Genomic DNA, 140,890 nt, shown 5'->3' with positions numbered 1-140,890 from the left:
TCAGCCTCAGAGTGCAGAACTTCTTCCTGATGTCCAGTCTAAACCTCAACAGCTAGCAAAGTCCCCTCTGAAACTAAGCTCAACTTTGAGTTTCTCAGCATTTTATCAGTGGCTAGAGGAGGTGGGAAGGGTGCTGTGGCCTTGGAGGTGCCCTGGCCCATGCTTTGCTGCTCCTGGTTCCAGCAGGGATGCAACACCTCACACCAAGGTGCCAGCTGGACACAGGACCTGGATCTTTAACAGCAGGGGACAGTGTCCTTTCTTCAGCGTTAATGAAGGTGGTGCTTTCTTCCCTTATCTCATTTGCTATCTCAAAAGCATTTGAAAACAGGACAGGGTTCTTCCTTGGTCAGTATTTGGTCAGGAGAGGTGCAAATTCAAGGCAGCCAGGATAGATATCTTTTGGCTGCTCACTCAACTCACAGAGCAAGGTTATGCTTTAGCTGTGGAGCATTTGTCTTGAGGAAGGGTTTGTGCTGCATCCTGAGATGGATGGGAGCAAGATGATGCCCAGAGTTACTGCAGTCTCCAATTACTCATTTGTTTTAATGAAATTCAACTCCTCCCAAGACTGCCCCAGAACTAGATGATCATTTGAAGTGCTGATGCTTGCTCTGGGACCTTTACATTAGCAAATAAATCCGGGGAAATAAATGTCCCCATTCATCTGCCTCGCAGGTCTGCTCCCGAGGAGGCAGCTGCACACTGCTCTGTTTCATTGTGGTGGTTTGGGTTTGAGCAGCTTGGCTTTCTTCTCAGCCATGCTGCAGGACAGGAAGGCTCCATTGCAGTGGTAAAAAAAGTGGGGGGTTAGCCAAAAGAAATTGTCAGCTTCACCATGGAAGCTGTAAGGCTACACAGTGCAGCTCTGCTTGCAGTAGGATGGACTGTAAGAGAACATCACTGAGAGGCAGTCTTCCTTGCAGCTTCACTTCTGAGTTCCACCCCTGAGAGCATCTCAGGGGATCAAGGTGGTTATCAAGTGGGGATCAAGCCAGCTGCAAAATTCAGGTTTCCCAGAGATAATGAACATGAGTGATCTGCTTCAGCAGAGGGAGCGGATTAGGTGGTCCCTAGAGGTCACAGAATGCCTTGGTGGGGGTTGGAAGGGACCTCTGGAGATCATCCAGTCCAACCCACCTGCCACAGCAGGGCACCCACAGCAGCCTGCCCAGGGGTGCTGGAATGTCTCCCCAGAAGGAGAATCCACAGCCTCTCTGGGCAGCCTGCTCCAGGGCTCCAGCACCCTCACACCAAAGAAGCTTTTCCTTCTGTTCAGGTGGAACCTCCTGGGTTCCAGTTTGTGTCCCTCACAGCTTGTCACTGAGCAGAGTCTGGCCCCAGCCTCTTGCCCCCCACCCTTTTATCTCTTGCTGAGCATTGCTCAGATCCCTTCTGGGGCTGCTCTTCTGTGGACTCCAGCCCCAGGGCTCTCAGCCTTTCCTCCTGCCAGAGGTGCTCCGGTCCCAGCAGCATCCTTTCCCACCCCCACCACGCTGGGGTGCTGGGATATGAAGATTTATTTCTCACTTTGTACCTAACTGCCCTTGCTGCTCACAGGAGACATTCCTGGGTATTGAGAGCAGAACATCCCCCAGGTTCAAGTACCTGAATTATTTTTGCTTTGCATGGAGGTATGATTGGTTGTAATGAGAATTCAGGATTCAATGAAGGTGAGGTGGCTTAATGGTGAGGATTTAGTGCACTTTTACAATCTGATTACCTTAAAATGTCTCAACTTATAGCTTTTTCAAGCAGGCATAATGGACCTTATTCAATAAGTTTGCTTAATCAGCTGTTACTTGTGGAGAAATATTGCCCTTGTGCTAAAAATAAAGGATTGTGTGTCTCTTACTGTTGGGCTTTCTCCTGTTCCCCCTAGGAAAAGGATTTCTGATACAGCCCTGAAAGTCTCCTATTGAGGTCTCTATTTCACTGAAATCAAAGCAAGCTGCAGCAGTGACTCCTCTCTGCTTAGGTTTTCATAGTTATCTTAGGAGTGTAGGAACTCAGAGCTGGTGGAGTGAGCCACAGAAGAGGCCACAAAGATGATCCAAGGGCTGGAGCAGCTCTGCTGTGAGCACAGGCTGAGGGAGCTGGGGGTGTGCAGCCTGGAGAAGATAAAAACTCTGGAGGGACCTCAGAGCTGCCTTCCAGTAGCTGAAGGGATCCTACAGGAGGGCTGCAGAGGAGCTTCTCATGGGGGTGTCTAGAGACAGGACAAGGGGGATGGTTTGAAGCTGAGGGAGAGCAGGGTTAGACTGGAGCTGAGGGACAAGCTCTTTAGTATGAGAGTGGTGAGACTCTGGAACAGGCAGGCTGGGGAGGCTGTGGATGCCTCCTTCCTGGAGGTGTTCAAGGCCAGGCTGGATGAAGCCTTGAGCAGCTGAGTCTAGCTGAGAGGTGTCCCTGCCCATGGTGGGGAGGTTGGAGGAGATGATGTCTGAGGTTCCACCCTGAGCCATTCCATGGTATTCAGGGTACTGTTACGCTCCCTTTGAAGCCTCCTGTAGCTTGTGAACATCCAGACACGGTCAGAGCAAGGTCACTGCACGGTGCCTGTGCCAGACAGACGTACAGACACCGATGTGCTGCTGCAAAGCAGAGCTGCAGCGATTGGCTCAGCCAGCACCATCCTTAACAAGCTTGTTTTAGTCTATTACTTCAAATTAATATTTGAAGACTAGAGCATTGGAGACCACGTCTGCAGGGGCTGCAGTTGGAAAGACAAGTCTGAGGGCTAGCCTGGGAAACAAAAACAGCACAGGAGGGAAGAACACTGCCTAAAGGAAACATCCTGCTGTGGAGCAGCAGGCGAGAGCTGGGAGGCAACCAGTTGAAATAACTCTTGTGAGGAAAAAACCCAACAACCACCACCCACCAAACAAACCCATCTGGGAAAAAGGTCCAGCTCCTCCTCACTACCCCATGCTCCAGCTGGGGCTCTGCCAGTTCTTGCCTGTCCTGCTCATCTTTTTTCTTATCGCAGAAGAGCTGGAAAAAGAACTCAGAAAGTTCTGGAGCTGCCTCTTTAAGCCCTCCTCTGTTTGATGCATCCCATATGGCATGTGGCAGGGCACTGCCCTTTCTGGGTACTGCTTTGTGCACCCATTGAACTTTGCCAGACAAATCCTGAGCCCCCCCCCCCCCCAACATTTCCAACAGGGGAGAAGCTTTAGTTGTAAGATGGGAAAAGAAGGGTGAAGGAGGTGTGACTGCCAGGAAACTGCCATGGACACCCTGAAAGTCTGGGGGCTGCACTCTTCACTTTTTCATTTTCCTTATCTCCTTTCCCCCCTTTTTTCCCTTTCCCCCCATTCTCCCTCCTCCCCCCTTTTTTCCTCCCTCTTCCCCCCCTCCTCTTCACCCCTTTTTTCCCCCCTCTTCCCCTCCTTTTATTCCCCCTTTCTCCCCTCTTTTTTTCCCCCCTTTCCCCTTTCTTTTTTCCCTTCCTTCCTTCAAACCACTCATTCAGATCACACCACAGCTCAGCAGCCCCTCCCAAGCACCTCTCTTTCAGTGCAACTGCCTCACAAATTGCAAACAAAATCAGACACCACTGCCCTGAGCAGAAGCTGCTCACATGCCTGCTTTACTCTTTGCCCTCTTACCAAACCCGAGCCTGGCAGGCTGCACTCGCCCTCGTCCTTTGTGAGCGAGCCAGAGGCACTCCATGGCAGCTCAGGGCAGTGTGTGCATGTATGGGGAGCTGCTTCAAGTGTAGGCTGCTCTCTCCCCCAAAGCCAGCTGGGGTTAAACTGAAGAGTTTGCTGTGGCCTTCACCTTTAACTCCTCTACAAACCAGCTGTGATTAAGCCAGGACAGAAATGGTTGGTTGTTTTTTTTTCCTAGGGTGTTTTATGAAGGGAAAAAAAAACCCCACACTGAAATGCTGGCTCCATCCATTTTTTAATGATGTTTAACAACATAACTGCTGCTGAACCTCCTCTCCCTCCCCCAGAAAAAATAAAATCTCAACCATGAAAAGCCACCAAAGAAGAACATTTGAGGATCCAAAATGTCATTGAAAGGCTGAGGGGGAGGGGGGAAAAAAAAGGAGGAAATATTTCCAACTGCTCTGCTGCTAAGCACTGCGTGGCTCTAGCAAAGCCACATCGTAGTGAGTTGGAATCATATCATCCTGAGCATCTGCACTACTCCTCCTTGGAGAGTGCATCCTAATCATCTCTCTTCATGGTCAGTAACCACATAAGGACAACACCAGACGCTGCCAGTGGTTTTGGTCCTGTAGCATTTATGTGCTTCCCCGCAAAGAGAGCCATGCCAGACAATATTCGTCAACCTTGTCTTTGGTTCTTCTCTCTTGATTGAGGCAGATGTTTATTTTCCATCTGCACTATATGTCAGAGCAACTGCAGCCTTCAGCTGGCAAAGGGTGCTGGTGATATTACGAGGCCGTCGCATGAGCTGCTGGAAGGATTCCTCCGGTGAATCAAATCAGTTTATGGCTGCAAACATTTATTCTTCATTTTGATAAGCCTCTAACAAATGAGAATTTGCTGCCTTCCACACCCTTTATTTCCCCCCCCCCTTGCCAAGCAGAGGGCCGTGTTTATGCCGAGCTATATGGGTCACGGAGGATTCCCAGCTGTTCGATGGAGTCAGTTGTGCATTGCTGCGCTCCGCAACATCTGCTTCGCAAAAACAGGATCCAGCTTTTAGCGCTCAAATGGAGGTTACACCATATGCCAGCAGACCACTTAGTTTTTACCTTGGGAACCGACTTTACACTAGTCAAGGTAACAGAGGAAGTACTGAGTATTTAAATGGTACCAGGCTTCAGCCACATCTTCGTGTGCTCTTGTCATTTCCAACTATATATAGTAAGGCTGGTTCCAAGCACACACCGCAAGCTGTTCCTCTCCTTAATTATTAACTGGGAGAAAGTTTTGTTTGCAAAACAGTTCAGATGGTTTTTGTGATGGGCTCTGATGTCGAGAGCGCTGCCATAAGATGCTCCTGCAAATACAGAGCCTTGTTAAAATGTCAAATAATATCAGCTATCACCAGAGGCAGAGCAGGTTGAGTGCCCTTCAGCTGCTGAGCCAGGATGCTCCAAAGCCGCTCGTCGGAGCCTCGCAAACTGTCCTCCGTGCCTGGTGGTGTCACAGCTCCAGGATGGTTTGCATTGTGATTTATGTTCTTCTACCAACTGTCTTCTTCCCTCTCCTTTGCTTTTAATCACTTAGTGGCTCTCTAGAAATGAAGTTTTAAAAATACCTGTCTTTGGCGTTAAAGGAAATGGCTCTGATGGGCAAATGATCCTCTGAGGACAGCAGTGAGGGCGTGGAGGTGGTGAAGCAGGTCTAGAGAAGGGCAACAGAGCTGGGGAAGGTTCTGGAGAACAGGGATCTGGAGATCAGGGCTGGTGAGGAGCAGCTGAGGGAACTGGGGATGCTCAGCCTGGAGAAGAGGAGGCTGAGAGGAGACTTCATTGCTCTCCACAACTCCCTGGAAGGAGGTTGGATAGAATGAGAGGAAATGGCCTGAAATTGTGCCAGGGGAGGGCTAGGTTGGAGATGAGGAACAACTTCTTTGCTGCAAAGAAAAGGTCTCTTGAACACCTCCAGGGATGGGGACTCCACCACCTCCCTCAGCAGCCTGTTCCAATCCCTGACCACTCTTGCAGCAAAGAAATTGTTCTTAATCTCCAACCTAATCCTCCCCTGGCATCATTGCAGGTCATTTCCTCTCCTATCACCTGAGACTGGGGAGGAGAGACCAACCCCCACCTCACTCCAACCTCCTTTCAGGGAGTTGTAGAGAGCTACCATACCTTGTACCACAGGATTTTTTGGCTGTTTGTCATCCAGACTCTCAGTTCTGTTTTTATGCTGCTGCTCCATGCCCCTCTCCCCATTTAACTCTCTCCACTGGCTTTATTTAAGCTCTTCCTACACCTCCAAGTTTTTCTGAGCTGAGTTCAGAGCTTTTCTGAACAAAACAGACTCCAAGCCCAAGCTGGTTTTCCAGGTGGGTTTTCCCAGGCTCTCACAGCTCTCATTAGAGCAAAGTTTTTACAGTTACATCTGTGCAAGCAGTGATCACAAATACAGCCTGATGGCAGGGAGCTGAAGGAAGTTAAGTGCACCTCTCCACCTGCCAAAGCCCAGATGCAGGGAATAGCACAGGCACAAAGACCCCAGCTAGCAGGACACAACAAAGTCATTGCTGCAGGAGGCTTTGGTACTATGTCAGTTTAATTTCTTGAAGCATAATGTTTTCTGCAAGCATTGTTTCCCCAAGCAGCTTGACAGCAAGAGGTGAGGTTTCTAATGCCACCACAACCAAGTGAGCACAATGGTTGCCTGTGATGAAGAATGTCCACCGTTAAGAGTGACCACAAGGAGAGAAAAAGAGGGGAGAAATGGAGTGGAAATGGCCTGGTTCTGTTGCAGCTTAGAGTAGGACTTGGAGTTTGGATGTGTAAAGGCCCTGCCAACCCAAACCCTTCTGTGGGCCTGTGACTCTGAAATTCTGTGACTCTATGGTTATCAATATTTTCTTTTGCCTTCTTTATCAGTGTTGAGGCCTTGAGCAAGCTGGGCTAGTGGGAGGTGTCCCTGCCCATGCAGGGGGGATGGAACTGGAGGATCTTTAGGGTCCCTTCCACCCCAAACCATTCCATGAATCTATGATATGGTAAAAATCTGTTCCCTTACCTCCAGCTCCCTGATTTGAATGCAGCCTGAGAGTGCTGAGGGTCTAACAGCTGTTCACTGACCTGTGTGACATGCTCTGAGTCTTCAGATTTTGGTTTCACAAGCTCCTAAAAATAACCTTTCTTTTTTGCCATCCACCTGCTCCTCTGCCCCTGCCTGTGTGCTCAGGGTGTTTGCTCAGCCATGTCAAACCTGCTTTTGTTTTTGTCCCTCCTTGAAAACAAGCTCTTCAGGTAATTATTCTGCCAAATGCCAGAGTGAGGGGATGAATACAGATGTGCCTGCTGCTGACAGCAAACTCTGTTCTCTAGAGCTACCACCCACCAGCACAGCACCTTCAGGAGACAGGGGGCTTCCTAAGTACAGACCTGCACCCCAGTCCTCCCCTGCCTTGCCATTGTTTTTTTCAATGCCAGCTAAGACCTTTGTCCTGATTTGGAAAATAATTCATGATTTAACCCCCAGCTGCATCAAATTTGCATCTCTGAATGCTGCTGACAGCTGAGCTCTTTGGAGACCACAGTGACCAAAAAGCTAAGAGCGAGGCTGGGGACGCAGTGGTCTCTGTTCAGGGCATCTGGCTAAGGAACAACAGCCCAGAGGAAAATAGCTTTAGGAAAGGCTGCAAAAGACAGGAGACAGCCTTCCAGCCCCAGAAATTACCCTGCCCACTCTGAGCACCTTTCTCTTCCTCCATCTCAAGTTCTTACCTCAGAAAGGCAAACCCCAGCAGAGTTTTGGCCTTAAATGTGCTGGAGGTTCCCTGAAGCCCTTTGTGCTCTTTGCTGTTGCAGATGCTTCACACAGAGCCAGGGCTTCAGGCAGGGCTGGAAAAACCTGAGATGGACAGAGGAAATGTTGTTGTGCTGGTGAAACAGTACAGAGGAGGGGTGACCAGTTCCATCAGAGAAGTACCTGGCAGTGCTGGCAGACAACAAATCCATCATGAGCCAGAGGCTGTGGCCAAGAAAGCCAATGGTCTCCTGGGGTGCATTAGAAAGGGTGACCAGCAGGTCAGTGGAGGTTCTCCTCCCCTTCTGTCCTGCTATAGTCAGGCCACATCTGTCCAGTTCTGGGCTCCTCAGCTCAAGAGACACAGAGTGCTGGAGAGAGTCCAGTGGAGGCTATGAAGATGCTGCGGGTCTGGAGCATCTCTGTGAGGAGCAAAGGCTGAGAGCCCTGGGGCTCAGAGCCTGGAGAAGAGCAGCCCCAGAGGGGATCTGAGCAATGCTCAGCAAGAGCTAAAGGATGAGGGGCAAGAGGCTGAGGCCAGATTCTGCTCAGTGGTGCCCAGGGACAGGACAAGGGGCAGTAGGCACAAACTGGAACCCAGGAGGTTTCATCTGAAGAGAAGGAGAAATGTCTTTGGTGTGAGGGTGCTGGAGCCCTGGAGCAGGCTGCCCAGAGAGGTTGTGGAGTCTCCTCTGGAGAGCTTCCAACCCCCCCTGGGCACTGTGCTCCTGGGCAAGCTGCTGTGGGTGCCCTGCTTTAGCAGAGGGTTGGACTGGATGAACTCCAGAGGTCTCTTCCAACCTCACCACGCTGGGGTTCTGTGCTTCCCAGGGCTCCAACCACTGAGTGGGCAGGTGGTGCATTTTCATGAGGACCTGTAGGTTGAAGCAGAGCTGAGTGAAGGAGGAGGCAAAGTGCCAGACAAGTTGGTCAGCTATTTATTTTTCCTAGTGCCAAGCAACTTGCCAGCCCCTGGTGCTTCCTGCTGCTTGGGGAAGCCAGCAGCCTCCTTGCCTGCTGAAGAGGTTTCCATTATCCTCTGCTCAGTTTCCAGGGGATGCTCCCATGTGCCTGGCAGGACTGGAAGCCAGGAAAAGGATTAAAAATGCAACTTTCCTTAAAAGATTCATGCAAAATCTGTATCTACCTCATTGAATGCCTAAATGACTTTGACTGTGGGAGGATTATATAACTCCAGCATTTTCCACACACACCACTTTGTGCAGAGCCCAGCAGACAGAAGGGTTAATTTATTAACAGCATCTGCTGGCATCACTTGGAAACAAAGTTTTAGGGAGTTATTCAGTGGAGCAACACCAGACAAGTCAGGAACTGCTTGAAGTATCATTTTGAAGCGCTTGGATTGTGGAAGTGTTTGCAACATGATGACAGAGTCATTAACTTTTGGGATACATTCAGCCTAGCGAAGAGAAGGCTGCAGGGAGCTTGCAGCCTTCCAGTACCTGGAGGGGCTACAAGAAGGCTGCAGAGGGACTGTTTGCAAAGGGCTGCAGGGACAGGACCAGGGGCAATGGGTTGAAATGAGAGCAGAGTAGATTGAGATTGGATGTGAGGAACGAGTTCTGCACCAGGAGGCTGCTGGAACACTGCAACAGGTTGTCCAGGGAGCTTGTGGATGTCCCCCATCCCCCCCTGAGGTGTTCAAGGCCCTGGGCAACCTGGGCTGGTGGGAGCTGTCCCTGCCCATGGTAGGAGGGTTGGAAGTGGATGATCTTTAAGGTCCTTTCCAATCCAAACCATTCTGTGAATCTATGACTCCCACAGAGCAGAGGCAGGGAGGAGGTGGCTGGTGCAACAAAACCATTCCCAACCATACCCTCACAATAACAACTCTGCTGTTCATCAGGCATTCCAGCCAGTAGCTCCTGCTCCGTCCCCCTGCACCACACACCCCCATCCCACTGGTAACCACTTGTTCTTTGAATTGCAATTAACCTATTTAAGACCAATTAAGAAACAGATCTTGAATGGGCCTGCAGTATTACAGCTCAGTACTCACAGAAGATGACAATGATGTTTTAATTAAATATGGGAGCAAAAGGTCTCAAACTGAAGCTTACAGCTAACTAAGCAGCAGTCATTTGGTTAGTGAACAGGCAAGGAGCTTTATGGGCTCCTTCCACATGGTTCATCCTCCATAGCTCTCAAGTTTGCTTAAGGCTAAATAGCTTTTCCTAATCTATTATAGCACAGAAGAAGAGCCTCCCGCCCCCCCTTTTCCAGCGAGCTCTTTGGTGGCTTTGAACAAACTGCCCTAATCCCTTGGTTTTTGCAGGGCAAAGAGTTCTTGCTGATGAAGTGGTTTCATTTAGGCAAATTAACTCAGTTAGTTACATGAAAGATTGAACACTGTTATCTTACGCCGGTGTGTGCAGAGTCTCCTAAGTGCAAAAGGCACATCCAGGGCCAATTCCACGTGAAAAAAGCTCTGGTGGTAGAAGAGCTGCTTAATATTTCTGAATTATTAAGTCTGACACCATAATCATGCCTTTTTCCTCTGTTTTTCTGGGGGGGGAGGAGGTGGTTGAGGCTGTTGGTAGCAGATGTTTAATGCACAGCAGAACGGGGTGGTGGAATAGGCAGTGCTTGGAGGAAGGGCAATTTTGGAAAATGAAGAAACTGCTTGGGGTAATTTAGAGCAGAAAAACAGATGCTGGGACTTGGAGCTGCTTTAGTCCAAATGAAGTGGAAGCCTTCCCTTAGAAAGCTGACCATCAGCTGCATTCATAGCTGGCTGGCTGGGCTGGCCACCAGAGGAGCGTCAGAGGCTCTCTCTGAGCCACTCTGCCTTCCCAAGGGGGAGAGAGAGGGAAGATGGAAGAGATACTGATGGGTCCTGGTGTTGCAGGGACAGAACCTGGGCCAGCCAAGGGCTGCAGGCTGTTGGCAGTTTGGAGTCAGCCAGGGCAGCTGAGCTGAATTGGCTCCAGGTGAATCCCATCCCATTAGCATCACCCTCAGTGTAAAGGGGGGAGCTTGGTGAGGCTGGGGCTGCTCCTGCTTGGACTCCTCTCAATCCTGCTCTCCTCCCCAGGGACTGCTTTCCCATTTCGTGTGGCTGCTGCACACTCACTGGGTGAGTTTGACTTTATTTACTTTATGTTTAGGTTAATTGGGTTGTGTCATTCAATCCATTTTCACTCCAACCTGGGGCTCTCCTCTCTTCTTCCTTATCCCCTTCTCTCCTGGGCAGGGCTCACGGGCTGACAGACCACCTGCTGCAGGTCAGCTCTAATCATGCTAAAGGATTACACATTTATTTTAGGTATAGGGCTGATAAAATACCTGGGCATGGTCAGTGAGTTGCAGACTGAAGACCAACTTCATGTGGAAGCCCCAGAGACTAATGAGTGCTGATCAGTATTTTGGGACTGCTGGGTGTAATAACCAAATCACCCTTCCCTTCTCCTTGCTGCTGCTCCTGGCACCAGATGTTTAAAGCACTGTCAAAAGACACCTTAATGTTCTCTGTAACTAATAGCTGAAAGCACAGAAGTAGGTCCAGGCGGCTTGTGTTTCTATCAAGATGTTGTCACAGGATTTACGAGGGAAAGCAGATGTTCCTTGAAACAGTCTTCACTTGGTGTGGCTGGAATTCCCCTGGAGAAATGAGGAGCTGTGGGAATTTTCTGTGACAGAAAGGGCTGAATTTCAGGCCTCAGAATTAATGGTTATCATCCCCAGAGTGAGTACAGCCAGGGAACTGGGCACAGCAAGAGGCATTCCACGGGGATGAAACATCATCTCCTTGTGTGCTGAGAGAGGTCCAGATCTTGGGCAAGCACCTCCCAGAGCTCAGCTCTGGAGAGGGTTTGACACCAAGTCAAGAAAGACATTGAGATGTTCAAGCAGAGAAGGGCACCAAGGCTGGGGAGGGGTCTGGAGCACAGCCCTGTGAGGAGAGGCTGAGGGAGCTGGGGTTGCTTAGCCTGGAGAAGAGGAGGCTCAGGGGAGACCTTCTTGCTCTCTACAACTACCTGAAGGGAGGTTGTAGCCAGGCAGGGGTCAGTCTCTTCTCCCAGGCAACCAGCACCAGAACAAGAGGACACAGTCCCAAGCTGTGCCAGGGGAGGTTTAGGCTGGATGTGAGGAAGAAATTCTTCCTAGAAAGAGAGATTGGCTCTTGGGATGGGCTGCCCAGGGTGCCCAGGTGGAGTCACTGTCCCTGGAAATGTTTACAAACAGTCTGGCTGAGGCACTTGGTGCCATGGTTTAGTTGGTGAGATGGTGTTGGGTGATAGGTTGGACTTGGTGATCTCAAAGGTCTTCTCCAACCTGGTTAATTCTGTGATACTGTTTACCTGCAGGAGAAGCTTCAGTCTCTCCTCAGCTCTATTTAAAGTGTTGGGTTTGGGCTTTGTCTCTCTTTGGTTTTGGGTTGCTGTGGTGGTGTTCTTTCTTTTTGAAAGTCACTGCTTCTCGTTGCCTCAAGTAAGCTCTGTCAGATCCACTTTGACAGCCATCTGAACACAACTGCCACTGTGACTACCTTCAGTGGCTCTGGGTTTCAGAGAGCAGCTGCTGAGAGCTTTTTACCATGATTAGAGCCTTCTTTAAGGTACCACAACTGAACCACCCAAAAGAAAGCTCCTAGATATTCCTTAGCCCAAGCAGATTTTGTGTCATTAACTTCTGAGGCAGTAAATGACAGTTTCAAAGCACCCTGCAAGTAGTTTTTAGCACAACAGCCTTCATAAGACAGGAAATGATTTTCCACCTGTGGAAAAGTGGGGCAGAAAGGGAGGAATAGAGTGAGAAGCTACACAGGTAGAACCCAGGCTCAAACTGGAATTCAGAGCTCAAACTGCATCAAATTCTTGCAGCTTTGCTCTTTACCTCACATCAGCTGAAGAGCAAGAGCCAGCTGTGAATGCAAGCTTGGTTCATGGCAAAAGAAAGGTTAATTTGCCTACATCAATCCATGGTGGAAGAGGTGTCAGGGCTTCTCTTACCCTCCTGAGTTCCACACATCTGAATGTAAAGCTTTGGTCTTCAGCCAGCTCCTCCCATGTCTGCAGCCCAAGCACACAGCCCAGGACCTGCCTGGAGAAGCAATACAGAAGGCATATGGACCTAAGCCTTCTGGAGGTAACTACCTACTGTCAGGACCAGTCCTCTTGCAGGGAGAGAGCCAAAACCACCTGACTTTAAACAGGCTTTTAAAACCCACAGCTCTCATGAAATCTCTTGGGAGCAGGAGTTCTTTCAGTCTCCCAGGGCACAGCAATGTTCTCCCTCTTCAGGCTTCACCTTGATTTGGAGGTTTCATGGCTAGCTGATAAGTGTGCTTGCTGGAATGTTCTACAGTGGGAGAAGTCTTCCATTGGCTTGTCTGCTGGTCACTGGTTTCACAGGCTGGAAAACACCTCTAAGACCATCAGCCTAGCACCACCATGGCCCAGAATGGCACATCCACACATTTCCTGGACCCCTCCAGTCTCCCTGAGCTTCAGGCAGGTGTGACCAAAGGCTGCTGCTCCGTGGTCCGGGCGGAGGGGCAGAGCAGAAGACACCAAGCGCTGCTTCCTCGGCACTGCTTTCCCCAAGGTCCAGGATCAGCTCCTGGTCTCATTATCTCATTTCAGATGAAAGCAAGCTTCCCTCATCTGTCACTGCACAATCTGCTAATATTGTTGGAAGACAGATGTGCAGCAGGCAGCTGTTTTGTTTAACAACCAACTGAGAGAAGCAGGCTCCTGCATGGGGTAAACAAACAGATGAGATCTTAGACTCAGAACTGCCTCTCCCAGAAACACCAGCCTGAAAGAAGTGGGATGGAACCACAGCTACCTGTGTCCCTTCTCCTCAGCAATTCACATTCCTCTTCTGGGAAACAGGACAACTCTGGCCAGTGGCAGGACAAGGGGCAATAGGCATGACCTGGAACCCAGGATGTTCCGCCTGAACATGGGCAGGCTGCTCGGGAGAGGAGGTGGAATCTCCTTCTCTGGAGAGATTCCAAACCCCCCTGGACAGTGTGATCCTGGGCAAGCTGCTGTGGGTCACCCTGCCCTGAACTCCAGAAAGTGCCTCAGTGAGCAGAGAGTGAGCTGGGAAGGAACAGCAGTGAGCAGGACTAGGGCTGGGCTGGCTCCCAGCAGGACAAATTCCTCTATCCCATGCTAAGCTCCATGCAAATCAATAAGTTATGATAGAAACCTCAGTGAGGGCAAAGGGTCACTGAAACCTCCCTTCTCCTGGTGCTGGGAGAAGGACACCAGTGGCACAGGAGTGCTCTGTGCAGCTTCCCTCAGCCCAGCTGTACTTTTCAAGGATGCAGATGACTCTGATGCTAAGCCAGCCTGGCTCTCCAGAGCATTTTGTTCCTCCCCCAAAAGATCTGCTGCTCGAGGACTTGGTGTCAAGACAACTTACCTTGCTTTGCTTGCTATGCCCTGGGAGACTGAAAGAACTCCTGCTCCCAAGAGATTTCATAAGAGCTGTGGGTTTTAAAAGCCTCTTTAAAGTCAGGTGGTTTTGGCTCTCTCCCTGCAAGAGGACTGGTCCTGACAGTAGGTAGTTACCTCCAGAAGGCTTAGGTCCATATGCCTTCTGTACTGATTCTCCAGGCAGGTCCTGGGCTGTGTGCTTGGGCTGCAGACATGGGAGGAGCTGGCTGAAGACCAAAGCTTTACATTCAGATGTGTGGAACTCAGGAGGGTAAGGCATTCTTTGCTCATATAGAAAAGCCAAAGCATGGAATTTTCATGCTGTCAACAGCAAGGGCAGCCTGATCTAGCTGGAGGTGTCCCTGCTCATTGCAGGGGGGTTGGACAAGATGACCTTTGAGGGTCCCTTCGACCCAGCTCTATGATTTTCTTCTACTTGTTATTCCTCATCTGCAGCAGTGCCTGTGAGAATAAGGGAATGAGCCACATTGAGAAGCTGCTGATAAACAGAGAGGATGGTCCTCATGGTTCTTCATTAGTGAAGAATACATCACATTTGCAGATAGCCCTTGTGCTGAACATCCTAGGCCATCTGCTCATGAGGCATTTGGGTTCATTTCAGAACACAACTGGCTTCAGCCCATCTCTAGCTGTCAATAAAAAGAAAGTTTCTAAATCAGAAACAACAACAACAACAAAATCCAACCCAAAAGCTGAATTGCCATCCCAAAACCCAGAGCACTTTCTGCAAATGCTGTGATGAAGTTTCCAAGCCATGCAGCCTGGGTTTCCATATGTGCCAACCTCTGTGGGCTGCTGAGGAGAGAGACGTTCCCAGGGCAGCTCTCTGAGGCCCTGTATGTTCTCATTTGACTGGAGCAGTGTGAAAACCAATATTAATTCTCCTGTTTGCTTTGTCACTAACTGAAAAGAACTTGTCTTCTGTTAAAGGATTCAGCTTTAGCAGCTGCTTCTCTGTCTCCAAGCAGAATGTGAATGTCAGGGATCCTAAGAATGAGGCCAAAGGGGCAAGTAGTTCCTGTTGGTTGGAAGGTTTTCTAGAGCAGTCTCTTGACTGATCCAGGAGTGACATCATCTCAAGGCTAGGTGTGACTGCTTCCAGAGCTGGGTTCTGGGTTATGCAACTGGGTGTAGGGACACAGGGATCAGGATGGAGAGCAGAAGGGACAGAGTCCTCTTAAGATGCCATCCATGGGCTGCAATCCCTTGCTGGGCACTTCAGGGTCTCCTGTCCTGGCTGCTCCTCCCCACAGCTGCCACCTCTGCCTTGCTGCCCCCCAAGGTGTGGCACAAGCTGCGGCAGTGCCCTTGGTGTGCCCAGGAGCAAGTCTGAGGCAGAGGCTTTGTGCAGCCCAGCCCTTGGCAGGAGCTGTCCCCATCAGCTTCTGCCTGCTAGCAGCAGCCCCTGGCTGAGCCAAGCTGCCCTGAACTTCACAGAGTGCCTCAGTGAGCAGAGGCTGAGCTGGGGAGGGACAGCACTGAGCAGGAGCAGGACCAGGGCTGGCTCCCAGCAGGAGAAAAACATAAATATAATGACAAATATAACTTAAAGCTTTATAGAATGAAGTGATTGGTAGCAACACTTAGCAAATCACCTGATGTAAACCAGATTCTTTAAGCAACCTATTTTTTGTCCTCTAAATTCCAAGCACTTGGTTAGAAGTCTAACTGCAACTTTAAGTTTGGAAGAATCTCCAAATTCAGCAGGAATTTGGTGCTTTGTATTTCTCCTGAGATAGAAATTAGGTAGAAATACCAAACACTTGGGTGTTTGAGGCTGGATGTTAGGAAACATTTCTGCACTGAAAGAGTTCTTAAACACTGGAATGGTCTGCCCAGGGCAGTGCTGGAGTCACCATCCCTGCAGGGGTTTGAAGGGGCACTTAGGGCTGTGGTTTAGTGGTGACCTTGCAGTCATGTGTCTAAGCTGGGACTGGGTGATCTTGAAGGCCTCTTCCAATCAAAGACATGATTCTCTGGTGGTTCTGTTAAAGTTAATTGTGATTTGCTTAGGTAAAAGCATGGATTTGTAGGGATAATTCCTGTATTCTATCACAGAAATGTAATTAAGTGCAAGAGAAATGGTTACAGACTTGAGGAGGGAAGGATCAAGCTGTCATTATGGTTTTCCACCAGCCTGTGCCATGGAATATTAAATTGTGTCTGAGGTGATAGAGAATTCCACAAGTTCTCACCAAAAGCCATCAAAGCCTTGGTTTTCAATTGCATGGGACCTTTTCCAAAGGAAGGGAGGAAATGTGATCATTTATATTCTGGATCTATACAAGTTTGCAATGCACAGGAGCCTGTTAAATACAGAGATCAGCATTTAGTGCTTGTGAGTGTAATGCAGGAGCATAATGGCTGCTGGGTGACGTGCCTCTGAAGGTGATGCAACCGCTTACTGACCTTCACAGGTTCCCCTCCTACAGCTGTAGGAGCAGTGATGTCTCTAGCTGGAGTCAGGGGCAGGAAATGAAGCCACAGCCCAAAATACAGCTCACCAAGAAAGTGAAAGTGGGGAAAGTGGGCAGGAGAATAGCTTCAGGCGGGAATACCTCTGTGCTTCTGGAAGCAGAAGCCACCTGTGATCTGCACAAGAGAAGCAGGCAGAAACATCAAGCAGAAAGGCAAGCTGTGGACCTTGCTGAAGGAAAAAGGGAAGGCCAGAGGAAGGAATATAGTAATATGAACAAAGGAATATGGGAATATGAGCAAAGGGACACCATGGCCCCTCCCCACCCTTTCCCCCAATTTTAGTCTGAGCTGGAAATCAGACCTTTGCTCTCTGCAGAGATGCAGAGTTGTGTCAGGCCAATGTCTGATGCCACTCACCACCAATTCCTCCTCCTGCAGGGAAACAACTCCACAGGATGATGAATGTCTTTGAAGGTAAAGAATGATTTCTGGTTTTCAATGCATCTCTCCTGGTTGAGGAGGTTTTGGATGTGTTCTCACCTGCTTGCATTTGCAGGGGTCATTTTATTTGTTAGTGTTTGTGAGCTCCCCAGAATGGTTTTAGTTGGAAAAGCTCTTGAGGATCATCCACTCCAACCATTCTCTGACTCTACCAAAGCTGCTGCTGAACCATGTCCCTCAGCACCACATCTCTGTACCTTTTAAACCCTTCCAGGGATGGGTTTTCAGCCTGGGCAGCCTGTTCCAGTCTTTAAGAACCCTTCTAGTCAAAAAGTTTCTTCTAACATCCAACTTAAAACTCCCTTGGGGAAACCTGAGGCCATTTCCCCTCCATCACTGCACCCTACCTCCATCCTGGCACACTTGTGTGCTATGAGCAGGACACTGTTGCTCTGGTTAAACCTCTGACACCTACATCTGAGAACAGATTCTCTGGGCCCCTCCAGCATTTGCAGAGTGTGACTCAAACTAGGAAGGAATCATCTGCACTAAAATATGAACAAGTCCACACAAAGCCAAGTCCATTCCACCACAGATCTGTGGCACTAATGCATTGATTAACTGCTGCCCAGAAGTGGTGAGTAGGGAGGAAGAAGTGATTGTGCAAGAGCATAGTCAGCCCCGTGGGAACCACTCTCAGCTCCAGCCTGAGCCACCAGGATTTAGAAATCCTGGGGCTGAGTCATGTTACTCAAGTCACATTTCAGGTCTCCATGAGCTTTTTCTCCTTGAAACCATATTTGTTCTTTGCCTCCCTTCTCCATGCCAATGTGAACACCCAAGAATGTGTTTGGAACTTGGGTGTATCTCCACCGCTTGACATAAAATCTGATTTCAGTTGATGACTACCCTGTGGTTTCTTGCTAATGAACTTCCTGTATGCAGTGACTCTCAGTGGTGCCCTTCAGAAGTTTTCTTCTGTGCTTGGACCTCTTCAGCACTGCCTCACCTTGTCCACCTTTTCTCTGAAGCTGCTGAGTGGATTCAGTTTCAGTTTAGGGAATCTAATTCAGTGTATTTTGGCCTAGTCTCCTTTTGAACCGTTTTCCTCTCTTTGTAATGCATCTGCAGTACATGTTTGCCCCATTTGGCAATGGGCAGCATTCATGGCATGAATTCTTCATCATTTTAGGATGATCCCCCAGCCAGGGATTTTCTCTTGTTTGCCATCATCTCTTTCCTGCATTTCCTTCTGTGGAAATGTCTGTGGGCAGATTCCCAGTGGCATTGTGGTCAGTAGCATTACCATCTTTGTTGACAAATCCATCTGGGTTTTGCTGTCTCTTTTTCCTCTACTTCTGAAGACTGAGGGCTGAATTTTTTGTTCCCATCCTTCTCCTTCTTTCTTTCTCCTTCTTCCCCCCCACCCTTTCTTTCTTTCCTTCTTCTCCTTCTTTCCCCCCTCTTCTTTCCTTCCTTCCTTCCTCCCCCTTCTTTCCCCTCTCTTCTTTCCTTCCTTCCCTCTTTTCCTTCCTTCCTTCCTTCTCTTTCAATTTGTGCTGTAGCTGTTCTGTGCTCCAGAGAAAGGCAGGCTCTCCAGATGTTGTTTACACATGTACACCTGCCACTTAATGAGTTAATGCATGATATTTGTTTTCATAGGAGGATAAACACTCTTGGGCTGCCCCAAATATTTGTTGCTAGCAAAGACTGTGCTATTCCCAAGGCAAATAACACAGAATTATAGCAACACAAAAAATAAACCCTGCATGTTGAGGGTTACAAAGTCAGCTGTCAGAAAGCAACTCCATAGCTGAGAGCTCTTAAATGAAAGGGAATGTGATGCAGTTCCATTTATTTCATCATAGCATTCCCAACTTGTGTCCATGCAGTCCCCTGCAGGGAACAGGGCCCTCGTTCAGGGCATGGAGCTGAGTTCTTTGCTGCATTGTCAAGGCAGGGCCAAGCTCTCAAGTTGAGCCTGCAGAAATGAAAGGCTATTGGATAGTTACTGGACAGATTCAGATGGAAAAGACCTTTAAGATCCTTCTTAATCTCTACACTGAGGTCAGATCTGTCACACTCCCCCCCTCAAAGTCTTTCCTATTCTTACTGCCCTCCTTTGATTCTCACATTTCAGCTTGCTCATTCAGCCCCAGTTTCCATTCATCTGCTCCTAATCCTTTTTTCCATCTCCCACCCTGGCTCCCATTCACAATCTCTTTGCCTTGTCAGTTTCCCACCTCCACCAACCAACCCCACTGCCCTTGTCTCTCCACACCACTCTGTGTTTTGTTTCTCTGCCAGGGCCTGAGTCCATGTGCTGGAGCATGTACCAGGCATGTGTGTGGCATGACAGTGGGAAGGTGCCAGTCTCTTTTCAATGCTGTCCTGTGACAGGACAAAGGACAATGGATACAAACAAGAAGTTCCACCTCAACATGAGGAAAAACTTCTTTGGTGTGAGGGTGATGGAGCCCTGGAGCAGGTTTCCCAGAGAGGTTGTGGAGTCTCCTTCTCTGGAGACTTTCAAGACCCACCTGGATGTGTTCCTGGCTGATGCTGCTTTGGCAGGGGAGTTGGATTCAGTGACCTTCAAAGGTCCCTTCTAACCCCTGATATTCTGTGATTCTGTGTTCTGAAGTCCAGGGGCAGATGTTTGGGACTTCTTCCCCCTCTGAGCATGGGCTCTCATTCAGAGCTCAGGCTGATCAGCCCTGATTGACAGAGGAGGTCACAGGAGAGAGGCTGCATTCCAAAAGCATTCAATGCAGATCAATCTGTCCCCAAAGCAGAGAACACAACGTGGGAATCAAATGTCCTAGTCTTGAATCCAGAGATTGGAGAGGTTTGGAGCCTTTCTGTCCTATGCTTAAATCACTGCACTTCCCTTTGCCTGGATTCCAGCAGGAAGGGAGACAGGGAGCAGGGAACAAAAAGGCTTTTAGTTTCCTTGCCCTGAATTCAGCCTGATCTCTATTAGCTCAGAGCTTCACTTGCAGAGAAAACAGCTGCTGAGCTGAGAGCTGGAAGCAGACCCAGTTCCAGTGGCATCTTCAGGGAATTAAGCTCCCAAGGTCCAGCAGGTCAGCAGAGTATACAAAACCTCTCTTCTTTGTGGGGCTTATAACCTAAATAAATGTGGATAGATTATCTTTGACACAAAGGTTAATTCATTGACCCCTTTTCAAAGTCTGATGCCACTGCTGTTTCTCAAAAGCCACTAAAAATGTCAGCAGGGAAGTTTTTCCTTCCTGGTGCTCACACAAATCCATAGATTGCTTCTGCTGAAATACTTGGAAGGCAAGAATGGACTTGCAGTGGTGCAGCTGCAATGGTTACAGCAGAGCACAGCTAGATGTGGTGGAAAACAGCCTTAGAACAGCGCTGGGCAGCCAGGAAAATGAAGGCTTGGGCTTGCTGTTGCTTATAACACATCTCCCTGGTGTTTCAGTGCTGGAGAATCTGCTCTTGTCTCAGCCTGGGAGCTGAAATCCTCGTGCACATGAATCCTCCTCAGGAGAACAGGCATTTGCCCATGTGCTGCATATAGCAAAGGCAGGCTGTGATGTGTAACACAAGAGTACAGATTGCAGTATATACTGCTCAGAGTTTATTTTCAGCCTTCTTGCATTTTCATAAGACCAAAAAATAAAAAAAAGAAGAGAGATCTATATCATCTTACAACATTGGCAGTAGGAACCATACACACAGTATGCATTTTGAACTGTAGCATATGTACAGAATGTTCACAATTTAAACAGGAGGAATGGAGCTCAGCATCCATCCATCTATCCAAGCTTACTCCCAGCCTATTAGGAACCTCTCGGGAATCTTTGGGGGCTTCCAGTTGAAAAGCACTCCAAGATTATCTTAGCAATTCCCCATCTCTCCTCCCAATCCCATATATCCACATGGCTGTGAGTTCCTTCCCCTCTCTCCAGCCTGCAGTTGTTTCTAAGCATAGAAACTGCACTTGAAGAGATCTGCCAAGGACCCAATTCTGCCATCATGGGACAATTGCAGTCGCATCCCACAAGTAAGGAGAGCAACTGCACTCTGCCCTAGGGAGGCCATATCTGGAGTATTGTGTCCAGTTCTGGGCTTCCCAGTTGAAGAGAGAGCGGGAACTGCTGGAGAGAGATCAGTGGAGGCTACAAAGATGCTGAGGGGCTTGCAGGCTGCCCAGAGAGGCTGTGGAATCTCCATCTCTGAGGAGATTCCAACCCCCCCGGCCACTGTGCTCCTGGGCAAGCTGCTGTGGGTGCCCTGCTTTAGCAGGGAGTTGGACTGGATGATCTCCAGAGGTCCCTTCTAACCACACCATGCTTCCTGAAGATGAAATGTCCTCTTTTCTGCAACAGTTATGCTAAAGGAGGCTGTTCAGCCTCACCTTCTGTCCCAAGTCAGCTGAAATGTCAGTATGTATGGACTCTTCTGGAACAGTTTTGTGTCCATCATGTGGAAACACCATCCAGCTGCATCTGAACTGAGGCTGTTCCTATGATCCACAAGACACCAAAGTTCGGCAGGTTTGGGCTGCTAACTCACTGAGATCGCTTTACTAGGTGAGGAGAAATGAATGCGTCCTCTTGGGCTTGTGGAAGGAGTGATAGAGAAGAGCAGGCAGCACTCTGAGGGTGCTTAGGACCTGTGTTTTAAACCAGCTCTTGCTCAGGGTGGGTTTCAGGAGGTGGTGCTGTGGGTTTCCATCTGCAGTTGATCTGATGCAGTAAAATACAAGCAGGGTAAACACAAATGGTGTAACTCTCTTCATGCCCTCTGCCAAAAGTACAGTGGTCCTCTCCAGGTTTAGATATTTCCAGTTGGGCTAAAGGGTTGTTCTAGCTGCCAGAGCTATTTGGTTGCATGTGAGCACTTATTATGCTGAAGTGAAACACTGCATTTCCACAGCAGAGGTCACTTGTGAAATGAGTAATCTTTTACACCGTGCAGTGCCTTACAGCACAAAGCTTTGCAGCTCGAAATTACTATTTTTCCAGGAATCAAGAGCATTAGTAGCCAAGAAACCCCTCGGGATTCCCAAGCTGGGGATTTCAAATAGAGTTCCCAGCAAAAAGCCCTACGAAGCTAGGAGGAAAACCTTTGCTTCTCTTACAGTTTCCCTCTGTTGTATTGCACAGCAAGGGTGCCTGAGGTTTTGATCTCAGGAGGGGGCAGCTGATGGTTTAAAGCAGAAGTGGCCAGCTTCTGAGACACCTCAGTGTGCTACACATTAATTGTTTTCTCTGATGAATGTGATGGCATTTGGGAGTATTTGGGATGTTTGAGGAAGCAGGCACACAGCCCTGCCAACTTCAAACCCTCAGATGTGAGTCAGACCTCAAAAAGATGATGAGATCTGCTAAAGTCAGGAAGGGGTTTTTTGTTTTCTAGCTGTGTTTTGTCTTCTCAGCTAGATTTGGGTCTCTACAATTCAGAGAGCACTTACAACAGGGCAGCTCAGAGAAATGAGTGTTGTACAACCTGTTCCCAAGATGAAAGGAAAGTGTAAACCACCAAATATTGTGAAACACCTGATTCAAAACACTGCACGCAGCCAAGAATGAGTAAGGTGTGTGAGCATCTGTCTAACAGCATTGAACCAACCTGCAGATCCAGGAAATGAAGCCTTTTGTTCCAGCTTTCAGTGTGAATGGGCATTAAATGGTGTTTCTGAGGGTACCTTGTAACAAATGGTGGCAGGGCTGTAAAGCATCCTTGCTGTTGCCCTGCAAATTGGGTTCTTTTTGCCTCAGGACCTCTGCCCTGCTCCACCTTATCCTGCTCCTTCAAGCTGGGGATCTTTCCATGACCTGTTTTTGGTTTCTCACCTTCTTCTCTCTTGTCCCTCTCTGTGCCATAGAAATTGACCTGGTGGGAGGACCGGTCCTGGCTTCATCTGGTGCCAACCTCCACTACTCTTAAGTTGTTGTTTTTTGAGGGGGAAGAGGCTAGTCTTGCTTTTTAAGCAGGGGACACCCATGGAGTGTTTGTAGCAGAGCTGAAGGGCATCACTGTCCCAGCCCAGCATCGTTTACACCGAACGGGGCCAGGCTACCCCTGCGGGGCCACCGAGCCCCAGGTCCTCCCCTCCCCACAACCCCGATCTCCATCCCGGGACCTTTCCTCGGGATCGGAGCCTTTTTCCCGCAAGCCGGAGGCCGGGGCTCCCCCTCCGCCGGTGGGGGCGGGCGGGCGCGACCCTCCCCACGCCGGGCGCTCCCCGGGGAGGAGCCGGCCGGGTCGCAGCAGGCCCGCTCGCCAAGTCCAGCTCCGAGCAGCCAAACCCAGCCCCCTGGGCTCGGGGGTGGGCGGGGAGGACCGGTCGGTCGGCCGGCCGGGCTCTTCTGCAGCGGAGCGGGAGGGACGTGCGAAACTTTGCCGCGGCGGCCGCGGAGGCGAGAGCCGGCGGCATGGGCCCCGACACGCTGCAGCTCGGCACCTACGGCGGGGCGGCCGCTGCCGCGCTGCTGCTCTGGGCCGTCTGCCTGCTCTGCAGGAGGAAAAGGTAGGGGGTGGCGGCGATGGAGGGGGGCGGCGGGGGGCGGCCGCCGCATTCCTTCACGGCCGCGCCGGGGTAAGCCGATGCTGCGAGACGGCTGCTACGCATTGGGCCGCGCTTCCCTCCGCCCAGCCCCTCCGCGCCGGGCAGCCCTATCAGCGACCGCCGGCCCGGGGGCGGCGGGGGCCGGGATGGCGGCCCCGGGGCCCCGGCCGAGAGAGGGGGCGGTGGGGCCCGGGGCTGCGGGGGCGCCGCTTCCTCCCCTCTTTCCCCTCCCCTCTTTCCCCTCCCCTCTCCAGGTGCTGGGAGCACCCCCGGAGCCTGATCCCGTCCGTGGCGACGTGCGTGGAAGCCTGTCCTTCAAAGCGCGGGGTGCACGAAGCCCGTGGCGTGTCCCCGGCAGCTGAGCCTGGGAGTTTGTCACCCTTAGCCTTGCTAAGATATTCTTTTTTTTTAGTATTTTGCGCCGCATGTAGCGGAAAAAAAAAACCCAAACCCCAAGAGCCTGTTGTGACTTGACAACCTTCCTGCGCGGTCCAAGGTGCGCCGACCTTACCCATCAAGGCGAGGGGGACAAATGCTGCTGCTGCTGCTGGGTTGCAACATCGACCCTCCCGGGCTAGGTTTCTGTGTGATGAGCAGATTTAGCAGCCCCTGGAGCTGCAGTCGTGACCGTTGCAGTGACTTTTGTTGGTGTCTTACCTCTAGTTTCTTTCAATTAGATCATCTCAAGTTTCACAGAAGATGCTTTGTATTTTTGGGGTGCTTTCAGTAGCAGTTGTAGGGTCTTCGGGGGGCAAAAGGCAGTGTTAGGAACAGTGTGAGTTTCTCTACGTGTTGATGTTTCCCAGGTTATTTTTCACTTGTGTTGCCAAAACTTGATGCTTTTTCAGTGTCTGTTTCACAGCTGATGTCTCGGTGGAGGAGGAGTGACGAAGGGGAGGGATCAATATCCCCTGTTATTGTTTGCTTGGGTTTGTAATTTGCATAATGACATGCACAGCAAATAGTACATTTAATTCTAACCAGTAATTAGTTACTTTTCCTAATCATTAACAGTTAGTTTTGCGAGGTGTAGATGTACAAATGTTTCAGCAGGGGGTTGGACTCAGTGGTCTCCAGAAGTCCCTTCCAACCCCTAACCATTCTATGGAATGCAAAAAGAAATGGAAGCTGCAGTGATAGCCTCTAAAGCAAAAAGTCTGGTTGAGTTTAGACCAATAACCCTAACTTTGGGACCATCCATCGAATCAATCAATCAAACAGCAGAGAAGAACAGTCAAAATTTGATTCCAGAAGGCATCTGGACACTGATTGTAAACAGAGGTGGACTATTTCCAGGAGGTCTGGTTTGGAATCATTGTTCATGTGATTTTGAGTTGGAAAGCCCAACCCAGCCCTTCAGTGGAAGATGTCCATCCTGGTGTTGGAGCTGGGACGTCCCAGAAGACAAATTGCCTGACAGAGCAGCTTAGGATGTGGCTTCATGGTTTCAACTGGCCACTCCTTTTTGCTCACCCTGTTGGTTATCTGACCCCCATGAGGTGGTTCTGGGAGTGAAACGATTTCTTTTGAAAAATAAGCTTATTTTCCTGCAAGTTTAGCTCCTTCCAGGAGATCAGCACAGCAAACAAAAGCAAAGCAGTGAGGCCATGGTCAGGCCAAACGGGAGTGGGTGTCAGTTTAGGGCTTGAAGCTGTTCTGCTGGCTCAGGCAGGCTATCAAAGTGTGCCTGGCATTTGCAGAACGTGCAGTGGAGGTGTAAAAGGCTGAATTGTTTGAAAATGGAAATGCTTGTAAAGTTTTCACCCAGACAGGAGTCAGGAGAAAGGATCAAAGGGCCCATTTGGAGTTATTTTCATAACCCTCATGGCTGTACAGTTTTTTAAGTCAGCTCTTTACAGGCCAGAGCAAATTTGTTTGGACATCTGTGCCACAACAGAGTGATGTTATGCAGGAGAGCACAGCAAGAAGGCTGTCTTGCCCCCCCCAAAAACCCAAACTACTGTGTGATTAATAAACTGCTGCTTTAAGTCCTGTGCTGTTCCACTGAGAGGTGTGCAAGCCACTGGAAGGAAGAAGTGGAAACTCACATCAGCCTCTGGGGAGTAGAGCTCTCAGCACGAGGTGCTGGTGTGGAAGGGTTCTCCTGCTCCAGTAAAACGTGCAGTAAATGTGTGTTGGTGTGGGGGGTTTTTTAGCATAAAGGAAGAAAAGAAATTGTAGCTGCTCTTGAGAGTTGCCTGGCAGCAGCCTGGCTGCCTTCAGCAGCTGTTTGCATAGAATCATACAATCATAGAATTGTTTTGGTTAGAAAAGGCCTTTAAGGTCATCAAGTTCAGCCATCAATCCAGCACCACCACGGCCATCAAACCATGTCCCCAGGTGCCTTGCCCATAGGTTTCTGGAACACCTCCAGGGATGGTGACTCCACCACGTCCCTGGGCAGCCTGTGCCAATCCCTGACCACTCTGGCAGCAAAGAAACTGTTCCTAATCTCCAACTTAAACCTCCCCTGACACAATTCCAGGCCATTTCAGTTTTGAATCTGCAGCAGGGGAAGGTGGACAAAGGGTGCAGTGGATTGAAAAATGGACATAAACCTTAGCTGATGCTCCTCGGATATGGTGCAAGTTTGTGAGCTCCCCTGGTTTATCTGACTCTTATCTGTTTATCCACCCCCATGTGTCCTCTGCATGCCACATTCCCTTTCTTCTCTTTGAACTAATCAGCCCAGCAGTAGGTGAGGTTACTGGCCTTGGGAATCCACAAAAACCATTTGGCAACCTGTTGACACAGGGCCAGCAGGCAAATCACTGAGTCAATAAATGTCAAAGTCAAGGCTGTGACTCATCCCTCACTTGGGCCAAACCAGGGACAGCTGTGGTTTTGGAGAGCTCACCTGTGCTAGGAAGGACTTTGCTACTTCATCTGTGTGTGGACAGAAATGAAGGTGTTGTCCTGATGTTGGTTGGTTGCTCGCACCAGTGTGCCAATGCTGTGTCAGGGGATTGTTGTCTTTGAAGTACCACAAACAACTTGACCACAATAATCAAATGGAACATCTTAACCACAGCCACGTGTTGGTTGCACCAGGGCAGCAGCAGCAGTCAGATGTGTGTATGAATGAAGAGTTTAAGTAAATAAACACTTGCTGCTATGTGTTAACTCACACTCCAGAGCTGGATAGGTTTGTTTGACTGGGTGATGCCTCTGTCCTCTTCGACTGGAGCAAAGCACAACCACCTCCATGGCTCTGAAAGCACCACATCCAGGAGTGCACTGAGGGTTTGTATGTCCCAGAGAAGAAGATTCCCCAAATCCAGCCCTGTGTTCCTTAAACAGATCATAGACTCACAGAATGGTTTGTCATCTGGTCCAAACCCCTGCAGGCTCAGAGCCCCAGACAACCTAACCTGGGATGGTTCCAGGGCTGGGGCATCTCCCACCTCTCCGGGTGACCTGGGCCATCGTCTCACTACCCTCAGGCTGCAGATTTCTTCCTTCTGTCTAACTCAAATCTCCATCTTTTACTTTAAACCATCACCCCTTGTCCTGTCACAATAGGCCCTGCTAAAAAGTCTGTCCTCAGCTTTCTGATCATCCTCTTTAAGCACTGAAAGGCCACCAGAAGGTCTTCCTGGAGCCTTCTCATCTGCAGGCTGAACAGCCCCAACCCTCATCCTGTCCTTACTGCAGAGGGCTTCCAGCCTTCTGACCACTTTTGTGGCCTCTTCTGGCTCCTCTCTAACAGGTCCATGTGCTTCTTATGCTGAAGTCTCCAGCGCTGGATGGGGCAGGATTTCTCCTTTGTTTTGATGGGAGGAGCTTTGCTTCTTTTCAGGCTGAGTTATCCTTGCTGGAGAATAGGCTTTGTCAGGGTGGTGGATGGATTTTTGCTGTAGCTCTGTTGGTGTGATCTGGTGTTAGGAGGTTTCAGGGTGAGTTCAGCACAAGGTTTTCTTATGAAAGTATTTAGATTTATTCTTTGGAGGCAGCAAAGAGAGGAAAAGGAATTTCCTTGAGTATAAATGTTTATCATTTGAGTGCTGGTGGCAGTAATAACACAAAGGAAACTAATTGGAGGCTTTGCCAGGTTTTGTATCACAGATGGTGAAGAAACAGAAGTAGAACAAAAGTTTCCTTAATCACAGGCAAATTTTGAGTCAAACTTCAGTGTCAAATGAGGCTTGGTGCCTTCTGCATGCCACAGAAAGATCTTGCTGGTTAATGAAGAAAAGCCTGTCTGGGCTGTTTGCTGGGGAATGTGTTTTCTCCAGAGAGAGCTTCCTTTGTGCCTCCTCACAAAAGTATTTCTCCTATGGCATAGCCTGATGGCTTCCCAGCCTGGAGATTGTGCAGATTATTCTCTTTTGTCTCCATAAAATGTCTAAGTCAGTCCCAGCTTTATGGCTTTTGTGTTGTTTTCAAACTGCTTTCCCTCTAGCTGTGCACAGTCTCAGGGAGTGGGAGATGTCAGGCAAAGCCAGCTCCTGCTCAATTTCCAGCAGAGATTCTGCCCAAGTTAGGGAAGGGCCCTCCAGATCAACAGGGCTTGGCTCCTAGTGATGCATGTTCCACCTTTGCTTGCTCAAATTGGTGCTCAGCTTTGGGTTCTGGTGCTCAGCTTTGGGTTCTGGTGCTTATTGCATGTCCATGACTGAATGTAATCACCAATTGCAGGCAACAGTTTGTGGTCAAGGCTGGGATCCTCTGGGCCTCAGACCCTGCAAAAGAGGAAGAGGTTCAGGCTGACCACAAATTAAAGCCACCAGCTCTGAGGGTGGGGACAGGGGAGGGAAGCAGAACAAAGATTGTTGTGTCCATATTTATCCAGCTGAACTGTGTGTCCTGAGGTTTGCATTGCAGAGTTTGGCAGATAAAGAAGACACAGACCCAGCCTGGAGGGAGTTGAGCCATGGTTGGTTGATACAAGCAGTAGAGGTTTATGTCTGCCTGGAAGATTACCCCATGTCCTACATGAGCTACAGCAATGAGGGGATTGGTTAAAATCAGTGCTTCTGCAGCTCTTCAGGTTGGGGTTTTAGTTGCTATGAGTGGGCTTCACAGCCAAGGTTGCTTGTAAAGAAGTGATAGGATGAGAGGGAATGGACTGAAGCTTAAGGAGGACAGATTCTGATTGGAGATGGGGAAGAAATTCTTTAGACTGAGGGTGGTGAGACACTGGAACAGATTGCCCAGGGATGTTGTGGATGTCCCCTCCCTGGAGGGTTTCAAGGTGAGGTTGTGGCCTTGAGCAGCCTGGGAGGTGTCCCTGGCAATGCTGGGGGGTTGGACCTAGGTGATCTTCAAGGTTCCTTCCAACCCAAACCGTTCTATGAATCCATGTCATAATATCTGTTTTTCTGAGCAGTTTCTAATGCATCAGAAGATGATATTAACCCCCTTAAACAGTGTAATTGTAGGTTAAAGTCAACATCAGAACTATTACTTGATAAATGCCTCAGAAAAGGTTTTGGTCTGGCCTGAGTTACGGATGCAAAGCCTCCTTGAAGGCTCCTCCTTGTCTTTCAAATCTTTCTCTTTTGTTGCAGCCTCCAAAATACCTCCAATCTCCACAGTTGCATTCATCTCAGAGACTTTGCCAAAAATTGGCTCTCTTGAACCCAGATAGATATTGTTGAAAAGGATATAGATTTCATCTTTGCCTTCAAGAACATCTTATCCTTCTCTGTGACAAGCTGTGAGCTTGCTAACAGCTCTCTTACCAAGCGAATTGTAGTTCACAAGATGTCATCAGCCTGTCTTTTTTACCACTTCTGCTAATTTAGGCAATATGTTAAGGTAGTTTTCTGTTGGAGGGAACATCAGGAAGGACAGATAGAAGGATACCAGAAAAACTTAGCCTCTCCCTTCTTACCTTGGCTTCCTGCAGGGGCCTTTTCCTCCACCGTTTTGCTTGCAGTCGTGGGGAGTGGATGCATTTTCCTGACCTCCTTTTGTTTAATGTCATTGTCCACTCTTACTGCACTCTGAAAAGATTGGGGCTGAAGGCTGGAACTGTTTAAGGCAGAAAGGTGACAGTTCTGTTCCTTAAGTAGCCTTAACAAACCTTTCTCACCATCACACTTGGGGTTTCTGTCACCTCTTCACTGCTGGGCCAAGTTGTGGTGAAAGCTTTATTTCTCTGCGTGCTTCTCCTGGTAAGAGCTTAGTGAAGGTCCAAGAGAAGAAGATGGGCAAGAGGCAGGTCAAGATGGACAGGACTTGATTCACTGCCTTTGGGTTCTGGAGAGCAGTGAGGGTGTGGGTCCTGCACGACTGAATGTCTCAGGACAGGTTTTCCTTGTTGGTTTTCAGTGCTGCTTCTCAACCTCCTGATCTGTAGTCTGAGCATGATGTACATCGTGGGTTCTGCTTCCTACCAAGGCTTTGAAGATGACACTGAGGGTGACACCTCTTTGAGCAGATGAAGAACTTTCCCAATAATCTATGATTTACAGTGTTCTTTGCTTAAGGTACACTGCCACCTAGCAACAGTTTCCCTTCCCTCCCAGTTTTCTTGACCTACTTTGTCAGGGGTTGTTCAGCTTTAGTTTGGAGCTGGTCTGGTCTTGATTAGCATCCAGAGCCCATCACTAGATGCCACCCTGGTAAATATGTGTGTGTGTGTGTGTGGTGCTGGGGGTTGGAGATATTTTTAGTGGCAGTAAGAACTGCTAGCTTCAGGCTTCTCACTCAAATACAATGGTTTTTACTTCCACAGGGTTTTTCTCCTTCCACTGTTTCTGTGCAGTAATCCTTCTGTTTGATTTTATATTGCTTTGAAGTGCTTGGGTTTGCTTTCTTCTCTTCATTGTTCTTTGGTCTTCTCTTCATTATGCTCTGGAGGTATTGAAATTAAAGGGCAAGAATCAAAGGCAATTGCTTTCAGCTCTTCTTCTTATTCCTGTGCAATATGAAGCATGGAGCATCCATCTAGAGCACAGTACACAACTAGACAGAGTCCTGAGAGATTAACCCTGCTGCTTCTCCTCCAAGCTGAGAGTCCTAAAGGTAGGAATGAGGAAAACCCAAGCAAAAAAAATCCTGCTTCATTTTGTGTTTGCTGCTCTGTTTAGGTGAGGAAAAGATGCTGGTTATCAGAGCTTGGCTGGAACCTTGCACAGAGGAGCTGGTGTGAAGGAAAACACAAAGGCATGACCTTAACCCCGGTGTCCTCTTACAGGAGGTATTAACTGCTCCTGATGTTAACTGTCACCTGATGTTTTGTAATGGTTGATGATGTAACTATGGGGCCATATCATCAGGTGACCACAGGACAGGCTGGACTCCTGACCCACACAGCTACCTGGGCCCCCAACCCCCTGAGTGAGGAGAGACTTCAGTGGGATACAGGCGCTTGGGTGCTTCCCTAATCTCCCAGTCCTGCCTGTGGACTCCACCTCAGTTCCCCCCTCTAAATTGGATTTTACCTTGATTTACAGATAATAAATTTAGACTGGAGATTAGGAAGTCATTCTTGACAGTGGGGGTGGGGAGGCACTGGAACAGGTTGCCCAGGGAGGTTGTGGATGCCTCCTCCCTGGAGGTGTTCAAGGCAGGTTGTGGCCCTGAGCACCCTGGGCCGGCGGGAGGTGTCCCTGCCCATGGCCGGGGTTGGAGCTGGCTGATCTTTAAGGTCCCTTCCAACCCAAATCATTCTGTGAATCTATAATGCAGCTGAATGCCTCACATGGCACTTTGATAGTTGCCAGAGAAGATGGAACAAACTCTTCCACGGTCTAACCACTCAACATGTGCTGAGGAGCTGTTGCCTGCCCATTCCTTTTCTGCTGCCTGCTGAAGTACAAGCTCTAGTTCCTGTCTGAAGCCAGAACTGCCACATTTGATGGCAATATTCAGCTAAGCTGTTGGATCACGTCAGCTGCCTCAGTGTTTTGCTCAGCTATGAGAATTACCAGTCCCACATCCAACGGGCTGGGAGGTTTTCCAGTCGAGTATTTTGATTAAGAGGTTGGGCAGAGCTTGTTTTGGTGCAGCAGTAGAACTGTTCTCCACACTCCTCCTAGTCACATTTCACTTAGTGCAGAGTAATGCCAGGGAGTGGGGGAAAGAGGGAAGCTAAAAGAAACAGCATAAGTGCAGTGTTAATACACTCTCTGAAGTGAAGGCAAATCTCACAGTGGAGCTGGCAGCCTCCTTCTCTTTTATCCAAGTTTTGTAGAGCTCCTTGGTCGTGGAGCCAGGGTTGGAACTCGTTCTCCTGACTTCTAGTTCAGTGCTTTAACTTGCTGCCTTTCCTTTCCAGCACACTTAGCAGAGAGGACATTACAACTGTCTGGTGAACTTCAGCTCTTTGTTGTTTTTCCTGTCCAACCACGAGGCAGATTTTGGATTGTGATTGGAAACTTCAGCAAGGTTCCTTTTCTTCCCCCCCCCCCCCATGTACTGCTCCTTCCACAAGCCTGGGTGTAGGGTTTGAGGCTAATATCCATTTGCACGCCGTCTGGGAGGATTTTGGCTGACTGAGAGTCCCATAAAACAAAAGTTTCCTCTTTACAAACCACATGGAGCTTGGCTGTAGATATTCAGTTCCTTTCTCCACAAACTGTTTTTAATGCTGCCAGATTCTTCTGTTTCTTCTCCTTGTTTGGCACATGTCAGGGAAGGGAAAAAAAAAAGGAGGGGGGGAAAAAAAAGAGAGCTCTTGGCTCTGGTATAGAACATATCTTGTTTCCTCCTAACTGCTCCTACTTTCTATTCCTAATTCAAATCAGCAGAAAAAATGCTATGGTTGTGCTTCTCAGCATTTCATCTTGTGGTTTCCTAAGCAATATTCTAATGTTCTTCAGAAAAATCAAAATCTAAATCATGCTCCCTCATCCTGTAGGCATGGTGGCTTTGAAGAGGTTCAGGCTGACCTTATTGTGGCCTTCCAGTGTCTGAGGTGGGCTCCAAGAAAGCTGGGGAGGGACTTTTGAGGGTGTCAGGGAGTGATAGGAGTGGGGAGAATGGAGTAAAGCTAGAAATGGGGAGATTCAAATTGGGTGTGAGAAGTTCTTCCCCATGGGGATGGTGAGAGACTGGCACAGGTTGCCCAGGGAGGTGGTGGAAGCCTCCTGCCTGGAGGTTTTGAAGGCCAGGCTGGATGTGGCTGTGAGCAACCTGCTGCAGTGTGAGGTGTCCCTGCCCATGGCAGGGGGTTGGAACTGGATGATCCTTGGGGTCTCTTCCAACCCTGACAATTCTATGATTGCAAATGGATGCTTCCCTCTTCCTTTAGGAGATGGCCTCAAGTTGCATGAGAAGAGGTTTAGGTTGGACATGAAGAACAGTTTCTTCCCTGAAAGGGTTGTCAAGGCCTGGCCCAGGCTGCCCAAGGTAGTGATGGAATCCCCAAGCCCGGAGGGGTTTCAAAGCCATGTAGAGGCAGTGCTGAAGGGGTTGGTGGTGTGGCAGTGCTGGGTTAATGGACTTGATCTTAAGGGTCTGTTCCATCCAAAGCCAGTCTATGATCCTGTAATTCTAACTCTCTCCAGCTGGTTTTCCAGCACAGGAAGCCTTGGGAATCGCATTTGGGAAGCTGCTCTAAAACCTGCTCCAAGAGTAGATTGATGACAAGGTATCATTTTTCCTTCAGCTGTTGAGGAACTGCTCTGTGATATTTACTCATCTCAGGCTTGCACTTCATGGAGAGGCAGCAGAAGCCTCCCTGGAAGGTTTCTCTTGATTCAGTAGGTAGCAGTATCAGCAGCACATTGCCAGTGGACTTTGTGTTTCTTCCTTATTCCTTCCTAAACATGTTGTGACTCTGTTGGATGGGATTTATTTTTCTTTCCTCAGGTTTTCTAGCAATTTTCAGACGTTTGGGTTCATCTTCAGTGCAAGAACTCTTCCGCTTATGTAGCAAATTCCCAAGCCCTACAGCTGAGGGTGAGGCGAGCTGCCAGAGCACGCCCTGCAACGCTCTCATGTGTGATTCCTATTGAAAAAGGAGCAGCTGCAGGAGAAGTGAAAATGTCTCTCAGTTCAGGAGTCATCCAACAACCAACTGTAAGACACAAAAACCTCACAGCATTGATATTAAGGGAGGGAAAATGAAAGAACTGGGAGGAAAGCCTTGTAGGTGGTGCTCTGTTAAACCTCAACCACACAGAGCCACAGAATCGTTTAGGATCATGGAACCATAGAACTGTTTGGGTTGGGAAAGGCCAAACATGGCCATGGAGTCCAACCATCAACACTACCATGGCCATTAAGCCGTGGCCCCAAGTGCCATGGCCACAGGTTTCTTGAACACCTTGATCCAGTTGAAGGTAAGGAGGGACTGCAGCATAGTTCAAGGGCTGTTGAGCCTGGAGAAGAGCAGCCCCAGAAGGCATCTGATCAATGCTCAGCAAGAGCTAAAAGGTGAGGGGCAAGAGGCTGGGGCCAGACCTTTGTCAATGGTGCCCAGTAACAGGACAAGGGGCAGCAGGCACAAACTGGAGTCCAGGAGGTTCCACCTGAGCAGGATGAGAAATTTCTTTGGTGTGAGGGTGCTGGAGCCCTGGAGCAGGCTGCCCAGAGAGGTTCCCTTCATCTCTGTGATTCTGTCATTGCCCTGCCACCAGCCTAATCTTCTTGACTGGCTGAGCAAACTGATTTTCAACAGAGCAAAAAATTAGTGCATTTAAATCTTGTTTTTTTCCTGGCAGTTTCTCTCTCATTCAGCCCAACCTTTTCCTTCTTTATCTTAAGTCCCTTTTGTGTTTTGGTTTGGTTTGTGGGGGTTGTTTTTTTGCCTCTCTGCTTATCTTCCTCCCTCTAAAATATCTACCACAGCTGGTGGTTTGTGACCTTTGGGTCTCTAATTCTCCTAATCTCATGTTAAAGCAGCTAAGGAGTGATAACAGAGCCTTATCAGCCTTTGTGTTATCATGCTGTTTGACATGACTTTTTGGCCTGCCTTCAGACATTTGAGGTCTTTTCCACTCATTTCAGCAAGCCCAGGATTTCACTCCAGGTACTTGCTCGCGTTAAGCTCCTGTGGTGGCTGCAGCTTTATCCCCCAGCCAGATGAAATGATGTCTTCTCCAAGTGGTGGATGGAAATGCAGCTTTTGGTTTGGTTTTGTGGTTCAGAGCACATCAGCAAGGACTTAAATAGTTTTGCAGGAAGGAAAACGTGTTCAAAATCACAGCAGGCTGATTAGTCAGAGTTCAGACTGGAGCTGGGATCCACACTTGGGACTGCTGCTCTGGGTCATCTCCTGTGTTTCTCTGCTTTGCATGTGAAAGCATTTGGCATGGGTCTCTCCTCAGAAAGATGAGCCAGTTCCTCACCCTCAGAGCAGTGCCAGGAGTGCTGCAAGAATCCAGCCTGGGGTTCGTGTCCTTTGCACCACTGATGGACCTCACTGACCTCACTCAGGCCTCCCATGTCCAGCAGAGATTCAGATGATGTGCAGGATCTCTGTCTCCTTGCTCACCAAGGAGCATCCTATTATATAAGGAAGCTCAGTCCATTATTTTTTTTCCTCAGTGACTCTGAAGTTTCCTGGGCAGAACTCATGGACAGTTCTGTAGCATCACTTGGATTTTCTCATGGATGAGGAGCAAAGGCTCTCTTCTCACCAGGTGTCCTGGTTTAGGTGGGACAGAACCACAGGCCAGCTGCAAACCCTTAGCAGATTGGAGTCAGCAGAGCTGAACTGGCTCCAGTTGAATCCCATCCCATAATCATCACTCTCAGTATAAAGGGAGGAGTTTGCCAAGCATGTGGTTTATTTTCCTTGGGCTCCTGCTCCTGTTTGAGCTTCTCCTGACCCTGCTCTCTGTTCCCAAGGGCTCCTCTCCTCTCCTCTATGTGACCGCTGCACACTTGCTGGGTGAGTTTAACTCGTTCTGATTCATGCTGGCGTTGGGCTGAGTTTGGTTGGTTCATTCAGCCCATTCTCCTTCCAGCCTGTGGGCTTCCTCTCCTGTTCTTGCTCCTCTGCTGGGGAAGAGTCAGGGAGTGATGGAGCAGCTGCTCTGTCAGCCTGGATGTGGACCAAATGTAGACCCCAGCAGTAACAGAGCATGGCTGATGTAGAATTGAGAACAGAGCTGAGTTCTTGGCTTATTGAAAGTGATGACTGCAACAATTAATACACTTCTCAAGTCAGGAGGAGCACAGAACAAAGGCAGCCAGGCAACTTGTTTGTGCTTCCCCTGAACGTCCTCTGCCTCACCAGAGCCTGACCAACAGAACCTGACCAAACAGAGCCCAACACTATGAGAAGCTGCTAAGTTTTGTAGAGTTGTAGTGGGGCTTTTGTTGTTGTTTTTGCTGCACAAAAGTCAGAGGCATTGGTGGTGGTGTCTTGGTGGCTGAGGTTTTTTTCCCCACCTGCTGCTTCTGCCACTTTTGTGACGTTGGGAACATGATGTGGTGTAAAAGGCATCTGTAACCTCAAGGAAGAGATGTTTTCTACATCATCCCCTGGTTGCATTTGATGGATACCTTCTAGGAAATGTCTTTGGGGGTTGTTCTTTTTCCCTTTCTTGTAGATATATTTATCCTTTTCCCAGCGTAGAGAGAGTGCTGCGACGTGTTCTGTGCTGAAATGTCAGCCCTGCGCTGTTGTGTAGGTGGCAGTTTGTATTCTTACACAGTTTTCCAAACCTGAATAATCAGTGATGTGCATGGCTTTGCCAGGGAAAACAAATGGCTGTGTCATTTGGATTTTGTTACAGCAAGAAAATGTAACCTATACAAGCTAATTAGCATTCTTCCAGAAGGGGCTGCTTCAGCTGTAACGTCTTTGTTTCTGTCTTTTCAGCTTTGTCAGAAGTTGGAGGAGGGGAGTGGGCCCACAGAAGAGCCATGAGATTGGGCAGGGGGCTGGAGCACCTCTGCTGTGAGGACGGACTGAGAGAGCTGGAGTGGTTCAGCCTGGAGAGGAGGAGACTCCTGGGGGGGACCTTAGAGCTGCCTTCCAGTACCTGAAGGGATCCTTCAGGAAGGCTGCAGAGGGACTTTTCATCAGGGTGTCTAGGGACAGGGCAAGGGGAATGGTTTGGAGCTGAGGAAGAAGCTCCTCAGAGTGAGGCTGGTGAGACTCTGGCACAGGCTGCCCAGGGAGGCTGTGGCTGCCTCCTCCCTGGGGGTGTTCAAGGCCAGGCTGGATGAGTCCTTGAGCAGCTGAGTCTGGTTGAGAGGTGTCCCTGCTCATGGCAGGGGAGGTTGGAGGAGATGAGCTCTGAGGTCCCTTCCACCCTGAGCCATTCTGTGCTGCATCCAGCTCAAGCTGTCTCTGAGGGGCTGCGTTTCCCTTGGTGTGCAATCATTGTGCTTCGCTGGTGTGGCTGTTCTGTGTCTCGGCGTGAGCACAAAGCCCACAGCTTCCCCAGCCAGCCCCTGCTGCAAGGAGCGTTACAGAAATGTGCAGTAGTGGCTTTTCTGCTTCTATAGAAGTGTAACATTTATTTTTATCTACCTATATATATATATAATATTTAAAACCAGTCCTTTCTCCCTTGTCAGTGTGCTGTGCCATATGGTGCCGAGCAACATGCCAGATGATAAAAATATTCCTAGAACATATGATATCATCAGTCAATTCAAGAGGGGTGAAACTTCTTGACCAAAGCCTTTGTGGCTTTGCTGCATTTGCCTAGGTGTAAAGGCAGTGGATTTGTTGAGTTGAAGCGTGGCCAAGAGGTCTCCTGCCTCGTGTATTGCTCGGCAGTAACCAGCCCCCAGCACTCTGCTTGCTGAAATGAAAGCTGGTTTGAAGCTGAAGAGATTTCAGTTTGAACAAAGGAATTCGTGGCAAAGCAGCAGTTCTTTTCATGGCAAGAAATGATTCAGCTTCCTCCTTTCCATATAGATTGCTGATAGCTGCTCTGGTGTTGGACCTGTGCCACGAGGAATGGCATCCCTCCATCTCTTCTCCACTTGCAAAGAGGAGAGGATTGTAGTGCTTGGTCAGAGGATGTTCTTGTGCAGTGCAGGCAGCTATCTGTACATGCTTGGGAAAAGACCCTGTGTGGCCAGAGTGGGGGAAAAGCCACTAGGAAGTGTTCTGGTCTGCAGCAGAGGAATTTCAGTCACACTGAGTTTCTCTCATTTTGTTTGGAGGGTGTTGCTTGCTTCTGTGTACCAAATACCAAGGAAAAAACTTCCAGCTGAAGTGTTTGCTGTTGAGGGGCTGACTTGTGGTCAAGTGGCCTGCTCTGCTCTTCTGAAAGTCTCACCAGGATGCTGCAAAGCAAGGGGAGGTGGTGTGAGCTGGAGGGACAAGGCTGCAGAAGTGGCCTTTGCAGTGGGGTTAGCAACAGGCACTGTAAATAGCAAACCTGCACACCAGAAGTGCCTGCAAAGATCCAGCCTGAGCTGGCTGGAGGTGTCCCTGCTGACTGCAGGGAGGTTGGACAAGATGACCTTTGAGAGTCCCTTTCAACCTGATGCAGTCTATGAGAGCTGATGTCTGTAGCTGCTGCCAGTTCTCTGTTCAGTTGTGTCCTTGTCATGGGAGGAGAAGAGGAGCCTCAGCCTCTGGCAAGTGTTCAGTAATAAACTGCAGAGCACAGGTTAGCAGTCCTTATTTAACCAGTTGTCTGGTGGCTTTTGACAGCACCTGACTCTTCCCTAGGATCTCCACTCACCAACCCAAACACTTCCTCACTGTGCAAGACTCTTGTCTTGGTGTGAAGGTGAAAAGGGACATCACCTCCCTGGTGTCTGCAGGAGAGTGCTCTCTGCTGCTCTGGACAGGGCTCCTCCAGCTCTTGCTCTCACTCTCTGCTGCTCTGGACAGGGCTCCTCCAGCTCTTGCTCTCACTCTCTGCTGCTCTGGACAGGGCTCCTCCAGCTCTTGCTCTCTCTCTGCTGCTCTGGACAGGGCTCCTCCAGCTCTTGCTCTCACTCTCTGCTGCTCTGGACAGGGCTCCTCCAGCTCTTGCTGGCTCTCTCTGCTGCTCTGGACAGGGCTCCTCCAGCTCTTGCTCTCACTCTCTGCTGCTCTGGACAGGGCTCCTCCAGCTCTTGCTGGCTCTCTCTGCTGCTCTGGACAGGGCTCCTCCAGCTCTTGCTCTCACTCTCTCTGTGCTGCTCTGGACAGGGCTCCTCCAGCTCTTGCTCTCACTCTCTCTGTGCTGCTCTGGACAGGGCTCCTCCAGCTCTTGCTCTCACTCTCTCTGCTGCTCTGGACAGGGCTCCTCCAGCTCTTGCTGGCTCTCTCTGTGCTGCTCTGGACAGGGCTCCTCCAGCTCTTGCTGGCTCTCTCTGTGCTGCTCTGGACAGGGCTCCTCCAGCTCTTGCTGGCTCTCTCTGTGCTGCTCTGGACAGGGCTCCTCCAGCTCTTGCTGGCTCTCTCTGTGCTGCTCTGGACAGGGCTCCTCCAGCTCTTGCTGGCTCTTTCTGTGCTGCTCTGGACAGGGCTCCTCCAGCTCTTGCTGGCTCTCTCTGTGCTGCTCTGGACAGGGCTCCTCCAGCTCTTGCTGGCTCTCTCTGTGCTGCTCTGGACAGGGCTCCTCCAGCTCTTGCTGGCTCTTTCTGTGCTGCTCTGGACAGGGCTCCAAGCAACCTCCTGCCTATCCATGGCTCTCTGAATTAGGGGAACCTCAAAAGTGTACTCCAGTCCTACTGTGAAAATCAACAGCCTGGTTTTAAATTAGTAGGAAGAGTAATTTCCTCTTGCAGTACCAATATTTCCTTCAAGTGAGAGGACAAGGTTTAAATATAGCCTAAACCTTCCCCTAGTGTGTGGTGGTTCTTGGAGGGCTGTGTTTGCTGTGTTTATTTGCCTCAGGGGTAACACTTTTTTTCTGTACATTGTGAGGCTCAATAGTCTGGCAGCAGCAGCACTCAGAGCTGCTTGTCTTGATACTGTGCATCTGTCTCTGTTGTGATGGTATCTCTAGCAAAGTTGAGAGGAGGGAAGGAGACAGTGAAGTTCTCTGGGTGCTGTTTTGTCACTGTTGCTGTAGTTGGACTTTCCAAAAGGTCTTCAGTCTAAGGCAGAACCTTTTTTCCCCCCTGGTTATTCTTAAGGAAAGAGTGATGGGGAAAAAAAATAGCCAAAGGAAATGTAGCTGGGAGCACTGGGAGGGCTCAGGTCCCTCAGCTGCTCCCCACCAGCCCTCTTCTCCAAACTCTTCACCAGCCCTATTGCCCTTGTCTGGATGTGTTCCAGCCCCTCAGTGCCCTTGGAGTAAGGGGCCCAAAACTGACCCCAGGATTTGAGCTGTGGCCTCCCCAGTGGCAAGCAGAGGCAAGCAGTCAAGTTCAGAGCAGGAAGAAGCATTTCAGAGCTCTCATGAGTCTCAAACCTCCAACAACATTCTCCTTCACTCCTGCTGTGCTCTCCCAACCCCTACAGCAAGTCCTGTGTGCTGCTCAGCCCCAGGCTCCAAGGATAAGATCTCCACTGAGCTCAACTCTTGCTCCTTATGCTTTGAAGCAGCTTGTGTCCTTGGATTTGCTGGAAGAGGAACATTTCCTTTGTCCCTTTTACTCCTTAGCATGGGTTATGTTTGCTTGTGGTGATAATACTGATGCAGGCCACCTCCCTGAAGGTCCCTTTGACTGCATGCACGCTTTGGGGCCCCTCCAAAGGATGGCTCATCTCCTTTCCAGTGAGGCTAAACCAGGCCAGACAAACTGCAGCTCAAAAGGAGCTGTGTCCTCATGTGTCTCACATACAGCTGGCCAGGACTTTGGGTTGGGTTGGGTTTTTTTTTCCTCTTGCTGCTCTTAAAAGCTGTTCATTGTGGTGGGACATGTGCAGAGTTCCCCAGTGTATTCCAGACCCCCTGGGAATTTGGTAGCCAGTGGGTTTTGCACACACACTTCTATTTTCCTCAGCTCTCCTGAGGATAAAACTCATTCTGTGTGACTGTCCAAAGTACAATTGCTGCTTGATTTGTAACAGCTGCTGCAAAAAAGGAGTCTCTGCCATTAACAATTCTGGGCAGGCTGTCAGATTCTCTTTGACTCTGGGTTACTCCACTCTCTCCCTGGTGTTCTCAGGAGACCAGGACATTCACACAAACCAAACAGCCCAGAACATGTAAACAAACAAAAAGAACCACCACCCAACAAAACACCAAAGCCACCAAGGAGTTTTGGATAGGTGTCACCTGTTGAGCAAAGTGACAGGCTTTGAGCTTTGGGGGAATGCAACAAGTAGGGGAAGACTGGAAATGAAGTTTGGAGGTGTTGTGAGTGCCATGGGTCAGGGAAGGAGTGGCTTGGTGCTCCCTCAGCTCTCTCCTGAAGATGCCATCTGTGGGCTGCAGTCCCTTGGTGAGCAGTAGAGGGCTTCCTGCCCTGGCTGCTCCTCCCCACAGCTGCCACCTCTGCCTTGCTGCCCCCCAAGGTGTGGCACAAGCTGTGGCAGTGCCCTTGGTGTGCCCAGGAGCAAGTCTGAGGCAGAGGCTTTGTGCAGCCCAGCCCTTGGCAGGAGCTGTCCCCATCAGCTTCTGCCTGCTAGCAGCAGCCCCTGGCTGAGCCAAGCTGCCCTGAACTTCAGAGAGTGCCTCAGTGAGCAGAGGCTGAGCTGGGGAGGGACAGCAGTGAGCAGGAGCAGGGCTGGGCTGGCTCCCAGCAGGACTCTGGGAAAGTTCAAATGAGGAAAGACAATAAATGGAAGTGCTGGTGCAAATATTGCTTGAAAAAGACTTTCTTAGCTGGTCAGTAGAGGGCAGGCAGATTTTATTTCTGAGGAACCTTTGCCCGTGGCTGCGTGGGGAGTGTTTGCTCGCTCCTCGCCTCCGAGGAGTGCAAGTCTACTTTTGTCACGTTACAGGGAGTATAAATCAGCAGTAATAATTTAAAAAGACATTGTCAACCCCTTTGAGGAGGTAAATGTCCATTTGAAAGCAATTGGGAGATATGAGTTATGACTACAGGCATTTAATTTCTGTGTTTGGATTGTAAAAACCGCGGCATAAACGCCCTGAAATATTGCTGCAGCCCAGCGCTGGGGAAGAATCATTTCGGTGCTGAATCCTGTGCAAACGCTGTAGTTCTCTCTGATGTGAGCTACTATATCACTAATGGGGTGGAAACACTCTGGAAAGTCAGGATTGTTTAAATCATCAGCCCCCTAACAGAGATTCCTCTCGAAGATCTGAGCAGCCAAGCGACGTTCCAGCTAAAGGAGCAATGCCTCTTTTAATTCCTACCTGCCTCCCCCTGTAATTGAAACACTGTTTGTATTTCAGCTGGACAGAATACCTAACAGCTTCTGAATACAGGGGAAAATCAGTGTCATATCTCATTAGCTCCACAGGGGGGGAAAAAAAATGGGAGTGGATTTAAAGGAGCATTTCTTCTGAATGAGCCTCCTCTTCTCCACATGAATTTCAGCCCAGGAACAGGATGGAGCTGGAACCTTCCTGGGAAATCCAGCAGTAGAAACACAGCTCCCAAACTGTGGTAGAAAAAGGCTTGTTATGAGCTGGGCTGCTCTTACAGCAGCCACATGGATGTTTTGATCATTCCCTCTTTAAGGCTGGAAGTTCTTGTGAACGCATCTGGGAGCCCTTATTCACCTGCAGGATCAAATGTCTGAGATTCATGGAATGCTTTGGGTTGGAAGGGACCTTAAAGATTCCAGCCCCTCCTGCCATGGGCAGGGACACCTCCCACCAGCCCAGCTTGCTCAAGGCCTCATCTCATCTGGCCTTGAGCACCTCTAGGGAGAGGGCATCCACAACCTCCCTGGGCAACCTGTGCCAGTGTCTCCCCACCCTCACTGGAAAGAATTCCTTCCTAATGTCCAGTCTGAATCTGCCCTCCTCAAGCTTCAATCCATTCCCTCTCATCCTGCCACCACAACAACCCCTTGTAAAAAGTCCCTTCCCAGTTTTTCTGTAGCCCTTTCAGGTACTGGAAGGCCACACACAAGCAGCAGTAACACCAGACAAGGCTTATGTCATCTCCCAGTTCCCTTTTTTCCCCCTGATGAGGCTGATGTTCACATGGACACCTTTAATTAGGAACAAAATGGTCCTGAGATTTGTCCCAAAACATGCAGTTTGTGTGCTCTTTGTCATCTCTGGATCCATCCAGAGAAAGCCTTCATTACCTTCCATTGCTCTTCCAGCCTGAAGTGAATGATGACTTGATCTTAAAGGTCTTTTCCAGCTGCCACTATCCTATGAATGCTCAGATGTTGACCATCAACTCAAGGCCAGGTTGGATGAGGTCTTCGGCAACCTGGTCTAGTGGAGGGTGTCCCTGCCCATGGCAGGGGGCTTGGAACTGGATGACCTTTAAGGTCCCTTCCATCTCCAACCAGTCTGTGAATATTAACTTTAACCTCATAGGCTTTGGACTTCTTAGTTTGGGTTCTACATTGCCTTCACTACCAGCATGGCTTAGACGTGGGTGAGGTACAGAGGTCCCCAAATCAGACTTGCAGCTAAAAATGAAGGCAATTTTGTGTGGTTTCTGTCATTCTTGTTCCACTGATGTGGCCTCACGGGCAAGGAGCTGAATTTTCATACCACTCCTGCCTTCCAGATGGCCTCTGGGATTAGTTTCAATTGATTTATTTTTTTTGTGGTAGAAATTGCTGGACCTCCATCCTTTGGTTCAATCCAGCTAGATACCAAGATGATGAATCTCTGTAAGAAATGAAAGCTGATTGAAGAGATGCAAATGTTAGAACCTCCAAATGATTTCAATCAAAATTGGACTTGCTATCCTGTGGGTACATGTTACTAAATTAACTGCAATTTCATCTCCTTGGATCTCTGGTGTAGTCATCGAGGCAGATGGAGGGACTGGCCATATGTAGCCTGTATCATACACACAACTTACAGGATATGCTTTATTCTAATCTTGCACTTAACCCCTGAATGATCTGGGATTTATGATGGTGTCCATGAAATACTGAGGATAGAAACTTGTCAAGGGTCAGGGTTGGGCTGGCCAGCAGGTGAGTGCCAGAGGCTCTCCATGAACCCCTCTGCATGATCAAAAGGAAGAAGGGAGAGAGGCTGATGGGGTGGGAAGGAAACTAACCCAGCTGGGATGGACAGAAGAACAATGCCATGGAATAGAGACACAGAGACACAAACCAATAAGGAACCCAAGACCTGATGGCAATGAGGACACCATTGGCACCACTGCTGCTGGAGGCAGGCACTGGGCAAGCCCCAGACTGGACTCCATGGCAGATGGGAACTGGATTCAGGAGCACAGGGATCAGGATGGAAGGCAGAAGGGACAGAGTCCTCCTGGGACATCAGCCAGGGAAAAAGAGGCTTGACCCTGGCAATCCCTCAGCTCTCTCCTGAAGATGCCATCCATGGGCTGCAATCCCTTGGTGGGCACTTGAGGGTCTCCTGTCCTGGCTGCTCCTCCCCACAGCTGCCACCTCTGCCTTTTAGTCATGAGCCCTTGGCAGGAGCTGTCCCCATCAGCTTCTGCCTGCTAGCAGCAGCCCCTGGCTGAGCAAAGCTGCCCTGAACTTCAGTGAGCAGAGGCTGAGCTGGGAAGGGACAGCAGTGATCAGGAGCAGGGCTGAGCTGGCTCACAGCAGGACAGAACTGAACTTGCTGCTTTTAATGCTTTAGGGTGAGTGGATTTCAGAGCTCTGAGATTGGACAGAAGAATCAAAGCCTTTGTGTGTTGTTCTGTTACAGTGATGACTCTGCAGCAGAATATTTGTGGCTGTGCAGGTCATAAAAGAGATTTCTGTTGAGAACGCAACAACTTTGGTCAAGCCAACAAATAACTTTGAGTTGTAATGCAGAAACATTCCAAAAGGAGTTTCTGCCTTGCAGATCTCTGCCTTTGAGTGGAGCTGGTGAAACTGCTGCAGTGGCAGTGTCAGGATTGCTTGCACTGACAGCATCAGCCCCAGCCCAGCTCATTCCATAAAAAAGAGCCAGTGCTTTGTGGGGAAATGTCTCTGTTTTGATGCTCTCTTGCCAGTTTCAGTAACTTTGCTGCTATATTTTCATCCTTAATAGCTTCTCTCTCTGCAGGGCTGTCAGGAAAGCAGGGGAAAGCCCAGTTATGGAACAGGCTTTAAGCAATATGATCATAGAACCATCAACCTAACACCACCACGGGCATTAAACCAACTTCTGTGATTTTTCTCACCCAGATTCTATTTTCACCAATCAGAGCATCAAATTCTGATATTGGCATCCCTTATGAATGCAGACCTTGCACTTAACATCAGAGAATCCCAGCATGGTCAGGGGTGGAAGGGGTCTCTGGAGATCATCTGGTCCAACCCCCCTGCTAAAGCAGGGCACCCACAGCAGCTTGCCCAGGAGCACAGTGTCCAGGCAGGTTTAGGGTCTCTCCAGTGAGAGACCTCTTTGTGGTGCTTAATCTTCTCCACCTTGTCTTCAGAGCTGCTGAAATGGCTCTTTCCTTGGGCCTTCTTGTGCTCTTTCATTTTGATCTGCAATGTCCCTGAGGCAAAGCTGTAGGAAACATGAATGGAGGGTGAATGGAGGTGACCCAGATGCAGCTGCAAGACAATGGCCAACACTTAGTTCAACACCTGTGTGGTTGAGACTTAGAATGGAACTAAGAACTAGTTCCTGTTCAGTAGGACACAAAGGGTGAGAGCTGGGTCTGTGGAGACCAATGGAATGTGTTGGAGACTGAGGTGGGTAAAGAAAAGGAGCAAGGGGGAAGCTTAAGAAGTGAGAGAAAGGAGGAGTAATCCCTTTAGGCACTGGCACAGGCTGCCCAGGGCAGTGGTGGAGTCACCATCCCTGGAGGTGTTTGAAAGACCTTTGGATGTGGAGCTTAGGGACAGGGTCCCAGAGCTGTGCACAGGGGGATGTTAGGTTATAGTTGGACTCAATGATCTATTCCAACCAGGCCATTCTGTGACTCTTTCTTTGTGTGTGTGTGTCTCACACAAAACTTGTGCCTGAGGAAGTGCTCACTTGAAACACAAGCAGAATCAGAGGAAGGCTGACCAGGGAAACATTAAACTCTTCCCTTTGTTTTAGTTCCAGTTTTTCTCTTTGGCAACAGAATGCTCCCAGATTGCTGCTTTTAAAAATTATTATTATTCTTCTGGCTAACAATCTTCTGATTTCCTAACTCCTTGTTCTCTAAACTGAGATTTGAGACTTTCCCACCATAGTTGTTGTTGTTTTGTTGTTGCACTACCAGTCCAAATGTCAAATGAGGTCAGGAGCTTTCTGGCTGAGAGGCTATGAAAACAAAGATGATAAATTCTGTGTCCTCAGGCCTGGTTCAAAGGCTGTTACAAGCAGCATGAGGAGTCCTGTTCATGGAAATCAGTGGGTAACATTTAAACTGTGCTGGAGGACAAAGTATAGAGCTCCATACTGCAATACCCTCTGAGGAGAAACTGGGAATCCAACTCTGGACATCTGGGATGATTCATCCCAAGGTTCAAACCCAAAGTTAGGAGTATGATGTTTTTATTGGCCCTGAAGCTTGAGACAGGCATTAGCTCAATGGTTCTTGTGGTGGAGTGATGTGTGTAGCTATGGTGGTTAAGTACAAGATGATCCTACCCTAGGAGGTGGCCAGGTGCTCTTGGTTTGACAGTGCTTAACTCCAAGATGATCTGCTCTAGGTGGTGGCCAGGTTTTGCTGATCTGATCCTAAAGCATGAGCTAAACCAGAAGCAGCCTGGCAGGGCTTGAAGAGTCAGGTTTAGGACTTGTCTACTCCTTTTCTCTTTCATTTTAACCTCTTTTCCACTTGCCAAGTTCAGTTTGGTCCTGGTGTGATCCCCCTGAGAGAGGTTAGAACACTTCATAAGCACCTAGATAATAACCAGGTGATAAAAAAACCAGCCAGCATGAATTTGTCAAGGCCAAAGTGTGTCAAACCAATCTCATTTCCTCTTCTGACAAGGTAGCTGGCCTCGTGGATAACAGAGAAGTAGGAGATGTGATGTATCTTGACTTCAGTGAGGCTTTTGACACTGTCCAACATGACATTCTTAGAAGCAAGCTTGAAAAATATGGCCTAGATGAAACTGCCATAAGTGGCTGCAAAGCACTGGGGGGGAGGAAGAAGTCTTCTCAAAGAGGAACTCTTGGTGCTCCTCTTCCCAGCTGCAGCAGGGGCAGCTCACCTGTGTCACTGCCTGGCCTCTTCCATGGCAAGTTTTTGCTCTCTAATCCATCATTTCAAATGCTCATGAGAAAATCAAGGCTCTCTTTGACAGGGACAGGGGCTTGGGGAGGAGGTTTGCAACACTGGAGGAATGGATCAGTTCAGGAGCAGCTGACTTAAGGCAGGGGGGAAACAGTGATCCCTAAATAAATACTGAGTTTGGTAGTTCATGCAATTCCTGATGTTGTTTTACCTCATAGTGATGGCAACCACAGGGCTGATGTGGCTGTCAATGCTAAATGATGTGGCTGTCAATGCCAAAGGACATCAGCATCCTTTGGAAAACTCTCCTTGGAGATCCAGCAGACTTCATCCCTTCCAGCACTGCCAGAACTGCAGCTGTTGCTCTCCAGGAAAATAAGTACCTGGATCTGATTCCCCAGCATAAGAAGGACATGGAACTGTTGGAGTGAGTCCAGAGGAGGGTCACAAAGATGATCCAAGGACTGGAGCAGCTCTGCTGTGAGGATAGGCTGAGGGAGCTGGGAGTGTTCAGCCTGGAGAGGAGAAGGCTCCAGGGGACCTTGTAGCTGCTTTCCAGCACTTGAACAGAACCTGCAGGAAGATTGGAGAAGAACTTTTCCTGAGGGTGTCTAGAGACAGGACAAGGGGAAATGGTTTGAAGCTGAGGGAGAGCAGCGTTAGAGTGGAGCTGAGGAAGAAGTTCTTCAATGCAAGAGGGGTGAGACTGGAATGGATTGCCCAGGGAGGCTGTGGCTGCCTCCTCCCTGGGGATGTTGAAGGCCAGGTTGGATGAGGTCTTGGGCAACCAAGTCTAGCTGAGAGCTGTCCCTGCCTATGGCAGTGGGGTTGGAGTAGATGATCTCTAAGGTTGCTTCCAACCTTGAACCATTCTGTGATCTACATTAAAATAAAAACTCAGGTGAGATTCAGTTAGGAAGTGCCAGAGAGAGCCCTGGGCAGAGATCTGCTGAATGGGCAAAGACAAAAGGCAGAAGTAATTGGAAGACAGGAAGGTGCCTGGGGTTTCAGGAGCTCACAGGCGAAGCAGAGCTCACAAAGGACATGCTCCTGCAAATAAAGCACCTCTTTTTGCAGGATTCTTTAACAGCAGTGTCATGTGTAAGACATGGGAAGTAATTATTTTGCACCATATGGTGCTGGTGAGGCCTCAGCTGGAGGATTGAATCCAGTTTTGGGGACTGCACATAAAGAAAGATGTAGATAAATTGGAGAGTTTCCAAAAGAAATCATGAGGAAATGAAGAATTTGAAAAGCATGATGTAAAAGGAAAGGTTGATGGAGTTAGGTTTGCCTGGAATATTTATTCCCCTTCTCCCTTGTAGGCAGCAGGAGGGTCTAGACAGTCTCCTGAGGTCTCAGTCCTTTCTCTGTTTTGTAGTCCTGACTGGAATATTGGCTGAGTGACAATCTTCATCTCAGTCACTGTTAATTGATGTCATAGCAGAGGTGTCTTTAGAGATGTCTTAGCAGAGGCATTGGAAAAGCTCTGAAAGAGGAAGCAGGTCCTTGGGGTGGCTTCAGAGGGGGAAATGGAGACCCCAGTGCCCCAAACTGGTGCTGTTAGTAGTGTGTGGGGAAGCTGGTTCATAGAGGAGTGGGTTTGTGTGTGTGTGGTCACAGGGATCTAAGTATCATCACTTGACAAGTCAGTGCCAGCCTCCAGCACTCAGAGCTTTCCTTCTGTAAACCTGAAACCTGTTTCCTCCTCAGATCTGTTCAGTGGAGATCTCCAGTTTGGGTAGAATCATAAACTCCTGCAGTGGGTTGGGTTGGAAGGGACCTTCAAGATCATCCAGTTCCAACCCCCTGCCATGGGCAGGGACACCTCCTACCAGACCAGGGTGCTTAAAGCCTCCTCCAGCCTGGCCTGCAACACTTTTGTCCTGAATTGAAAAGCAACAGTGAGAATGAGAAGGAAGGGGTGGAGGGGAGGGGGAAGAAGTATGGGAAAGGAGGAAGATGAATGGGGGAAGGAGGAAGGAAGAAGGGAGGAAAGTAAGAGGAGAAAAAAGTAGGGAGGAAGAAAGAAAGGGGGAATGGAGGAATAAGGTGGCAAAGGAAGAAAGGGGGGACAAGGAGGAATGAAGAGAGGGAAAAACTCTCACCCCCTTACCCCCAAACAAACAGAAAAGGTAGGACCTGGTTTAATCTCCAGCAGCACCCCCCAGCAGCTCCACATTAAACTTCCCATTCCGTTCCATGGCTGGTGCCTGTGGGTGCTGCAGGGTGAGTTGCCCACTGGCTCTCATTTCCATGGCCGTGTGGCTGTCCCCCAGAAGGGCTTAGGAGTGAAGCCTCTCCCTTCAGCACCTGCACCTCGATGTGCTGCAGCACTCTGGGAAGTCGTTTGGGGGGGGGAGGGGAGCTGCCTGTGGCTGGGAATTAATGGAGTTTTTAAATGTATTTTTAATTTTTCCTCTCCTAGCAGTGCTCCATTATCAGCTAGCTGATAAAATGTCTTGAATAGTTGACTCTGGGGCTTTCACTCAACTGCCCATGAATGCTGGAACCATCTGTTTTTCTGGACGTTTGTCAGGGTGAGTGTGGCAGAGGCAGCTGTTTGCACAGGGACGCTGTGGATGATGAACCAGCCCCATTGTCTCCCTGGCATTCAGAGCCTCTACCCAAGCGTGCTAGGGAGCAATCCAAATCAAACCATTGTTGGGCCCAATCAGATGGCTCTGAAAAGGTGGTGGTGGTGGGATTGACCGTGCTGGAGATGCAAATAGTTGTTTGGAGCAGCTGTATGTTGGCCAGGAGCTTACCCCGGTAGGAAACCCTCCTGGAGGCTGGAGAGCTCCTGCACCCTACTGGGGAGAGAGAAAAGATGATGCCAGGTTGAACCTCCAGCCCACAGCAAAAAAGGGGAAGGCTCTGGACTGGTGGCAGTGCAAGTAATTTGCTTTTTACACCAGTGGTTGATGTTAACCCTGTGGTGCCTTAGTAATTAGTTCTTTGTATTTGTTTTGCTGTGGGGTTTGTGTTGGGTTTTGTTGGTTGGTTGGTTGGGGTTTTTTGTTCTCTGTGAGCTCGTTGCAAAGAGTTTAGCAAGAAGAATGGGTTTAATCCAGGATTTTAAAGGTCCCTTCCAGCTCAAAACACTCCAGATTCTATGGTTCCCTGCTCTGATTTTTATCAAGGAATAAAATTAAACTGTATCAAATAGAAAATCCACCAAAAAGTTCTCCTGAGTCTCTCCTGAGTCTCTCCTGAGTCTCTCCTGAGTCTCTCCTGAGTCTCTCCTGAGTCTCTCCTGAGTCTCTCCTGAGTCTCTCCTGAGTCTCTCCTGAGTCTCTCCTGAGTCTCTCCTGAGTCTCTCCTGAGTCTCTCCTGAGTCTCTCCTGAGTCTCTCCTGAGTCTCTCCTGAGTCTCTCCTGAGTCTCTCCTGAGTCTCTCCTGAGTCTCTCCTGAGTCTCTCTCTCCCCGTTAGGATTCTATGAAGACAATCAGCTAAAGCTACTGCACTGAGATCCAGACTTGCTGAGATGTCCACTGTCCCTTTTCCTCTCCTCTTCTGCAAAGAAAAATCCATTAATTGTTGCTGTGCTGTTGTTGTTTTCTGTGGAGCCATCCATGCACTGTGTATGAAGTTTTCATCACTTATTTATGAGGCTGAAAATCTAGCAGCATATTGTGGAGAGCTGGTCCCCGTGTTAAATATAGCTGTCTTATCTCGGCAGAAAGCAGGGAGTGGGGGGGAAGGGGTGGGGGGGAAGAGGCTCTTTAGTGCATGTAATGAAGATTAGAGCTTTTTAGTTGAGACTAGCTGGGGAAGCTGCACTTCATCCATTAACATTTGAAGCTTTGTAGTTGTCCTTGTCACTTCATTGCATGCATGCTAATATCTCCTCATATAAAATTTAATCTGTCGAACTAAATGAAGGAATTAGTATCTGAAAGACATCTTTCATTAGGCAATTAACGAATCTTCCTAACAAATCTACAAAAGCATATGTGTTTATATTTAATAAGTGTTTGTATGAGCAGCCAATTACAACACAAGATCTTTCCCCTTCCCTTTTTGCCGCCCTGGTGGTGGTTGTTTGGTTTTGCCCCATTAGAAAACTCTCACCTTGCCATGAAGTTGTAATGACACTGTAGCAAATGTCTTGTAATTGGCAGCAGCTGGCCTTAGGGGGCTGCCGGCCTCGAAGTCATGGAGTCAGAATGGTCTTGGTTGGAAAAGACCTCCTAAGGTCACTGAGTCCAACCATCAACCCAACGCCACCGTGGCCGCAAACCCTGCCCCCAGGTGCCATGGCTGCACATTTCTTGAACACCTCCTGGGATGGGGACTCTGCCACCTCCCTGGGCAGCCTCTGCCAACCCCTGACCACTCCTGCAGCAAAGAATTTTTTTCCTAATAATAACCCTGCAGAAACTTCTGAGTGTGTGCAGGTCCATGGCAAGGAAACTCCATGGAGAGTAACTGAAGGTGAGCAGGAGGAATAAAACTCCCAAGTCCTTATCTGGAATTCTCTCCCTGGGGATGAGAGTGAGCCTGAGGGATGAGGTGTGAGTTAGGTCAGTGAATGAATTCCAGGGATGATCTAAAAGTGAGTTAGGCCAGGAGAATGACTTGTCTTTCTCTCCAGACAGACCAGGTGACATTGTGTGGCACGCCTGCTTTGACTCATTTGCTCATCTCTTTCATTAGCAGTTCGCTACCTGACTGTCTCAGAGCCATTTCTCCAAGTGTTAAAATAACTCCCCAGCTTGACAGCTATCAGCTCTGTCTGGCAGCATTAACAAAGTGCAGTCCCTGCCATAAAGCTGGAGAAAAAAAAACTATCAGACACCTACTCACTGCTTGCCAGGGGACCAAACCTCTGAGCAAGGGGGAGACAGAGGGCGGTGCTGCACCACCAGTGGAGTTCAGGGATGATGGAGAGTCAAGACACCTACTGTTGTCACCACCTGGGAAGGTTGGGGGTGGAGGAATCCTGGGCATCTTTGTCCACTTTCAAGTGCTTCTGTGTGGCAGCTGTGAAAGTCTGCTCAAAGATTCATCCTTTGCTTCAGGCTCAGGACTGTGTTTGGCTGCTCTTGTGTTGTGGTGGAGGCCAAAGTCATCTGCTCAGGGATGATTTCAACTGTCACAAAGTGCTGGTGAGCCCCATTCCCATCTTGAAAGAGCATGGAGCCCTGGAGCAGGCTGCCCAGAGAGGCTGTGGAGGCTTCTGTGGAGAGATTCCAACCCCACCTGGCTCTTGTGCTCCTGGGCAGGCTGCTGTGGGTGCCCTGCTTTAGCAGGGGGTTGGACTGGGTGATCTCCAGGAGTCCCTTTCAACCCTCACCACAGTAGGATTCTGTGAACTCTGTGTCCCTCTGGCTGCTGTGCATTTCTTGATGGGATCAGGGACTGTAAAAGAGGGAAACAAACAACAGTGTGGAATCCTCAGTGCTGGGCATCTGTGCATTAACTTTATTTAGATAGATTTTATTAGGGGGGAGGAAAAAGGGAGAGTTTGGGCTTTTTAGAGCGCTGGAAGACTCAGATCTTCAAATCCTGGTGGTGACAGGGATGTGATAAATGTTTCTTTGGAGTGGCAAGCAGGAATAAACCCTGTTTTGTTTTATTTCCCTCTAATATGTTAGTTGTCTTGATAGGGGGGGAAAAAGAGAAAAGAATCCAATGCACTTTCTGTGATTTTTCTTGGTGTTATAATGCCCCAAAAAGATTAACTCACTTTGTGTTGTTGCTGTCTCCTCTTCCTGGTGAACGTTTCCTTCCCCCAGCAGCGAAGCTTTTTCTTCTGACAATGCTACTGCCTTCACATCCTTTCACAAGGTGAATAATATGTGAAGCAAAAACGTGGTAGAGTTTAGAGAATTTGGCACAAAATTGGAAGGAGGACAAACCGTTGTCAGGGTTGGGTGCTGGAAGCCATATGTTTGTGTTTTGAAGGTGGGTCACGTTTGTAGCTGTCAGATTGCTGCAAGTCCTCCCTGTCACCCGTGGACTTCAGGCAGAGACAGGTTTTTCACTGGTAGCCTGCCTGCTGTCCTCCCCCCTCCCCTCCTCTGGCACATGGGTTTCAGACTTGTATGACAAGGCATCTAATTATCAAGCCTAATTTGTGACGTTGGCAGCACTTTTCTCCCAGAGATTTGATTTCCAGCCTTCCTGTGGCCAAGTGTCATCTTCCTCCCCGTGTCACAACATGGGTGAGGTTTGGGTTCTTGCTTTGTGGCTTTCTCTGAAGAATTCAACTGGAAATAGAGTTTCATCTTGTAGAAGAACACAAACAAGGGTTTGGTGAGGGTTTGTTTTTTTTCCTCCTGACTTCTTTATGTTCACATATATAAAAATGTGGCCCCAAGCATCATCATGATGCAGTCAGCAGGGACATCTAGAGCAGGTCACTCAGAGCCCCAAACCACCTGATCTGGAGTGGTTCCAAGGATGAGTGAGCAACTTCTTACCATCCTCTGTGTAAAAACTTCTCTCCCCATCTTAGTTTCAAGCCATCTCCCTTGTCCTGTCTCAACAGCCCCTGCTAAAATAGTCTGTCCCCAGCATTCTTCTTGACCCTTTTAAGCTCTGGAAGGCAACAAGGAGGTCTCCCTAGAGCCTTCTCTTCTGCAGGCTGAGCAACCCCATCTCTCTCAGCCTGCCCTCACAGCAGAGGGCTTCCAGCCCTTGGATTACTGTTGTGACCCTATTCCTATACCTGAAATTGCACCAGGGGAGGGTTAGGTTGGAGATAAGGAAAAATATCTGTGCTGCAAGAGTGGTCAGAGATTGGCACAGGCTGCCCAGGGTGGGAAGTGTTCAAGGAAGGTGTGGCCATGGCAGCTGGGGACAGGGTTTGATGGCCATGGTGGTGGTGGGTTGATGGTTGGACTCCACTTTAGAGGTCATTTCCAGCCTCCATCATTCTGTGATTGCACACCTGCAGGCCACTCATCTCCATGCCTTCAGGGGGCTTTATTCCAGCTCTGTGTTCTCTCACTCTCGTTTGAGTTGCTGTAACCTCAGCTGAGGTTATTTTCTGACAGCACTTTGAAAAAATATGTTCTTAGAAGTGTTGGCCTGCTTGGGAGCTAAAAGCAAATTAACAATACTGCTTTTTTTTCCTTCCTTTTTTTTTTTCCTCCCCTCCCCTCTCTTTATTTTTTTTTCCCCTCAGTAAAAGCTGTTTTCCAATATGTCTCTTGTAAACTTGCAGCTTTCGAAGTTTCTCCCTCAGAATGTGAATTGGTTTGTGGGATTGGATGGATCACATCCCCTTAGCTCCTTGGAGGGAGCAGCCCTTCACCTGTACATATAAATATATATATTTCTTTCTTTTAAGCTTTCTTTCATCAATGTTAGCAAAACCAATAAAATTTATGAGATTATATTTTAATCTTGACTTTATATTTTCAAAGCTGAGGAGCAGAAGTCATCCATTTAGATTTCCTTTTGAAGGCCTCATGGCTCATGAATGTATGGTTTATTAATCACATGTATGTAGCTGCAAGAAGCCAACCACAATTCACTTACAATTGGGATCTTCCCCCCCCCCCCCCCCTATTTTAACGTTATTTTAATGAGCTGCAGATTTGAATGTGGGCTTTGTTCATCTGTTGCTTCCACTCAATTGCAGTTTCACCCTAAGAAGACACAAGACAGATTGATCAGGCTTCCAGTCATTGTGAGACTTAAATGAAGTGAACAGGGCCTTATGTTTCAAAACCAAATGAGAGGATTAAAGCAACAAGGAAGAGGGGAGGGGGAGGGAGGGAGCAGGGGGGGGAGAGAAAAAAATTCTCCTATGTTATCTGTCTGCTGTTCTTAAATTTGATTAAGCCACTTGCCACTGAGCACTTTTGGTTTTACTGTAAATACAGCCTAGAAATAAATTTTCATGGCCGCAGGCACCAATCAGCAAGTGATACCATGAATAATTAGCACTTGGAAACACTCAGTCCTTGGTAGAATATTTCTTTTGATTGCCACTTCCAAAAAAACAAGCTGGGATAATAGGACAGTGCATCTCTTGAAGGTCTAATTGGGAGAGAGCTCGGTGCCAGCAGTTGCAACAGGAGTGAAAACAAAGTTTAATGAATATTTTTGTCTGGTGTGAGTAGCATGAGCTTGGGGGGGGGGGAGGGGGGAGAAGAAAGAACAGTCTGGAGTTGAAAGTGGAGTCATTGGATGTATTGGGGGGTTAGGGGTTTTGAAGCACCAGGTTGACTCTGGGGGCAGTGAGCGGCGCTTTTGAACGCGAATGTTGTGTTCGGTTTTGGGTTCCTCGCTCTGAAGGATGTTGAGTTGCTGGAGTGAGTCCAGAGGAGGGCAACGAAGCTGGGGAAGGGTCTGGAGAGCAGCAGGGCTGGTGAGGAGCGGCTCAGGGAACTGGGGGTGTTCAGTGTGGAGAAGAGGAGGTGGAGGGGAGACCTCATTGCTGTCTACAACTCCCTGAAAGGAGCTTGCAGTGAGGTGAGATTGGTCTCTTCTCCCTGGTATCAGGTAAGAGAAGAGGAGGAAATAGCCTGAAGCTGTGCCAGGGGAGGGTTAGGTTGTAGATGAGGGAGGGATGGATGGATGGAGCAGCCATCTAGAAGCAGAGCTCAGGTTTATGGAATTTTGCTGCAGTTTTTGTGTTTAACCTTTGGCATCAGTGCGTTTGAAACTGTAAAGTCCATCAAGTAATAGTGGGAAATAGTTATAATGCTGTCCCCAGGCACCACTGTGAGAAGCCTGGTCCCATCCTCCTGACACCCACCCTTTCAGTATTTATAAGCATGGATGAGATCCTGTGGTGGGTTGAGATTGCCCCCAAAACAAAACTGCCACAGATCCCCCACCTCAATCTTCTGTTTTCCAAACTAAAAGGTCTCAGTTCTCTGTCTTCCCTCATAAGAGTAGTCCCAGTCCCCTCAACATCTTGGTAGCCTTTTGATGTTGTCTGTGGTGTCAGGATGCAATCTGCTTGGGGTTTTCCTCTCTCGCTCTGCACTGCACCATCATCATTCAGTGTCCTAAAGACCAATACGGTGCAGGGTTGTGCTCTGACTGGGGAGTCCCAGCCTCCCACACTTCCATGGCGTTCTCCTGAGCATTCAGACTCTCCTTGTCTTGCCTAAGTGTTAGACTAATGTCTATCAGCCTCAGGAATTCAATGTGTGAGAATGAACACATTGATAAGAGGGAGAAAAAACCCACAACAAAAAACCCTACCAAAACACTAATTTATAATCAAGGCTGAGGCTTTCTGCAAGGGTTTGGAATAATGCAGGTCTGAAATCTGTCTGATTCCCACACGTTGTTTGTTGGTGCAGTAATGTGCTGCATGAAGCACATGGGATTTTTTTTGTCTTCTAGGGAGATGGTGGTTAACAGACCTTGGTGTTTTTCTCAGCCTTTGTGTGGCCATATGTAAACCTGAGGAACCCAGCTGTGCTGGGTGCACCTAGATTGCATTGTTGGGGTTTTTCTCACCCCTACCCCCCCCAAAAAATACCAGTGGTGTGGCACAAACATTTCTTTGCCTTGGGGTTTTCATGCTGCTTGCGTAAGGAAAGCCTTAAGGAAATATTTTGAGCTGAAGTAGTTTCAGTACAGCACAGCTCTGCAAATCACTCATTTGTGAGGCTTCTTGAGGAGTACTTTTGACAGCATTTGCAGAACAAGAAATGATAAATTCTTTCCAGTGAGGGTGGTGTGAGACACTGGCACAGGTTGCCCAGGGTAGCTGTGGGTGCCCTCTCCCTGGAGGCGTTCAAAGCCAGGCTGGATGAGACCTTGAGCAGCCTGGGCTGGTGGGAGGTGTCCCTGCCCCTGGCAGGGGGGCTGGAGCTGGATGAGCTTTAAGGTCCTTTCCCACCCAAACCTCTCCGTGGATCCATGCCTCTACTCCCCTGTGTTTTTACTAGCGGGATGACTTTGTTTTGCAGAAGTCTCTCTTAGGATGGGAGGGGTGACATTCTGTGCAGCCTTTGTGGCTGCTGCTTTCTGCAGCACGGGGTGGGGGGCGGTTTGGTGGCACAGTCAGGGAATATTTCTGCCTAGCTCCGTGGCGTTCAACAAATTCCTCTTGACATTCAGTGTATGTAAGTAACTGAGAATATAGTTCATTTCATTTAGTGTTCAGTCATCTAAAATCAAAGCATTTGGGATATTATTACTTAAGCTTTGATATAAACGAGCAATCTACCATGTCTTCGGCTTCCTCTGTTTAAAGGGAGGCTTCCAGCTAGCGCAGGTTACCATCTGTATTTTTTCATGTTATTATTGCCCTCGTAATAAGTTCAAGGTGAGATTTTCAGGCAGTAAGCTGCAAGTCACTTTTCATATAAACACTTTGGAAAAGCTAGCCTGACATCAGCAGCTCGGGCAGCCTCCCATCCGGAATGGAGATGACTACACCTGCTTTGGGGTTTTTTATTTCTTCATTATTTGCTGGCAGCTCATTTAAAAACGTTTAAAGCGTTTAAAGAAGAAAAGGTCTCTGCAAATACGTGTGAAAGGAGGGGATTGTGCTGGGAGGAAAGGCCAGCGAAACGCACAAAAGAGGCCGCAGCCAGACGATCAACAGAAAGGTCCGGGAGGTATTATGATGAGGTTCACAGATACTGTGTTCCAATCAAGCTCAATAAGCTCTGAATTCCTATTATGTTTCTCAAGCCCCCACCCCCCACCCCCCCCGAGGAAAGAAAAAGACATGGGAAGAAACCAGAAGTTTTAAGTCAAATAAAAAAGCACTTAAGGCAAGAGCACATGAATGTAGAGCTGGGTAATGGAGCTTTCATCTCTGAACCAGAAGAAAAACCCCGACCACTTCAATTCAATTGGAAGTGAAGTTTCTTCCCCCTTTTGAAAAAGTTTATTTTAATGAGTTGCTGTTTTCTGCTCGGGCTGCTCTTTAATCGATGCTGCTCCATTGAAGTTCTCCCCGATGAAGACACAAGACAGATTGTCCAAGCTCCAGGCTATTGTTGGGAGCTGATGAAGTGTATGGGCCCTTATGGTTGATAACAGAAGTAGATGGTCAGAGCCAATAAATAAAAGTTTAACTCTGATTGTTGGGCGCTTTCTGCTGAAAAGCTCTCCATTAGCATGAATCTTTGGTTTTGAAGGACTTGTGAACCCAAAGGCAGCTCATAGCTCTGTCACACAGACTAAGTCGCTCAGACAAGCAGCAATCTGTCCGAGCTGATAAACCCAGTTTTGTCTTTTGAATTGGAGCCTTCTCTTCAGGAATCAGCGCTCTTAATATCTTGACACCGCCATTAACTTCATCGCGCAGGGATCTGCTGCCCTCTTGATTCACCATTTGAAAACAAAGAGAGCGATGTTACATTGGTGCTGCCCTTCAACGGGGCTTGGGTTTTTTTCTGCAGAGCAAATATCACTGAGAAGATCTTGAACGGCTGGAAACCTGTGCTAGTGTTTGAGGATATCAGTCAAATTTGTGTGTGTGACAGCTCATAGTCTAAAGTGCAAGAGGAGCATCAAAAGAGTCATGTTCAGTGTAGCTGGGAAATCAGGGGGGGTTGAGTTTGTTTTCAAGGAGAAATGAGATTTATTTTGCAGATGGAGCAGCCCTAGAGCCAGGTTTGCTTGTTGCTTGGTCCAGAGAGAGCAGTGACCAGAAGAACAAATACAAATGAGAATGTTCTAGGGATCTGCTGGGGAAATGTCATTGAGGTTTGGGGTTTATTTTATTCTTTAAGGAGAAAATCTGTGAAATGGTTGTGTTCTGACTGGCTCTGGCTGAGCAGCAGCATTTGGAGCGTGGCAGCAAGTGGCTGCCTCGCTTCAGAGGTGTCACACAGGCAGTGGAAGCTGTTTGGCCTTAGGGATGCATCATGTATCCTGGAGTCTCCTGATTCTTGGAGCAAAAGGGAAAGAGGAGGGAGGTGTAAGAACCCTCAGCAGCTGGGGACATGCAGGTGTGGGTACCCTTGAGATGGGTGGCAGGGGGGGAGCAGGTGGGGTGGGGGGGGGAAGAGGAGAGAGGTTTCTCTGGGAATGTTTGTTGCCTGCTTGCATGAAGGTCACTGGAATCTGTCCCTTGGGGGGTTTGAGGTTCTTACTTCAACCTAGATTCATAGAATGGTTTGGGTTAGAAGGGGTCTCGAAGGTTATCCAGTTCCTCCTGTTGTGGGCAAGGACACCTTCCACCAGCCCAGGTTGCTCAAAGCCACATAGCTGTCTGCCCATGGAATGCTGTGTTCTGGGAAGAGGTGGAAGCAGGACCTGCTGTTAAAGCAGAGATCTTGCACTTCCCCAAACCAGATTGTCTCACTGGTTCCTGACTCTCTTTCTCAACCTTCTTGGAGCTTGAACAGGAGCAGTGGTGCAACGCTGGGTATTGGTGTGTGTGTTCTGCTGAGTGACTGTGTGCAAGCAAATCTCCTTGCTGGGGAATATATTGTGTGAGTTCTTGCAGGTCATTCCCTTGCCAGTGCCAATACTCGTGCAGAATCCTCCCTGCCAGCTCTCTGAGAGATCTTGTGGTTGTCAAAGCGTCCTTAGCAGCAGCAGGCTGCACAGCCCAAGGAGCCCAGTGGGAGAGGGGAAGGCACAACCAGCAAAGTAACTCAGGGACTCCCTTTGCCATTCCCTGTCAGCACAAAGGGAATTCTCTGGGAGGATTCAGGTTTCCAAGCAGGGAGGGGGATGTTCCTTCCTAAGGCATCTAATTATGACTCTGTTCCTGCTCTGACCTGGCAGAGGGAGGTGTGCTTGCATTTTCCTCAGGAGATGAAATTCTTCCTCTCCCTCTGGTGCTGCCTGGTAGGATTCCTTTCTTTTTCCATTTAAACGGGTTTGTAGCAAGCTTCTATCACCTGCTAATTCACCTCGGGTTATAGAGTTCCCTTAATTCCTCTGCTAATGGAATTAGAGAATCATGCTTAGAGCTCAGGCTCCATCTAGGAGCTGCACAACTGCTCAGTGATGGGCTCTGACTTTTCTGGTTGCAATTACTGGCTCAGGATCTGGATACCCTTGTTGCATTAAGCAAGATGATAGCTTGTCTCACCTCAGAATCCCAGCGTGGTGGAGTTAGAAAGGACCTCTGGAGGTCATCCAGCCCAACCCACTGCTAAAGCAGGGCACCCCCAGCAGCTTGCCCAGGAGCACAATGACTGGAGAGTTGGAAGCTCTCCAGAGCAGGCAGCTCCACAACCTCTCTGGGCAGCCTGCTCCAGGGCTCCAGCACCCTCACACCAAAGAACTTTCTCCTCCTGTTTGGATGGAACCTCCTGGCTTCCAGTTGGTGCCTGTTAGCCCTTTTCCTGTTACTGGGCACCACTGAGAAGGGTCTGGCCCCATCCTCTTGACTCTAATCCCTTTGATAATGATCAGCATTGAGAGAATTCCCTGTGGGGCTGCTCTTCTCCAGGCTCAGCAGCCCCAGGTCTCAGCCTTTCCTCCTCCCAGGCCCCTCAGCATCTCTGTAGTCTCCCCTGGACTCTCCCCAAACCCTTACAACGCTAAACCAAAAACCTGAAACAGCCACTCCAAACCTCCCCAAGCCCCTCCAACACTAACAAAACCTCCTCTTTTTTTGTTGTTGTGCCCAGCACTGGCATTTTCAACCACTCTTTGTTAGCAGATACACACTGGGGCTCCCTGGGAAGGAAATAGAGACTTGCTTGGCACCATGAGGGGAAGTTAAGTTTCTGCATGTGTAAATAGAAACTACCAAATCCTGCACTTGTGATCTGAGACATGAGATCAACCTTGCATGATTCATGGTGAATACATTTGCTGAACTGTGTTTATTTAGTTAGTTTCCCCTATGGGCACACACATTGAGCCCTGAAAAGAAAATGATTCCTTCCAAAAGGAAAACTCAGGAGGACCCACCCCTGTCACCAAATAATGTTCACATCTGTGTAGACCCAGAGCATGGCTGAGGAGGTTAAATAGAAGCAAGAGGCAGAAAAGAAGCAAGACTGGAGGATTTGTGGGGGTTTTTTCCACCCCTTGCAGTCAACAAGAGAGTGTTCCAGCTGACATATGCAGCCTCTGCTTGCCCTTTGTCATGTCTGTGTTTCACCTCAAAAACTGTCAGTGACTTGTCAGAATCAATCAGAAAAGCTGAGGCAGTTCTGCAGTGATGTACAAGTTTGGACAGCATGACATCAAATCTCTGGTACCGTGTGTCAAGTACCATATGAAAACAGATGTCCTCATTACTCCACTGCTTTGGTACAAAAGAGGACATCTTACCTTTTTGACCTGTATCTGGCAATGGGGGGATTATCATTCAGGACAGCATAGTGCTGCAGCTTCTCGCTGGGGCTTGGGTTGGAGAAAATCACTTTTAATGCTCCTGATCTTCTGGCAAGAGCAGGTGGTGGCATGACCTTTTAGGCAAGCAGAGGTCAGATGTGTCCAGGAAGCAGATCAGCTTCCTGCTGGATGCTGCTTTGTGTTCCAAAGAAGTCTTTTTAGGTTCTTTCAGAAGACTTTCCAGTGAGGGTGGGGAGACACTGGAACAGGCTGCCCAGGGAGGCTGTGGCTGCTTCCTGCCTGGAGGTGTCCAAGGCCAGGCTGGATGAGACCTTGAGCAAGCTGGGCTGGTGGGAGGTGTCCCTGCCCATGGCAGGGGTTGGGACTGGGTGATCTTTAAGGTCTCCTCTAATCTGAACCATTTTATGAATCTCCATGAATCTGCAGCCAGACTCTCAGTGCTCTGATGGTATTTTGTGCTTGTAGGAAATAACTAATTGGTCCATGAGCCAGTAATAGGAGGCCAAAACTGAAGTACTGGGTCCAGTTCTGGGCTCCCCAGTTCAAGAGAGACAGGAAACTAATGGAGAGAGTCCTATAATGATGCTGAGGGGCCTGGAATATCTCTGAGGAGCAAAGGCTGAGAGCCTGGTGAAGAGCAGCCCCAGTGGGGATCTTCCCAGTGCTAAAGGATGGAAGTAAGAAGATGGGGCTGGATTCTTGTCAGTGGTGCCCAGTGACAGGACAAAGGACAATAGGCACAAACTGGAACCCAGGAGGTTCCATCTGAGCACAAGGAGAATCTTCTTTGCTGTGAGGATGCCTGGAGCAACCTGCCCAGAGAGGTTGTGGAGGTTGCTGCCCATGCCTCATCCTGCCATCGGAAGTGGCTCTGCAGATGCTGCAGAGTGATAAATTTAACTGGCAGACAACCGGCCCTGCTCGGGATGCTGCATCTCAGAGACAGGTTATGGCTGTGAAATGCTTTCTGAGCACAAAGCTCAGAACTGCTCTGTGCCTTAAGGCACTTCACTGCTTGAGCCCTTCCTACCTAAGACACCAAAATGTACTCTGTGACAGTCTAGATCAGGTAATCTTTCTGTGCTGGTCACTCCTTGCTTTTAAGGCTGGTGGCACTGGTTTCAGCTCCTTTTAATGAAAGATCAGGACTGTGGTGAACTGAGAAACTGTTAGCTTTATCCTCTGTGAATATTATGAGAGCCACTCTTTGCCTGGCCAGGTTTCCCTTCGTGAATGTTATCTGTGGGGCTGAGCTCAGAACCAAAGGAGCTGTAAACACAAATAGGTAAAGAAAAGGTCAAAAAGATAGGGATGGCTGCAGGTACCCAACCTCTGAGGAGGTTAAAATAACCACAGTTGGTTGTCCTCAAGCTACAATCCTCTCAGGGTCTGTGGTGGATGGAAACCTGACATCTTCAAAGGCTTGGGAAGGGAGAGGGATTGTCTTGGGAATGATGGGAAAATCTTTCACTAGACCAGGCTGACTCCAATCTATAGAGCTTTGAACACCTCCAGGGAGGAGGCATCCCCAACCTGCTCCAGTCTCTCACCACCTGCATTGGGAAGAGTTTCTTCCTAATCTCCAGTCTGAATCTGCCCTCCTCAAGCTTCAATCCATTCCCTCTCATCCTGTTACAAGCCCTTGTGGAAAGCTCCTTCCTAGGTCTCCCCTAGCACTCTTCAGCTACTGGAAGGCTGCTCTAAGGTCTCCCTGGAGCCTTCTCTTCCCTAGGCTGAACAGCCTAAACTCTCCCAGCCTGTCCCCATGGCAGAGGTTCTCCAGCCCTCTGATCATCTCCATGGCCTCCTCCAGTAGCTCCATGTCCCTCTTATGCTGGGGACAGCAGAACTGGACACAGGGAGAATCCCCTCCCTCCCCCTGCTGCTCCACTGGGAGGGACACAGCCCAGCACGCTGCAAACCATGAAGGCCAGCAGCGAGTTAAGCTGAGTTTCTGTTCCAGTTCTCTGGCCGTTTACTGTCTGGGAGGAAGGGGGTTGAAAAGAAAGGAAAATATTGATGTTCCTCTTTGTCTGTGTTTGGTAGTGCTGTATCCCTGAAGGAAATGGGCAGAATGCAGCCACAGCCCGCGGAGCTGTCCTTTGGTTTGAGGTTTGTTTGCCGTAGCCACCGAAGGCTGGGTGGAGGGTGATGCTTTTAACAGAATACACAAATCTGCCTGCTAAAGCCCCGGAATTGGGGAATTGGCTTGGGGGCAGCACTGGCCCCTGAAGCTGCTTTTAATTGACTGAATTTAAAGTTGATTCCTTTTTAAACAACCTCACGGTTAACAAAGGAGACTCCCAAATCCATTCATTGATGGCTGGGGCTTTATGTTGGTCTCATTTGACTTCAAATTGATACTCCAGACTTTGACAAGGGATTGCTGGAGTAGTCACCTAGGAAATGAGTCCTTCCTTGTACACAGATTCGACTTTTGACTCCAAAAATAGTGGTCTCTTTGCCAGAGGCAAATTGTAATCTGGCAGGCACACCAGGTCCTAAAGACCTGCAAGGAGCTGAGCAGAATGGCCTTGTGGCTCTCATTTGAAAGCTGCCTTCAGTTGCTTTGAGTCCTGTGAGGATCTGCATGCAGGGAAGATCTGCCTCTTGAGATATCAGCAGGGGAAGAAGGATCAGCCAGGCAATGCATTCCTGCCCTCATTTCTTCCTTTATCAGAAGGACCTCAGCAACCTGCTGTTGGATATGATAAAGAGGGGGGTTTCCCTGAAGCAGGGTGATGTTGATGATCTTCAGTGTGTCACCAGAATTGGGAGCTGCAGGTGATGAAATCTGGGGAGGGTTTTCATGATAGGGGAAGAAAAAGAGAGGCTGCAAAGCTTTGAAGCTTCCTAAATGTGCTGTAAGAAATTCTTCATTGAGAAGAGACCAAGTGAGGCTGAAGGGCCTGCAGCAGCTCTGTGAGGAGGAAAGGCTGAGAGCTCTGGGGCTGTGGAGCCCGGAGATGAGCAGCTCCAGAGGGGATGATCTTGATGCTCTGCAAGAGCTAAAGGGTGGGGGGCAAGAGGATGGGGCCAGGCTCTTGCCCAAGGGGCAATGGGCACAAACTGGAGCCCAGGAGGTTCTATCTGAGCATGAGGAAAAACTTCTATGGTGTGAGGGTGCTGGAGCCCTGGAGCAGGCTGCCCAGAGAGGTTGTGGAGCCTCCTTCCCTGGAGAGATTCTAAACCCACCTGGACACCCTCATGGGGCAGAATTTCTTCCCCATCTCCTCTCTTCCAGGTTCAATCTGTTCCCTCTCATCCTGCCACAAGCAAGCCCTTGTACAAAGTCTTATTTCTTCAAACTTCTTAACGAATTCCTCTGTGGGGGCAGCTAACACAAAGCAGAGCCTTTTGCTTGTGCTTGATGTTGGCTTTTCAGCTAACAGCTCGGGGATGCAGCAGCTCCCAGGGTGCCTGGGTAATGGGTAGTGCCTCTGACTACAGATCCTTCATGTGGTGGGGGGGAGTTTATTATTATTGTTATTTACTTCATAGCCACACTTCACAAACTATCATAGGCTGGCATCTCTGCAGTAGCTTGGAGCTGCTCTTTTAAATGTCCTTGACTTTAAATAAGTACAGTGCCAGAATAGGCATATTCTTGGCTTCAATGTAATTTGCCTTAGTCCACTCTCTGACAAGGCTGTTTAGGAGGGAGGATGCCAGTGGTTTCCAGCAGGAAAATGTCTGCTGGGGGAAAATTCAGTGGTTGACAGTAACACAAAGGGATGTGAGAGGCAGGTATGCAGGCACCTACGACCAGGGATTCCAAACTTCAGTTGGACTCCTGTTTGTGTTCTGCAGTGCTGACAGTTGGGGAGTGTATTAATAATTGAATCAAACCAGTAGAATCCTTCTGGCATCATTAGGCTTGGGGAAAGCTGCTGATGTGCTGCATCACTTGCACAAATAAAGTCATCTCTGCTGCTTGGGAGGAGCCTGGGTTTGGTGAATGGGGACATCCAAGGATGGCAGACTCCTCCTCTGCTGCGTTCCCTTGGGGTTTTCTGTTGGTGTTGGGGTCAGATAAAAACATTTAGGTTTTGCCAGGAAAAATAACCAAATAACCCAACCATTAGGGTGGGCTCTCCAGTGGTGAGGCATTGGAACAGGTTGCCCAGGGAGGTCATAGATGCCCCAGCCCTGGAGGTGATCAAGGCCAGGTTGGATGAGGCCTTGAGCAACCTGGGCTGGTGGAAGGTGTCCCTGCCCATGGCAGGGAGTTGGGACTAGATCATCTTTAAGGTCCCTTGCAACCCAAACCATTTTATGAATCCATAAATATTCTTTCTTACAGAGCCAGAATATCCTAACTCCTGAAATCCCTTCCCAATAAGGATAGAGAGCACAGCTGCAGCCCCCTGATCATTTTCTGTAGCCCTCCAGCAGGTTCAATCTCCTTCCTGTGCTGAGGGCTCCAGAGCTGGAGGCAGTACCCCAGGTTAGGTCTCACCAGAGCAGAGCAGAGTGACAGAATCACCTCTCTGAGCAGCCCAAATGCTGCTGATCCCCTGGATCCTGGGTGATTAATTTGCAATACGATGGTTTAAGGACTTGTAGCAGAAAGCAGGGATGGGGATGAGGGAAGCAGTGTCAGAGCAGTGCAGAGCCAACAGCACGAGCCAGAAAATACTGCACATACCTCTTGCCTTTTGTGTAACCAATTTTCCAGTCTGTTGTCTTCTGTCAAATGCAATGTTCTGGGACATTTAAATAAAATAAATATTGCTGCTGAGTTATATTTAGAGCCATGTGAAATTTCCCCTGTGAAGCTCCCAGCCAGGCACAACATGCCTGGTGCTCAGGGCTCTGTAGCATTGAAGCTTCTCTGGCTTCATGGAGGAGGTTGCCCGTGGGATCTGTAGGCAAGCAGCTGGTGTTTGCCAAAGGAGGCTGGTAGAGGGTCTGCCCAGTGCCTTGGATGCTGCCAGGGAGGTCAGGGATGCTGCTGGGCAAAGCAGGGCTGGGCTTAAGTGCACCTTGGAAGAGACTTGAGAGATGGAAGGTCAAAAAAAGCAAATTATGAGCTGCTGATGGAGACTGTGAGGGAGGTTTGCATAAACCTCCAAGCCCTGCTCATTGCAGCCACCAAGACTGCACATTTGCTTCTGATGTGTCACTGACCTAAGGAGGAAGGGTGTTGGTGTGGTGAGGTCTGGTCAAGGTGAGCATAGGTGTATGGAAATCTCTGGAAGTGAGGTGGGAACCCACTGGGATGTGGCAGAGTGGACATCCTCTGGCTTGGGCTGGACACCACCTCCCTCCCTCTGCTGTTCAGAGTATCCCCAGGAGTGTGTCCAAAGAAAAGCAATGAAGCTGAGGAAGGGTCTGGAGAACAGGGCTGGTGAGCAGCAGCTGAGGGAACTGGGGGTGTTCAGCCTAGAGAAAAAGAGGCTGAGGAGAGACCTTCAGGAGCCAGGTGGGGGTTGGTCTCTTCTCTCTGTTAACCAATGGCAGGACAAGAGGAAACAGCCTCAAATTGCACCAGGGCAGGTTTAGGTTGGATGTGAGGAGCTATTTCTTTCCCAAAAGGGTTGTCAAGGTCTGGGCCAAGCTGCCCAGGGCAGTGGTGGAGTTCCTGTCCCTGGAGGGGTATTCAAGCCATGGAGATGTGGTGCTGAGGGGCATGGCTTAGTGGTACCCTGGGTTAATGGCTGGTCTCAATAATCCTGAAGGTCTTTTCCAACCACAACGACTCTGTGACTTCTCTAGAGCCTTTAAACCAGTGTCCTTCCTCTTCATAGAGCCCCAAACCAAATCCCAAATACCCATGTGTAAATCCATATCGGTGAGACTCCTTCACCCTGGTGAAGGTTGCCTGATGAACCAGAAGACACCACCCAACAACCACCACTCAAGAAACCAAAATACAGTGCCTGAAACCTTTGTTTTCCTTCTTGGTTTTGAACCAGTGGGGGCCTTCTTTTGTTCCTTCGGTGGTTAACCTCATTTGATAACACACCAGGAGAGGGGCAGGGAAAAACCTTTCTTCTTCTTCCAAGGGGGTTGAAATTGTTTTGTGACAAAGCTGGCGTCCCTTGCAGGAGATGTGTAAAGCCCTGTCTCCAGACATGGTGACATTGCTCCAGACAGAGTTTGTCATCCATAAATTTACAGCTTATTTCAGTCTATTCATAAATTGGCTGATTTGATTTTTATATATATTTTTTTTTCTGTCTTTCTTTCTTTCTTGCTTTCTTGAAGGAGGGGGGAGGGGAATAAAATATCAATCTCTAGGTGTATTAAAAAAAAACCCCACCCCCCCCAAACCCTCAGTTACAGGTTGTGTTCTATTTAGCCCTTGATTGAAACGTATTGCTCCTCAGTATCTTTTAGCTATGAAAATTATAATATGGAACAGAGATTAGAATGAAATTATCATGGCCGGGAGGCATTTACTCAGTGGTGGCAGCCACATAAACCTGAGCCCCGAGAATGATGATGATAATGCCTCGGAGGTTCTGCATGCCCGGTGTTATTGCTGCACGTTATGGATGTTTCACTGAGGCTGCTCGGCGCGGCCCCGGCGCCGCTGACAGAGAGGTAATTACTGCCCGCGCCGATGAGCACTTATCAGCCCCGGCGCCGCCGCTCCTGCCGGCGATGGAGAGCGCTTGTCAGTCAAGGTCACTTGGGTGGGTGTCCTTTCTTCATCGTTCTTTCACACTCGGCGAACTTCGCCAGGTGAGCTCATAGAGCGGCTCAGGTTGGGAGGGACCTCGGAGATCAGCTGCTCCAACCTCCCCGCCGTGGGCAGGGACACCTCTCAGCTAGACTTGGTTGCTCAAGGACTTACCTAACCCGGCCTCGAACGCTCCCGGGGGAGGCATCCACAGCTTCTCTGGGCAACCTGTTCCAGAGTCTCACCACCCTCACACTGAAGAACTTCTTCCTCAGCTCCAGTCTAACCCTGCTCTCCCTCAGCTTCAAACCATCCCCCTTGTCCTGTCTCTAGACACCCTCATGAGAAGTCTCTCTGCAGCCTTCCTGCAGGATCCCTTCAGCTATTGGAAGGCAGCTCTAAGGTCCCCTGGAGTCTTCTCTCCAGCCTGAACACCCCCAGCTCCCTCAAGCCTGTGCTCACAGCAGAGCTGCTCCAGCCCTTGCATCATCTTTGTGGCCTCCTCTGGACTCTCTCCAACAGCTCTGTGTCCTCCTCCTGCTGGGGACACCAGAACTGGAGGTCTCAGCAGATCAGAGCCCAGGGGCAGAATCCCCTCTCTTGCCCTGCTGCCCACACTGCTCTGGCTGCAGCCCAGCACACAGCTGCCTGCTGGGCTGCATGAGGGCACTGCTGGCTCCTGGGGAGCTGCTCAGCAGTCAGGGTGATTTGCTCCCTATCGTGGTACCGCTTGGGTTTTAGCCTTCCAACTAATCAACACAAGTGCAGGAGGGATGGAGCATGCTGTTTTTCACTGGTTAGCTGGTGGCTGTTCATGGGTGATCTCAAGAGCAGTTTAGCAGAGCCCCTCAGAGCCTGTTGTAGGTTTTTGTGCTGGTAAGCTGATGGTTGCTCATTGGTGACCTCAAGAGCAGCGTTTTGCAGAACTCCCTGGAGCTTTTTTGGTGCCACCAGCAGGAGCTGTAGGACTCCGTGGTGATGGGGAGAAACCTGGGTCGAGTAGCGCAGGCTGCTGCTTGGGCCTTTGGGCTGAAGAGTTACTGTTTCAGAGCAGGGCTCTTCTTGTTTGCCCCCTCAGGACATGCAGCCCCAGGCCGAGCCACTCTGCCTTCCCATCAGGGTTTCCTTTTCGGCTGGAAGCCTCTCAGAGGCTCTGCATTATTGCGTAAAATAGCCGAGCCGGGCTCTGCCGTGGCTCTAAAACGAAAGTGTTTGCTGCTCTTCAAAGTAGCAGTGTCAAAGGCACTGTGGCAAGCCCAGGATTTCTTGGGTTGCAAAGAAAACAATCACAAGCTTTTCCCTTTCTTCTTCTCCCCCCCACCCCCCTTTTTTCCCCCTCTTTTCCCCTTTTCTTTTTTTTTTCTTCCTTTTCTCTTTTTCCCCCCTCTTCTTTTCCTCCTTTCTCCTCATTCCCCACTTCCCTTCTTTACCCCTTCTCTCCTCTTTTTTCCCTCCTGCTCTCTTCCCCTCACTCTGTTTTCTCCCCTGTTTCCTCCCCCCCTTCCTTTTTCCCTTCCTTTTTTGCTTCTCTCCTTCTTCCCTGTTTGCTGCTGAAGCTTTGTTAGAGCAGGAAACCCAGGCCAACCTCTGGGCTCCAGCATCTCCCCCAGGAGATACCAGTGGCTCCTTCCTTAAGCCCAGGCTCAGCCCAGGTCCGTGTGTGCTCAGATTTCCCCCCTGCACCACAGCCCGCCCCAAGGCTTTGGGTGGGGGGGAGTGTGCCTGGATGTCTTCTGTGTGCTCCCAACTCCTGCTCCCTGGTCCCTCCTCGCTCCTTGGAGCAGAGGGCACTATTTTGAAGTGGAGACTGCACGTCCAATTAAATGCAAATTGTATTCAGGCATTAAAGCAGGATCCCATTCATTCATTAAACTCCAAGGATGCTTTTATTTAGGAGATTCTCCCAGCACATGGTAGCACCACATGCTGCTTAGAAAGGACTCTGGTGGTCCTCTTGTGCAGAAGGAAATCATTGCATTATTAGAGGATTTAAACTCCTTACAAGGTGCACGGTGTCCGTGGATGTTTCACTTAATTTGATTACATCCATAGAAAAAGCATTTCCCTTCCATGGCAGGCAGTGGCTCTCTCCTCCCTTACCCTGTGGTATAATCCCAGCCTCCCACTGGAAGGTGCCGACCTGGCTGGGCATTCTGGGGCTAGAAAGGCAGGTTTGAGCAGTTTGGTTCGTTCCTGAAGCTTGCCAGCCAAGCTTTCTGCATTTCCAAGCCACTTCCCTTCCTTAGTTCTTAGTTACCAGAGTGTTACAAAGAAAGGGTTTTGATCTCATGTAGATAGCATAGCATTAATTACCCTGACACTAATTAAACTGCATCAAACAAATACCACCGTGTTCCTCAGGGGGACAACAGAAGGCAGTTTAAAATAATTACTGGAGCTTCATGCATGTGTGAAGTTTTCATTACTCTTAGGACACCAGCAAAAGAGATTTGATATCATTAAAATCCCCCCCTTCAGTGTTTGCAGGGGAGGGAGGGGAAAAAAAAGGAGGGGGGGGGGGGAAGCAAAACTAAAAAAGCCTAAAATTTCCTCAGAGCATATTGATGTCTAAATAGTGCTGATTGCAGTCCTTGCAAATAGTAACTTTTTCTTTAGGAGCTGTAAGCCTGTGAAGCAGGAACAGGTGTTCCAGTCCACATTCTGGTATGATTATGTATTAGCTTATGTTTGTCAGACCATTTCATTAACCACCCACTGCTAGCACACATACATATACTTTGTTCTTCCTGAACCATGAAATGAAATGCATATATCTTCACTAATGCCTGGCTATCAATGGAAATGAGCAAAGGAGGCTTATTACCAATTGCTGCTGCTGCTGGGGAGCAGACACCTCCGGACACTTACAGGTAATAAACAGCTTTTTGTAAGTAGGGAGCAAGATCTATGGAGAGGCATGCGAAGCCCACCTGCCTGCCACCCCTCTCCAGTGCTAATAGATGCCAATTCCCAGCCACATGCACACGTTCAGCGCAGAAGCAGGGAGCTGCTTCAGTTAGAAGAGGCCTCTGAGATCAAGTACCCCACCACGGCCATCAAACCGTGTCCCCAGGTGCCGTGGCCACAGGCTGCTTGAACACCTCCCAGTGATGGGGACTCCACCACCTCCCTGGGCAGCCTGTGCCAATTCCTGTCCACTCTTGCAGCAAAGAAATTCTTCCTGATATCCCAACCTAAACCTCTCTTGGTGCAATTTGAGGCCATTTCCTCTCCTTCTCTCACCTGATACTAGGGAGAAGAGACCAACCCCCGATTTACTACAGGTGATGGTCTCCTGTCCTGGCTGCTCCTCCCCACAGCTGCCACCTCTGCCTTGCTGCCCCCCAAGGTGTGGCACAAGCTGTGGCAGTGCCCTTGGTGTGCAGAGGAGCAAGCCTGAGGCAGAGGCTTTGTGCAGCCCAGCCCTTGGCAGGAGCTGTCCCCATCAGCTTCTGCCTGCTAGCAGCAGCCCCTGGCTGAGCAAAGCTGCCCTGAACTTCATAGAGTGCCTCAGTGAGAGAAAATATTTCTTGATCTGCACTAGTCATAGGGTTCCAAGCTGTGGTTCTCCCTCAGAATGTGCTTGTATAGTAATTGGATGCTTATGGTCACACATCACAGCCCACTTCTTCTCCATCTCCTTTGAGGAACTACTAAAAAGCTCTACCTCTAATGGAAGGTCCAGTGGCAGTGGTGACGCTTCAGATCACAGCATGTTATGGGTTGGAAGGGACCGCTGGAGATCCAGAGCGGGACCATGGAATCTAGCACAGGTCCCACAGGAACACATCCAGACAGGTCTTGAAAGTTTCCAGAGCAGGAGACTCCACAAGCTCTCTGGGGCGTCTGTTCCAGTGCTCCCTGACCATTATAGTAAAGAAGTAGCTCTTCATGTTGAGGTGCAACTTCCTGTGCTGCAGTTTCCATCCATTGCCCCTTGTCCTATCCCAGGGCACAAGTGAGCAGAGGCTGTCCCTGTCCCTTCCTTTCTGACTTCCAGCCCTCATACATTTATATGTATTGATCAGATCTCCTCTCAGTCTTCTCCTTTCCAGACTGAACAGCGCCAGGGCTCTCGGCCTTTCCTCATCAGGCAGTGTTCCAGTCCCTTCAGCATCCTTGTAGATCCCTGTGACAGGGAAGGTTGGAAGGGACCTCTGGAGTTTGGGATTTTTCCATAGAGTTGATGGGGTTGGAAGGGACCTCAAGCATCATGTAGTTATCATCAAGTCTAACCCTCTTGCCAGAGCAGGACCGTAGAATCCAGCACAGGTGGCACATCCAGACCAGGCTCGGAAGTCTCCGGAGCAGGACCCTGACCACCTTCCTTTTGCCTTTTGATTTTCAATTGAAACACTTCCTCCCTATTCCCACATCTGCTGCCCAGAGCAGAACTGTGGGTTGGGCTCACGCCCAGGGCAAGACCTTAAGCAGAGCCTCTCAGAAGCACCTGGAGAGGAGAGGAGAGCAGAGGAGCGATCCAGTTGCCGGGATCCTGCGAAGCCGGCGCGCGGCGGAGCGCTCCGCAGCCAGATGGTTCGTCCTATTTTTAAGCTGATAGATTTCTTCATGCATTTCTTTTTGGATGCCATTGGTTTTAACTGCCAGACAGTAGCTACTGTTAGAAGTTTGGTTTTTTTTTTGGTTGGGGATTTTTTTTTTGTTATTGTTGTTGGGGTTTTTTTTGTTCTTCCCTTCCCCCTCCCCTCCCCCCCCCCCCTTATTCCTGGATTATTTCAAGAGTATTTTTGGCACATTCCAACGCTCCGACCGCACACCAAGTTAATTTTTCCTTACACTTAGCTCATATGTGAGGAAAGTGTTTATATAATGAAAGAGGGGAGGGGGGGAAAAAAACCCCACACCAACCAACCACCCAAACCCTTCTGAAATGAACAGTTCTGGGTTTTATTGGTTGGTTTGTTTTTGTTGGTGGGTTTGGGTTGGGTTGGTTTGGTGTTTTTTTTTCCCCCCTTCTACTTCTTCTTCTTGCTTTTGACATGATGTTGACAGAAGTCGCTTTGATGTAGTTTAGAGTCATGAATTTTCTATCTGTTCTGTTTTTCCTGGGGCTCCATCTATTCAGACATCCTGATCTGTCATTTTGCAACACTTTGTGAAGTGCTTGACAGATAGTGGTTTTGACAAGTGCTGGACATCAGCAGCAATTCCGAATAAGCAGAGTATATTTCTCCAGGTAAAGTGACAAAACGTCCAAAAGCGTCAGGAGAACTGGAGACTCTTCAATCACATTCAATGTTACAAAGCAAGACTTCTTTTTTTTCCCTCCCCTTCCCCCTCTCCCCTCCCTGCTCCTCTCCATTTGTTCTCCTTGCCTGCTGTGGCTCAGCCGTTGGGGTCCTGCTGGGATTATTTTGGTTTTGGATGGAGAACTTTCTGGGTTGGTTTTGGGGGTTGTTCTGTTGGTATTTTGGAATCCATCGCCGGTTTCTTCAGCCTGGATTAAAAATGGGAGGATTGGTGGGGATGGAGAGCTGGCAAAGTGGGTCTCAGCTCACATTTGCGACTGCCACTGCATGCGGAAGGCATTTCTAGGGTCTCCCAGCATTTGACACAAGCAATATGTGCCTGAGCGGTGATCCATGCTGGGATTTTGGGTTTGGAATGCCACTGGATTTCTACAGTAGGGTGGAGAATTCCTCTGTGATGGTCACCTGAGTTATTATTGATTAGCCATCCATTGCTTATTCCACTTCTTAAATCATTCCCTAGCTGTAGAAATAATTTAGGGTACTCACTGAAAATATTGTTGATTAGCCATTCTATTTCCTATCCCACTTCCCAAATCCTTCCCTGGCTGTAGGAATAACACTTAGGATACTCACCTAAATTTTTATTGATTAGCCATTCCATTCCCCATTCTGCTTCCCAAATCCTTCCCTGGCTGTAGAAGTAATTTAGGATAGTCACTTATGTTATTCTCAAATAGCCAATCCATTCCCTCTTCCCCTTCCCAAATAGTTCCCTGGCTGTGTAGAAATAATTTGGGATAGTCACATTATTATGGAATAGCCATTCCATTCCCTCTTCCCCTTCCCAATTCCTTCCCTGGCTGTAGGAATAACATTTAGGATGGTCACTCAAATTATTACTGATTAGCCATTCTGCTTCCCAGATAGTTCCCTGGCTGTAGAAGTAATTCAGGGTGTTCACCTGCACTTTTAATTCTGTTGTTGCTTAGCCATTCCAGCCTGTATTCCACTGCCCAAATCCTTCCCTGGCTGTAGAAATGATTGAGGACAGTCCCTTAAATTATTATGGAATAACCACCCTCTTGCCCTTCCCAAATCCTGCCCTGCCAGGGTCCCATCCCCCATCACCCCTGGGTGCTCCCTGAGCCAATCAGCATCTCTAGATTCTGTAGGATCTTGCAAACAAAAAACCATTTACCAAAACCCCATTTCCTATAATTATTTTGCATCTGCATTCGCTCAAGAAACAGCTGTTGAAAGTTGAGGGGGATGCAAAATGGCACAGCCTGGAGATGTTCTTGTTCATTCAGCTCACTCCCTTTTGATGTGATACCTACTGGCAGGGTTGTGTGGTGAATTCAACTTCTTTGACAGCCATCAGCCTTTACTGACCAGTAGTTTCGTTTTTTAGTACTTAGGGGAAAGATGGAGAGGTGGAGGGGGGGGGGAAGCAGAAAAAAACTCCAATGAAAAGCTCCTCTCTTTCCATAATTTAGCTCTCTTTTCTTCAGCTGCTGGATCGAAAGCCCCTGCCAACAGCTATCTAAATCAACACCACGCCAACATGTTCTGCACTCCGAAGGTCACTCAAACATCTGGCCCCACAGCCTTGTTCTTTAAGGTTTGTCACTGGGCAGCATCTGTTTATAGATTCCTTCTCAAGCTCTCTTTGATCACTTTGACAGCAAAAAGAAGCTTCCATCACCCTTGATGTGTTAAGATAAAAATCCCAGGGAGCCTGGGCCCGCCGGAGCGTTCTCTTGGCGCGGTTTGGGACGCGGGGCTCCGGCCGCGCTGCCGGCTGCGGGGTGCAGCGATTTTGGCTCGGCTGAGTTGGAGGGAATTATGGAGCAGTGGTTGCTGTGGAGATGGAAAAAAATATATTGTCAGAGCTGATCTGTTCAGTGGGAATGTGAAAATGGCTACACTAAGCAGGTCTGGCCCAGCTGAGCTGGGTCAGCAGTTTAAAAACCCAAGTTTGGGGAGGGAGCAGAGCAGGCACATTTAGCTCTGCTCTCCTCTGAGCAGCTTGTTAGATAACCCTCCAGCATTCCTCTCCTGTGGGTCCTGCAGAGAGTGACCTCCTTCGTACAGGTTTGGATGTGCATCTCTGACTTTAGATATGTCTCATGTGGGGGGGGAAAGATAGAGCTCATGGGGGAAAAAATAGGACTGTCATTGCTTCCCTTCTTCCTTCACTAACTTTGAGTTAGCTTTGAGATCTGTCATCTTGAAACAGTGCAGAGCTTCTTGCTTTATTCTAGACAAGTATCAGGGGAGAGAACAAGAGGAAATAGCCTGAAATTGTGCCAGGGGAGGGTTAGGTTGGACATGAGGAAAAATTTCTTTGCTGCCAGAGTGGTCAGGGACTGGAACAGGCTGCCCAGGGAGGTGGTGGAGTCCCCATCCCTGGAGGTGCTCAAGAAACCTGTGGCACTTGGGGACAGGGTTTAGTGGCTGTAGTGTGGCTTTGGGTTGATGGTTGGACTGGATGATCTTAGAGGGTTTTCCAACCAAAACAATTCTGTTACTCTATTCTAAGACTAGATTGGACCATGATGGAAAAGACCTCAGGTGATGTTGTGTGCTGGTCCCCTCCTCACTTTGAAGATGTCTAACGCAGGGGAGGATGCATAGAGCAATCTGTAAAGTACATGAACTTGTCACAAAATGCTGACACTTCTTTAGGTTCAACAGGGCCAAGAGTCAGGTCCTGCACTTGGGGCACAACCCCATGAAGGCTCCAGACTGGAAACTGCCCAGTAGAAAGGGACCTGGGAGTGATGGCTGACAGCCAGCCAGAGGTGAGCCAGTGTGTGCCCAAGTGGCCAAGAAAGCCACCAGCATCCTGGCTGGGAAAGCTCGTTTCTGTCTACAACTCTGAGAGGAGGTTGAAGCCAGGTGGGGGTCAGTTTCTTCTTCCAAATCATGAGAGGAAACAGCCTCAAGTTGTGCCAGGGAATGTTGAGGCTGGACATGAGGAACAATTGATGCACTGAGAGCATGGTGAAGCCCTGGAAATGTTCAAAGCCACGCTGATGTGGTGCCGAGGGCCACGGGGCAGTGGCATACAGGTGGTTTTTGGCATTCCTATTAGAGGTTGTAAAGAAAGCCGAAGGGCAGCTGGGACCTCCTTGCCCACCACACCACCACCCCTGTGAGGTGCACTTCATCCTCACTGAACCCTGCCCATCCTGCCCCTCAAACCACCTTGCTTTGCTGGGCAGGAGGAGATGGACCCTCGGTGAGATTTCTGGTTGTATGGAAGAGGGGAAAGGTCAAGCTTCAGAGATATTCTCAGGAAGAAGTGGTGACATCCTGTGCCAATCTCCTATGCAAAGAAGGCCAAGCTGGAGACTGTAGATCTGAAATACACAGAGGGTAGGCGCTTCCATAGTAACTGTGAAGGAGATGTAGGCTTTGAATTTCAATTCCAGCTAGCACCCTGAATGCTGTCTGAGCTGCTCAGGAGAGATTACTTCAGAGTAGCTCTGCCCAGAACCTTGCTTTTTGTCAGGACAAAGTGGTGTGGAAATGGGTTGGTTGCAGGATCCCACATCTGCTCTGCTCTCCTGCCTCTTACTTGGTGGTGTGATGTTTACTTTTGCTACTTATTTGGTTAATATTTCAAACTTGTAGTTTCTACAGAATCCCAAGATGGAAGGGTAGGGACTTCTGGAGATCCTCCAGAACTGGGGCACCTGCAGCAGCTTGCCCAGGATCACAATGGCCAGGTGGGTTTGGAATCTCTATAGAGAAGGAGACTTCACAACCTCTCTGGGCAGCCTGCTCCAGGGCTCCAGCACCCTCACACCAAACAAGTTTCTCCTCATCTTCAGATGGAACCTTCTGGGTTCCAGTTTGTTCCCCTTGTCCAGTCACTGACAAGAGTCTGACCCCATTCTTTTTGCCCCCCACCCTTTAGCTCTTGCTTAGCATTGCTCAGATCCCCTCTGGGGCTGCTCTTCTCCAGGCTCTCATCCCAGGGCACTCAGCCTTTGCTCCTCACAGAGCTGCTCCGGGCCCCTCAGCATCTTCACGACTTCCCCTGGACTCTCTCCAGCAGTTCCCTGTCTCTCTTGAGCTGGAGGTCCCAGAACTGGACACTGTAGGATTATCAGCTCCATTTTTGAGTCAAGAGGGTCTTCTAGTTAAGAGCCTGGTCCTTGAGTGTGCCAGTGATGTCTTTGAAAGGAGATGCTTGCTCTGTGTTGACTGGGAGCACAACTGGTCTAAAGCCCCTGGGAAGCCATCCCTGGCTGCAAGGCAGAGCTGAGCTGTTGGCTGATGCTTGGTTGCTGTGGTGAAACCTCCTGCAGGTGACACTGAAGGCTGAGGAAGCCTTTCCAAGGCAGGCCAGGAGATGCAAACAAGAAAGTAGACTGAGTGCTGTCCAAGCCAGCATTTTACAGGGGCTGTGAGCATTCTGGGGCTTGGACTTCAGAGGTGCCTTCCAACCCCTACAGTTCTGTGATCATTCTGCCACATTTCTTGTACAAACAAGCAGGCTCAGAACCATTTGTGCCACCTGTAATTAAAACTGAGATAATCCCAGCAATTTGAGGAAGTCTTAGCTGATTAATGCCCATTTCTGAGGTGCTTGCTGCAGTGAAAGATAATTAATTGTAAAGACACTTGCAGAAACAATGCAATAATCTTCTCTAACCAAAAGCAAATGTTTTAAAAAGTAAGGGAATTGATAATGCCATTAATTATGAGGCTATTGCAATAATCTAACCTCCTCGGTGGGAAGTTGGTGCCTAGGGACAGTATTAAGCCAGACATTAAACTGCAATGAACAGGAAGATTCTCTTCATCCTTGCAGCCTGGCAAATGGCAGATGTCAGAGAGCTGTGGAGCTGCTGAGGTTGGGATTTCAGAGCAGAGCTGGAAGGTGCAGAGCTGTGTTCATCAGTGGATCCTCACAAGGTCCCTTGCTGTAGATCCTAAAAGAGTACCCTAAGAAGATTGTGGCCAGCATGTCGAGGGAGGTTCTTGTGCCCCTCTACTCTGCCACATCTGGAGTATTGCATCCAGTTTTGGGCTTCCCAGTTCAAGAGAGACAGGGAACTACTGGAGAGAATCCAGTGGAGGCTATGAAGATGAAGGGAGGATGTGTGTGGGACTGGAGCACTCCACTGAACCATGTTTGTGTTTTTAACCAAATCACATGAAAACAAAACTGAACCAAACTGCTCTTCCCCACAGCTGCCACCTCTGCCTTGCTGCCCCCCAAGGTGTGGCACAAGCTGTGGCAGTGCCCTTGGTGTGCCCAGGAGCAAGTCTGAGGCAGAGGCTTTGTGCAGCCCAGCCCTTGGCAGGAGCTGTCCCCATCAGCTTCTGCCTGCTAGCAGCAGCCCCTGGCTGAGCCAAGCTGCCCTGAACTTCACAGAGTGCCTCAGTGAGCAGAGGCTGAGCTGGGGAGGGACAGCCCTGAGCAGAAGTAGGGCTGGGCTGGCTCCCAGCAGGACACAGTGGAGCAGCTTTCCAGAGCAGCACCCATCTTCAAGCACTCAAATGTTTGACCCATGCCCCACTGTGGTGGCTGTTTGACAGAAGAGCTCCATTTTGATACCTTTTGCCCTTTGGCTGGGCTTGGGGTGGTTGGGAAGTTAATAGCTATCAGGACAGTTGTTATTTTCCAAATGAAACAATGCCCCCTGGTGCTCCAGGATTCCAGAGGTCTGCTTTTGCAGGCAGAGTGAAAAATAAAACCCAATAAGAAGAAAAACCATCTCTTCAGACAGATCCCTCTTGTCCCTAAAGCTGCCAGCTACCACTCAAAATGCTGTCACTGTCACTCAGAGGGACCAGGGAACAGCACTGTCAGTGCCGAGCAACAAAGAGAAGGCACAAGGAGAGGCAGAGGGAATAAAAGCAGAGTGGAGAAGGGATGCGTTGGTTGGGCAGGGTAAAAGGGTATCACAGAAGAGGGAAAAAATGAAAGAGAGAATGAGAGAATAAAATGGGAGAGAAATAAAAGGAGAGGAAAGCAGCAAAGTCAAATGAAAGCTGTCTGCCTGGTGGAATGTAAAACCTGGAGAGAGATGGAGAAGGAGCAATAATGGTAAAAAAAGGGAGTCCTTTTTCCTGACAAAGAAGGGTTTAATAAAGGTGTCAGAGAGGAAAAGGATGAAGTGGGGGAGGCATGAGAAACATGCAATCAAGAGCATCAAATGAAAACAGCAAATCTAGGAAGGAAGGGAATATAGGAGGTAGAAATGAAGTGCTGGGAGGTGTTTACTAAGGGCATGGAAGCTGCAGAAATGAGAAGAATCAATGGAGTTTGGTCTTGCTCTGTGCACTAGCAAAACAGATTACTGATGCAGAAACTTAAACCAAAGTCCCTCCAGAGGAACATTTGAAGGCAAGGTGATAAGCAGTGGAAGGGAAGCAGTTGATCTCGCTTCAGTTTAGCCTGTTGGTAGTGTTTGAGCCCTTTAATAATGAAGGTGCTGAAGCACAAAGTGATCCCTGCTGGGCACAGCACAGGTGTGAACTGTGGGGGCATTGCTTGTCCTCTCTGCAGACTGCAGGCTCCAAGGGGGGATGGTTTGAAACCAAGAGAGGGAGATTTACACTGGATAGAAGGAAGAATCCTTTACACTGAAGGTGGTGAGGCCTTGGCCCAGGTTGTCCAGATTGGTGGTAGGTGCCCCATCCCTGGAACCATTCTAGGTCAGGTTGTTTGGGGCTCTGAGCACCCTGCTCTAGTTGCAGATGTCCCTGCTGAGTGCAGGGAGGTTGGACTGGATGAGCTTTCCATTTGGTGATTCTGTGATGATAAGGATGATGAAAAGTACCTCAAAGCATGGCCAAGGGGTGCACTGGCTGTGCTGAGATCTGCTGTGAGGGTGAGCAGGAATACTGCGGAGTAGGTTTGCCCTAAGTACAGCTCAGCTTTGGTAACAAACTTGAGCCTTTGCAGAAGGATGACCTCTGCAGGTCCTTTCTGACCCAACCCTTTCTGTGACTCCATGAATCTAGGCCTTCTTGCATCCATAGAGCAGGATCACTGTCTCTGCTGAAGCAGGAGGCTATGGCTGCTCCCAGAGCTGTCTGCAGAGCCAGGACAGAGCAAACCAAGGCAGATAGAGGCAAAGGAAAGCACCCCAGTGCTGCAGCTGCCAGACGTGCAAACAACCCTTGCTCTTGGGGCTTTTCTGCAGTCACAGGCAAGGATAAAATAGCACAGCTCAGGAGCAGGGCTGTCTGCAAATGGCTTGGAGGGAGCTTTATGTTCCCACAGTCCTGGAGCAGCAATGAGTCAGTCGAGCCCCTCACTGCAAGCTGGAATGGCCTGAAGGCTGCTCTAAATCGTGCTGGTTGCCAGTGACCCTGCAACAGCAGAGAGGGGTTGCTGGGGCATAGCAAAGTCTTGGCTGTCCCTCCCTTGGCCATGTCCTCCAGCCTGGCTAGAGGAGCTGTTGGGAGGGGGGTGAGGGGGAACTGGGGGAGAGAAAGGGAAGAGAAAGCCGAGAAACAGCCATGATGCCTCTTCTGCTGCAAGACCTCTGCTCCTGCTGTGGCTGGCAGGGATGCAGCAGCTGGCGCTGGTGGGAGCTGATCCCAGCACGGGCAAGAGATGCTCTGTGGCTGGACAGTGGCCAGGTGCAATGGGAGATCTTGGGTTCAGTAATCTGCTTTTCAGAGGCACTTTGTGGAGGGCTCTGCAGTTGGTGTAGATTCTTCTTTCCCTGGGATCTCCTTGTGTTGGGCTGTAGGTCCTACACACTGGCAGGTGGACACACTGTGGGACCAGCTTGGTTGGTTGTGTCAGTGCAGTGATGTGAACCAGGTGGTGTCTTTCAGCCAGCATCATTTGGCCCTGGAATGTTGAAGTGTGGTGGCACTCTGGGGATTTGCACCACTGAGTCTAGCTCTTGGTTTCATTGGGTTTCTGTTTTCCACACTGGGAGGAAAAGATGTGATTGGCTTTTGTCCTTTCTTGTTTTCAAGTTCCCAAGTGCCACATCCACACCTTTCCTGAACACCTGCAGGGATGGTGACTCCCCCACTAGCCTGGGCAGCCTGTTCCAATGCCTGACCATTCCTGCAGGATCAAGACATTTAATTCCAACCTAACCATTCCCTGGCACATTTTCAGGCCATTTCCTCTCCTTCTACCACCTGAAACTAGGGAGCTCAACCACCACCTCACCTGCAACCTCCTTTCAGGGAGTTGTAGAGAGCAATGAGGTCTCACTTCAGCCTCCTTTTCTCCAGCTTTGTCTTGAAAATGTCAGTTCCCCATGGTCAGATCACAAACCAGAGGAACATTTGTGGTGGTGTGGAGGAGTGGTGAAAAGTGGAGTAGATGCTCTCTGCCCTCCCAGTAAACACATCAGGCAGGGCTGGAGAATGCTTCCAGCTGTGCTCCTTTGCAGGGGAGAGCCCACTGAGGAGGTGTCTCTGAGCAGCAGGATGGAGCTGACATCATGTCCTGACAGACATGAAAGCACCTTGGATTATTTACTAGCTCCATTTCTCCTTGAGGATTGATGGCTCAGTCTGGCATTTTATTTGTTGGAGGTATTTTATGATCTGATGATTTCTCCTCACATATTTGAGTCAGGCACATTATGGAGCAGCATTGCTTGATGTTTTTCTTCTTGCTGGGAGTTTATTTCTTCTCACACAGTATCTTCATTAATTATATAATACAGACATAGAATCACAGAATTGTCAGGGCTGGAAGAGACCTCAAGGCTCAGCCAGTTCCAACCCCCCTGCCATAGGCAGGGACGCCTCACACTGCAGCAGGTTGCTCACAGCCACATCCAGCCTGGCTGCAAACACCTCCAGGGCTGAGGCTTCCACCATCTCCCTGGGCAACCTGTGCCAGTGTCTCACCACCTTCATGGGGAAGAATTTCCTCCTAACATGCAATCTGAATCTCCCCATTTCTAGTTCTGCTCCGTTCCCCCCAGTCCTATCCCTACCTGACACCTTAAAAAGTCCCTCCCCAGCTTTCTTGTGGCCCCCTTCAGATAGTGGAAGGCCACAATAAAGTCTCCTGGGATCCTTCTCTTCTCCAGACTGAAGAGCCCCAACTCTCTCAGTGGCTTTTTTCTGTTGGTTTGTTGGTTTTTTTTCCCATGCAAAGGAAGAATCTGCTTTAGTTTAACCATTCTGTGTTGTGCTTTCTTGGGTTATCTCCCAGTTAAAATGCCCAAGGGTGAGTTGTTGGGGGGGGAGAAGGTGTTGGGTTTGTTGTTTGGGGTTTTTTGTTGTTTAGCATGACAATAGTCAAATTCACTGCTTCTTCCACTGCAACAAAAGCACTCAGATGCCAGTTCATAGATTGACATAATCAGCTTTGTCTCTTAATTAGAGAAAGAGAATAAAGCTGTTTAGGGGTGTCAATAAAATGACAGATGTATCATTAACAGAAGGCTACATTGGAGACCAGAATGGTGCAAATGCTTTGCAGTTGAGATAGAAGCAGAGAATCAGTAAGGTTGGGAGAGGGTGAAGTGTTGGGTTTGGGGCTTTCACTGCTAACCTTTTATTTCTCATTTTCCTAGAATTTTTATCTAATTGAAAAATAGCCAAGCTGCAGGTGCATGAGACAGCATCTGAGTGGAACAGTTGCTGGGGATGCAGAACTTGCATTCCTTCTGTAAAGACTCAAGGGGCCTATGGGAAAGCTGGGAAGGGACTTATTACAAGGGAGTGTGGTGATGGGATGAGTGGGACCAGGTTGAAGCTTGAGGAGAGGAGATTTAGACTGGAGGTTAGGAAGAACTTCTGTACAACAAGGCTGGGGAGACACTGGCACAGGCTGCCCAGGGAGGCTGTGCATGCCCCTTCCCTGGAGGCCAGGCTGGATGAGGCATTGAGTAACCTGGGCTGGTGGGAGGTGTCCCTGCCCGTGGCAGGGGGTTGGAACTGGATGCTCTTCAAGGTCCCTTTCAAACCATTCTGTGAGTCCATGAATCTGTGAATCAGATTTTAACCAAAGCAGAGCTGTAGCTTGGACAAAACTAATCCTCAGGATTCCTGCTTACCCTCAGAGCAGATCTCAGCATGGCCACTGCATCTCTGGCCATGCTTTGATGTACTCCTCTTCATCCCTATGATCACAGAATCACAGAAAGCTTTAGGTTGGAAGAAAGCTTTAAAGCTCATCCAGTCCAACCCCCCTACAGCCTGCAGGGACACCTGCAGCTAGAGCAGCTTGCTCAGGGCCCCAAACAACAGGGATGGGACATCTCCCACCAGTCTGGGCAACCTGGGCCAGGGTCTCACCACCCTCACTGTACTCCACGCTTCACAGCAGAGGACTTTAAAACGTGTTCAGACCTACAGTGTCCCAGCTGCTGTTCCATCTTGTGAGCTTCTCTTCATAATTTTCCACTTTTTGTGACTGCAGAGTGTAAATACATTCCTTGATTTGCCTAAAACTGGGATCACTGGGGTTACCTGAACCCCACAAGGATGTTGCCCCTGCACACAAGCGCAAGGCTAGGAGCTTCATTTAGGCTTAACCCTTCTGCCCTGCAGCACAATGGAGTTTACATAAATATTTAAGACCAATTAAAGGAATCTATTTCCCCAGCAGCAAAGCATTGTTTTCAGGCAGTGCACTGAAGCTCTTAAATTAATACATATTAAATCTGTTATGGGCTCAGTGGAGTTTTAAGTTCAGGAGAGGGAAAAGGAGATGAGAGCATCTCGGGTGGAGGCCAGGATTTGGGTTGCCTGTGAGATGCACAATCCACTCAGGGGAGGAGATGCCACAACCATCCTTCTGATTCCTTCTTCCAGCATCCCAGGAAAAGCTGTGGGCACACTGAGAAGGCAGCAACTGTCTTCATCCTGATATTTGCTAAATAAAATCGAGGAGCAGCTGTTTTGTGGGAAATAGCTCCAATTATTGCTTTTTCTCTTTACTCTTTAAAAAGAAAACCATTTTGAGATGCCTCAGTATTTTCCCCATAGTGAGAGGTTTGGTTTCAGAAGTGCTCAGCAAAAGTCTACACTTGGTAGAAGCATGGAATGGGTTTGAATGGTGGTTGAGTAGTTGGGGATGAGACCCAGGTGAGTCTTGTGAGGAGCAGCTGAGGGAAGTGGAGAAAAGGAGACCGAGGGGAGACCTCCTCACTCTCTACAACTCCCTGAAAGCAGGGTGGAGCCAGGTAGGGATGTCCCTTCTCCCAAAGAACAAGTGATAGGATGAGAGGGAACAGCCTCAAGTTGCACCAAGGGAGGTTAGGTTGGATACTAGGAACAGTTCCTTTGTGGAAAGGGTTGTCAAGCCCTGGAACAGGCTGTGCAGGACAGGGGTGGAGTCTCCATCCCTGGAGGGGCTTCAGAGCTGTGTAGGTGTGGTGCTGGGGGCCATGGTTTAATGGTGACTTGGCAGTGCTGGGTTCCTGGTTGGGATGGAGATCTGAAAGGTCTCTTCCAAGCAAAATGATTCTATGAAGTTACTTGGAAGAGAGAAAAAAGAGGAGGGTCCTGTGATGAATGGAGAACAAAACAAGTTAGAGAGCTTAGCCACGTGAAGCTTGTGTACCTTTACAGGGAAAGATGAACATGGGGAGGTTGATTAAAACCCCAGAGGTTTTGGACATGAAGAGCTTTTCCCAAAAGCTTTGCATTTTTCTGTGAGAGAAGGAAAGGAGAGGGGGGGAAAAAAGGCTGTAACAAATCCCTGGTTGGTTTGTTTGCATCAGCAGTTCTCCCAGTTTGTCTCACGTTCCCACCAGAGTCTGGCTTTGCTGTACTGCTCTTTTTGGGAGATAAATTCTCCTCTCCTTGGTGTGCTCAGAAGTGTTTCTGCTGTTTTCCTGAGCCTTCTTCCTTTCTCTTATCCAACAGAAAAAGAGGAGGTTGTCAGTGCTGCAGTGTGAAATCTCTTCACCTTGGCAAAATACAGGCAGCAGCAGCGTGAGGCTTTTTCCATCCCAGGGCTCTTCCCTCAGTCAATCCATGTCTGCATCTGGCAAGACACAGAATCAGAGAGGCAAGCCCAGCCACTCACCTAGAGCTCACAATCCCACCACCACTGCTGCGCCACTGCCACTCGGGCTGGTCAGGGCAGGAACCCTTCCCACCAGCCCAGGTTGCTCAAGGTCTCAATCAGCCTGGCCTTGAGCACCTCTAGGGAGGAGGCAGCCACAGCCTCCCTGGGCAGCCTGTGCCAGTGTCTCCCCATCCTCACTGGAAGGAATTTCTTCCTAATTTCCAGTCTCAATCTCCCCTCTTCCAGCTTCAATCCATTTGACCTGATGCATCCATTTACTCTGAGACTCCAAGGAGGAGCAGCATCAGGTCCTTATCCCCATAGGAGGGATGCAAACTGAGAATCTGAAGGTGGAGCACTGGGTGTTGCTAAAAGTCTCCTCTGGCTTGTTCTGCAGGGGCTGCTTTTTTATCCCACATGGATTCAACTTGGAAAAGGCAGAGTTCCTGGTGGTCACTGAGGCATACAGTCCAGGTGGGGTATTTAAGGCCTGTCAAAAGCAGCAGCAGATGAATATTTGGAAGATAATGTGAGGGGTTTTTTCCTGTCTCCCCAGACAGTAAACATGCAATGCTGTGAGCAGAGACAAACTAGAGCTGCTAAAGTGAAAAGCAAACCACCATAGGAGGGTAGACTTCCTGGCTTCCTCCTGTCCTGAGTTACCTGTCTTCTCTTGCTTCTAATCCAAGCAGACACTCCAGACATCACATTTCTGGGGATTACCTTTCTTGGGGCTGAAGCCTTTGGCCTCATTCTTTTCCTCACAGTTAAGAGCGTTCAGAAGCCCTTGGAAAAGACACTGTCTGTCATGTCTTGTTGCTTAAATATCATGATGGAGCCTGTGAATAATCTCAAACTGCTCTGACATCTTCAGAATAGCTTTTGTTCTGCTTCTGCACCATCCAGCTTCATGCCTCAAAGCCCCCTCAGCAGCGAGTGTTCCAGCTTGGCTGTGGGCCAGGATGGTTTGACTGGTGATGCTACAAGGAAGCCAGACCCTTAGCTTGGCTTTGGAACCAGGTGGATGGAAGGAAGGTGAAAATGACCATAAATGATCCTGTGAGTCCTGGTGGGTTTTTGCCCCCTGGTTTATGTTGGGGTTTTAACCCCTTGGGTGAAAGTTGGTGAGGAGAGAATGATCTGTGTGAGGGAATTGGGTGTACCTTCAGGAAGTTGGCAGATGGCATTCAGCTGGGTGGGAGTGTTGATCTGCTGGAGGGGAGGAAGGCTCTGCAAAGAGATTTGGCCAGGCTGGATCGATGGGCTTAGGTCAGTTGTCAGAGCAGGCAGTGGTTGTGCCCTGTACTGGGCAGTGATGGGACCGCACCTCAAATCCTGCATTCAGCTTTGGAACCCTCACTCCAAGAACGACACTGAGGGGCTGGAGAGTGTCCAGAGAGGGACCATGAAAGTTGTGAAGGGTCTGGAGAACAGGGCTGGTGAGGAGGAGCAGCTGAGGGACCTGGGGGGTGTTCAGGCTGAAGGGAGACTTCATTGCTCTCTACAACTCCCTGAAATAAGGTTGGAATGGGGGGGTGGTGTGGTCTCTTCCCCCTATTTCAGGTGGTAGAATGAGAGGAGATGGTCTGGTATTGCACCAGGGGAGGGTTAGATTGGAGGTGAGGAAAAATTTCTTTGCTGTAAGAGTGGTCAGGGGTGGAAGAGGCTGCCGAGGCAGGTGGTAGAATCACCATCTCTGGAGGTGTTCAAGAAACTTGGGGCCATGGTTTAGTGGCCATGGTGGTGTTGGGTTGATGGTTGGGCTGGATTGTAGAATCATAGAATGGTTTGGGTTGGAAGGGGACCTCCAAAGGTCATCCAGTCCAACCCCCTCTGCAGTCAGCAGGAACATCCTCAGCCAGGTCAGGTTGCCCAGAGCCCTGCTGAGCCTCACCCTGAATATCTCCAGGGCTGGATGATCCTGGAGGTCTTCCCAAGCCAAACAATCCAACGGTTGTCTGAAGCAGTCAGCTGAGTGAGGCTGCCATGCAGGGCAGCTTCTGCCTTCCCACCAGATGCCAATCATAGCTCAGCAGTGGATTTGCAAGATTACAGGATGGGGAGGGGGGGGAGAGAGAAAGAAAAGCAAAAGATGAAGGTTAAGCACAGGGCACAATAGAGATTACTTATGGTAATGAATTGTATAATTTTTCTAGACAGAGCTGGATTAATGTTTATCCCAGGCAGGAGATTAGGGGATGTCTGATTCGAGTTGTAAACAGCCATTATTAAACAGAAGGTTTATGTTCATGAAATGAGACTATGGGTGTTAAAGCACTTATGATTTATTATGTGCAAAGAGAAAAATTAACCTGTTCATCTGCTGCACTGCGAGATGTGCTGGGGAGTTGTTGCTTGCTTGGTGGTTTGGTGGTTGTGGGTATTTTTCCCCCCTCTTGCATAATTTGGAAGGCATCTGCTCCTTTGGAATAGGAAATAAAGCAGCCCGAGGAGGAGGAGGATTCTTCTCTGCTTTATGCTGATCCCATTGCCCTGTGCTGCAGCTCTGGCAAAACGGTGGAACCAGACCAAAAACAGCCTGGTGTGCTCTTAGGATAGCAATAACATCTCTAGGAGAGAGAACATTGGCAAAGGCTGTTTGCTTGGGAATTTGGGGGGGGCATTTTCTTGATGGTTAAAGGAAAAGTTAGTATTCAGAGAGCTTAACAAATGACCTGATTTGGGTTCCCCCAAATAATTCCCTTTCACTAAGGGAATTGAAATGGAAACACAATTGAAAGCATAATGTTTGGAGACCTTCAGTTTCAAATCCAAATATTTTTGGAATGGAATTTTCACCTAGTTCTTGCTGCAGCCCGTTTTGCTCCTGCTGTATTCCATCACTGCTGCTCAAAGTAAGTAATGATTCATAAAGTCTTAGATTGGAGTGGACCTTAAAGATCGTCTGCTCCAACCTCCCCGCTATGGGCAGGGACACCTCTCAACTGGTCTCAGCTGCTCAAGGCCTCACCCAGCCTGGTCTTGAATACCCCTTGGGAGGAGGCATCCACAGCCTCCCTGTGCAGCCTGTTCCAGAGTCTCACCAACCTTGTATTGAAGAACTTCTTCCTCAGCTCCAGTCTAACCCTGCTCTCCTTCAGCTTCCAACCATTCCCTCTTGTCCTTTTGCTAGACACCCTTAGAAAAACTCCCTCTGTAGCCTTCTTGTAGGTTCCCTTCAGGTATGGGAAGGCAGCTACAAGGTCATCATCTAGCCCTGCTTAAAGCAGGGTCACCCACAGCAGGTTGCACAGGATTGTGTTCAAGTGGGTTTGGGATCTCTCCAGAGGAGGTCTGAGTTAAAGTTCATAATTTAATTAGCCAGTAAAAGTTTCTGTGGGTTTTGTGAATGTGTCAGTGCAGCATCTGGGACCACTGAGAACTTCTGGAGGTAGCCAAGATGCAGCTGGGAGTCCTTCAGGAATCCAGAGTCGGCAGCACCAGGCTGCTTCAGAGTCGTTGGAAGTGTTCAAGGCTGGGTTGGATGAGGCCTTGAGCAACCTGTTCTAGTGGAAGGTGTCCCTGCTTGTGACAGAATGTCTGGAACTAGGTGATCTTCAAGGTCCCTTCCAACCTAAACTGTTCTGTGCCTCTCTGCAGCGAGGTGTTTTGGGAGGCACTCAAATCCCCACGATGCTCTTTTCCCTGCTGCAGGCAGACGTCGATAAGTCACGGAGCTGACCTCCAGCCTCTAAGGAGGGGGAAAGCTGGGAATGAAGACACGTTTCTGTTCTCAGTCTGCCGTGGGTCATGAGTTGAACTGGTGTTATCTTTGCCTGGGAGAGCCGCCTGGCCCTGACACGGTGGTTAACAGTGTTAAGCTTATTGCTGCTGAGCTAAACATGTCTGAAGCCAACGATGACCCTCACGTCTTCACAACAGCAAAATGTCTCCCTGATGTCATCCTGCAGACTTGGAGCATTAAGTTAATTTTCCCCTGGATTTCTGAGCTGCCTTCTTTTTCTGCCCAGCAGAGAGCTCCTGAAGAATACAGCTTCTGACCGGATGACAGGACGTGGAGGGTGAAATTAGGTGCAGTCAATTAGAAGATGACAAAAAAGCCTGTCTAAATATTTGTCAGGATGCTACTTCCAGGGTGTAGTGTCCAGCCTGGGAAGTGAAAGGCAGCTGCTCTCCAGACTTCCAGGGTCTGATGTGGGATGAAAAATGGGAAAGGAAATCATCCAGATTCTCTACATGCTTGGAGGGGATAATTGAGGGTATCGGGTGGGCTGTCAGGCTTCCAGGGCTGGTAATCCCTCTTGTGTAATCTCAGATTAGTTCTTTCCTTGTCTGTACTTAATTCACAGAATTAACCATTATAAGGTCTCCTGGACCACTTGAGGAAATGGTGGTGTTGGTTGACTGCTGGAGGATGGATATTGTCATGCTTTATGGGAGGGGTGGAAAAAAGAAAGAGAGGCTCCACCTTCTCCACAATAAAAATCCCCACAGCGAATCAAACAAAGACCTAAAGCCCCAAAACCCAAAGAAATGACAAATTCAGGACAAGTTGTTGGGTTTGGACCAGGAGGTTTACTGCTTTTATCAGAGGGCTTTCTGGTTTTCCAGAGGGTTTGGGCCCCAAAACCCAAAGAAACAAACCAAACCAGGGCAGATGCATTGGCTGTCAAGCTGTTGGGGTTGGACAGGAGGTTTCCTGGTCTTCCAGGGGGTGGAGGGGGGAGGATGCTTTTCACAGAATCAGAGAATCTTGAAAACTACCGTTCAGAATGAGGAGTCAGTGAAAGAGGACATGGTGCTGTGGGACCTGGTTTAAGAGGGCACTTGGCAGTGTTTGGTTGATTGGACTCGATGAGCTTAAAGGACTTTTCCAGCCCAAAGGAGTTGGTGATTGTATCTGCCACATCTGTTTATCCATACATTGAATTCATAGCAACTTTTTTAAAAGGAAAAGAGCAAATCTCTGGCTTGGAATTTCCTGCTTGGAAAGTTTGAATTAGGGATATAGGAGCTGCAAATAGAGCAGATCACGTTTCCCTTCTCTCTGTCTGCTACGGCAGTTCAAAGGGAGCCTGGGACTCTGAGAGGGTTAATCCAGCTCCATAAAAATCCGTGCTGTGTATGATAGTAGTAAAGCTTGTGATCCCTTGATCTTTGATTAGATCCCAGCTAGTAAATACCTTGTATTTAATCAGAATGGAGTTGTTCTGCATGGAGTGTAAGTCACCTTCACAGATGGGATGGAGCAGCGGAGTTGGTGGCGAATGTTTGTTTTAATCCGTGGCGGAGCAAGCACGCTTTGTGTTTCTTTGTTGTAAAGCAGATTCAAGCAACCCAAGAGCAGCAGGAAGGAAAGAGCTTTACTTGCAGTCAGGAATAGGACGGTGTGGGAAGCCTCCCTCCCATACCCAAGGAAAAATGTAACTGAGTTGATTGTTAAAAGGTGTTTTCTACTCTTCCAGTAGCACAGCTAGCACACCGTGGCTGGCTTTAGGCTGGGATGCAAACAGCATCGCTTAGCATTTCATCTTCATTGTGCTTCTGTGGGTTCCTAGCTAAGAAATATACAGAAACTAAGAGTTACTGCGTTTGTCAGTGTTTATCCTCTGTTATTGTTCTGGCTTTTAAGGATATTGGGGTGGAATTGTTCGCTGTTACCATTCTGTATTTTGAGATACGGAGTTGGAATCATTCCCTGCTACCGATCTGTGTTTTAAGGGTATTAGTTTGAATCATTCTCTGCTACCAGTCGTGTTTTAGGGATGTTTGATTAGTTTCATCCCCTCTTACCATTCTGTATTTTCAGGATATTTAGTTTGAATCATCCCCTGTTACTATTCTGTGTTCGAGGCATATTTGATTAGAATGATCCCCTGCAACCATTCTGCATTTTAAGGCTATTTAGTGAGTTTCAGCCCCTGTCACCGTTCTGCATTTAAGGCTGTTTAGTTAGTTTCAGCCCCTGTTACCTTTCTGTATTTTAAGGCTATTTAGTGAGTTTCAGCCCCTGTCACCATTCTGCATTTTAAGGCTGTTTAGTTAGTTTCAGCCCCTGTTACCTTTCTGTATTTTAAGGCTATTTAGTGAGTTTCAGCCCCTGTTACCATTCTGCATTTTAAGGCTGTTTAGTTAGTTTCAGCCCCTGTTACCTTTCTGCATTTTAAGGCTGTTTAGTTAGTTTCAGCCCCTGTCACCATTCTGCATTTTAAGGCTATTTAGTTCGTTTCATCTCTTGTTACCATTCTGTATTTTAAGGCTATTTAGTTAGTTTCAGCCCCTGTTACCTTTCTGCATTTTAAGGCTATTTAGTTAGTTTCAGCCCCTGTTACCATTCTGCATTTTAAGGCTATTTAGTTCGTTTCATCTCTTGTTACCATTCTGTATTTTAAGGCTATTTAGTTAGTTTCAGCCCCTGTCACCATTCTGCATTTTAAGGATACTTAGCATCGTAGCTGGTCTGGATGCTGCCAAACCAAACTCTTCCCGGGTTCTCTGTGAGCCTCAGTTGTTTTGTGTGGTCTGTCAGCGTCCTATTTACCTAAATCTGTCATCATTGCCTTCTGATCCATCATCTTCTGACACACCAAATACTGAGAGCGAGAGGACTCTGTGCTGGGAGCTTTCCTCCCCGCCGCTGATTCTCCATCGGTGTAACTCGGTGGCAGGAATTGGGCGACCTGTGGTTAAAAACCCCTCAATTTCTCTCCCTGATTTTGTGTGGGTTTTTCCTTTCCTCTCTCCTTTTTCCTAATCACCACCCAGAGCCTTCCTGTGCCCAGAGGTGTGATTGGATTTAACCTGCTGGAGAAGTTTCTGTACAACAGATTATACACAGGCAAGAGCTATCTGTGTAGGTGGTGGAGGGGGGAACTAAGAATGATGCAGCATTAGATGGAAAGACGAAGTGGCTCTCGTGGCAAAGTTAATCCCTGATGATTTGTTTTATGTTGTGGTTTTGTGTTTTTGTGTGTGTCTGTTTTTGACAGGAAAAGTGGAGAGCCCCCACTAATAAATGGCTGGATTCCTTACCTTGGGAAGGCTTTGATTTTTAGGAAGGATGCTTTCAAATTCTTACTGGATCAGCAAAAGAAACTGGGAGATATTTTCACTGTACACATTGCTGGTGAGAAATATTTCACTTCTTCTCTTGGGCTTGTGGGGTTTGGTGTCTCTTTGTTTTTTTCCCCCTCCTATCAGTGAAGTTCAGTAGGAATCAAAATGTTTAGTTTAAAATCTTCCTTAAGGGAAAAAAAAACAAACCCTTTTTTTTATGTGCAATCAAAATGACTTCAGTTCACTTCTGGTGTGCAGAATAAATATCCCAAGCCTTCACTTAGTGGAATAAAAATGACTTGAATTCACTTCTAGTGTGCAGAATAAAAACCCCAAACCTTTTTTTTTTGGGGGGGGTGTGTGTAATAAAAATTACTTACATTCATTTTTGTGCAGAATAAATAGCCCAAGCCTTTTTGTTTTGTTTGGGGTATTTTTTTTAGTGTAATAATAATTACTTAAATTCACTTCTGGGGTGCAGAATAAACATCCAAAACCTCTTTTTTTAGTGTAATAAAAATGACTTAAATTCACTTGTGTGCAGGATAAATACCCCAAATTTCTTTTAGTGTAGTAAAGCATGGCTTAAATTCACTTGTGTGCAGAACAATACCTCCAACCTTCTTTTAGTAAAATATGACTTAAATTCACTTGTGTGCAGGATAAATACCCCAAACCTTCTTTTAGTGTAGTAAAACATGACTTAAATTCACTTGTGTGCAGAACAATACCTCAAACCTTCTTTTAGTTAGTAAAATATGACTTAAATTCACTTGTGTGCAGGATAAATACCCCAAACCTTCTTTTAGTGTAGTAAAACATGACTTAAATTCACTAGTGTGCAGGATAAATACCTCAAACCACCTTTTAGTGTAGTAAAACATGGCTAAAATTCACTTGTGTGCAGAACAATACCTCAAACCTTCTTTCAGTTAGTAAAATATGACTTAAATTCACTTGTGTGCAGGATAAATACCCCAAACCTTCTTTTAGTTAGTAAAATATGACTTAAATTGACTTGTGTGCAGACCAGATCTCCAAAGCCCTCTTTTGTGTGTGTAGAGCAGGGTAGTGAAGTCACCTAACTCCACGTGTTGTGTGCAGAACACATCTCCACAGGCTGTGGATTTATCTCCAGGTCTGTGTGGACATGGAGAGAATTTGGAGGAAGGTAATGCCAGGAGCAGAGATTTTCGCCAGCACGTTTAATTGTGTATTATTGTGTATCGTGGCTTTCCCCCCCCTCCTCTCTCAAAGAAGGCAGAACTAACATCATCTTGACACTGCACAGAAAAATATCAGCTTAAATTTAGAAAACACTTCAGAGAGAAGGGAAGGGGGGGGGGGGAGAAAGTGCCGAATATGTTCTCACACATTTTTTACAACTGGTTGACAGGAACACAAGGGAATGAATGACACATTGACTCAGTGATACAATCAGGACTGGAACACAGAAACTTCCCCTTGCCAGCCTCTCTCTCTCTGCTCATGCTGGCTGAAAATAACAATATAATAAAGCCTGAGCTAACCTTGCTGCTTGCTGTATTTAGAGCTGCATTACTACTACACCAGCTCCAACACAAACATGGGAGTGAGTTCACATCCACACTTCACTGGAGAAGAGGGGGGGAGAAAAGAAGCCAACCAACCCACAGAATGAAACTGGATTCTTGAATGAAACTTCAGTCTATCAATTTATACTTCCCTGTGGTGGGTTTATAATTATGCTGCCAGCTCCAAACCCCAGCATTCCCTATAGGTACATTTTAGTTTGGTTGGAATCAAATTTAAATCCAATATCAGCTCTAAATGAATCTGGGGAATGAAGATTTATGCATCAAAATTGGTGATCCTGCTCTGGCAGGAGAGTTGGACTGGCTGATCTTTCCAATCCCTAACGTGCTGTGGTTTTGCTCTGCTCAGAGAAAGGCACGCTGTGAAGCTGGTGGATCTTTCACCCCTTTACATGCTGATAACCTTGTTCAAATCACCCACTTCAGACTTCAGCCTGCCTCATTTTCAGCTAGCTTTGGATTTTTAGGGAGCTGCCAATGGAAACAGGAGTTTTGCTGTGTAATTCCATGGCAGCAGCATTAGCTGCCAGTGAAAATAACAAAGTTTTGCTGTTTAATTCCACAGCAGGAACGTTAGCTTCCAGTAAAAATACAAAGTTTGCTGTGTAGCTCCATGGCACTAGGGTTAGCTACCAATAAAAATACCAAGCTTGCTGTGTGATTCCCTGGCAGCAGCATCACCTGCCAATAAATACATGAAACTTGCTGTGTAATTCCACGGCATCAGTATCAGCTGCCAATAAAAATAGGAAGTTTTGCTGGCTAATTCCAGGGCTTTAATATTGGCTGCCAATAAATGCACAAAACTTGCTGTGTAACTCCATGGCAGCAGCCTTAGCTTCTTATTGCCACCTAACTAACATTTTGCAACTGAATTCTTCCAAAGTCAACTAATTACATTGCAAGCAGGGTGTTTAATTAATAACAACTTTCTTTCTGTTACCATTTATTTTGTTTCCCCCTCTGGAGGAGCATTTTTGCTGCTATTAAATAAGTGGATTTTTTACTATGGTTTTTTTTAATCCATTCTGGGTTATTTTCCTTTGGGATTTGGTATGCTCAGGGCTTGGTATTTTTTCCTACCTTGAAAGGGAATTTGAAACAGCAGAAGCCAAATTTTTGTTGAAATAATCCTCTTTTTATTGTTGTTTATTAAGGTGCTTTCACACACTGTCTGACTGTGGTTTCTTACACATGCAGGTGGATAATTAGAATGCAGAGGCTGCCTGCTATCACAGAAGCAGAGAGTTTCCCTTAGAGTGGTTAATCAAATATTTATTCCTCTCTATGATGTTTAGAGATTTGGGTGGTTAAGCGATCCGGGGCTGGGGTTGGGTTGCACTAAATTCTGTTTGTATGCTAAACAAAATTCAGTTCCAGCTTCATCTCCCCTTGTGTTTGGGGGTTTTGAGGAAGCTTTCTGCTCTAAAGAGGGAGGGATGTGGGGCGAGTTCTGGGTATGATTTCAGCCTTCTGCTGGGAAACCTTTTTGTGCTGTTTGTCAGAGCAGAGAGGTCGCTCTTTTTGGTTTGGGGTTTTGTGCCTGTGTGTTTTTGTGGGGTTTGGGTTGTTTTGGGTTTTTTTAGTGGCTTTTGTTCAGGGTGGGGTTTTTTGGTTATAAAATATTGATTGTTAAGATTCCACTGAGGAGAAACAGTCTGTCATCCCCAAGTCAAGGGAGACGCTGAAGCTAGTTAGTCCTTCCTCATGTCCTGCACGAAGACCCTCCAGGATTTCTCTGTCTCTTAGGGATTTGACAAATGATGTTTGTGTGTGCGGCAGGCAGAGTGTAGCCCGCTCTGCCTGGACTATCATTACCTTACCCCCCTGGTTGGAGTCTAAAGGGCCTGTCAAAAAATTCTATCAATATATATTGCTCTAATTATTGGTTCTCAAACTAGTTCATTTGGAAAATGCAGAACGATGCTCGGGAGTTTGCGGCGCTGCCCCGTACCGGCAGCGCGATTTCGCTGATTGTACTTTCCCAGCTGATGAGCGAATGATTGTCATCCTTAAAAGTCTCAAGGGACGTGGATGTCATCTTAATAAAGAAATTAAAAAGTACATCTTTCCATGAGAAACAATGTAAATTCCTGACCTGTCGCAGAAAATAGTTCTCTAATTGGTTTTGTGTGGTGGTGCAGCAGAATCGTTTTCCCCGGACGTCAGGCCGGCGCAGCACCACTGTACATCATTGTCAGCAGTTCAGCAGAATCTCCCTAATAAGAGGAGGATTACATAAAGGCAGGAGTCCTCAAAAAAATACAGGAAAAAAGAGAGAGAGGAATAAAGAGGGGAAGGAGAGGGAGAGTCTGCAGCAGTGCGATGCTCGTACTGCCCGAGCCAGCCTCTCCGCGTGGCAGGTGGCTAGGGAAGAAGCTAAGGAGCTCAGGATGGTTTTGCTGTCGTTTTTGGGGGATTAGAGGTTGCCTCCTTTTCCTGACAAGCTGTTAGGAGTGACACAGAACCTTAACAACATTCTCTCAGAGACTTAGCTCAGCTTCTAATGCCAGCGTCTCCGGGTTTGTTGCCGAGCACACTTTACAACTGCCGCTAAGTCATCCTCTTCTTTTAGACACGTTCTGCTCTCCTCTCGTGGGCAAAAGGTAATTGTCATAGAATCACAGAATGTTGAGGCTGGAAGAGACCTTTGAGAGCATCAAGTCCAACCACTCACCTAGAGCCCATGATCCCACCACCAGTCATAAACTACTGCCCCTAAACCACATCCCTCAGGACCACATCTACTCACCTTTTAAATCCCTTCAGGAATGACGACTCCACCACCTCCCTGGGCAGCCTGAGAACCCTTTCTGGGAAGAAATTTGTCCTAATATCCAACCTGAACCTCCTTCAGCACAAGTTTAGCCTGTCACTTGTCTTTCAATTCCTTACCAAGCCAAAGCCAGCATTACCCAAATGGCATCCATCATTAGATGCCATCTGAAATGCTTGTCCTTTGTCATTAGCATTAGAGCTCCAGAGTTCTTTAGCAGAGTAGTTTCTTAATTCTCATACAAATAATGCCTTCTCTGCTGGGATTTACCAAAGCTGACAATTTTCATATTTTCCACATCAATCTTCTCTTGAGAGGAGAAACTAAATGGAGATAACCAGGCTATTTGCAGCACAGATGTAATGCAGGCTGAAGAAGGGGCTGGGGAAGTATCAACTCTCTGTAACCATCATTTAAAGACAAAGTCCAAGGGCTTGGTACAGGAACAAGAAGAAACTCTTGCCTTTGGCTTGTTTCCACACTACTAAGTCAAGCAGCTCAGTGACTCCAACCACTGAGATTTGGAGTGTGACATTTCTGTGTGGACATGTCCACTTGATTTTTTGTGTGGAAGCACTTTGCACACTCTATCAAAGAAAAAACTTAGTCCCCAGTGGTTCCTATAGAAGTAGCTTCAATACTTAAAGCTTCCTGATGTGTGGAGCATGTGGTGAGCCTCCTGTTGGGGCTGATCTTTACCAGCAGGCTGGTGGAAGCTCAGGAGCATCAAGGCGAGTCCATGGTACTAGCTGCAGAGGAAAGGCATGGGAGGAGGCAGCCTGCTTTTTAAAATAGCAAATAACACCTGGGAGCTTCAGGAAGCCACTGCAGTGTCTTCAGCTGTGGGCATCTGGAGAGTGACATTTCTGCATGCACCTCATTTGTTTGTGTGGAAGGAATTTTTACAATCTAACTACAGAAACTCTTGGTCCCCAGTGGTTTCTGTATAAATACCTTTATTGTTTAAGGCTACCTGATGTGTGGGGCATGTGTTGTGCCCTGAAACACCAACTAATAACTGGAAGCTCTAGGAAAGCTTTCCCCTCGTTGCTCTCTAGCCCCACTAGGGACCACGAGTGGGAAGAGCCAGAGCTCCAAAAGGCAACAAATTCAGGAGCATATTGAACAGGCAGCGGACTGCAAATCCCAACTTGAGGTGAGAAAGTTTGTTCCAGTTTGGATGTTTGCTGCTCAAGGGGAGAGGAGGTGTTGGGGCATGGTTTTGTAATTAGCAATCTGTTCCTGTGTGGCAGGGATTGGGCTGAACCGGTGTGGCAGCGCAGTGCATCTGCGGATGGCTGTAATTGCTGCAGCCTCCCGTCCCCACCCTCCCAACAACAACTTCACTAACTGCACTTAATTAGAGCTACATTTTAGGGCTGGGTTTTTTTTTTCCCCCTCCCCTCTTTCCTAATTAAAAGCCCTAAAATTAGATGCTGGGTGAGGTATATAAACAAGCTGCCTTCGTTCAAGAGGGCTTCCACCTTCCTGCCTCTACCAACCTGTGCTGAACGTGGCAGCAAAAATCTTTCTGCTTTCGGTGTTTCTGTGGAAATTGTTGGCTTGCAGGGATGTGCAGCCTGGAATTGCTTCTACAAAATGAATTCTGTTTGAGTACACACTTACTTTTTGCTGCTAGAGACCTGATGAGAATAATAAAAAATAAAGGGGGGGGGGGGGGGTGTCTATGACAGTTTCTCAGAGATGGTTTGGGTTTGGTTGGGTTGGTTTTTTTCTCCCCCCCTCCCCTCTCCCCAAATTAGGAATTTTTATTTCAAATGATTGCTGAAATGGTCTGAAAATTGGTTTGCTGGAAATCATTTCCTGACTTTAAAAAAAACCACAACCCCCCCCCCAAAAAAAAAAACCCAAACCCTAAGAATTAGTGTGTCTGAATTTGCTAAGTGCCTGATTAAAGATCACAAAGAGACTCTCATTTTTTAGGTGGTTGGGTTGGGTTTTTTTTGGGGGGTTGGTTTTTGTAGGGTTGTTTTTTTTTTTTTTGCATCAGAAATAAGCAGATGGTGGACAGATGGTTTAAATTAATATTAATTAAAAAATCTTGACTTAAATTGTTTACCCTGTATAAAGGCAAAGTTAGGGAGCCAGCTTTCATCTTTAGGGTTAATAACGCTCCAAATCCGGTTATTAAAAATCGCTCCAATGGGGCATTCTTTCCAAGCTTTGCTCCCAAAGATGGTGGCCTTGATAAAGAGCATGGCAGTGGGGGAAAGATGGGAAAAGAGAGGAAGGCTGGAGGAGGGCAGATTGGGACTGGAGATCAGGAAGAAATTCTTGACAGTGAGGGTGGGGAGACACTGGGACAGGTTGCCCAGGGAGATCATGAATGCCTCCTCCCTGGAGGTGCTCACAGCCAGGTTGGAAGAGGCCTTGTGCAAGCTGGGCTGGTGGGAGGTGTCCTTGCCCATGGCAAGGGGGTTGGAACTGGATGGTCTTTAAGTTTCCCTCCAACCCAAACCATTCTATGAATCTGTGAATTCCAGGACTCCTAACAAAGATCCTATGGAAATTGAGACTGAAAACTGAGAGGTGTCCCTGCCCATAGCAGGGAGGTTGGTTCAGATGATCTCTAAGGTCTCTTCTAGCCTAAGCAATTCTATGAAATTCCTGGCAGCCTCATGGAATCATAGAACTGTTGAAGCTGGAAGAGGCTTTTGAGATCTTTTAGTCCAACTACTACTTGCCCAGAGTTCACAATCCCACCACTACTGCATTGCTACCACTTGGTGGTAAATGGTGGGAAAGAAGTGCTTGGAAAAGAGGACTGGGAATTCAGGGTCTCTTTCACCACCTGATTTCTTGATATATTTAGTCCTGAAATGTTAATTTACATCAATGGTTGATTATGTTACAGTGAAGCTCCACTCCATAGTACTTTAGAAACACAAAAAAAGGGGGTCAAGCTCTCTCTCACTTTATCCATTGTGTTTCCTGAGTGGTTCATGGATTCAGAGATTCACAGAATGGTTTGAGTTGGAAGGGACCTTACAGATCATCCAGTTCATAAACCCCTTGCCATGGGCAGGGACATCTCCCACCAGCCCAGGTTGCTCAAGGCCTCATCCAGCCTGGCCTTGAACACCTCCAGGGAGAGAATATCCACAACCTCCCTGGGCAACCTGCTTCACTGAGATTGCAGTGGTAGTAACTGGGGGGGGGGGGGGATGACAGCAGCTGTCCAGAGTGCCCCCAGCTTTACCCACGGAGCCCTGTGCAGATGCACAAGTCAGAGTGTGGTGTAAGGATGATAATTCAACTATCACTGTGTGGTAACCATGGATACTTGTTGACATTTTTAGTGCTAGTGACTACTTCATCTCAGGACATCTGTCACAGAGCCAAATTTGGACCTTTGGTTAAGCTGTGGTATTCCCACTAAAATCAAAGGAGATTTGTCCCTTCAGTGAGGTGGAATTAGGCTGGAGGTGCTGGAAGCTTTGCTGTTCTCTTGAGTTTTAAGTGGGAAAGGCAAGATGCTGGCCCATGCTGCCCAGAGAGGTGAGAGATGTCCCATCCCTGGAACCTTTCCAGGTCAGGTTGTTTGGAGCTCTGAGCAACCTGCTCCAGTTGCAAATCACAGAACTAAACAAAATCACTGGGTTGGAAGAGACTCTTAAAGGTCATCTTGGCAACACCCTTGCAGTGAGAAGGGACATCTACAACTACATCAGGTTGCTCAAGGCCCCATCAAGTCTGACCTTGAATGTTTCAACAGTGATGTCCCTACTCACTGCAGAGGGGTCAGACTTCGATGAGCTTTAAAATGTCCCTTCCAACTCAAACCAGCCCGTGATTCTGGGTGTGTAACAGACTTCTGCATCTAAGTTAAGAATCAGGACCCCCAAATTAAGACTTAGCATGGGAATCACCTATAAAGAGTTAAGATTTCTTAGGTTGGATTCAATGATCTTGGAGATCTCCAACCAAAACACTTCTGGTTTAATGGCCATGGTGGTCTGAGGCTGAAGGTTGGACTGAGTGATCTTGGAGGTCTTTTCCAACCAAAGCATTTCTATGATTCAATGATTCTGCTTTTTAGATTTCTTTGAGATCTTTTGGGGGATTTTCCCACATGGTTCTTTTTCCCCAGACTTTGGCTTCTTTTCAGTGACTCCTTCTGAAAGTGTCACCAGGTTATAAAGGTGTGTCTGTGTCTCTTGCTTTATTTTGCTGTCTTCCATTCAGGTAGATACATCACCTTCATCATGGACCCGTTTCAGTATGTCTATGTCATCCGAAACAGCAAGCAGCTGGAGTTCCATGAGTTTGCAGATAAAATGGCTTCCAAAACGTTCGACTACCCAGCCTTGTCGAACGGAAACTTCCCAGATCTGAAGGAAAACCTGCACAGAATCTACCAGTATCTACAAGGCAAGCCTTTGGATATCATCTCTGACCACATGATGACAAATCTCCAGGATATATTTGAATGGAAGTGCTCAAAGGCAACAGATTGGGAAACAGAAAAAATGTACAAATTCTGCTGCTCTGTAATGTTTGAAGCCAGTTTTGTAACACTGTATGGAAGAGTTCCTGCTGCAGATGGCCACAAAGTTATTAGTGAAATCAGAGACAAATTTATCAAGTTTGATGCCAGCTTTCCCTATTTAGCTGCAAACATACCAATCGAGTTGCTAGGAGCTACCAAGAAGGTTCGGAAGGAGCTTATACATCACTTTTTCCTGCAGAACATGACAAAATGGCTGGGAGGGTCAAAAGTGGTCCAAGCCAGACAAGATATATTTGAGAAATACGAGCTGCTGGGAGATTATGACAAAGCAGGTAGGAAACTTGTGAGTGATTGCTTGTCTCAAATGAAATAATTTACTGGAGACCTTTGAAATAAAAAGGCAAAAATGGCGACCTTGAAATTTTTTTATGTTCTTTCTAATTGGCTAATGATAAAATGTTTTACTCTGAAACAACCTCTCCATGATAATTGATTTTTTTTTTTTTTTTGTGCTGAGGTGGTAAAACAAGATACTTAATGGTGATAATGAGAAAGATTATAACTGAGCTGCATTTCCTCCCCTTCTCCCCCCCCCTTCCAACCTCCTCCCCCCCCCCCCCTCGACATTACATTTCAAACTATTCTCATTAAGCAGAAAATTAGACTTCAGAAGCCTATTGGTCCTCATTAGCATTCACTGATCCTTGGCTGGGTCTGTGTCCTAACATCTTTTAATTAGCACACTGCAAATCTAATCAGTGTAATAAACGCTATTAATCTTCCTTTTCACTTATTTTCTCCCAGCACATCATTTTGCCTTCCTGTGGGCCTCTGTGGGAAACACGATTCCAGCTACATTCTGGGCCATGTATTACCTTCTGAGGCACCCAGAAGCTCTGGCAGCGGTGCGTGACGAGATTGACCATTTGCTGCAGTCAACAGGTCAGAAGAGAGGCCCCACGGATCACATCCACCTCACCAGAGAGCAATTGGACAACCTGGTCTACCTGGGTAATTTATTTTTGATCTGCTAGGGAAGAGGGAGAAGAGGAGCCTCTCCCCCAGCAAAGCGGGTTTATCACTCATTTCTGTTTACTGAGAAGGTGGAGGACACAGCTGCCTAATTGACATAATAACACCCATTTACATCAATTATAAATTATGTAGTTTAGAGCTGGAGGTACTCTCCTTGCATGTAAACATTAAAGCCTAGGTAATTAACTCTGCAAGGTATGCGAGGGGCTGCGCCGGAGCCGCGCCGTGATTTGACCAAAGGAAAAGTTGATGCCTATTAAGTTGTTTGATTCTGAGCATCTGCCCAAGTGGTGATGCATTTCAAATACTTCTGGACAGCGCTGCCAAGAAAGACCCTGTCCTGAAATTAAAGTGGGATAATGTGGTTAAACTGCAAATGCTGGGTTGGGTTGTGCTGACTTTGTCTCTCACAAAAAGAGTTCTGTTGAGTGATGCCTCCAAAGGTGAAGCTTTGCACAGCAGAGTCATGAAGTCATTGAATGGTTTGGTTTGGGGGGGACTTTTCAAGGTCATCCTGTCCAGCCCCCCTGCAGTCAGCAGGGACAGCTGCAACTAGAGCCCTGGACAACCTGACCTGGGATGCTTCTGAGCATGGGGCATCGCTCACCTTTCTAGGCAACCCAGGCCAGGGTGCAGAATTTCTTCCTTCTCTCTGTTCTGAATCTGCCTCTTTTAGTTTCAAACCATCACACCTTGTCCTGTCACGACAGGCCCTGCTGAAAAGACTGTCTCCATCTTTCTGATAGGTCCCCTTTAATATAGAATAGAATAGAATAGACCAGGTTGGAAAAGACCTTTGAGATTTAAGCTGCAAAGTAATCTTGCATGACTTTTGGTTTAACATCAGGTGCCTTACTCCTAGGTTTTTGGCTATTTTGTTTGACTGTAGGTTGGATTCTGTACCACATAGAATCCCACGGAAATTAACCTTGGACAACCTGGCATGGAATGGTTTGAGGGATGGGGCAAAAATGAAAGTTTAAAAGCAAAATATGTAGAAAGGAACAAAAAATGAAAGAAAAAAAGGGGAAAAACAATAAAAGGAAAAGAAGAAAGGGAAAAGAAAGGGGAAAAAAAAAAGGAAGTAGGTGAAAGGAGAAAATGAAAGGGAAAAAAAATAAAGGAGAAAAGAAGAGGGGAAAAGTAAAAGAAAATTAAAGAAAATAAGAGGAAAAATATTAGAGAAAAAGAAAAAATGAAAGGGAAAAAATGAAAGAAAAAAAGAAAGGGAAAAATTATTAAAAGAAAAAATGAAAGGGAGGGAAATTAAATGAAAAAGAAAGGAAAAAATGAAGGGGAAAAAGGTGATAAAATTTAAAATAGAGGGAAAAAAAGAAGAATTGAAAGGAAAAAAGTTAAAGGGAAAGAAATGAAAGGGAAAAAAAAAGGCGGGGGGAGAAAGAAAAAGGCCCCCCAGAAGTGTAGGAATAAGGAGAATCAAAGCTTGTGCCTGACTAAAACCATGCCAAATGGCATGAGGAGTTTCAAACATGAACTGTGTCATTCCTCTGCTGCTCCTGGAAATCCTGCAGCACCTTGGTAACGTTTGATTTATGTGCCGAGGGGCCGGGGCCACGTCCTGCTTGCTGGTAGCCTTGTAACGCTTCTGTTAGGTTTTATAACCGCGTTAAGCGTAATGGGCTAGGAAGAGAAGCTGGGTTTCAATTCTTCTGGCACTTAAGTCATAAAGGGCTGGATACTGTCCCATAAAATAATAATATAGAAAAGAAATCTGTACCTTAAGAGAATTGAAGTCATGCTTCAGTGGCAAGGGATGTTTTGTTAATCACTGTGTAGAAGGGACAAAGGTCCCTGCTGATGGTTGCCCACCAGCCATCCCCACGTCCCAGGAAGGCTGTGGGCCAGCACTGCCCTTGACCCCAGCCTCCAAGATGGAGCTTTTCTTATTCCAGCCCAAAGCGTAGGAACCCAGGATTTGCCTCCCTGCTCTTGAGTAGAGCAGACCAGGTGGGATCCTCATACATTCATCACCTTGTCATCTCCTTCTCCTGTTTTAAGCGCTCCGATTCTCCGTCCTCTTTTTGGCCTACTCTTAGCAAGAGCCTTTTTTTGGCTCCCTCATGCTATGGAGAACAAGCAAGGATTGCTGAAAAGTCTTTCTCAGAATCATTGTTCTTATGGTCAGACTCTTTGGCTTTAGGGAACAGCATGGCCTGATTTACTTCTGAATTCAAAGTGCAGACTCTGGAGGCTTTCGAGGCTGGCCTGGGTGTGTTCCTGTGTGATCTGCTTTAGGTGATCCTGCTGTGGCAGGGAGCTTGGATTTGATTGTCTTCCAACCCCTACCACTCTGTGATTCTGTAGGTGATTTTTCTGTTAAATATTTGGCAAGAAAGCTTTTAACCCACAACAAATTTAAGCCCTGATTGTTGCTGTGTTGGTTTTTTTTCTCCTGGCATTTCTGGGGCAGCACACTTGGGTTTGTCTAGGTAAGACACCCCCCCACGTTTGTGTGTTTGTGCAGAGGGACAGCCATTATTAGTCCTTCTGGCTCACAGCAGAGCTCTGATATGATCTGTGATGGTTAGAATGCAAATGCAAAGGGTAAAGCAGAGATCCCCTCAGTGCATGTTTAGTCAGTTCATTTGTTTAATATTAGTCCATCCGTTTATCCCATAAAATATTCTTGCCCCAGGTCATTGCTGAATCCTGGATATTTCCTGTGAAAAGAGCACAGCTTGAAAAATGCTTTTGCACACACACAACCCAAAACCAGCTCATGGAGAGCACATGGTCATAACCCAAATGCTAGGCATTAAAATCCTTGGTTGGGTTGAGAGACAGGAAAATGTTTTGCTTTTTATGAGGGCTCCTTGTGATAGGATGAAAGGGAATGGATTGAAGCTGGAAAAGGAGAGATTTAGGCTGGAGAGTTGAGGAAATTCTTTACCGTGAGGGTGGGGAAGCACTGGGACAGGTTGCCCAGGGACGTTGTGGCTGCCCCCTCCCTGGAGGTGTTCAAAGCCAGGGTGGATGAGACCTTGAGTAACCTGGGCTGGTGGGAGGTGTCCCTGCCCATGGCAGGGGTTTGGAACTGGATGATCTTTAAGATCCCCTTCCAGCCGAAACCATTCTAGGATTCTCTGGTTGCTGGGCTGGGCAGCTGCGTTTAGTTCTGAGCACAAATGTGCTTGTTTCAGGGGATGGTTTTTTGTTGGCACACCGTGATGCCCATGGGTGATTGCCTCCCCCTTCTCCTTTAAATATTTGCATACTCAATAGCTGCTTTCCTACAATACACTCTAATAATTGCAGGACCCTATTACCTGCTCTGCATTACTGTAAAATTAACAACCCATTATGCACAATAAGTTTTATAAAACATTTCCAGATAAGAGATCATGTTTAATTAAAATTAACTTGCCCACGGAAGCCAAAATGCACTTGTGATTCACAATGACCTTTTATTACCTGCAGTCCCTTGTTTTGGCTGGATGATTGACAGCTTGCTGTTTGGCTACCATGTTGTATTTCAGCTGACAAGACTTTTCATTTTAACTCAATTTGCCTGCCTATCACAAGCTGGTGGCAGGCCAGGCTCAAGTCACCCAGCTTTGCCTCAGCAGCTTGCTCTATTTCTCATTAGTACGCATTTATTCAGTGGAAATTGGAAGACAAATGCTTGAAGGCATGTGAACTAAGTATAGCAAATTAGGGTTTAAAGACTGAATATTTATAAGTATATTGAAACAGTTTTAAGGAGACCAAGGGGGGGGGGGGGGGTGAAGATTAAAAAAAATCTAGAATGAATTGGAAAGCTGAGTGCTAGCTTTAGTAGAAGAGAAACAGAGAGAGAAGTGGGAGGATTCTAAGAATAACAATACTATGAGAGATATCTCCCTCTCTCTCTCTCTTTTTTTTCCCCTCTTTTTTACCCCCCCTCCCTTCTCTCTCTACAAGAGATGCAAAATCTCTCTGACAACACCTTATCAAACAACAGCCTGGCTTCTTGATGGAGCCGCTCGCGCGGCGAAGTTTAGCATCTCGTGTGTGTAAGAAGGAGGGGAGGGGGTGGGGGTGGGGAGATAAATTAAAAAAATACCTCAAAACAACTAAAAACCGAGGGTCATGTTCGTGTGCTGCTTGGTTATCCCTTGGTATGCTTTAAATTGCCTTGTTTGTTCGGCACAAGCACAGAAACAGATGTTGCTCTCCCGCGCTGGATAATTTACTGGACCTCGCGGTGCAGCATGGAAGGTCTCCCAAGCTCCCCAGCTGGTCTGTCAGCGAGCAGGGCTGGTGTCTGCTGAACTATGACAACTGCGAGGAGAGGCTCAGCTTTTTATTGTGCAGTTGTCATTCCCTTCCACGCAGAACTCCGAGCGGCTGTGGAAAGCCAACTGTAATTTTTTCTGTGGTGGTGGCGATGGTTGTGAGCTGCTAACGCCAGCCTGCAAAAGCCATCAGAGCTCCATTCTCCTTTGTTGGTCATAATGTGACTCATTACTTTTGTCATCTAATGATTATCGGCATGAGCGCTCAGAGCGAGAGCCAAGCTCGCCTTCCACCCAGAGCTGGTACTGGAAGGGAAAACAGATTTGTCATTTACGATCTGACCACTTTGTGCTCCATTATTGTGATTAACTTCTGCCCAAGATGTGCTGCCCAATTGTCATGTGGGATCCGGCAGCAGGCAGGGAATGCCGCGCTGCCCGGGAGGATGGCTGCCGACGCGACGTGACCCACGTCGCCTGGGTGCTTAAGCATCAACCTGCTCTTTCACACCGCTGCTTTGCTAATTATTTCTCTTCTTCACTAATTATTTCACAGAATGCCAGGTTGGAAGGGACCCCAACGATTGTCTGGTCCAACCTTTCTAGGTGATAGAGTAGCTGAAATGAGCTGGCCCAGCACCCTGTCAAGCTGAGTCTTAAGACTGCCCAGTGGAGGGGAATCCACTGCTGCCCTTGGGAGATGATTCCAATGTCTGACTGTTCTCATTGTGCTACTAATTGTCTCACTGTGCTACTAGTTGTGAATCATTGTGTTACTGGTTGAGTCTCATTGTGTAGCTAGTTGCATCTCCTGATGTTACTAGTTGTGTCTCCTGGCGTTACTATTTCTCATCTTTGCTAATTGTTTCTCTTTGGTTTTACCTCCTCCTCTTCCCTTTTCCTCATTTCCTCTCCATGCATGTGTTGCTTTAAGAGCTGAACCCATGGCAGTGCCTCACCACCATCTCCAGCTGGAGCTACCAGCTCCGTTGACATCGGTCTAGGAGCGGGAGCTTGGACCCATCCTTCGTAGCGTGGAAAGTTTGGTTGCCAGAGCGCTGCCAGTTGAAATCTATCGTGTCAGGTGCCTTGTGGCTATCCGCAGGAGAGGCCATCTTCTGCAACCAGGGCTCTTTTCTGGCTTCGTCACCAACAAGCCGATTTGACTCTGCCTGATTATAGTAACGAAGGCAGTCCAAAAGAATATGCACAGCCTCACTGTACGTCACATTGAATCACCGCGCCGGCCACACAGCGCTGACCGCAGCCTCATTTCTTTAGACAAATGCATGCTTAAGGAAAAACCTCCTGCAAGAAAGCATCCAGGGCCACTTTATTTGCTATGCATGCTGCACCAGATTTAATTTTTAGTGAAAGACCATTTGTTATTATCTTTATTCTTTCTTTATTTATTTATTTATGTGGGCTTGGGTTTTTTTTTTTTTTCAGAGCCATCCACGCTGGGTAGCTCCTTGCCTCTAATGGATGGACCTTGGGGGTCTCCTCAGTGACCAGTGAGAGGAGGTTTATTTGCTATCACAGAGCAGAGACAAATGCATTGTTGGGTGCAAATGAAACCCTGTTTTAGGCTGTTTTTCACACCGATGATTAGAAGGACTGCGGTCGCATCTAACGGCGCCCATCCAGGCTGGTGGAAAAAGAGTCAGTTTTGATTACAAAGTGAGAGATGCAGCCCTAGACAGGAGCTACATGCTGATATACATGCTATCAGAATGATTTATGCAAATTATGCATATTATTCCCAAAGGAATTCCTCCTCAAACTGCCAGGATAAATTGCCGGAAATTAGCCATAAAATCAGTCGTGCTAGGAGCAAAAGGTGAAGGCCACTGGGGAAGCAAGGACATTCAGCTTCTGGAGCCTTCCAGGATCTGATGGTGGAGGCAGAAATCTTGCTTTCCATAGCCTGAAAGGACTAGGGTTTGCTTTGTCTTGGTCAGTTAAGAGTGGCTTTCACTCTTCAAATTAGCAGGCAAGCAAGGCAATGCTTTCATTGCCTTTGACCACAGCAGACACTACCACTTGGCCACCTAGAGCATCCAAAGGGAAAGAAACACATTTAAAACTCCTCAGGGTGACCACAGAATTCCCAAGTGAGCTGATTTTTCCTAATCTCTACTCCTGCCATTACTGCCAGCAGCTTTCAGAAGGCAAGTGAAACCGGCTCCATGGATGCTTTCACTGGTATTTACTTGCAGCCTCCAAAAATAGATGTAAATGCGTAAAGCATCCGGATCTCTCCGTCGCCTCCTTTGCAGCCTGGTGCCTGAATAATGACTTCCCACCCAAAACTCAGGGCTGCCTCCAGCCGACAGGATTTCTCAGCCCCATCAGTGAGGATCACATCGGGAGGTTCAGCGTGGTGCCTCCCCCCTCCACACACACACACCCTGTGGGGTTATTTATTGCCTCCTCCTGGCCTCTGCTTTACGTTTGCTTTGGTCTGTGGCTTGTTGGTGGTTGTGGCGTGGGGTTGGTTTTTTTTCCCTTGTGGTGTTTTTTTTGTTGTGTGTTTGGTTTTTTTCCACCCTTTAGCCTGCCCTACTAAACCTGTCGAGACTCAGCAGCTGGAGCCATGTATAACTTCCAGTCATCTCCCATATTTCTGATGCTTTTCCCCCCCTCCCTCCCCTCCCCTTTTGTTTCATCGCAGAGAGCGCCTTAAACGAGAGTTTACGGATGTGCTCATCCTCCATGAACATCCGCATCAGCCAGGAGGATTTTGTGCTCAAGCTGGAAGGGAATCAAGGAGTGGGTTTGAGGAAAGGAGATTGGATAGCCCTTTACCCACAGATTTTGCACATGGACCCTGAGGTCTACGAAGATCCAAAGGTAAACACCCAGCTGGTGCTACCCTTCCGACTCCAGGCACGCCGCAGCAGCCCAGCCTTTTGCGGTCTGTGGGCTCGGTTGGTTTCTTGTGGGATTTTTGGTGGTTTAGGTTGGGTTATTTTTTTAATGCTGTTCCTTCTTGTGGAACAAATCTTCCTACTTTCAGATGTATTTTCCAGCACCCCGTAGGTCAAAGGATTCATGGCCTGAAGAGAGAAATATGGTGATGAGACTGACTGCTGCTGCTTTGAAAGGAATTGACAATTGCACGTTGACCACCATAAACTTGAGGCTAAATGTGGGTTTTGTTTGGCAGTGGATCATTTGATACCCAAGGAGGGCTGAATAATAGAAGGTGGTTTAAATAGCAAATAATGTGGGCCATTGAGCTAAGTGCCCCCAAAGCATCATTGACTCCCTGAAGCCCTCTAATAGCAGTGTCTTCCCTCAGCCTTATGCTTTTTCACCTCCCTTCCTAGGGATTCACCCCTTCTTGATCAATTAGTTGAGTGCTGTGAACTTGAGGCTGTAAAGCTGTTGCTCCAGAGGAGCTGGCAGGGTAATTGTGTCATCTCCTTGTATTTTTTTCTGATGCAGGAGTTAATGAATATCAAAGACTCTAAATTAATCCAGCCCTGCCTCAGCTTTGATGCAGCTTCACAGGTTCACCACCTGCATGCAAATTGAATAGGCCTCATCTTGGCAGAGCTGCTGCCCCACAGTTGCTGGCCCCAGCCCAGGGTGCCATGGAGGAAGGGTGTGGGTGATGCTGAGGCTGGTAAATGTCTCCTTTGCCTGAGAGGCAAGGGCTCTGATCATCCCTTCCTCATCTCCTACCTGATCCCTTCCTCATCTCTTCTCACATGCAACAAGTGACAGAACAAGAGGAAAGGGCCTCAGGTTGTGTCAGGGGAAGTTCAGGTTGGATAGTAGGAAAAATTTTCCTGACAGAAAGGGTTCTCAGTCACTGGAAGGGGCTGTCCAGAGAGATCACGGGGTCACCACCCCTGGAGGAATCTAAAAGCCATGTGGATGTGGTGCTGAGGGCTGTGGTTTGGTGGCAGGTGCTTAGCAGTGGTGGTGGGATGGTGAGCTCTGGGTGAGCTGTTGGGCTTGATGATCTCAAAGGTCTCTTCCAACCTCAACAGTTCTGTGATTCTATGATCCTATGATCTTTGTGATCCTGTGATTCCATGACTGATGATCTCCAAGGTCCCTTCCAACATCAGCAGCTCTGTGGTGCTGTGACTGATGGTCTTAAAGGCCTTTTCCAACTGAAACGATTCTGCCCTTCTAAATAGTTGATTAATATTTCTGTCCTCAAAAAGTAACAACCAACAAATCAAGCCTTTTCTCATCTTACTCCTAACACTTTGTTTGGGAGAACACTATTGATTTGTCAAAAGTCCATCTGTTTAAGTCCTAGACCAAAAAGCATCAGTGTAGGAACGGATCCCCTCCCTCACCCAACCATTACCATATTTCCATTGCTTGCCTGTATCTGCTGAGGATCAGCTCTGCTCAGCTTTCACAGTACAGCTTCAGTTCATCTCTTCCCTCTCCTGGGTAGTGAATGAGCAATCCACACATTGCAGTGCATCCATTGCAGCACATGGGCCCTCTCGAGAAGTGGGGAAATCACTGTGCTGTTTGGTTCTTAAAATATGCAGCGTGCCTTCAACAATGACTGCTGAGGGATCAGATAGAGATGGAGGATGAATTTCTTTGAAAGGTGCAGTCTTGAGCTTGTCATGTATTTAGGGAAAACTTTCCTGGGAAAACAGGCAGCTTGACGAGATAATTCTGTAGCAGTGCTTTTTCTCCTGGATACATACATTTCAGCTCCAGCTATCTTCTGTGCTGGCACCGTGTTGTGTAAGTGGAAGCCTTGCATGGTTGACCTCTTTCTCTACTCATCAAAGCTTTTAAATCACTGAGGCAGATCTTTCCATCAAGTGGGTAAGTGAACCCCTAAACTTGGCCACTTCTGAGGAGCACCTGAGGGGAGTGGGGTTGGTTGTTCAGCCTGGAGAAGAGGAGGCTGAGGGGAGACCTCCTTGCTCTATGCAACTCCCTGCAAGGAGGTTGGAGTGAGGTGGGTGTTGTTCTCCCTCATAACAAGTAATAGGATGAGAGGAAATGGCTTCGAGTTGCACCAGGGGAGGGTTAGGTTGGAGATGAGGAAAAATTTCTTCATTGCAAGAGGGGTCAAGGATTGGCAGAGGCTGCCCAGGGAGGTGGTGGAGTCCCCATCCCTGGAGGTGTTCAAGAAACCTGTGGCCATGGCACATGGGGAGATGTATCTTTTCATTCAAAGCAGTTACAGCTCTTAGGTGGCTCTTAAGATGACAAAGGAAGTATAAAGGTTGAGCCAGTGTGTCTGTATGTTCCATACCACACTTCTGAAGGGGCTCATCTTGTAGAAGCATTGCAACAAGGTGAAGAGCTCCAGGCTGGGTTGGCTTGGGTGGGTTTTTTAAGCTATTGCAGCTCTTATTGAGCTGTGGATTTTTAGCCCAGCAGCATTTACATTTCAGGAAGTGAATCTTTTTTAAGGCAGGGGTGGTATTCTGGGCTTTCATTTGTTATTCTGCTGCTTCAGATGGAGCAATAACTTCCCAGGGGGAAAAAACCCTGCTGCTTCCTTCTGGCTGGGGTGTTCAAAGAGAATGAATAGAGGTCCTTGTTAGTGGAAACACAGATTGTCACCTTTGTGGAATCAGAGTCATTTTGGTTAGAAGACCTTTCAGATCATCAGGTTTGCCAGGTCACCACCAAACCATGTCCCTCAGCACCACATCTCCAGGGCTTTGAAACCCCTCCAGTGATGATGATTCCACCACTGCCCTGGGCAGCCTGGGCCAGGGCGTAATAACCCTTCTGGGGAGGAAATGGTTCCTCACGTGCAACCTAAACCTCCCCTGGCAGAACTTGAGGCTGCATCCTCTTGTGCTATCCCTTGTTACTTGGGAGAACAGACTGACCACCACCTGGCTCCAACCTCCCTTCAGGAAACTGTAGAGAGCCAGAAGGTCTCCCCTCGGCATCCTTTCCTTCAGGCTGAACACCCCCAGCTCCCTCAGCTGCTCCTCCCCAGCCCTGTCCTCAACCCTTCCCCAGCTTTGTTACCCTTCTCTGAACATGCTCCAGCCCCTCAACATCCTTCTTGGAGTGAGGGGCCAGGCCTCTGCCATTTAGAGAAGCAAGCTCTTGTTCTTTACTAGCCAAGGTTACCTCCCCTCCAGTGCACCTCATTTCCTTTCTCACTGGCTGCCTCCCCTGCCCCCATTTCTTCTCCAGTGGGTGGGTTTCAGATGCATCCCTTGGATGGGCAGATCAGTGTCAGTGCATTTTTCACTCTGCTGTGGGGTTTTTTTAATCAGTTGAGGTTGGTTTCTGTCTGACTGACTTGTTCCCAGCCAGCTCCAAATGGCTGCTGCTATAGCAGATGTATGCAAAGCAGGACAAAATGCTAATGAGTGACCATAAGCAAGAAGTGTCTGTCATTTTTATTCAAAGCATGCAGGAGGATTTTGTAAGTGGTTAATTTGCTGTTGACTGAGTGAGGATGCCAGATCTCCTTCATTCAAAAACACAAATTATCTCTAAACAGGGATCCTGCTACTGGAAACCAGTCTAGAAGATGTTCACTTTATGGGACTTGGGGTTTGGGTGCCAACCTCAAGCCTGGCTTGACAGCACCCTTTTTGTGATGGCGGTTGTCCCTGCTTTGCTCACAGCTTCTGGAGCAAAGCATTTGAAGGTCAGATGTGGCAAATTAAGCAGCAACCATCTCCAACCAAAGGGAAAATTGCCTGCAAAGCATCAGGTCTGGCTTTCAAATAATCTGCACCAGTGGGTGCAGAAGAAGGATGGGCTTTGCTCTTAGCCGGGGAGAGCAGGGCGGGTGCGAGGCATTAATTTATGCAGGATTGGGCAGATCATCCTTATTCATGCTGTGCACAGCACACTGAGCAGGGGTGATGCTGCTTCACCAGAAAATTGTCCTTCCACTGAGCTCCATTGTCCCTGCTCCCACGCGCTCAAAAGCTAATTACCATCGATACCAGCCCCACCGCTCCGTGGGGCAGAGGGGGAAGTTCCAAGGGGCTCGATGGGGAAGGGCTGAGCTAAGGAAGTGGGTTTAAGGAGTGTGTTCTTCACAGATTAAGGGAGTCAATGAAACTGGAGCCAGCTGAAAAGGAGAAACTGTTGGCTCCTTGTCTTCCTTTTCCTCTTGTTCTCTGGGTCTCGGAAGCACTCCTGCTGCACAGGCAAAGGGAGTGGTGTCAGTGCCTGCTTGGATCTCTCACTGCCTCTCCCTCTCTCTCCCCCTCTCTCTCTCCTCTCCAGGAGTACAAGTTTGATCGATACATTGAGAATGGCAAGAAGAAAACCACCTTCTACAAGGCAGGAAGGAAACTGAAGTACTTCCTCATGCCCTTTGGCTCTGGGATCAGCATGTGCCCAGGGAGGTTCCTGGCAATGAACGAGATGAAGATGTTCCTTTTCTTGCTGTTGGCTCATTTCGATGTGGAACTAGCAGAGAACAAAGCTGTCAGACTTGATAACAGTCGGATGGGCCTTGGTATCCTCCTGCCAGACGTTGATATTGCCTTTCGCTACAAGCTAAGGTCCTGAAGGAAGTGAGTGGCTGCCTCTATGCCTTCTACTAATCTCCACCTTCCTGTTTTGTCACTCAGCTTTGTGGTTTGGGACACATTTCCTTCTCCCTCTCTGCTTTTACCTCCTTCTTTTTTGTGTCTAAGGAGAGAAGCCCTCAGGCTGGAGGTAGACATCAGATGTTGGAGACGTGCAACTTCCGTTTGTCCTGCTTCAAGTTGTGAGTAGTGAGGTGTGATGTGAAGAGTCTGACCAGTGACCCAACATCCCTACAAGATGGACCCTCTTGCTCTTGGCCATGAGCTGAGCAGGAGTTGTTTTGGACTCCAGAAGAAAATTCTTCACCCTGAGCACAGTCAGAGATTGGAATCATCTCCCAAGGGCAGCAGTGGGGTCCCCTCCATTGGACAGGTTTAAGGCTCAGCTTGCCAGAGTGCTGGGCCAGCTCATGTCCACCACACCATCACCTGCAAGGTTGGAGCAGATGATCCCTGGGGTCCCTTCCAACCTGGCATTCTGGGATTCTGTGCTGCCATTCAGGCCATTTAGGTGGTAAACAAGTTCCTCCTTGTTAGATTGGGAGGTCCCAGCCACCCAGCATCTGGAGACATCTCAGCATCTGCTCATAGCTATGCAGCAGCAAGCAAGGAGGAGCTGATTTCTTGGGGGGGGAAGTTGTGAAAGACTCTTTAGTGATGATTATTATTCTGGCTTTAATTTACTGTGATCCCTTCGTGGTCTTGAGTGTCTCAGCCTTCATTTGGGAGATGTGATGGAAGCTGTGTGGGGTGGTGGGGGATGATCTGCAAGAATGTCTTGCTGGCAACACATTTCTGACTTCATTTTTATGTACTGAGGGTGAAGGCTTTGCTTGGCTTCTTTTTTGTTTTTTGGTGCAACACAAGGAAATTAAAATCTGTGATTTTGGTTCCCCCCCCTTAGCCCCCTCCCTTGTACTCATTGAGAGTCAGAAGGGAGGTTCTGTTGATTTTAATAGGCTCTGCATCAAGCCTAAATTATCTCTTTTGGCTTTTGAGCCAAAAAAGGAGATAAGAAGTATATTCTTCAGGGAGGAAATAGATGAGCCTGTTTGAAACGATTCTGTCAACTCAAAAATTACCTTCTGCTTTGTCAGTGACACATCCTTGGGTTTATTTGGATTATTCCTTGTCTTTGGTCATTTCTCCAAAAAGGCAAAAGAGGAAGAGGGCTTCAAGGGCAAGTGTGGGCCTGAAACTGCCTTTCACTGGTGGGGTGGTGTGCTGAAGTTGTGCCCAGGCAGAGTGGTGTTGGGAAGCAGCCTTGTCTGTCTACAAATCACAAAACAGGCACTTCCCTGGGGCCAAAATCTGAGCAAGTGCAAAGCCTGGGCAGCCACAGAAGTTCTCTGTGTTCTGGCTGCCCAACCTGCTTCTGCAGGTGACCAGCTCTTGATTCAGACATGAATTTCCCAGTGTGTAGAATGGGAGGTTTTTCAAACCCTGTCTCTCTTCCCAGCCATCACTTCAGGGACTGGTGAGGATACTTGTGGCTGTCCAGTCTCCATTGCCAGGGTGATAATTGTGATGGGACAGCAGCCATGTCTGTGGGCCTTGCCTTGTGTTCCCAAAAAAACATCTCTCTTTGGGGTGTGCCAGCATGAAATCAGAAATGTGCCATGGTGAAATCAGGAGTTTTGCTCTGCTCCAAAGTCCTTGGTGGCTATGGATGGAAACTGTGACAAACATTGCAAGGATTGAAGTTATTTGTTGTTATTTGACTGGATCATCTCTGTGAGGAGGAAGGGCTGAGAGCCCTGAGGCTGTTGAGCCTGGAAAAGAGCAGCCCCAGTGGGGTTCTAGGTGGAAGGCAAGAGGCTGGGGCCAGACTCTTGTCAGTGGTGCCCAGGAACAGGACAAGGGGCACAAACTGGAACCCAGGAGATTCTATCTGAACAGGAGAAAGTTCTTTGGTGTGAGGGTGCTGGAGCCCTGGAGCAGGCTATTCAGGTTGTGGAGTCTTCTGTGGAGAGCTTCTAACCCCCCTTGGCCATTGTAATCCTGGGCAAGCTGCTGTGGGTGCCCTGCTTTAGTGGGGAGGTTGGTCTGGATGCTCTCCAGGGGTCCCTTCCAACCCTCACTGTGCTGGGATCCTGGGATTCATGCCCAAGCCCCTGCATGTACAGCACACACCCCTGATAAGCATCAGCAGAAAGGCTCTCAGAGATTAGCTCTGAGCAGAAAATTGTGGTTTTGTCAGGCCTATTGGATAAACATTTTCTCTTCATATATAATATCAATAATGCCTGAGTGTTGGAGTGCCCTGACATTAAATAGGCTTTGCAGTTGATTAAATGCTTTAACTTTGCTTCAGCATTTAATCAACAGCAAAAGCTGATTATTGCTTTGTGCCATGGAATAAAATGTGGTATTTTATGGAGGGATTCTTGTACTGGAGTTAGTTACTGCTGCAGTTACTCTGCAGGAGCTATTCCAGACTCAGCCATAGCTCACAGCCCAGCTTGGACATTAGAGCTTGCATTATTGAGAGAGGAGATGTCAAGCTCATCACACTGTTGAGTGTATTTATTCCATTATTGTTTCAATGGAAGCTGTGAAATGTCTCCTGCCCCAGTTGTGATCCATCTTCCTTTGGCATCCAACTTTGAAACCAACCTGAGGCAACTGCAAACATAACAGTGGATTGTTTAAAACTGAAGACTTTGTTGTTGTAGTGATAATTGTGTTCTATTCTTAGGTTTTTGATTTAAAAGCATCCCAGGCTGCTGCATAATTTGGTAGGACACCGTAGGGCTGTGCCAACTCATTAGTAATTCCAGATTAATTGCTGACCAGATCGTGCAGTGTCTGTTTGGAAAGTCCAAGGGACAGATTGTCTGCAAAGTCAGAGCCTTATGGAATGGTTTGGGTTGGAGGGGACCTTAGAGATCATCTGCTCCAACCTCCCCACCGTGGGCAGGGAAGTGTCTCAGCTGGGCTTGGTTGCTCAAGGCCTCATCCAGCCTGCCCTTGAACACCTCCCAGGAGGCTCCATCCACAACCGCCCTGGGCAGCCTGTTCTGGTGTCTCAGCACCTTCACTGTGAAGAATTTCCACCTAATGTCCAGTCTAAATCTGCCCTTTTCCGGTTTAGATAGTGAATTAAATTTGTAGGATGTGCTTCCATTAAAAAAAGTAAGAGAGAATCAAAATCTTTGCCAGGAAAGCTCCATGAAGGCACTCGGAGGCCGTCGTCAGGATTGGGGAGCACTCCCTACACTGCCCTGGGGCTGCAGAAGCTGTCACTGCCTCTGGCTATGTTCATAATACCATAGAATCACAATCATTATAGTTGGAAAAGACCTTTAAGATCATCAGGTCCAACCATTCTCTAACTCTACCCAGTCTGGTGCTAAATCATGTCCCTGAACAGCAAATCTCCACAGCTTTGAAACCTTGCTGGGGATGGGGACTCTGCCACTGCCCTGAGCAGCCTGTTCCAGGCCTTGACAACCCTTTTGGTGAAGGAATTGTTCCTCATGTCCAACCTAAACCTCCCCTGATGCAACTTGCTGCTGTTCCCTCTTGTCCTGTCACATGTTCTGTGGGAGCAGAGACCAGTCCCACTCGGCTCTAACCTCTTTGCAGGCAGTTGTAGAGAGCTGCAAGGTCTCCCCTCAGCCTCCTTTTCTCCAGACTAAACAAAATGCCTCTCACAGAAAATAGATTTGGCCCTTTAGAGCACCCAGGAGGAGAAGTGGCATCATCAACTCATCTGGATACTAAAATGTGATTGGTTTTTTTCCCCCTTTATTATTACTCTAATTTTAACCTACAGAGGTTGCATGTTCTCCTTTTCCATGGTGTCCCTCAGCCCTGCTAGGAGCTCTTGCCCCCCATTGCGTGACTCAGAAGCCCAGGTTGGTCTTTGTGTACCTGATGCCAATCACACGTCCCCATCTCTTCCAGAAGATGCCTGGTGGAAGCTGTTCTTTACTTGGTGCTTTTCAGCTGATTTTTGGCATCATCCTGGAGAATTCCTACTCTGTGAAACTTCTCTTGTAGAGTTTTGAATGAACTTTTCCTTTTGCAACTCTGGGACAGCCTGGCAGTCAGAAGGTGGTGAATTGCCCTTCATTGTACAAACTGACATTCTGTGTGGAGCTACAGGGGGGTTGGGTTCTGCTGTAATTGTTAATTTCCATCGTTAAAGCTCTTAAAGGAGGAAATTCCCCAGCCAGAAAATGGAAACTTCATTGTTTTACTCCTCTAACTCTTTATGTGAATTTTGTATTTCAAGCACACAATAAAAAATATCTCTATTTTAATACTCAATGCCTGGCTATGGTGGTTTAGGTTTTTTTTTCCCAGCTTGCTTATGCACTTTCCTCACAGATCCACAGCTCTTCCTTTCAATTTTTTTTTTCTGTTGATCTCAAAAGGGGGTTTTACAAGGTGGAGGGAGTGGGGGTGGGCAAGGCTTTAATCCAGTGCTGAGATGGAGCAATTGAATTGAGGAAATGATCCAGTCTGGAAATGATCAAATGGGAGCAAATTTTTATCAGATGAGGAAAAAGGTGGGAAGGGGGGGGGGGGGGAAGGCATTTCTGGCATCTTTTGGACATGATTCAAATTAGTCTAAAGGTCTGCAATCCACTCACTATTCCCAAGTACAGCTCCTGGGCTCTTCCTTCAATCCACTCTCTATTCCCAAACACAGCTCCTGGGCTCTTCCTTCAATCCACTCTCTATTCCCAAGCACAGCTCCTGGGCTTTTCCTTCAATCCACTCTCTATTCCCAAACACAGCTCCTGGGCTCTTCCTTCAATCCACTCTCTATTCCCAAACACAGCTCCTGGGCTCTTCCTTCAATCCACTCTCTATTCCCAAGCACAGCTCCTGGGCTTTTCCTTCAATCCACTCTCTATTCCCAAGCACAGCTCCTGGGCTTTTCCTTCAATCCACTCTCTATTCCCAAGCACAGCTCCTGGGCTTTTCCTTCAATCCACTCTCTATTCCCAAGCACAGCTCCTGGGCTTTTCCTTCAATCCACTCTCTATTCCCAAGCACAGCTCCTGGGCTTTTCCTTCAATCCACTCTCTATTCCCAAGCACAGCTCCTGGGCTTTCCCTTCAATCCACTCTCTATTCCCAAGCACAGCTCCTGGGCTTTTCCTTCAATCCACTCTCTATTCCCAAGCACAGCTCCTGGGCTTTTCCTTCAATCCACTCACTATTCCCAAACACAGCTCCTGGGCTTTTCCTTCAATCCACTCACTATTCCCAAACACAGCTCCTGGGCTTTTCCTTCAATCCACTCACTATTCCCAAACACAGCTCCTGGGCTTTTCCTTCAATCCACTCTCTATTCCCAAGCACAGCTCCTGGGCTTTCCCTTCAATCCACTCTCTATTCCCAAACACAGCTCCTGGGCTTTTCCTTCTGCAGACCTTTGTGTGGTACGAAGTGCACCACCCCATGTGAAATAATCTGTCCTCTCCAATCAGTCATTTTAAAAGGGAAAGGGAGTGAAAAAAAATCATTGCAATACCCAGCCCTGTGCCCACAAAGCACAGCTTGGCTTTGCCAGGTACTGCTGTAGCCACCCTAAATCCTCCAAGCAGGAGTTTGTCACAAAGGTTGTACCCTGAATGCTACAAGCAGGTGTTTAAAATGAAGGTTCTACCCTAAACCATCAGCATTTCTTCGTCTCTTCGTGCCAAAATGCTTGTCAGGGGTGGCTGAGGGGGATAGCTGAAAATCCATCCTGGAAAAGACAGACCTGCAGTATTGTTCTGGGGCTGAGGAATGTGTTTTGTAACCCTGCAACTCGCTGCACTCCAGGTTGCAGTAGAAGTTACTGAAGTTTATTAAAGAAAAAGTAGCATTTGTGAGGGTTTTGGAGGTAGATTTCCTAAGTGAGCTTTCTGTGAGGGTCTGAAAAATCACTTGGAGAAGGAGTGATGTTAATAGACCTCTTAACACTGTGTTTTATCTAACGTTGGGTTTGACTCTGGGTGTTTTCTTCACTGCATTCTAAAATCATTCCAGGCATCAACTTCTGCCTGACAAACGCTTCGTTCCTACGAACAGAGCCATTTTAGCTGTCAAACCACGAGAAGTCAAATATTTTCCTGCTTGTCACCTAAACCAGCCCGTGTAGCCTGGCTGCTTGTGTCATGAAACCCCCAACAGGGCAGAAAAAAAATCATCTGAGGACAAAAACACCTCTTGAAAACTCTGCTTTGATAAAGTGTTGTGACCCTCAAGTCATTTTCTGTGTTTCTAAGTAATAACAGAAGTGGAGAAATGGTTTCTACAGAAGCCTTTGAGTAGAAAATGTTTGGTTTGGGTTTTTTTTTTTTCTCATATGAAAGCCAAGAATTAAATTCTAGTTGGAGTTGTTTATTATTTGCTGCTGTCTGGCTGTAGCCTGTCCTGTGCATCAGGCTTGAGCCCAGGTGCTGAGGTTGTGTGGCTACATTGCTTTAAAAGGCAGGAATCTGCTTTCCTTCCTAGCTCTTTACACCAAGATAAGTAGCCCAAGGAAGACTGAGCTCCAGCCATCCCTGCTAGGAGGTGAGTAGCGTCCTGTCCTGCAAGATTTTGTTAGCCCCATTTTGCCACTGACATGTTGGGCTGTGTTTCACCTTTCCTCCCTCCCCAAAAAAGCTCCAGCAGCTGTGAGTCAAAAAAAAAGCTGAATGAAAGTCTCAGTTCTGGCTACAGGGGAAGTAAGCACAGCAAACGCCCTGCCATGGGCTGTGTTCCCCAGCACTTCATTTTCCCAACTACTTCTTTCTTCCCAGGAGTTTGGCTGCTACCCTTCTCCAGGAAGCAAGTCTCTCCCTGGCTCCTGGGCTCTTCCCAGCTCATTGTTTTTCAATTGCTTTCTCAAAAAAAAAAAAAAGGGAAAAGAAAAGGAAAACCTTTACCGCAGCCTCTTGCCAAAGCAGCATCGCAGGTGGCTGCAGCCGAAAGTGCCTCCTCGCTGCAGCTTTGAAGCCGAGAAGCGACCCGCAGTTAGTTGAGCTGGGGATGGAGGAAAGGGATGGAAGCACCGGGAAGGAATGCAGCCGTTCCGGGATGGCTCCAGGATGCGCTTCGGGATGCCCCGGCCGGCGGCGGGGAGGGACCTGATACCCTCCCGCTCCCCTCCACTCCCCCGATCCCCTCCAAAAAGAAAACTGGAAGGGCTGGGATGGGGTGAAGAGAGATTCCTGCCGTCCCTTCCTAAAAGCAACCTGCTCTTGCAGGGATGCTGGGGTAGGAAAAGCGGGAGAACCCCCGAGAAGCTTCTGAGGGATGCGGTCTGGGAGAGTTTGGAGAGCTTCGGCTGGGGGAGAGGAGCTTTTTCTTCCCGAAAAGGCGATTGTTTGCCCCTAATCCTCAATTATGAGGGTTTAAAAAAAATAGCATTAGAGGGGCAATCTGTTCGGCAGCTCCTCGGAAGAAAGAATTGTTGCTTTAGGGAAGCGTCGGTCCCCCGTGCTGGATGGAGACGGGAATTTGAGGGCTGTCTCGCACTTTATGGCTGGCAGGAGAATTTCCAGCTTTGTCTCCCTTCAAAATCTCTCTTTCTCTTTATTGTTTCCTTTTAATCCGAGACAATTAGGGAAGGAAACGGTTCTATTTCATCTAAAAGACATCATTTCCCTGCAGCATCTCGGCTCGTTCCCAGAGCAGAGTTTCTTAGATGCGCATATCTATGAATTTAAAAATACAGCAGTAAAGTGCTTGAAACAGCCCATAAATTTGCTTCCTATTTTATTGCACCTCTCTGAATCAGGTGGAAGAGGACAAGGGCAACTAGGGGCTTGGGGAAGGATTTAACCCTTCCCGGGGATGAAGGACCAGCCAAGCCAGAGCAAACCCAGGCGGTGGGTTGGGAAGGAAGTGGCGGGGGGCCCGGGGGGGCTGGGTGACACCGAGTTTCTGAGTGACCGCGGCGAAATGGGACTGGCTGCAGCTTTTTGCTCATTTAGCAGATGTCCTTTTTGCTGCTACAGAGCCCCTGGGGCTGGGGGCTGGGGACCAGACCGGGAACCAGTGTGGGCTCCCTGGATCGGAATGGCAGCGGGGCGCTGGACAGCAGCCGGTTAACCCCTTCCTAAACCGAGCTCCACACTTCACAGGGAATCAACATTAAGGCTCCGGCAGCCCCTAGAGCATCCCCCTTACTCCAGCCAGCGATACCAGCCCCTGGGTGGGGGGCAGCGCGGCACCCAACGCCACTTCCCCAAGTTTTGTCCCACTCCAACAAATTAAATCCTTGTTAAGTCCTCGGGATCCCTCTGGCCTGTTGGCAGCGGCTGCGAGCAGAGTTACAAATTACGCTGGAGAGAGTCGCTGAGTCCTGAGCTCGTTTGTTTTACACACACCACCACCACCACCCCCCCAGCCAGCACCACCACCCAAAAATCAAGTGTTTAATTGCTGTAAAGTTTCCGAGCATGTGGATAATTTACTTTGACTGCTGCGTTTTAATTAAAAGCAAACTTATTTATGTTTCTGCTGTTTATATCGAGCCTTTTAATTACGTTTAGAGGCAGCGTCGAGCTTGCTTTTTTCCCCCCCTCCCTTCCCCCCCCCCCCTTTACCCCTAAATCACATTTTCATTAAAGGTTTTAATAAGAAAACTCACTTGACCACTATTCATTACCGAGTCCCCTTCCATGCACACAAGTTCACTTACCCATTCATTTATTCACTTACTCATTCCAGCAGATCCTGCTAGCAGGGATGTGAACACTCATAATTATTTGTCAAAGTCTGGGAAGTGCATTATCCCTTCTTCTCCCGGTAATTAGTTACCATAGCATCTAATACGTAAATGTGCCCAGAGCACACCATTAACAGTTAAGCGGAGGATTCAATTTAACACATGATTATATCTTTCATAAGTCATTACATTAGGAAAGCCAATGTCACTCATGCTGGGACGATTTCAGGGGGGAAAGAAAGGAGTGATGGGGACACACACGCACACAGAAGGAGCCGTCGGGGCAGAGTTGGGAATGGGGCAGCAGGTCCTTTGGAGGGGGACATGTTCACTTCTGGGTGACAGCGATCTAGCAAGCGTTAAGAGGGGCGGGGGAGCCTCTCTCCACACCCTCTGCCCAGGGACTGCCTTCGTGTGGCTTCCCTGGTGCAGAAGGGACAGGAGCTATGGGCCGGCAGGGACAGCACCGGCAGCAGCCCCTCTTCCCCCGCTCCGAATCAAGCCAGAAGGGGAGCAGACGAGCCCAAAGCTGGGCGGTTGAGGGATTTCAAGCGTTTCTATTCCACTCCTCATCGCTCGAAGTGGCGGAGAACGGAGCCAGCGCCCGATGCTTCACAGACGGCAGCAGCCGCCCGGGCTCCGCAGACTCGGGGAGGGACTAGCCCCGGCCCCGCACCCCGGGAGGCAGAATATGGGCTCCCTACATCCCTTTAACTCCCCCCTAACCCAGATCCTGACTTCTCCAAGAGTTTGCTGGGACCTCGTCGGCTTTTCCCTGCCCTGTCCCACAGCCGGGCAGAGCCGAGCATCACCCACTCCTTCCAACTCCTCTTTCCCGGGAAAACTGCTCGGGAAAGCAGGGATATTAAGCGGTAAATCTTGCAGCAAATGTGTCCTGCGATGCTGTGTGGCACTGTCACACACACACACACCACGCCAAGCTGGTGGCGGTGCTTAATTCCTAATCAGAATGATGGACAGCAGAGACAGAACAATACAAACTAATGGCTGTGGTGCTGATCACTTTACCCCTTGATTAAAGACACCCAATTATGGCGCAGAACAGTGTCGTAATTATGTTCCTTAATCACATCCAGGAGGTTTAATTGCCTTAACGATGTGTTTCATTAAATGAATTTAGGTATTATAGTCGACAGTTTTCATACACAGTTGTTTTCAAATTAACATAATATTAGACATCGTCATGGAAATTGTTTTAATAATCATAATTAGACGCACCCAGCCTTTGTCTAGGAAATGCTGAGAGACGCTTCTCCCTCTGCCTGGGGGCTGCTGAGCCCACCCTCTCCGGGCTGCCTTCCCACAGCTCCCTGGCACTTTACAGTTATGTTTCCTGAAAAGTTACAGGTTCTGATTAATCTTTTTTGATGGGAAGTGGAGCAGAAAATATTTATCCCCCCCCCCCTCCTTCTCTTTCCCTCCCCCCCCCCCCCCGCATCCTCTCCTACCCCCGCCTCTGGAGCTGCCGTTGGGAGAGGAGACTTCTCGCATACCCTAGAAGGGAGGGGGACACTCGATGGGACTCCCCCCATCTAAGGATCAATGCTGGGGAGCTACTTGCCCCTCCTGCCCGCAGGTTTGGCGAAGAGTCCATGAGGGGAAGTGCGGCTCCCAAACTTGGGAGGAGGTTCCACGGAGTCCTCCCGGAGAAAGGCAGAGTGGGGGACAAACCGTCCCTTTCCTTGGGACACCCTGAGCTGGGAAGGGGGTGCTGGGGGGAGGGGGGTGTGTGTGCGTGCATTCAGAGCAAGGAAAAGAAAAGATCCCCTCTCCCATCCACCTCCTTAAGTGCAGAGCTTGAGAATTAACAAAGCGCAGAGTAATCCAAGCGTTTGTTCAAAATATTTTAAGATTCTTTCCGACATAGATACACATAGAAACGATCGTACAGTGCTGTCAGCGGCTGATTGACCTATTTAATATATATCACTCTTTACACATCCGTGACCTGCCAACAGATCCATCATGGCTCCTATTTTGCCATCCAACCTGACAGTCCGAATTTGTATTATCTGCAAGTAGTGGAAAATAGCAGGACTCAGGGTTGAAAAGGGGGGGGGGGGGGGGGGGGGAGATGATAAGAAACTCGGGGAGGAGGGAACAGGAAGAAAAGAAGGGGGGGGAAGAAAGAAAAAGGGAAGGAAAACATTAAAAGGGAAGAGGAATATTAAAGGGGAAGGAAAATATTAAAGGGGAAGGAAGGGAAATATTAAAGGGGGAGGAAAGTATTAAAGGGGGAGGAAAGTATTAAAGAGGAAGAGAAATATTAAAGGGGAAGGGAAATATTAAAGGGGAAGGAAAGTATTAAAGGGGGAGGAAAGTATTAAAGGGGAAGAGAAATATTAAAGGGGAAGGGAATATTAAAGGGGAAGGGAATATTAAAGGGGAAGGGAAATATTAAAGGGGAAGGGAAATATTAAAGGGGAAGGGAAAATATTAAAGGGAAAGGAAAAATATTAAAGGGAAAGGAAAAATATTAAAGGGAAAGGGGGGAAAGGGTAAAAAAAAAAAGAAATAAAAGGGGGGGAAGAAGAAAGAAAAGGGAGAAAAAAGAAAGAAGTGGGGGGGAGGTAGGAGGGGGAGGAATAAAAAAGAATAAATCTTGATTTAGGAGTGGCAGAGACAACCACCCAGCCATGCAAACTCAAACCGAAGGCTCACTTTGGGTAAATAGCTACTTCTTGCTTTTCATCTCTCGGTTTGTTTTTTTAGTCTTTCTTCTTTGCTTCCAAAACAACCCAACCCCCCCATCCCCCCCCCCCCCCCCCCGCCACACCCCCCCCACCCCTCCCCAGAGGAAAATAACGATAACAGCTCGAACAGAAAAGAGAGGAAATCCACGCGTTCCGTAAACCAGCCTAAAGTATTTTAAAGTATTTCAACTCCGAAGGGCCGTCCACAGCCAGAAGAATTTACACACACGTTACGAGCGGCTTAAGTGATGCCTCTAAAGAAACAACGCCTGGGCAAAAAAAAACCATTGGCTTGGCAAAGTCTTCCTCCAGCAGCTATTGCTCCTGATGGTGCCTTGGAAAAGTTAATCGCTATTCCCTGTCCTAGAGCAAAAACACAACCCCAAAAAAACAAAAACCCCAAGATGCCCTCTGCGAAAAAAAAAACCGCTTGGTTGAGCAGTTAAGAATACACCTTTCCTGTTCGTTTTTGGACTGAAGCAATTTATTAAAGCTCAATTTAAATACAGGGGTGATGCAACTTTAAAAAATAATAATAATAATAATTAAAAAAATTGAAAATAGAGGAGAAAAAAAAAAGAAAAAAACCCAAAAAGGATGCAGGTGACCTTTCATCAACCCAAGCAGCTCGGATACAGCAACAGTTCCGCTTAGTATTTGTTGGCAAAGAAACGCTTTCAAAACCACTTGGCACACAGGTTTAGGTTACTCCATCCACAAGAGTTTGAGAAGCATTTTAAAGTCACCGCACAGAAGCCCCCCCCTTTCCCCCCTCCCCCCCGCTCCCCCCTCCCCCCCCCTCCCCCCCTCGCCGTGACCTTAACGCAGGATTAAATATTGTTGGCGTGGAAGGGTCAAATGAAAGAAGAAGAAGAAGAAGAACAAATAAATAGCGTGTCTCGTTTACACATCATTGCGAAGTGGGAAGAAACAAGGTGCACAGAAATAGTTCTCTCTTTACCCTCCCCCCCCCCTTTTTTTTTCCCCCTTTTTTTTTTTCCTTTCCTTTTTTTTTAATTATTTTAATTTTTTTTTACTATAAATGCGACACTTTCAGCCACACAGAAGAGGGAGGAAGGGGGTTGGTTGATCATCGGTTATTTCTTTTTTTACTTTTCTTTTTTTTTTACTTTTCTTTTCTTTATCCTTTTTTTTTTTTTACGCTCTCGGTTTTTTTTTTCTTAATTTATTTTCTTTTTTTTTTTTTTTTTCTTTTCTTTCCTTTTTTTTTTTTCTTTTTTAACCTCACTCTCACCGAACTTTGCGCATTTGCACGGGATCAAAGTTTGGAGACGATAAAAAATAACACAGTCTTCTCATAGCAATGCTCCGAGTCTCTTTTGTTTCTGCGAGTCGCTTTAAATAATAAGTTTACATTTCAAGTTTGTTTTGTTTCCTGGCTCAGAATAATAATTAATAATAATAATAATAATACTGCTAATAATAGTTTAAAAAAAAAAATCATCTCTGCTCAAGTGCCCTCTCTGATTTGTCCCATCCACCTCCACCCCCGGCCCCATTCCCTCACCGGGAGACAGACCGGGGCTGGGGAGCTGCTCTGCGTCCCTCTCCCCATCCTAACCCCGGCTCCCAGCCCATCCCCGGCCTCTCTTTTGTCCGGACGAGCAGAGGGCGGCCGGTAAGAGCAGCCCCCCCCAGCACTCCTGGGGCCGAGGAGTCTTCCCCACGGTCCCCCCCGCCGCCCCTCCCCGGTGCCGCCCGCGCTCTGTCTGCCATCGCGGTCCCGAGGAAATGAAGAAGGAAGCGAGGCGAGGCCGGAAGGAGGGAAACGGGGTCGGGGCAGCTCTCAGTCCCTCCGCTACTCCCGGTCCGGATCCCGGCCGCCAGTCGTCGCCGCTCCCCGGGGTCGCGGCGGCTGCGGGCAGCGAGGGGGACAACGGCAGCGGCATCACTTAAGGCTTCTCCGTGCACTGTTTGCAGAGGCTGGAGGAGACACTGTTGAAAATGGCACATTTCTCGGGGCAGGAGGTGGCGGGAGGCAGCCCGGCGCTGAAGGGGTACCCGGCCGCCTGCTCGTAGGCTCCGAGGGCGGGATGAAGAGCGGCCGCCGCCGCCGCTGCCGCCGCCGCCGAGCTGGGTAAAGAAGCCGCTGAAATAGCTTGACCTTGATTGAGATAAGCCACCAACCTCCTCATCTCCTCCAGGGCCTGAGCCTGCATCAGGATGTAGTTCTTGGCCAGGAGGAGCGTGGCGATCTTGGAGAGCTTCCTGACCGAGGGACTGTGGGCGTAGGGGATGACGGCCCGCAGCTCGTCCAGAGCGTCGTTCAGGTCGTGCATCCGTCGCCGCTCCCGCGCGTTGATGTTCAGCCGCAGAGCTTTCTGCTCCTTCGACTTCTTGCTGCCGCCGTGCCCGTGGCTGTTGGAGCAGCCGCCCTCGCTCGCCTTCAGCCCCCCTCCTCCTCCTCCGCCGCCGCCGCCCCCCCCCACCTCCGCCACCGCCACCGCCCGCCGCCGGCGAAGCCACTCGCGGGTCCCCCCCGGCTCCTCTCAGCACCAATTCGCAGCGACCGTCGCTGTCGTCGTCGGGGCTCTGCTCGCCGCCGCTGCTCTCGGCCACCGAGCTGCGGCTGGTGCTTTCGCCGTACTTGAGACACACGGAGCCCGGCGGCAGAGCCAGCGGGTCCCCGCCGACACCGGCTGCCAGCAGCCCCTCGGGCTCCGCCGCTTCGTAGCAAGCTAGGGGCGAAGGTTGCCGGTCGCGGGGGTGGGAGAGGTCGAGCCCCGGGGGTGAACGGAAGGCGGATTCCATGCGCTTGGCCGAGGCGGCGAGGCTCTTGTGGAAGAGGTCTTCTTCTGCGGGCAGCCCCAGCGCCCGCTCCATCGGTGCCCCGCTCGCCGCCGCCGCCTCCTCCTTCTCCTCCTCTTCCTCCTCCTCCTCCGCCCCCCTCAGCTCCTGGCCCGCTCCTCCAAGGCTCCTCTCCTCGGCGGGCGGCTCCCGGGGAGTCCCCGCTGCTCACAAATCGCTTCCCGCTTGCTCCCGGTACCCGGCGGTGCGGATGCTCCTGCTCAGGTAGTGGCTCCGGTAGTGGCTCCGGTGGATAGCTCCGGTGATGACTGGAGCTCTGTTTGCGGCTCCGGTTGCAGCTCCGGCTCCGGCTCGCCCTCAGCAGGCTCCTCGCTGGGGCATTGTGCGTTGCCAGCCCAACCGCTTCTACCGTTTATCTTGCTTGGATTCACCTTCAAGAGATTTCCGGAGCCATCAAGCAGCAGCAGCAGCGGCGGCGGCGGAGGACGGGGGAGTCTTTTACATCATTATCTCGGAGAGTAGGTTATTATGAGGAAGAGTCGCCTGTTGGGACAGAGCTTTCTACCCAATCAGGTTAACGTTTTAATTAATAGGATTAAAACGGTAACAAACAATCCCAGGCGCTATCTGGCCCTGAGTCTGAATAGTTTCATTTCCCAGGTCTGGAGACAGGCAGCAGCTAGAGCTTTATAAGAGGCGCCTGCTCCATTCTTCTCCCTGCCATCTGTATACACAGCTTAACGCATATGTTTGCAAGACGTTGTGTCCTGTTAGTAACCCAACAACTGCCTTTAGCTTGACATGTGTGGCGACTTTCACTCATCAATGAGCACACTAAAAGCCCTGCTTAGATCGAAGGATGTTCTTTGCCTCCTTCAGCAAATTACAGCCCTGCGCTGCGGGGAGAGGGGGGGGAAAAAAAAAAAAGGGAAAAAAAAAGAAAACCAACACAAAACCCAACCCCACACAACCCACCCGCTGCCAGCACTTCCCCTGCCCAGCGCTGCCAGCAGACTTCTGCTAACTTACCCGTGGAGTCAGGAGTGACACCCCCCACCCCAGCCCACCCACCCCTTGCATTTACATTAACTTGAAGCCCCCTCCCACCAGCCTTGGCGAAAAGCATAGCCTGGGAAGTAATAATAATAATAATAAATTAATAAACCCCAAGCCAACCACGAGCGGTCCCCAGCCTCCAGCCTCCCCCCTCCCCCCGCCAAAGGGACCCCAAACTACAGGGAGGTTCCCCCTCTCCTCTTCTCCTTCTCCCCTTTCCTTGAGATTTGCCTCTTTCCAGCGATCATCCGCCTCAAATACAAACCCCAAACAACCAACAACAAACCAAACCACAAAGCTCCATCTTATGAATGACCTGGTCTGGGGAGGAGGGAGGGCGGGGGGAGAAAGAGCAAACACACCCCCGCCCCCCCCCCCCCCCCCCCCCCCCCCCAACTTTATTTATTAACATTGACCAATTCTTTGCAGTTTCACCCCAGCATCCTCCCATCCCTCCGGCGAGTCCGGGAGCATCCTGCTCCGCTCTTCAACACCGGGATGCCACCGTCTGTGTCTGGAGGAGAACAGACCCAGTTCCCCCACTTCTCCCGATTCTCTACTCTCCTCCCCAGGGACTCCTCCTCGGGCACACGCTCTCCTGAGCTCTCCCAGGAGCGTGAATTGGCATCACCCCGAGGGCTGGCATGAATTTTGTCCCATTGCTCCTCTGATACTGGAGGCGAGCATCTTGTTCTGGCTCTACTGTCAGCGCTCCGGATATTTAGTGGTGGGTTTCCCTTCTTCTCACACCAGTAGAAACAATATTTCCCAACACTCCCAGTAAATCCTTCTTATGTGGCAGAATTACCGAAGGCTATGAAATTTGGTTTTTGGGGGGGTGGTTTCTCTGGTTTCATGGTTTCATTAAAACCCTTTTAATTGTGGCTTTCGGAGTTGGCCCCAGGTGTTGGGCTCTTTTCATTACATTTTGCTCTAATGTGATGAAATTCTAATTCTCTCCTTACCATATGGTTAAATTTCCCCACTGAGAATTAGTTGAAAAAGGAGAAATAATCTATTAATCTCTGTAATAGATTCACAAATGAGGTTCGCCACAGAACCTGGGTTTGAATGGTAATATCCGAACAGTTGGGTGCCTTGTTTCGGGAAAGAAAGGAAGCAGGCGACAACAGAAAACGTTTGAATTTTTCACCTGGAAAAAGAATGAAAAGGAGCCAAGCTGCGGATCCCTGAGTCATTGCCTGAGATTTCAGCTAGCGAGGGGACAAGCACAGCAAGTTCCTCGCCTCGTGTGTCCCCAGCAGAGGAGGACAACACAAGCCGAGCCCTCCAAAAAAAGATGGGGGGGTCCTCACCTCCTCCCAGCCCTTTCGCCCTCCCCTTTGGCTGCTGCGCTTGTCCCTGGTCGCCGTCCAAGCGCAGTGTCACCGAGCTCCGAGCTCTCCTCCCCCTTTCCCAGGGCTGCCACCGTTAACCTCCATCATTATTAATCCGAAGGCATTTCAGCTTTATTGTTTGCCAATTAGCAACTTCATTACTGTATTTTTTTTCCCCCCTCGGATCACGGACAAAGAGCTTTACCGTCGCATCAGGGCTTTAAGAGTGATCTTTGCTTTATTTGTTTTTATTATTTAATCCATTTAATATCCAATTTGTGAAACTCCCGTGGTGATGGATACTTGCATCATCTGGTGTTTAAAGGGGACACCTCACCCCTCGCACTTTTATTCCTCCTCCGGCTCCAGCTCCCCGCTGAGCTGGGGGTTCAGGAGTGTTACTCTTCCTCCCATCTTCTTCTTTTTCTCTGCAGTTTTGGGAGGACGAGAGGTCCCGGCCGCCTCCTCTTCTCCTTCGCTCGCTCCGATTTGTGCTCTGTGCCTGAATTTTCTCTCTCCTCCTCTGAGCTTTCTGCTCATCCCTGTCCACCCGTCAGTCTGCCTGCTGCTGATCTCTCTGTGGACCTGTCCTTGCTTCTGCCCGTCCGTTCAACCCCCTCTTTTGCTTCTATTTCTCCCCTTCCTTCTTAGTCTTCATCCTTCCCTTTCTCTTTCTTTGTGGGTCTTCATCCCTTCTTTTCCCCTTATTTGTAGGTCTTAATCCTTCCCTTTTCTTTCACTATCTTCATCCTTTTCCTTTCTGGCTCCGCTCTTTCCTTCTGTGTCTTCACCCTTTCCCTTCTTTCCCTTTCCCTTTCCCTCTGCCTCTATCTTCTTTCCCTTTCCTTCTGGGTATTCACCCTTCCCTTTCCCTTTCTTTCTTGGTCTCCCTGGATCTTCTGGTGCTTGAGACATGGACACATCCCACTCATCTCACCAGTGTGCTCATCGGTGACTCTGCAGGGCTTTAACGATGCCAACTTTCTTTCAAACTTTCTCTTGGAGGGGAGAAGGAGGGAGAGGAACGTGGAGGAGGCTCCCCAGGACCCGCTCGTTGTGATTTGTCTCTTTTGCCCCTACTTCCCAAAGAAGTGGCTGTTTAGCAGTCCACGGGAACTTGGGTTTAGAAGCAGGCAGAATTTATAGAAGCTTTAAATGCGGGGCTTATAAAAATACCGAGGAATGGTCTTTGAGGTTTATGCACTCGTAAACTTCTGCTGATTGCTCCTGGGAAGTTGTCAGGCATTTAACACCGCGTTTATCTTACAGAGCAATCAAAACACATCTGCCCAGCGTCTCGTTACCTGCTTTAATTGGACCGCAGCCCTCTACTACCAGCTCCACTACATTTGGCTCGTTTTTTCGGGAAAGAAGCCCAAGGGCAGAGCTGGGATGCTCCAGAGCAACCCCCACCTTCCCCCGGGAGAGGCCAGGCATAGACCAGCCCTGGGGGAGGAAGTAGGCTGGAGGATCCCAGAATACACCCAATTTTCCGTGGTGTCTTTCGCAAGATCTACTCGAGAGTCATTTTGTCTTTCTCCCCACCTTGGAGGAAAGTTAATCCCCCTTTCCCTCTCCCCAGGGCTGGGCTGAAAAGCCTGGTAGGACGCTCTCCAGATTTTCTCTAAAGGTGTCCAGGAGCTGAACGGCTGGAGCGCTAGACTGGAGCCAGATGAAGGCTGAGGGCTTGAGATCACCCCAGAAGTTACCAATCCTCCTCAGCCCCGAGTCCCTCCTGCCTGCAGCACAGGAAAGAGCAGAACCACAGGAGATTCCCGGCTTTCCCAGTGCTGAATCAAACCTCTGTGAGAGCTTTTTTGGTTTTGGATGCAGCTGCTCCTGTGTACTTCAATCTTGGACAAACTTTATTTAAGTTCCAGATGAAGAAAAGACCAAGAAAAAAAAGAAAGATGACGACACCCTCATGACATTCGTTCCCAATCCAAACCTCCTCAGGAGGTGGCCTCAGGAATTCCTGGTGAATTCCCAGTCTGGGAAGTGTTCCCAGCAGGAGACAGGAGCCTGACAAACCACCGGGATCTCGGGGCTGCTTGTAAATCTGAGACCTTCCCGACCACCCGGGGCCAGCCCCACTCCCGGTCCCTCCCGATCCAAAATCCACAGCACCATCTCCTGGGCAGCCGCAGAAACGCAGGGCCCTCGGAGGAGGAGATGCTGGGGCTGGAGAGTTGGACAGTTAGACGGAAATGTAAGAAAAAGACCCTAACAACACGGAAATGAAACAAAAGAGCTCAAGAGAGAGTTCCTCCAGGCCATCAGAGAACGGTTGGGTCGGAAAGGGACATTAAAGATCATCCAGTTCCAATGCTCCTGCCATGGGCAGAGACATCTTCCACTAAGACCAGGTTGCTCTGAGCCTCCCTGGTCTTCAACACTTTCTGGGCACAACTTCTCTGGGCAGCCTGTTCAGGTCCACAGGCTGGTCAGGATCAAGCTGACCTCAGTGTAGTCTAAGATGATCTCTGGAGGTCCCTTCCAGCCCCTACCTCATCTTTCCTGTGGTAATTTAGTCTGCTGCTACACATCAGTAAATGCAGGACCAGGGATGTGAAAAGGCTGCCTTGGTCCTTTCCCTGTCAGTGCCTCACAGCACCCCAGATGCCACCTCAGACACACCTTAGCCTTGCCTCAAGGCACCCTGTTTGTTTTCATGCCCATTTAAGCTCAAATAAATCAACCTGCTGTCCAAGTGGGTGGTCAAGGAGAGAAATGGGGCAGTGATGAGGAAAATCAGACTGAAATATGTTCAGCTCTCCCTGCAAAGTTGTCTCTTTGGAGATGATTGTCAGCTTGGTGGATTCAGCCTCCAGGTGCGTGCTGCCCCTTGCTTCCAGCAGCCCTCTCTGGGAATAACCAAATAACTCTGCAAAGGAACCATCAGTAAGTCTCTGTGACAGTCCCAGACAGGACTAAGGATGCTAAAGGCTTCTGTCAGCCCTCAAGCATTCCCTGGTCACTTGGTCTCAACCTCAGAAAAGAAGTTGTGTGTGAGCTTTGTTCTTGGCAACCAAGGCTGTGCTGCAAGACACTCTGAAAGCCAAAGTTCCTCACCAAAGTGAGAGGGGAGGGGAGGGAAGGGAAGGGAAGGGAAGGGAAGGGAAGGGAAGGGAAGGGAAGGGAAGGGAAGGGAAGGGAAGGGAAGGGAAGGGAAGGGAAGGGAAGGGAAGGGAAGGGAAGGGAAGGGGAGGGGAGGGGAGGGGAGGGGAGGGGAGGGGAGGGGAGGGGAGGGGAGGGAAGGGGAGGGAAGGGGAGGGAAGGGAAGGGAAGGGAAGGGAAGGGAAGGGAAGGGAAGGGAAGGGAAGGGAAGGGAAGGGAAGGGAAGGGAAGGGAAGGGGAGGGAAGGGGAGGGAAGGGAAGGGAAGGGAAGGGAAGGGAAGGGAAGGGAAGGGAAGGGAAGGGAAGGGAAGGGAAGGGAAGGGAAGGGAAGGGAAGGGAAGGGAAGGGAAGGAAAAGGAAAGGAGGCAGCCTGTAGTCAATCTTTCTCATACTTCAGTGAAGAAAAATACAAATAATACCCAGTAGAATAAAAAGAGTGGTCTAAAAGAGGGCAAAGTTCTCCTGCCCTGCCTGCTGTGCTGTTGCAGGCCCTGTAGGAGTGAAACATGAGCTGCTCTCCCTGCTCTGCCAACGCTGTGATGTTTTAGAGGGTGTTTTAGGGGCTGCTACTCTCCAACTTGGGGGCATAAAGAGCAAACCTAATTCTGCAAGAAAGCACCTTACCCCCCCTGATTACCATAACCAGGAGCACACAGCTCTAAATCAAAAGTGGGTTGAGTTGGAAAAGGTTTAAGTTTTTTCAATAAATTACTTTTTATAATGACTATAAAAGTTATAGAGCACGCAGAGACTGGCTGGAGGTAGATGCTTTACTGTCCCCTGAATTGCTGGGAATACTTCCTGAGACATAAAGCTGACAATCAGCCATCAGAGTGTGCTGGGGGGAAAAAAAACAACCCCAACCACCACCATCATCCAGCAAAAGATTAAAGCATGAACGTAGCCAAAGGAACCCAGGAAGGAAATCCTTTGTTCTTTCTGGTTCTGTCTCGTGGCAGCCAAAGGGATACAGTGGGAAGTGGATTTGTGCTTTCATGGCAAAACAGGTGAAGTACAGAAAGAATCAGAAGAAAATGATGGGGTTTTTTTTTGGTCTCCAGTTAAATATGTGGATTTTTGACTCCTGCTGAGCTGCATTTCAGCACATTCTTATATTTGGTGCCAATGAGAAGTTACCAAACATCTAAAATGGCCTTATTTATAGAGCAGCATAACAGCACTGCCGGCGCTGGGGCCTCCCTTTCTCAGCGCAGCAACTACTGAGATGTGCACAGATTCCAGATGATCTTTTAATTATGAGGGGAAGGAGAGAATTGATGGGAATAACAGGGGTTCGTGCCCCTACAAAGAAGAGAACAAAAGGAGCACGGGTGCTCAATTAGCAAAAGAAAAATAAAGCACAATGAGGACAATCGGCTTGGTGGTTGGAGTCGATGGGAGAAGGTTGCCAGGAAGGTTGGAGGGGAGAAAATGAAGGTCGTGGAGCTGAGCATCTCCCTGTGATGTGTGGCATGGGTTGCAAGGGGAATTAGCTAATGAACTTATCCAAACCACTGGCAATTATTTTCAAGTGTTGTGGAGAATGAGTGAGCTCCGAGAGGCCTGGAAAGAAAGGGGAGCAGTGTTACTGGCCTTTAAAAATGGCAGGGGAGGAGGGAGAGAAGGAGTGAACCTGTCACCTACCATCTGCTAAGCCCAGCCTCAGAGTGGATAAAAATATTAAAAGCCAAAAATCCAAAGCACTTCGGGGAGCAGAGATCCCCAGCAGATGAAGAAGGGAAGAGAGAGACACACAGAGGCAGCTTTTTCTGCCCGCAATTGCAACGTGGTGACTGAAGGGACCAGAGCAGGTGTAATCTATGTGCCTCCTAACCTATGGATTTGGATATATGGGCTTCAGTAAATTAACCAGAGGCTAGCAGTGTGCCCCAAAAGCAACTAGAATAAAAATCCAATGTAATTTGGGGGCTTTTAACCCAGAGGCATCGTGTCATGTACCCAGGAGGTGATAGATGTCTCTCTCAGAGCATGATACTGATGAGAAAGCAGCTCAGCTGCTGCTTGCAGATTTAAGGACGTTCAGTACCAATAAAGGTGAACTGGAAAGAGTTCAAGAAGCATGGAAGGAAAAGCGAAGGCCTACAGAAACTGTCTGGGGATGAAATATGAATGGAGCCTGACCAAATAGCAGTGGGAAGAATAAGTTCAGTTCTGCTTTCTTGGCAGTGGAAAGTCTCCACTATAAGCAGAATAAGGTCCACTGTGAGAATGAAAGCAGGCAGGGGGAAAGTTCATGGTACATGGCCAGAGCTCTGCCCCCTGATCCTGCTGAGACCCGTCCAGACACTCAGCTGAGGGACCTGGGGCTGTTCAGCCTGGAGAAGAGCAGACCCAGAGGGGATCTGAGCAATGCTCAGCAAGAGCTAAAGGACCTGTGCAGGACAAGAGGCTGGGGACAGACTCTTGTCAGTGGTGCCCAGGGACAGGACAGTGGGGAAGTGGACACAAACTGGAACCCAGGAGGTTCCATCTGAACAGGAGGAGAAAGTTCTTTGGTGTGAGGGTGCTGGAACCCTGGAGCAGGCTGCACAGAGAGGTTGTGGAGGTGCTTAGGGACATGGTCTGCATTGTGTACAGGGAGATGTTTGGTTATGGTTGGACTCAATGACCTTAAGGTAATTTTCAACCACTCTTTTCCCCTCCTGCTTATCTGTGAGATGAATCTGGAGCCAACGACAAGATTTGTGCAGCTTTGTTTTAGCTATAGCTTCAGGATTACACTGGAAGTGTGAGACCAGGCACAGGGAGAAGCATGGAGCCTGCAACACATCCTTCCCATGTTCATGCTGCTGATTCTGATTCTCTGATAAAGTTAATTGACTGAGTCAGGGCAAATTTGCTCCACACCTGCTCTGGACAGAGCAGGCTCAACCAGCTCTAATCAATCACTCCCACCAGGAGGCTGGCACAAATGGTTCTTGTTCAGCTGGTGCCAGTGCCTGCTCTTGGTGGCACTGGTGCAAGCCCAGGATAAGGCTCTTGGATGTGTGAGTCACCCTGAGGGAACCACAGCAGGCTCTGTCCCAAAGCCATTTGAGTTTTCATTCTTCAAACAGTTCCTTGAACCTTTCCAACGAGCTTTGCTGCTCTCAGTGCCATCAAGTTGGTGTTTTGGCAGAATGTCCTTCAGAAAAAGTCTATTTGGTGCATTTGTGACCTGTCCATTACCAAACTGGTGCTAGGGAGGGCCAAAGGAGGATCTTTTGCTCTCATGCCCACATTCAGACTCCTCAACCAAGGGCTTTCAGCAAGGAGGGGTGGCTGTGGATCAGGGGTCTGTGAGACTGCATGGCCAGCAGGACAAGGGAGGGGATTCTGCCCCTCTGCTCTGCTGCTGAGACACTCCCCCCCCCTCCCCCCCCAGTGCTGAGTCCAACTCTGGAGCCCTCAGCACAGGAGACACATACACCTGTTGGAAGGGGACTGGAGGAGGCCACAGCAATGATGGGAGGGCAGGAAGCCCCCTGCTTCGAGGCCAGGTGGAGAGAGTTGAGGTTGATTAGTCTGGAGAAGAGAAGGTTCCAGGGAGACCACCTGGTGACCTTTCAGCGCTTAAAGGGGCTGAGAAGAAAGCTGGGGACAGAGTTTTGAGCAGAGCTTGTTGTGACAGGACAAGGGGGGGATGGTTTGAACTCAAAGAAGGAGATCTGGACTAGGAAAAAGGAAGACTTTTTTATGCTGAGGGTGGTGAAACACTGGACTGGGTTGCTCAGGGAAGTTGTGGTTGCTCCATCATTGGACACGTTTGAGGTCAGGTTGGATGAAGCTCTGGGCAAGCTGATGTAGTGAAAGATGTTTCTGTCTGTACCAGATACACCGGCTGTGAGCACCAGATGCACCCCACATCATCCTGCTGCCCCCCACTTCATCCTGCTGCCCCCCCTTCACTTGACTGACAGGTGGAGCCCACAGCTGTGGACTTGGGTAGCAGTCACAAGCAGTAATGACCAGTGGGATGTGGAAGGGTGGGGGATGAGGGGTGGAACCCTCTCCAGGTGTTGCTGGGACACAATTCTGGGCCAGCCATGGGCTGCAGGCTGTTAGCAGGCTGGAGCCAGCTGAGCTGAATTGGCTCCAGGTGAATCCCATTGTGTAATCACCCTCAGTATAAAGCGGGAAGGTTGCTGAGGGTGGGGTTCACTTCGCTTGGGGGTCTGCTGCTGCCTGGACGTCTCCTGGACCTGCTCTCCCTCCTGCTCCCAGAGGCTGCCTTCCCCTTCAGCATGGCCCCTGCACACTCTCTGGGTGAGTTGAACTTTATCTCCTTTGTATTGCTGTTGTGCTTAGCTTGGTTGTTCTGTTAAATCCATTTTTGTTCCTACTGCTGAATCTTCTTTCCTCATCCTCTCCTCTGTGGGGAAGGGGCCCTCAGGTGGCAGAGTGACTGCTGCAGCTCAGCCCTAGATAGAGGCCAAACAGAGGCAGTGAATCATTTCTACCTTAGCAATCAAAGGTGAAGACATTTATGGCAAGGAATGGGGCATGGGCTGCTCACTGCCATCGCTGAGGGGGCTCTGGCAGCGTCTGCTGGGGGATTGGAGACATTTTCCTTTCAGCTCCAAGCCCAGGAAGCTGCAGATTGAATGCAATGAGCCTGGGGAGCTGGTGGCAAAGTCCAGTGCTAGCTTGTGTCTGTGTTGTGCTGTGAGGAGAACAAATATCCATCCAGTTTCCAAGGAAAGGTGGGCAACAGCTGCCAGAGCTGCTGCTGGAATGAAACCCTGGAAGGACAAAACCCCTGAAGGGCATTAGTGTAGGGTAGGTAGGGGCAGCTTCTTTCCAGAAAGGGCTGATAGCTGAAGGAAGGGCCCAGGGCAGGCAGGATTTGGGTTCACAGCGTTTAGTTCACAGTTCCCAGGGTTTGGGTTCAGCCTGCACTGTGATTTTTAAGTGGCTATAAAAAAAGTTTGTCCAGAAAATACCAAAAACTAAAGGGGGGGGGGGGGGAAGGGGAAAGGAAGAGAGGAGGGGAAAAGGGGAAGGGAATAGTCTGTGAACTCAGAAATTCAGGAGAAATATAAAAGGGATTTTATAATGGCTGTGAAGAAACTGAGTGTTCAGGGAGTGTTAAGGATTATGGTCATTTACACAGGATGCAGAGGCTAATTGAAGCCAAGGGATGTAAAGACCAACCAGCCCTATAGGTGACACAGCTGGTGATGGGAGGATTGATCCCTTCAGAGCACTGAAATGTGAGAAACCTCCCTGACAAGCCTGGTCCCATATCTTTGAGCCAGCCTTGTCACAACTCAACAGGAGATCTGGGGGTTTGGGGGCAAGTTCTGTTGCTCTGTCTGAAGGCAAAAGGTAGATTTGTGCAGCCTTAGCTGTGTGGGCTTAGGAGTTTGTGAAGCAGAGGTTTAGGTGTTCACCCTTTAGCTCCCATTTTCTTCACTTCATTTGTTGGAAGCTCTCACTGAAACAATAACATACTGGGGGCGAGGGGAGGGGGGTTGCAAAGCCTTTTATTACAGAATGGTGCCAGGGAAAGAGGGTTGATGTGACCTTAGATGTTGTTTGGAGAACAGCATGAAAAATCTGTTCTAAACCAAGAGAGATTGATACTTGCAAAAATAAGAGGGGAGACAAGGCAGGAGCAGAAGGCCCTGGGAGCTGCCACCACTTGATAGGAACAGTCTGCCGGAGGCTGTGTCATGAGAGGTGGTCGTAGGAGGTTGTAACTCCAGATGGACACGAGCTCTGCCAAGAGGAGAGCAGACAAGAGGCATTAAGTCAATTGTTTTGCACAAGACATTTCCAGGCAACAACCAGCAGGTAGAGTTGACTCAGTCCCAAAATGTGGCACAGGCAGGAAAAAGGCTGTGTCAGGGTAGACCCAGAGGTCTAAGTGACAAACGTGCAGCTCGCCTGCAGCGCCGGCTCTCTTCCTTAAGTGAATTGCTGCTGGGTATTTGCAGGTCTTGGCTGTGTTAACCATAGGAGGGTGGTGGTGGTGGTGTGTGCCTGCTGAAGGGTGGTGTGGGGAAGCTTGTTGAGCTGGTGCTGCCACTTGGCTTTTGGTAAAGGGCTCTTGGGTTGTGCTCCTGCCGTGCTGTACCCATCCACTCGTGGAACAGAGCTCTGCTGGGCTCCTTGGCTCTTCCTGAGCCTAAACAGCAGCTGTTCTCTCCTTTCTTGGGCCAAAGTCAAATGCTGAAGCATAAAACATGTGGGCTACAGTGCTGTGGAGGGAGTGTGCCATTCATCTTCCTCTAGCTGTTGCAGGCGTGTGCACATGATAGCCTAGAGGAGTGTGGCAGAGTCACTAAGTACAGATTCCAACTGAAAAAACCCAAAGAACCTCTTGGAGCATCTATTTGGCCTTCCTCTGCAATGCAGAAGTCTGTATTGAGTCAAACTAGATCATGTGGAGGTAGTTGAGACCCCATCCCTGGAGATACTTAAGGTCAGGCTGGACAGGGCTCAGAGCAACCTGCTCCAGTGGAGATGTCCCTGCTGTGACTGCAGGGGGGGTTGGACTTTGGGGGTTCCCTCCAACCCAAACCACTCTATGATTGTGTCTGCAGAAAAAGTCTTAATGTTTCATTTTCTTGTGCACTGTGACCTTAGAGAAATGTTTGCAGTGTTGGTGCCTCTCACTGCTTCAAGCCAGCAGGAAGTTGCATATTTTACTGTGACAGGGTTCAGCTCCTTGGCATTGTGTTCTTAGACCTCTCTTGGTTACACTGAGGATTGCTGCTGCTTATGCCCTGGTGTGAGCTAGGTGGCTGCCCAGCTTCAGAGAGATGAGGAACTGCTGGAGTGGGTTCAGTTAAGTGGTACAGAGATGCTGAGGGGCCTGGAGCATCTCTGAGGAGGAAAGGCTGAGAGCCCTGGGGCTGTTGAGCCTGGAGAAGAGCAGCCCCAAGAGGGGATCTGAGCAATGCTCAGCAAGAGATAAAGGATGGGGGGCAAGAGGATGGAGCCAGACTCTTGTCAGTGGTGCCCAAGGACAGGACAAGGGGCAGCAGGCACAAACTGGAACCCAGGAGATTCCATCTGAACAGGAGGAGAAACCTCTTTGGTGTGAGGGTGCTGGAGCCCTGGAGCAGGCTGCCCAGAGAGGTTTGTGTGAAGGGGCCACCTCATTTTGGATGAAGATGTGAAGTTCACAGGTCTCCAGCTGGAGAACTGGAACTTGTGAACTGGAGATTTGTGCTCTCCAGCCTGTGCTTGGCTTATTTATCAAGTCAGTGTCAGCACACCTGCACTGCAAAGCTCTGTGCTGTGGCTACTGCAAGAATAAACAACACTTCTCTCTTAAAAATCAGGCAATCTCACACTTAACAGGCAGTCCAATTATCTTGGTTGCAAATTATTTGTATTAATATATTGGGGGGGAGCAAAAAAATCCCAGGAATGCACATTCACAGGAGCAGAGGATGTTAGGGGTTGGAAGGGACCCCTTGGAGATCTCCAAGTCTAGGAGCAGAGAATGTTAGGGGTTGGAAGGGACCCCTTGGAGATCTCCAAGTCTAGGAGCAGAGAATGTTAGGGGTTGGAAGGGACCCCTTGGAGATCTTCAAGTCCAGCCCCCTCTGCCAGAGCAGGACCATGTTGACCAAGCAGGGCTCATCCCTGAGCTTCAGGGAGCTGAGTTTTACAACCACACACAAAGCAATTCCAAACTGCTCTGTGTCTTAGAGGCAAACACCAAAGAAGTGAAAGGCTCTGTGGAACTGGCCAAAGCCTGTGAAGTGCAAACGAGAGCTACAGCTGCTGCTGACCACTGCTCTGGGAATGGGAAGGCTGCTGGGGTTTGTAGGCTGAATTTTGTGCCTCTCTTCTGTCCTTTTTTGGAAGTGAACAGTTGACAGTCTGCTTTATATGCAGCCTGCATAGCACATAAATAGCATTCAAATTAAATTCTACACCAGCTGTACGTACCCCATACATGTGGCTTGTGAATGTTGCTGCCTGCAAATGGTGCATATTTTGATTTTCAGTTGATATCTAAAACTGTGAATTATCTCCTGAATATGGAGTGTTTTGCTTTCAAGCCCTACATTACATTTGTATCGAGCAAAATAAATACAACTGTCTGATAATCACAACCTGCCTGCCTTGAGCTTAGGTGGAGAGGAGCTGCAGACAGGGTGACCCCAGCTCTTGCTGGCTTTGAGCTGACAGCCCTGTTTCTGGTCCACAAAGGAAGGTTGAGGCAAAAAGCAGCCACAGAGGAGGGAGCTCAGTGTGTCCCTATGCTCTGCACCCTGTTAGCATGAAGTATTTTGAGTGTGGGGCTGTGTTTCCTTCTGCAGAGTCCTAAAGTATCTTGAATGCCCCAAGCCTTGGTGCTCAGCTGCTTCAGGCACGCTC

At 48.6% G+C, this 140,890-nt stretch overlaps 2 protein-coding genes across 5 annotated transcripts; one reads left to right on the top strand and one right to left on the bottom strand.

Moving 5' to 3' along the window:
- Nucleotides 1–23,006: 23,006 nt before the first annotated feature.
- On the top strand, nt 23,007–117,171 carry CYP7B1 (cytochrome P450 family 7 subfamily B member 1). Of its 4 annotated transcripts, XM_068162480.1 has the most exons (7): nt 23,007–23,216; nt 91,225–91,361; nt 99,848–100,444; nt 100,917–101,123; nt 108,057–108,235; nt 112,589–112,881; nt 113,005–117,171. In XM_068162480.1, the coding sequence occupies exons 1-6, from the start codon at nt 23,122–23,124 to the stop codon at nt 112,874–112,876; spliced, it is 1,503 nt and encodes a 500-aa protein (XP_068018581.1). In that variant the 5' UTR covers nt 23,007–23,121; the 3' UTR covers nt 112,877–112,881; nt 113,005–117,171. The 4 variants fall into 4 exon arrangements, with proteins under 4 accessions (XP_068018581.1, XP_068018580.1, XP_068018582.1 ...); XM_068162479.1 differs by having other exon boundaries at nt 23,008–23,216; nt 112,589–117,171; XM_068162481.1 differs by lacking the exon at nt 23,007–23,216 and having other exon boundaries at nt 91,271–91,361; nt 99,852–100,444; nt 112,589–117,171.
- Nucleotides 117,172–125,079: 7,908 nt separating this feature from the next.
- On the bottom strand, nt 125,080–128,078 carry BHLHE22 (basic helix-loop-helix family member e22). The gene is given in 2 exon segments (XM_068162478.1): nt 125,080–126,722; nt 126,724–128,078. Coding segments are annotated over 2 exon segments (930 nt in total). The 5' UTR covers nt 127,116–128,078; the 3' UTR covers nt 125,080–126,184.
- Between the last annotated feature and the right edge of the window lie 12,812 nt (nt 128,079–140,890).

This window comes from Melanerpes formicivorus, unplaced genomic scaffold (genome assembly GCF_026170545.1).
Source record: "Melanerpes formicivorus ecotype bairdi unplaced genomic scaffold, bMelFor1.0.p_v2 SCAF_65, whole genome shotgun sequence".
Taxonomy (NCBI): Eukaryota; Metazoa; Chordata; class Aves; order Piciformes; family Picidae; genus Melanerpes; species Melanerpes formicivorus.
Note: the sequence above shows the minus strand (reverse complement) of the source record. Positions and strands in the feature narration are given on the sequence as shown.

Bases quoted from the DNA above. Each gene is read 5' to 3' on its own strand.
- CYP7B1 (XM_068162480.1), top strand. From the start codon at position 23,122: ATGGGCCCCGACACGCTGCAGCTCGGCACCTACGGCGGGGCGGCCGCT. The intron at 100,445-100,916 runs GTAGGAAACTTG...ATTTTCTCCCAG, and splicing joins GGGAGATTATGACAAAGCAG to CACATCATTTTGCCTTCCTG. The intron at 101,124-108,056 runs GTAATTTATTTT...GTTTCATCGCAG, and splicing joins GGACAACCTGGTCTACCTGG to AGAGCGCCTTAAACGAGAGT.